Below are 144,179 nucleotides of genomic sequence, written 5' to 3'. Positions count from 1 at the left end.
CGGCGGGTGCCAGATAGTATAAAGGGTGTGCACATTAGTTAGGTGGGTAATAAACTCTACTAATGAACTTCGTAATTAGTGGAGTTTGGTGGTTGTTGTCAATGGTGATTTTGTGGCCCCAGAGAAGGCGATTTCCTATCAGTTTTTAAAACAACGAAAAAGTCGGTGTTTAAAGCCCTGTAGCGTGAGGAAACCTGCCGTTGTTTTCCGCTCAAAAATGAAACTCGGCGCTGAAGGACCGCTAAAAGTCTTGAGCGAACGCAACGTCGGCTGGTGACGTGTTTCAATGAATGTGGCGGCCAATTCGAAATGTAAGTGCAATTTTCCCTACCTAGGAAGCCTCAGCAAGCAGCCACAGCCGCGAAAGCCCTCCTCGCCCAGCAAACAAACCTTTCCTTTGTCTGATGCGCTTTCTAACACGCGGCGATTATAAACGAACAGCAAATAAACCTAACGAAAAAAAAAGGAACGGATGGTGACGTTTCACATCTTGCACGTCTGGTAGCCGCGTCAGATGTGGTTGAGACAATAAAAAAAGAAAAGCAAAACTGTCGCCAACGCCCACTAGGACTCCCGAAACGGGCGACCGTGTTGTGGGCAATGGCTAGCCTCTTTCTTGCGCCTACCAACGAAACAAAAGATACTGCTAGCCGTGGTATAAGGTGAGCGTTGATCATTGAAAAAATACAAGAGGCAATGGAGTTGATATCAGCTGATTCCCTAGCGTGGGGAATCACCAGAGCCTTTTTGAATTGGGCGACACAGTCACTGCAACACGTCATCGGCGGATGTTGCGTTTGCACTAGACTTCTGGCGGACCATGTGCGCTGCGTTTCGGTTTCATGGGGGAACAAAACTTCATTTTTGCGGGCTGCAGGGCTCTACAGAGTGCATTTTTTCTTTGCTTTAAAAACTGGTCCGTTATCGTCGTCTCCGGGGCTACAAACTCGCCACTGGCAATAACCGCCAAACTCCGCTAATTAAAAAGTTCATTACAGAGTTTTAGTTAATTAACTATGTAATTCGAATGTTTCTCATAACTGCTGACGTCCGCCGAACCTGATAGCTTGTTCCTTAAGAGAATTCCTATTTTTCTTGAAAAGCCTACCTTCAGGAATTTTTGAAAGTGTTCACTGAAACACCCTGTATATGTTGCACCGTGTGTCCTTCCGCTTGCACGGTTTGCAATCCTTGCAAAAACAGAAAGCGAAAAAAGAACAATGAAAATGATTTTATCACACGCAACAAAAAATTTCAATGTTACGAAGGGAAACAAAAGAGCGTGGTCCAGCGTACAAAAATTTATTTTTTCGCGCTGCGATGTGCAGCACATGGAGGAAACAGAATATTGCCACGTAGCCAAGAACGACGCAAAGCTTTTCTGAACGCAGCGAACTAGCGATCTCCTGCACTACAAAAGACTAGAATGAAACACAAACGTCGAAGAAGCAGTCCGCAGTGTGACGTGAACAGATGAACGTCGATAAAGTGAGTTGCGCGGCGTTTGCTATGCATGCATTACTCTTGGAACGTTATTAATTTCAGATCCATGGAAATGGGATCGAGTACATTGTCGGAGAAACAAAAAATCAAGATAGCGACAAGGTGGCACCCTTTCCATATCAAACAATATTGCCCGACGGGACGTACGACAAAAAGACCAAACGGGCGCTCTGGTTGAAACTGCAGATAAAAAACCGGAATCGGCCACGCGCGGTTACAAAACAAACAAAACGAACCCTCGGGGATAATTCGCGGAAATATGAAAAGTAAAACCACAAGGACGTCCCAAAGCTTTTTTACACGCGAGCCTGAGCGCAATGTAATACAAGTTTGCAAACAGGCAATGAAGCACCGCTACAACCTGACTGATATGACACAAATCCGGCTTTAACTTAGCCTGGTACAATTCTAGGTCCACGATGCTCTCAAAAGGGTACATTGCTTTTTTCATTCTCACTCACAGTGCATTTCCACACACTGTCGCACACTTATAATCGAAGCTGAAATCTCCGGTTGCTTGCCTTGGAATGGCGCCCCTTCATTTGTCACACAGCTGCCCGTCGCTCGGTCAAAAGAACAAGGAAACATTTTCTGTGGTATCGTTGTACAAGGAACGACACCCCGGGACGCAACTCATGTTCGACATCGTCGTTGCACTACTTAAGTGGCATCACAAGAGCGCGATATGCACGTTACATTTTTTCCCGCACAAAACAAAGACAACTCGTCGCGGCTCCGCCGTTCGAGCCAGCGCAACGCCGCCCGAGGAGTGACCTCAGTGAGAGGGTGGCGCCACCGCGCGGCGGCCAAACGCAGCATATGAAGCTCTCCCATTGAGTTACGGAGCAGTTTCGTGACCAGTAAAGCATTGAAGGACTCTGCTATCGCAGAATGGTTGCTATCCCGTCCACCGCGTATCCCACAACTCCTGCCACTCGTGGACTTGAGCGTTCAAGTGGTGTGAGGTTGTTAAATGCAAGCCCGAGCTTCTCGGCGAGAGTTTTGTTCTCCGGATCATGCGATTCCATGACTAGGGCTGCGGGTGCACAAGGTTTTACTAGTATTTTTAAAATGGCCGCCGTATCGGTTTCGGCACGAGTTTCGGTTCCTGTCTGACTCCCGCGTGTGGGTGCTATATGGAGTAGACATACTAAGTATCTGTTTCATGGACCGGCTCGTATGACGCCATTGTTCACGTCACCAAATGTGCAATTTTAGCGGGAGATTTAAAATTTTTGCTTAAATTGCCTTATGTCTCAATGAATAAAGCATCATTTGCTTCCGGGAAAGCGCTTGGGGTACTATGAAACACCTAATCTTTCGAATAAAACAAACTTTTGTTTTCTCTTCATGGCTCCTTTAATTGCTGTGCCTCTTTTTCTGTCGAATAGAGCAAATATTCATTTCTTAGCAGAGCTGGAATAGATGCATCGTCCAGGTCCTGATATATTCTGTGGATCGGCTTACCTGTAATAAACAAGGAAGGAGGGGGGGGGGCGGAAGACGCATACTTTAGTGGGTTGCATTTCACAAAGATGAAAGTGCCGCTTTAAGGCAATTTTTTTAAGACAATACTTTCATGCTCTGACTACATCAACTATTTTTACAACAGCTGCTTGACCAGTTTCTTTGTGTATAAAACCGGTGCGAATGCCTTTACGAAGCGGTTCGGTACTCCACAAAACACTCAGCAGCATTCAATATAATTTCCTTCACACAAAAAGTACGTCCAGTATTTCCCCATTTTTCTTGCAAAGAAATTTTCTACTCGATCAACTTTTCTGACGATCTTTCACAGGGCTGATCCTAGGAGAGAGCAAAGAAGTACTTTCATTTTCAATATATTTTTTATGTTGTTTTCATGAGTTACGTGCACACCCCTTAATAGTCCAAAATAACTTAATTTTCCTCTAAAGTCGTACTACGTTAACAAAATTCTAAACGTGTTGCGAATGACGCCCTGCTTCAGGTGGCTGCAGTTGTATCCCTCTGTATTCACGCAAGAAAAGGCGTAAGACTAGAGTTTCATATTTAGTTTCAAACAAATACCTTAGCAATGGTAGTATTCACTCAGTAAAATACTGCAACGAATAAATAAATAAATAATTTATTGGTCAAGTTTGAATGCGTGGGGTTCTCAATCCTTCGGAGGCGAGCTTGCGGCTCCGGAAGCTTATTTATGTATTTATTACTAATTTTTATTTATTTATTTATTTATTTATCTATTTATTTATTTATTTGATACCTTCTTGCCTTTGCATACGTTACAGCAGGGAGTGGACATCGCTGCCGGGTCGATGTCTCCAATGGTATCCATTTCTAGGCTGGGCGAATAGCCTCGAGCTGATGCGTCGCCGAAGCTGACGGGCGAGGCGTTGTAGCGGCTATGACTGGCGAGGCTTAGCTCACCCGTCGGCGTGGCACAGTCTTCTTGTGGCAATAAATGGCATTTTGATGACCTAAAACTCCCTGGTAATGTCCAGTGAGTCCTTGCACCTTGCCCGTTCACCTAGAACACTCATTACTGTTTGAAAAACGTAGTTCGTTCATTTAAAACGTAGATACTCCGAGCGGATGAAAAACCTGTCTGCGCCATTGGGATCGCTAACGGCTCTTTCTTCACCCAGGGAAAAACCGGTCCTACATCGGCGGGTCTTCTTCCAAACACGTCTGTGCATGAATTCTCGGCGCCCAGACGCCCGCCGTTGTTCGCATAATGACGTATAACCTGATACCTTACGAAGGCTGGTCTCCTCTTGAACACCAGTTGCCGAAACTTCTGCGGCCGTTCGCTTGCCGTAATTCCGCCGAGGACCGCTAACTGAATGAAAAACGTACATTCTGGGGCCGTAACTAGGCCGGTCTTCATTATAACACCGGCTGCCGGAAGAAAAGGAATATTCTGCCGCCGGACGCGTGGTTCACCGTTGAAAGAGCGAATGCGCGGCAGCCGTGCTCCGGCCGGTCTTTAGTCGAACACCAACTGCCACAAGAATACGGATATTCTGTGGCCGGTCGCTTGCCGTGCTTCGGCTTAACACCGCTTCCCGAAGGAAAAGCGGATGTCTTAAAGCTGTACTTCGGCCGTTTTCTTTCTTAACATGGGCAGCCGAAAGGGAACTGAATATCTGGCAGCCGTGTATGTGCCGTTGTGCGTCTGAACATAGGCGGTCGGAGAAATACCGAACCACCGGTTGCCGAATTTTGGCCGTTCATTGTATGATCAGTGGCTCCCAGAACCTGGATGCTGGCCGGACACGCCAGAAAGCGGCCATAGACGGGCCGGTCTTAGAACACACTTTCTGTGCCGCCTGGGGAAGCTTGTGATTGCTGTTATGTGTAGATGGTTGCTCGATAGAAGAAAGGGCACCATTGAACACCGAAGGGGTTGTTTCAGGGGGAACATAGAACGCCCCAATAAGGAGCTTTTTGGCTTCGAGGAGGCACACATCAAGCCAGACATATACCCCTTGTGTTCCAAGCTCCGGACGTCGAACATATTGCAGCGATCTCTCTACCGCTACAGGAACACCTCCGCCTTTTTTCTTAGAACCTGCCGAATTTCTGTAAGCACGGTAAATTGATAATTAGTAGGAAAATACTGGGCGGAGGAAATGTCGTTTGAAAGCCAAGTTTTTGTGATAACAATGATTGGGTATATAGAGGATAGAACATTCGAGAAAAACTCAGAAGATTTAGTACGAAGCCGGCGGGCATTTTGATACAATATTTCAAAGCTAGCGTTTCTTTTTGTCATCGAGTGGAACGGAGTTGATGTTGGGGGAAAGAATCATCTCCGAATGAAGTCTACCTCGAAAGGGCTTGAACAAACAGTCCGAGGGCCAGGTACAATGGTCAAATAAACGCTGAAAGTACATATCGTCGACACCGACACAGAACGATGCATACGTTTTTTACGTGGCCTTAAAGGGACACTGAAGTGATATGTAAACATTGCGGGATTACTCGCGCAAATTGTAGTCCGGAGTCCCTAGGCCATGTTACGAGAACTCTGGGCGCGTTTACACGATTTTATATAGGAGAAAAATTAATTCAAAAATGCTGTCCTCCTCTCTTTACGCTCGCCCATTTTCTGCGGCGTTTTCGTGTGACGTCGAGAGGAGCCGAGCTCGCAATTGGCTGCACTACTGCACGGATCCCCGGCCTTCAGACAGAGTCAGTCGGCCCAGCGTTTCGTCCGCCGGCCGCCGACGGGTCGTCGCAATTCGTTCGCTCAGTTGAAACAAAGCCAGGACACGTTTGTGAATGGAAGAATGGGCCTTTCTTGACTTGGTTAGTTTGTACACTGTATCTAGCTCCAAGTCAAGGTCGCTTCACACAAGCGCTGCACAAGCGCACATGCGACGCTTCGCTGACTGGTACGCTAGTAGGAAAATATAAGGCCTCTTGAAGGAGGGAGAAGAGTCAGCGAAGTCAATATAGGTACTAAGGAAATAAAATTAACTGATATTTTTACCGTACAGCGTAAAAATAGGGTGCGGGAAACACTTTTTTGCGCTGGGCGAACAAGCACAGCGGTCAGCAGCACGACTACGCATCTGCGAACGCTTTTCCGTCTACGAAATGCAATCGCTTGACGTGAGGTATTGTGCAAACTCGGGGGACGCTTACTGCACGAGCCCAATACAACAAATAGTCACCTAAGCTGCTTGAAATGCCAAAACTAAATAAAAGTGTAAACTTGTTGTACAATATATACCTTATATTACCAAAGTCGGCGGAGCCCGGCCCGTGGCCGCGTGGTCTGGGGCGTTAGGTTTGTTGCCGCAAGTGTTTTCAAAGTCACGAGTTGGAGTCCCCGCGGGTACCTGCTGTTTTTTGTAGTTAACGTTTTTGTTTTTCGTTTTCTGCCGATGTTTTCTACATTGAGCTCACGTTTTTGTGGGCCGCAACGTTCATGGCTCCACGAACTAGTTCACAGAACGCGCGCAGGCTGGCACTGGCGCGCTAGCGAGTTCTCGTTGGCGTGCTGTTGCCATAAGCACCGACTGCTTGCGGGCAGTGGGCACAGGCCAGAATGAACAGACCCTTGGCCTGGTGCGAACACGCTTTCTACGGTACAGGCATGAGTGAGGCAAGCTCCAAATATGGAGGAAAAGCGCATGACATTTGAGCGTCTGCGGGTACGCGGAGGGCGTCCATGCACTGCGTAGGCCTCGGCTAGTGAATGCACGATTCCAAGCCGTCCTGGGACGCTTATCTTTATGCATTTTTACAGCTGACAACATGTCAGAAGCGCGGTACGATGATTACTGAGTTACTGAGAATGCCCATCCAACAACGCCACCGGTTGTGTCTTACAGAACCGAAACCGAAACTTGTTTGGTTGCTCACCTTGGGCATCGTCCAATCATGGTGCCCGCTCCTCCCAACGTCACAGCTTTAGTTGGTGCGGCCGCCGCAAACTTCGCATGGTAATTTTTCTTCTTTCGCGCTTTGTAAAATAATTACCGATTTGTCAACCGGATAAACGATGAAAAGTGTGCTAATTTGAGCCATTCTACGCAGTGCAAGCAAAAACGGGAGCTTGACAAATTCACTTCAGTGTCCCTTTAATTCGGTGGCAGAATAGCGGTTCAACGTTCACTGAAGACAGGTGGGCTTGGAGCTGCCCCGCCATCGTACTTGGACTTAGATTCGACACGAAAACAAGCTTGGGGCGCTTCGGTGGATTTACAACAACCAAGCCAGTCGAGTCGGGTGATCCAAGTAAGGCTGGTTCTTTGCTCTTCGTCGTCCGGAGTCCACCGCTGGGAGATGGTACGTTTAATGAAGCGGTGGGCAGCAAGGCAGACAGTGGAGACGTCGCAGTTGTCATCGCCCCTGGCGCGCTTGGCGGCAGGTGTGTGGGATGTCGGAGAGGTGTCGTTGCAGCGATTGGGAGTGTCGCCTTCGATGCACCGACACACTGAACACAAGCCGCCGCAGTCAAGTTGGGGTTGGGAGGTGTAGTACCAGGACGCCGTATGGATGCGGCGCTCAGCGACAGCTCGTCGCGCAGGCGTCTAACCTCCAATCGGAGAGAGGCGATGGTGTCCGTCTGTTGGGATAGAACGCGTGCGTTCTCCCTGCGGATCCGGTCATTGTACTCCCGAAGCTCGGCGACCTAGTCGGTAAGGAGCGAGATCCCCTGCAATGCGTTCAGTAGGAACTCGCGCCAACCTGTTTCTCCGTCCACAGGAACAACCAGTGGAGAGACGGCGGGAGCGGCGAGGGGCGTGGAGGCAGGAGTGCGGGGGCTGACCATCGAGTCGTCCGGTGCGTCGTTAGGCCTACCTTCGCCATCCACAGTCGCACATCGGTTGCCTAAGAATGGCTGAACACCAGACTGTAGAAGCTGCACTTCTTCGTCCGGCAGCACCACACACTTGTCATGAGCACGTCGTTTGCACGAAACACAGCGTTGATATTTCTGTCTACCATAAAAAACCGCGGAGCATACTACACATGGGTCTGTATTGGGCGCCATTACGCGGCGAACAATAATAATAATCAATCAATCAATCAATGAATAAATCAACCTTTGTTTTCTATGCCCAGGAACAACGCTAGGGTCTTGGTGCTGGGACACCATACAAAACAAAAAAAAACTAAAATTAAGACGAGACAACACACAAAGACAAAATGTATGACAGAAACAATAAAGTAACAAAGATTACAGAAATCTTAGAAAGCAAAAAAAAAGGAACAATAAAGAACAAAAGGGCAAAAAAGAAACGACAGGCCTTGTGTTGCAAGCCATGGCACTCGGCCAGCGGAACGTTCAAGAGACGTGAAAAATAGGAACTATACAAGCAAATATTGAATGAACATGGCATACAGTATACGTATAAAACCAAGGTTTTCTAACAAAATGTTGGGAAGTTCCAAAATAAAAAAAAGAAATAAAGCTTCAGCGTTACCATAACTGACACTAAAACGTACAGATATTCAAGCAACCCAAAACAAGGAAAAGTGAAAAGCAAGCAAGAACACAGTTCGCACATAATAAATAAGGTACATAAATTTGGAATGACATAAAGGACTTAAGCTGCAACAGCTTTCAACTCATTAGACAATAAAGTAAAAGAGCTCTGGAATATAAAATATTAATAATAATTTTATTAGGAATAATAATAAATAGAATAGTGTTATATATATATATATATATATATATATAATATCTGTTATAACAATTATATATAATAATAATAATAATAATAATAATAATGTTTATTTGCGGACAGATTCCCTGGGTGGCAACCTTTCCCCATATCTGCCGCCTTTCAGGCAACTCCTGCTCTAATTTCCGCCTACCCGTCCATCATGCTCATCCTTATCTTTTCCCTTCTATTCACCAGACATTTACATACGTGACGACGAAAAGATTGATGCGACACAAGCGCTGTATCCCATACTCCATTGTATCATCCTTCCTCTTACTCCAGCGCAACAATACACCATTACTAATTATTTTCACACCCATTTCCAGTGAGCCCCAAACCAACTCGTCAGCGTGCCCCCCGGTGACATTTTGTTGCTGAATTGATTGGAAGACAGATACCGAACACTTTTTTTGCGTTCAAGTACCCCAAGGAAGAGATTACTTACTGCAATGTAGTACAGTCCTTCCTGCTTCCTCGCCATAAACACAGGTCACACCTAATGGCCGCTCCGCCACCGCCGCTCTTTCAGAAGCTGCAACGTCAATAACACCTGCTTCTTCAAAAAAAGCGGGTGGTATTCTCGGTGCGAATCCATGTTGCGTGACGATCAGGTTGATGGAGGCGCCCGCAACGGTGAGAACGGAGACAACGGGAGAAAGCGCGCGAATCAGCAAGCAACTATAGGAGCAAGAAAGTTTCCGCCAAATATAGCTGTGCGTTTTGTGTTTGCAAAGTAAGCAGATTACTTCTTAATGCTTTTTTTTCTTGTTCCAAGTACTGTTTTAGTTATTTCTGCAATAAGCAAACGTTATTTCATATAAATTGGCATCATTTGTTTGATTTTATGGAAAATTCAGTTTAACTGGTCGCCACAACGGTGAGTTAGGGGTAGTCTAGCCCCACTGCTCAGTACGCTGGCTTACGCGCGCGTTGAAGCGCCTATGTGGTTATCCATCCTTTCCAGCGTCGTCGGTCGGCGTACAGGCAGCGGCGTACATCTCCGCAGGCGTACGTCGTTGCGCGAGTACGTCGGTTTTACGCCCGCATGTGGTTGAGAATTAAGGCGACCGGTTCAGCTCCTATTCCCTTTGGAAATAACATAGCGCATAATAAGCCCTGTCTCATTACGGAGGGGGAGGGGCGGCAGTATTAGAACCGCGCGCGGACCTTCCTCCAATTGTTAAGGGCGAGAAAACAGAAGCAACAAAATGGCGGAGCACAAAAAAGGGAAAGTAGTTAAGAAGCGCCTCTTGACGTAATGAGACACCACGACTGGAGGGAGGGGTCGCGCAGAGAATTCGGGGAAGTGAAGGAGGGGTCCGCTCTTGGTGACAGCCGCGGCGGGAGAAAGAAACGAGAACGACTCGGAGGCGCCCACGGACGATCGTCGATCCGAGTATTGCTCAAACTCGCTCCAACGAGAACAGAGGATAAACAGTTAAACAAACGAACAAAGTACTTCTTTTGAGTTTCTTCAAAACACCTTCCACGACGAAAGAAGTATTGCTACACCAACAGCATTCGTACCGTAATAAATAATGCTCTGTTGTGTTAGTTCCTAAAGTGGAATAAATATAATGGTGGTGAGCGCGAACACAGGCGGCGCTGCGAAGCGCAACTCGTTGACGTCAGCTTAGGGATTCTCGCATTTGTCGTCTGCTTCACTCAGGATCGCTCTCCCTGCTGTTTCTTTGCGCTCGGTCAACGTCTGATGCTTGTCCGCACCAGAATTGGCGTGTGGGTAACTTTTTATGATAATAATAGGCTTAAAAGCGTATACACTAGCTCATGGTGTCAATTGAAGTATAGTTTTGGATACCTCTACGGGAGAAACATTGCCAGCGCCACCCCAATCCTTGCGAAGCCGGTCCTGTGCGGAGCGCGAAGAGTCGGAGCTAGGCGTCTGCTTCTCATGTAAGCATTCAAACAAAAACAACAGTCAGCTGCTAATAACCGACAACAGCGAAAATGGAAGACCAAAACAAATTCTAGGCCTTCAGGGCTGTCGGCTTTGGCAGAAGGCATCACGATTCCCGGTAATCATATGTAAGGTAAAACAGTTTTTGCAACTTTGCCGTACGCTCGAACGCGTTTTGTCGCACCACTTTACGTTGTAAAGGCATGAAAGTTTGCCGACATGCACTGTAGACTGCAAAAACTGTAGGTTGAGTTTCAAATAACTCAGTGTCTATCTGCGCGTGTTGATTCTATGCCAGGCATCTAACCAGTATGAAGGTTTATTGAGCAAAACGAGTCACGTCTTCGTTAAATTTATGGTAAGACATATATGTTGGTTAAGACCTGGAGGGATATTTCGGAACATTTTGCACAGCCATATCTTCCCGATATTCTGATATGCGTTATAGGAAAACTGCACTCAAGAGGAGGAGATGGAAGAGGAAGGGAAGGAGGGGAAAACTTAGTTTAACAATTAAATCGATCTTATTAGTGGTCAGGGTCGTCAGTCCAGGACAAGAGAGTAAAACTAATTTTCTTCAAATCATAGAACGCCATCCCGAGTAGAATAGGATTTGTTCTACGCGCCTGGAAGGGTTGAAAAGCAATAAAGAGCTACTTGGAATTCTTCTTCGGTTTCGAGTCTTGTAATATATGCAGGTATACAATTTATTACGTTAGTTAGCGAGCATATCATGCCTTCAACACCGTAATCATGTCATCATTGTTCTGGTTGAGAGTCAGTTCGTTATGAGAACGATATAATTACGATAGAAATTCGGAGCACAAAAGCCGCCTTCGAGTACTGTGGACCACGTTGTTTAGGGCGCGATCGCGGTGGCGTAGCACAAACCTTCTCATTGTATTTGCATGTGAATAAACAAAGCACGCTGCGGATATGCACCTTCTTGCACGCAGCCGTAATGAAAGCCAATTTGTGAAGAAGGGAATGTATGCCATACAAAATGAAGGAAATATTCACACGACCTTTGTGAGGCTCCCAAACACCCCGAAACCTCCTAGTAAGAAGTTGGTGATGGCGCAGAAAAATTAATGCGTTGGGCAGAAAAAAAAAGCAAGAAGCATTAATCAGATACAAGACAACAACGAAAGAAACAGAAGAAAGCCGCTTTATTTCCTGCTGTGCGATGAGCGTGTAGAGGCCGCTGCTTGGTACGTAGTATTAGACTGTTGTGTCTTCATAGGAGCATCTCAAAAATACTGCAGGGAAGCGTACGCATTTTGAACACTTATCGAGAAGCTCTGATCGCTGATCCTCGCGAATAAGCAAGAAAGGACGAGTTACACATGATCTTCTGACCGATACTCTGAAGAAAGTTGTTCTCTATCTCTTCGTGTGTTACAAACTTGTGGGGGATAGAGCTTGAAATTATTCAGATGCGTCAGAAGCTGGCAAAATAGCTGAGTCGCTAGAAATACGCTTTTTAACGCACTACAGCAACGAAGCGGGCGATTTCTAGCCCAGGCACTGTTGCCCCTCACAAGCGGAGTGTAGAAGATAACAGCGGTGCGAATCCCTTAGCCGACGTCAGAGCCAGGGGGCGCCACTCAAACATCTCACCGCCAATAGTAAGGTTTACGAAGATACTACAATTCAACCCAAGCGCTAATGCGATCCATATTTTGGCTTGTGACGGTTCTGTCATTCGTATTGGCGAAACAGTTAAGCCTAGATGTAACGAACCTCTATGTAACGAATTTCCCAATTTAACATAGTTTTTTCAGTTTGCCATTTCAACCCCCCTCGAACTCCAAGTGTTTGCGACCTCTATGTAACGAAGGCTTTGCGGTAGTTAACCTTGATGTAAAAAAATCGCCAAGCTGATCAAAAATCGGCAAAAAACACAACTTTTATTTTATTCGAAAGATTTCGTGTTTTATAGGGCCCCCCGCACTCCTTCGGCAGCAAAGATGTCGTAGTCACTGAGAAATTATTCAATTTAAGTTAAACTTTTGATTCTCCCGCCAAACCGTCTGTTTTCCTGACGAGTGGCATGGCGTCACAATGGAGGCTATTCAAACGAACTTCCAGTGCGCCATTAAGCTCGGCAGCCTTGCTTACCGTCAGTCCTTCCAGATGGCGCTACCACACCGAGCCGCGGACCTATGGCCGCTGTTACATTGTTTTTCACCGTATTTGCACCCGGCTTGTTTTTGTTGGGCTAGAAAGTAATCGTTTCGTAAGACATGGGGTATGCCGGACAAGCAGGGTCACGTAAGACAACGTCGCCTACGCCAATCGACCAGTGTCTTGTAAGGCAACTCCAAAGCGGCGCACTGCTGTGCAGCTAAAACAAGCATAATGTGGTCAGTACAAAACAGCACTGCGCATCGGTACTTATATTATTACGTGTATTTTCGTAACTTTCACTGTTTACTCCCTTATTACTCAATATGCATTACATTTAGGTGCGAATAGCTGGTTCGGCAAGCTTATAAGCTCTGCCTGACTTGCGTTTGCTTTTGACGGCTTCAGCCAATCACAAAGCTGTGCTTATGATATCATAGGTTCTGTTGAGGCAAATGAGCTATTGGGGTTCATCGCCATTACAGTTTTTCCTAATTATATAGCTTACTTCAGCGAAGTGTGCGTTAAAAGTGGTGTCAGTATATTCTAACGCGGCAATATTTCGACTGAACCAAACTGGTGTTTTGTCTGCATGGCCACTTTAAGGAGCCAGCCCCTTCCAAAACGTCTATAATAGCTGAAAACAAAATTACTTATGATGATCATGATGAACGGAGCGGCTAGCGCCATCAGATGGCCAACCTACCACCCACTTGATGTTTCGCTTGTATAGCATGACCCCACGTCGCCAGTGTAGCTACGCTACACTTTTGCCGCAGTCAGCGCAAACGACCGTGCGTTGCGTTCCCACGTATAAGTGCGGTGTTGGTTGTACACAGGCTGTGAGGTGCAAATTCTGCTTGTCTGCGTGTAGTTGCGCATCTCCAATGCTGTCTGCTGTACTGGTTCGTCTGTGGAGAGTTCTGCTACCACAAAACGAATTTTTGTCTTTTCAAGGCAAGCAAGTAAATGCCATCGTCGCTCAGTAGATTGGGGAAGTGAACATCAAGCTCACGAAAGGGCGCCCTTTTCAGCACACGTTTGGTCCCTGAAATGGGTTAGGGCACTGAAAAGTGTCAAAAGGCAAAATTGATAATGAAGTTCGGAGCGCCGTGTAAACCACGAAAAAAGCTGCAGGCGCAAACCACGCAGTTTTCTACTGTGAACTAAGCCTTTGAAGGGTCAATTGAGCGTCACTGAAGCCTAGCATTCGGGTTTGGCAGCTGCTTCATTCACACAAGCCTTAACTCGGAACTTGAATATAACGAAAACCTGGATGTAACAAAAACTTGCGAGATTTTATTAACTTAGCTATACTGAGGTTTTACTGTGCTTCGTTTTCCAGAGTTGAAAACTGGATATTCATAGGCGACCAGCAATGCTTAAAAAATATAAGTTCAATTAAGAGCAGAAGAGTAGTCCTCGAACGTTTATTAGATAATAACGAATGAACATCGACCACAGGTTTAAAAAGACACAACTAAATTTGTCAAGCTCCCATTCTTGCTTGCACTGCGTAGACTGGTGGAGATAAGCACAGTTTTGAACGTTTATCAGGGCGGTAAGGCGTTATTTATTTCATGAAGCCTGCAAGATGAAAACCTACCTGGCGCGGTTTGCGGCCGCCGTACAAACTAACAGGAGTCAAGACAGGTAAATTGCTACGTGATTGCACGATGTGCGACATTAGAATTGAAGGAAGTTTTGGATTCGATTCTTTGAAACAACATGCTTCGCATCCGAGCCTATTGTTGGATGGGCATTCTCGATATCTCAGTAACCGGTATATCACGCTTCTGCCATCTCGTCGCCTGTAAAATGTGTCACATAAGCTTACCAGCGCGGCTTCGAATCGTTGCAATCACTAGCCGACGCGTACGCAGTTAATAAACGCCCTCCGCATCACCGCAGACGCTCATTTCCTATGCATTTTCCCCCATCTTTGGAGTTTGCCTGTATAATAAAAATCGGGTTCACACGAGGCGAAGGGTCGGCTCATTTGGGACCGGACCCACTGCGCGCGAGCCGTCGGTGCTTATGGCAACAGCATGCCAACGACAACTGGGTAGCGCGTCAGTGTCAGTCGCCACGCGTTCTGCGAACTCGCTCGTGGAGCAATGAACGTTCCAGCGCAGAAAAGGTGAATTCAGCATAGAAAACACTGGCGAAAAACAAAGGAATCAACTGCTGAAAAAAGACATGCACTCTCGAAATTACAACTTGCGACTTGCAAAAGAAGATACTAGCGCTCAAAACCACTCGGCCATGAGCCAGCGCTGCTGCGGAGGAGGCGGGAAAAATATAAGGTATATAATATATACCCAGTTTACATTTTCATGTTGTTTCAGCATTTAAAGCAGTTTATATGACTATTTCTTGTATACCGCTCGTGCAGTAAGAGTCCCCTCAATTTCCACAATATCTCATGTCTATCGACTGCGTTCTTTAGACAGAAAAGCATTCGCGGATGTGTGGTCGTGTTGCTGAGCACTGTGATATTTCACCCAGCCAAAAAAAGTGTGTACCGAACCCTGTTTTTGCGCTGTACGACAAAAGTTGCACTTGATTTTATTTCCTTGTTACCAGTATTAACTTCGCTGAATCTTCTGACTCTTTTAGTTGGCCTTAGGTTTTGTTACTACGGTACAAGTCAGCAAAGCGTCGCATGGGCGCTTCTCCAGCGCTTGTGTGGAGCGACCTGGACTTAAAGCTTGACACAGTGTACAAAGTAGCAAAATAAAGGCACATTCTTCCATTCACAAATGTGTCCTGGCTTAATTTTAACTGAGTGAATAATTGCGACGACCCGTCGGCGCTCGGCGGGCTAAACGCTGGGCCTACTGACCTTGTCGGAATGTCGGCGAGCCGTGCAGTAGCGCTGTCCAACCAAGCCATTTTTTCTGTCACGTCATACAGGACGCCACCAAAAACGGGTGAGGATGCAGAGAGGAGGACATCATTTTAGAATGGATTTTTCTGCTTAATAAACTCGCCTAAACGCAGCGAGAGTGGTCGAAACATGGCCTACAGACTCCAGACTACACTTTTCAGTCGTAATCCCACAATGTTGCTAAATCACTTCAGTGCCCCTTGAAGCGTAAACCATAAGACAAAAGCACGACGAGCACTATTCCCGCAGGGCGAAATCACAGTAGCAGCCGAAACATTGCTGTTGCTCGAAATTAGCTATGGTAGTGGCTTTATGGAACCTTACTGCGCAACTGGTATTTAAGAAATGTTGGGTAAACCAGCCACGAATCCTTAAAATCAGGAAAAAACTTCGATGTGACACAAAGGGTTAGGTCGCAATGTACCATACATGTTATTTACGTCATAATTCAAGTCATTTTGTAAGGCAGCAGACTCAAGCCTCGCGCCCACCTAATCAAACTGGTGGGTTGACATGCCGCCTGGGTGTTCTTTTTCTTTCTTTTCTGCCGTCTAAGTGGCATGGTATGTGAAGCGTATTCACGAATTCAGAACAAACCTTTTGGTTGAACTGTGAAATTGCCAGGTCAAACGTGAATGCATAGTTAAGGTCATCGGCACGATTTTTATAAACTCGTGACTTGTTTATATAAAAAGGCAATTGCACTTTCAGAGGCGTAAATACTGATGGGTTCATTTTGAAAAATTGGTGTGTATTTTTCTAGAAAAACATAGTTTTCTCCAAACCACTTCAACAAGACACCAGATAGACTTGGAAGGGGAAGGGGAGAAGGAGGCTTGCGTCTGGCAACCAAACCCTCCATATAGCGCAATTAGCAGAACTGAGCACATAGAAAAGTGAACGAACAGCGTTCATATAGAGAAGAGGAGCTCCATGCCATCAGAGAAAAAAGCGAGGGAGGAGGAGCAAAAACGTTTTTATTTGAGCCGACGATAAAAAGACAAAATAAAAAAAAAGGGTGGGTGGCCTCTTTACAGTTCAGAAAGCTGCGAGCGAGGGCGGAATATTTTGTTTTGTGCAATCATAAGATGAGTCGAACAAAGATGCAGGCGCGCACGGCCCCAAGTCTCACACAAGTCTTCCCAGACTGGTAGTTATATTGCTATGGTGTACAGTAAAATCTCGGTGTAACGAACTTAGGGCACCGCGGAAAATTGCTCCGTATTCTGAAAGGTCGTTGTATTGAAAATCGCAAAAGTTAACACAACAAAAAACATTTCAATGCCTAAAGCGACCTACGTGTAGAGCTGTGCATCCTTGAAGTCATTTTCAGAAAAAGTGCACAAGCGATAATGAAACAATGTACGTTTATTTAGAGGAGCCATGAAGAGAACTATAAATTTGTTTAATTTGAAAGAACTACGTTTCAGTATTTCGCTCAGCTCCATTACAGCCACAAAAAGTGTTTTTAAACAAAAAAAGCAAGAAGTATTTAAAAACTTTCAAATTTTGCGCCACAGTGACGTGTTATGAGCAAGAATGACGTCATACGGGTCAACAATAACACCTAATTTTCAGTGCGTTAACTGCACGTTAGCATTCAAGTGATGCGGTGAAATGGCACTAGAGGCCCCATTACAGACGTCCAGTCATGTGTCGTCGCGACAGGTCAGTTAGGCAGCCGCCAATCGCACAAACAAGGTTCTGCGACGTCTTAGAAAAGTTGCAGGAAATTGGCTAGGGAGTCGCGACTGCTTCACACGTTTTCTTTAATATACCGGTTATTTGTCCGAAGATTGCGATGATATTGGCATCATTTTTATTGGGTCTAAGCAGTCTTTCTAATAAACCCAACTTGTATTTTGTCTTCATGGCTCCTTTAAAGTAGTTGGCAATTTTCTTCTGGTGCGTGCAGCACAAGCTTCCTAGCACGAAGGACACCAACTCTTCCATATTCCTCCGGACTGACTTCGTAACCTCGCGGTTTTTCTACGGAAATGTGCGGTTTTCGTACTGTTTCCAGCACATCCGCAGTCGTAACGTGCCGGTCGCACTCTTCGAGTGCTGCCGCTGCACCCCCATATGCATCGTCGTTCATGCCGTCCTCACTGCATTCTCCATCCTGAACGCGCATGCTCACGAGATTGTCCTCTGTAGTCAGCTCCTCTGATGTCCGTGAAGATCTAGCAAGCAACCCGAGCAGCGGCGGAACATAGAAAAACTCGAGGTGGGGCGCGAATAGCGCAGTCGTAGCTTTCTGGACTGAGGAGGCCACCCAGGCTTCATTTTTTTGCCCTTCTCGTCACCTTTTTTTTTTCTCTCTCGCAATGGCTCGCGCATTACGCGGAGCTAGTTGCAAGACATCCTCTTCTGCGCTGCGCTTTGCCGTGTCGTCTGCTAGCATACGGCTCCGGTTGCCGCGATTGTTTAACGGAAATCTAGGAATCTCCGGCCGTGAAAATATGAGTTCGTAATGCTGAGGAGTTGCTATCATGGCACGGAACAAAATAAAACGATCGTTATTTTGAAATTTCGCTATCCTGAAGTACGTAGTAGCAAAATAATTTTACATTAAAACTATGAGCATTCGGCGTGGGATTCCTAAATGCTCGTTAATCTGAAAACTTCTTTTATGTGGTGTTCATAGTACAGAGATTTGACTTTACCTGTCTGGCATCTGACAAACAGAGAGTCGCGTGGACGCTTTCTGGAAAGTAGTGGGGGGAGGGAGAGAAATGAAATGCACGACGCACTCTAAAAAACGTCCGTGTGCCGTACCTTGCCCACTTCGGCAGCTTTCTTGTTACAGTTCAAAATGTTTAGAACCGGTCGGGATATCGCGATGGAATACAACTGAATATGTACGCGCGTGCATGACCTCTCAGCAAAACGACCAAACTCGAAATTGGCGCAAAGGAGCAGCCAATTACACATAATATAAACCACCGTCGGTTAAGAACGCGTGTATGTGCTCACACTAACAAATTTTGAGGCGATTCTTTAGTCGTTGAATCATCATATTTTGGACTACGTTGCCGCAAACGTGCGGTGGTACAGTCGTTCAGTTTTCGCATAATCTTTCGGCCTGGTTTGGAAGCGCAAACGTCCCTCCTGGTTCTATTATTCAGCTTTTCCAGCCTTCAGTGGAGTGCAGGATTCATGAACAAAATGATAAAAAACGGGTCCAAACGGAACGCAGAAAGTCAGATAGCCCCATTCCCGTAATATGGTGCATCGCAGAGTGTCGCTGTAGCAGACTACGCACGCATACGAATGCTGTTGCAGCCATCACCGACACCCTAGGCATCATGGGCAGTCATGCTCGCGCTTTGTGATGAGGAGGATGAGACGAGGGGGAATCGCGGTGCGGACGCAAAGGCGAGGTGTTCAACTGCAATAACTCGACTGATACTCATAGCTTTAACAAAATTCCGGAAGTGGGTGATTGGTCGGACATTGATTTATTTAAAAATGGGAACACTCGTGTATCGGCCAAACATCGTTCAGGGACCCTCTCACCTAAACACTGTTGTTGCTGGAAATGAACTATGGTGGTGGCTTTGTGGTACTTTACTGGGCATCTGTTATTTGAGGAATGTTCATAGAACCAGCCAGGAATTCTTGAAATCAAAGAGAAAACATTGATGTAACACAAAGGGTGGGTCGCAATGTCAAAAATATTATCGAGAAATTTTCACAAGGCCTAAAAGTTAGCCCTTACACAACGGCAAACAACGCATAAGATTTTGGAATCCTATCAGAGTCTGCAACAGAAACTGAAAAGTGATGAATAATAGTGTTGCTGTGAAGGTTTCTAACCAGTAATTGGAAACCGCCGCCTCAGCAATTTTCATGACTAAGTAAACGTTTCACACTACAGAAAGGCAAAAGGAATCAAATGCTCGGTGAACCCTATTCGAGATACCGTAATGCCATCAAATACTAATGTTGCTCATTTTCTCGAAGCGGCGTATTGATATAAAAAAACGAGGGGGCATTTGCAACCCGAAAATTCTTCAGATTGTGAAGCGCCTTCACCATGCAAGTAAAAACCAATGAAGAAATTGTTTCTTAAAGCAAATTTATGAAAGACTGGATTGTGCCATCATGTTATAAAAATCAATAAAACAGGTTACTCGAAGCAGCGGCCATTTTGCTTGCTGGCAGGCGAGGTTTCCACCGCCATTGCCAATAAATGCTTCCAGCCAACCACTTTTTTTGCAATGGCTGCACCAACAATTGTTTATTCTTTCGCGTAAGGTGGTTATTGAGAGAAACTGGACACTTTCCTCCAGAGGCAATCCTCCAGGCCTTGAATTGCTGTTTCTTGGTTGTTTTCACCACTGAGGTCTACGTTTCCCAGCCCGCGAGGCGAACAACTATGTTTGGGACATTTCCATTAGCTGTCGGCGCCCGGTGACAGACTTCAATATCACGGGGTTGATTCTCTCCACGGCTGCGTAGGTTGTTTATAAGTCAATTTCATCGGTGTCTGCGTCACCTCAAACGCCTTTTATTTTAAAATAGCTGGCCAAGAGTACAGCTCCAGCACATTTGTGTGCTGTGGATGCAGGCGGTTTCCTATTTGAGGGCATGGTCATTCATGGTCAGTATTTTTCATTTTCTACGTGTGGTCTTTGTCATCTTTTGTGAGTTACAACCCATCAGCGCGTGACCCACTACCATATTGAATGGTCATTTCAAGACATCCAAACGTATCCAGTTCTTGTCTAAAAGGACACTGGAGTGAATTTTTCAAGCTTTTGTTTTTGCTTATTTGTTTAGATTTGTTCAAATAAACACACTTTTCATTTTTTATGGGGATCATAAAGGAGTGGTTATTTAATGAAGCCCGAAAGAAGACACACTACCATAGGTAGTCTGCGGCGGCTGCACCAAGTAAAGCAGTGACGCCCGTTCGAGGTGCTATTGAGAGGCGCCACTCTTTGTAATTGCTGCGCTTCATGGATCGATGAATTCTTTTTACACGTGGTCCGTTCCCACCAGCGCGCATCTGTGGTTCTTCTAAAGGAACGCGAAAGCCATTTCTGTCAGTGATTGTCGTTACTTCTTTGTGCATGAAGTACACAAGACCACCTCTAGTTATCATCCGCAGACCACCGGGCTCACCGAGCGCTATCACTGCACCCTATTTCACAAGCTATCTACTGTCTTCATTTTAAGGACATCAAGTGCGATACAATAGTGCCTTTCACTAGGCTGGCATATAATAGGGCTATTCAAAGCAGCAATTGTTGATCTTAATTTTCGTTGCTTTCAGGCGCTAAGCATCACTCCTCCTCCATACAGGTTTTCTTCTTTGGCCCCCAACCGCCAACCTTACTTCACTGTCGCTGGCACAACAGTTCGACTCCTGCATTGACCACTGCTGTCGACAAACTCGTTTGCACAACCAAGTCAGCCAACGAGATAGTTGCGATGCTCCCTATCGTGATCGTCTTTTTTCTTCCGGTGGCGAAGTTCTACTCTTGACTACAGTTTGGGTTCCGGGGCTATGCGAAAGAAATTTTCATTGTTTGTGGGCCGATATATACGCTCCTCGACAAATCCTCGCGTGTCAATTATCCCATCGTCGCTAACTACACCTCTACTGAACGGCGTTGCCGCAACACCGAAATCGTGCGCGTTTCTGGCCTGAAACTCTTATAAGTGCGAATGCACTTCTTAAGCGACCCTGAATCACGCGTCCACCGCCGTCCGTCCATCCCCACCACATACCCACTTAGGGCGATTGGCCAAGAAGAGTTCCTAATTTCTTTAGCACATACCCACTTAGGGCGATTGGCCAAGAAGAATTCTTTCGCATCACCCGTGCATTCCCACTTCCCCATCGACGACTGCTGCTTCGCCAGGAGCGGAAGTCGGGGCGAGTACTGCGGCGTCTACCTCGTCGGTCACGTCTACGCGAACCTCGTGTCACACGCCGTGTCCACCTCGCCGGTCAGGGACGAGTCGCCGTACAGTGCCGTCTACACCGACGCGTACTCGGGCGACGGAATCGTGGTCGTCACCCTCTACCTCGCGCCAAACATCTCGCGCGACGACGTCGTCGAATACGTGGACGCGGCGATGGAGAGTGTGGCCAGGCGCGTAAAGCCCTCGGACCCGGTCGTGGTTGTTGGGGACTTTAACGTGGACGTGCGAAAGGGCGGCGAATGGTTGATGGAATACATGCTCGCCAACCACTCCATGACGTGCCTACCGCTAGAGGCTCCCACCACCATCAACGGCAGCTACAACGACCTGGCATTTGCGAGGAACTGTCTGATACGCGCGGTCTTGCAACAACTCTTGACCGTACATTTCAGTGACCACAAGGCGGTCATAATGACCGTCAACGACAACGACAACACCAACAAGTGCTGAATAAAGAATACTGTCGTTTCACTTTACATGCGTGTGTGTGTGATCTCCTCGAACATACACTTTAATTCACCAAGATTTCCAGAGAACGACTAACGGGGTGTTTGAATCCCCACTTGATCACGCGGGGGTGTTAAATGCAACTAACGGGCGAATGCCAACACAGTTCAACATAACTCCCCCTCATAGCATCACCCGTGCATTCGCACTTCCCCATGCTCCCCTTCGGGGAAATGCGGGTGAATTTTTCCGTCGCGTCACTTAGTAGAGCACCGCCGGGCGCCTGCCTTGGCCCAAAGGAGGGAATTTGTGTGAGGACAAATTTGCACTTAACCGAGCCTTTTGATGCATCACCGGTAAATTCCTATCATCATGCAGCGTCCTCAACTTGTTTTCTCAAACACCGTCCTCAACCTCAACCTGTTATCATCGTTATCATCAGCCTACCCCGTAGTATAAAAGGCTGGCCCGAACTGCGCCTTCCAATACCTCAGTAAATAATTAGCTCTGAGCGTCTTTCAATTACTGCAACGAAACTAGTGTAACCAATCATTTGGCAGCCTCGAATCCCTTTCCCGCCGTTTGCAACGGTTCTTTCAGAGACGTTCGTATCAGGAACGCTCGCGGGGAACCAATTTTATTGTCTTTCAGGCAATTACAACATTACTGCGAACGTACTGCTTCCACAGAGATAATTCAGTGTCCAGTTTTGCGCTAGCTTGCACCACATATGGTTTTTATAATGGAAACTAAATCACAATGGCCAAAAATGAGGGACGCTCACGTTAACGCGTAGGACTGGAAGGTAGCAAAGCTGTACGCAACCTTCACAGCCAACACGACGGTTTTCTTCCACGATGGCGGCCTATCTGCTTCTTCGCTGTCGTAAAGACTCTTGCTTCATCATGTTGCTATAAGGGTGACTTTCTTTCATTTTTTTGAAAGATAATCATTGGACGTAGCCTTGGAGTGGCGTACACCATGTCGTGTATTTCTCGTTCCGAGCCAGTGTTGCCATATTAGGGCGAACGCTGGAGTATTTCTTGTTACGAGAAAATGCTGCCACAATTACGGTTAATGCTGCAGTTTCTTTGCCAATCTTGGCCAATCTGCCTAAGTGGATATGCTTGGCTTGACAAAAGTGGGCCGAGGGTGCTGGGCGCTGGTCGCGAGGCACAGAAACATGAGCGCTCAGCGTTTTTTATAACTGCCGGGCGGCCGCGGCGAAGCACGCATTCACGCGCACGCGCTCGGCAATTTCTTAGATTTTTGAAATGCGGACTTTATTAAACGGGCTCATGAATTGAAACCCTACCCGTTCCACCGAGGTATCACGGGTAAATTAAATACATTGAAAATGGATGTATGGATTTAAAATAAAAAAATGTAAAAAGGTATTTAAACAAGATAATTACGCAAAAAATGACTTACTAAAAAACAATGTTAAACACAAAATATCTAAAAGCTATTACCGCGTTATTTGCCGCTGACTTTGTCTCTGCGTGTGAGTGGAATTGTGACAAAATATTTGAGAGGTTAGTATTGTTGAATATTAGCTTAATTAGTAGTGTCATTTCTTCTAAAATTTTTAATGTTTTTGTATGTTTTATTAGCTCCGGTTTCCTTCTTACGAGATAATTTCTATGGATATCAAGAAGTTGTTCTCTCTGTTTGTTTGTTATTGGGAAGTCCTGTATATAGTGGTCAAAACTGTCTGCTGGTAGGTTACATTTACATATGTTATTATTTGTAATGGCGAACCTATGAAAATAAAACGGAAATCTACCGTGTCCAGTGATAAACTGTGACGTGTCATAGTTGGTGGGAAAGTGGTCCGGAATTTTGTGAATATTCTTTATCCATCTGATTGTGTAGCTTTCATCTCCTTCTTGTTGCCACTCAACATTCCAATTTTTTCTTAAGCTAATATTGAGCTGTTTTTTGATAAATTGTAGTGAAATAGGCCAGTCAATTTTTTCGCCATATTTTGCTGCTTTTTTGACAGGAAATATTACGATTTCCGAAACAGCTTTGCTTTGAAACTGGAATGAACCAGAAAAGACTTTATTGACACAAGTACTAAAGTAGGTGGGAGCCGCGTTACAGCTCCGCGTCGACGTGGCCTGGCGTCGCGCGTTTTTTTGCGACCCTACTTGTCACTAGCCCGTTTGACGGAGCCCGTGCCTTTCGAGCGCCGCGCAGACCTACTGGATGGTCCATTACTGGTCTGTCTTGCTTGTAGATTTGATGGCTCCATAGAGTTCCGCCAGATACTCTTCGAAGGTCGCGTCGTCTGGGTCAGCGGCGCAGTCCCACATGATGTGCTACCGGTTGGCGGGTCTGTTCTCACACACTTTGCACTCATCGCTCGGGTACTCGTCCGGGTACATTCGATGTAACGCCACCGGTGACGTTGTCGACGCCGCTTGGAGTCTTCTTAGATGTATCGCCTCCTCGCTGCCCAGCACTATTGGCGGAGGTCGCTACGCTCGTCCAGCGAGTCCTAGGCTCTTCAGTGTTGTGTCGAGCCCCTGGCTCTGCCCTTGGTTTCCGTTCACCACGCCCACTCGGGACCAGTAGCCAGGTTGCGAGCGGCGTGTGTCATAGGGCGCGATTCCCTGTGGGCGGTTTCGTTATGGTCCGGGGCGTACGGCCAACAGTTACCCGCGTGAGCCGCGATCCATCTGACCTCCACTCGCGTTCTGTCTCAAACTCCTGATCTTTGCCGACGGTTGTCCAGAGGGTGAGGTTGTCTGCTTAAATAGTGCATCTCACGTCCTCGACGCTCGACACAGCCTCGACGATCCTTATCATCACGATGTTGAACAGCAGAGATCACCCAGTCTTGAGGCATCCCCATATTGCCAACGCCTCACGCCGGCAATGTGATTTCTCCCACGTGCAACACGATCTTGTGGCCCGATAGAAAGTCTCGGATGTAGTCCTGGCTTCTATTCTCTATGCTGTACCGTGACGTCTGCTCTAGGACTTAGTGCTTCACCCGGTCGAAGACACTCTGCAGGTCTAGCAACGGGATCACCTTGCTGTCCTTCGTTTCGTTCTCAACAATCGTCTTCAGCTGCAAACTCGCGTGGCGAGTGCTCAGGCCCTCAGGTAACCGACCATTGAGCCCGGATAGAGGCACTCGTGTTCAAGGTAGCTGTGCCATCGGTTCGACAGAACCTGCTCGAAGACCTTCCCCGCGCACGACGTCAGCGAAATGGGTGTGAGGTTCTCGAAGTTCGACGACATTTGTGGTTTCGGGATCAGCACCGTCTTCGCACTCTTTCATTTGTTGGGCAGCTTGCCGCATTGCCAACACCGGCTGTAGTACCGCGTCAGCGACCCGATCGATGGGTCGCCCAGGTTCCTCAGCGCTCAATTCTCAATTCTGATAATGGCGGTCGGCTCACCTTGGTCGCCTCGTGGATTCAACCTTTTCTTTTTTTCCTGCCCCCCAATGTGAAGCCACCCCGTCAAACTCTGGAACTCTTCGGGCGTGATTTCTTCGCATTCCATTTGTACGCACATCTGGAAAGTGAACCTGTCCAACGCTGACTTGGCAGTCGACGAGTCTTCGGCGACGTGGCTCGGCGGAGTGCCGGTGGTTCGGTTTAGCAAATGCACAGCGCGTTAGGCGTAACCGCACCACGTTACCGACGAAAGTTAATAGTCCGACTAATTACTGAAAAACACACCTTTTGCCGAAAATCTGGTATCAGTCGATGGCCTGCATCTTTACGCACAGACTGGTAGTAGAATCCTTGTGATTAGAGCCAATTAGTACTGCGTAGTGGGGCATTCATTGCGGGGCCGATGTCAACACGTTCGCCCTCTGTGGCGATCGCAGTGCCTCCACGCTTTGGTTTTAAAAAAGTTTATGCTTTCTAGATGGTACATCGCAGAGTTTTACTAAAGCATAGATTATCGAAAAACAAATACTTACTGTTTATTGGCCTTTACAACGATCACCTGCGATCGCAGGTCTCGCTGCTATTCTGTGCATATTTTACCCGGAGAAAGTAATATTATAGGAATATGATGTTCAATACAGCATTACTATGGCCATGGGAATGGTCACAAAATTACAGTAGTAAACACGGGAAGCAATAGTGTACGATATTCCTAAAAAATATAGCAAGTAGCGCAAAAAAACGGCACCTTGAATACTGCATAACGCCTGAAGGACTCAGAACGCAGTGGCGTAAGCGAACTACTTGTCTATTATGACAAAAAATGCCTCAAAAGGCGGAGCTTGCAATAACTGTTGCAACAAGAATCGGATAAACAGGCATAACACTAAGTACGTGTATGAAGACATCACTTATGCATACACTGCACACGCACCAAAAAAAAGATTATTTGAAATATTCATGTGCTGGGTGCAACTAGGGCCGACTGACGCTACAACTGTTGCATACCACGTATTCGAGACGGGAATTTTCGAGTGATGTACGCGACCCCTACGGTACCCAAGGTATAATTAAAACACATTCAGCAAGAACGCGTGATGACGACTCTTCGTTCACATTGAAATTGAAATGGCGCTACATCGTGTATTATTTTGTTATATCGGGAGACGCCTTGCAAACTAGTTCAGTAATAACGAATTTTTAGAAGTCATCTTTAATGGCGCCTTACGTCTTACTCTCCATACAGGGGAATAGCGATGCGCATCCATTTTTATGCAGAATTAGAAGCTCATGATTCTCGGTTTCTTGGCGCTAGGGCAACCAGGGTAAAGAGAACTGAGACAATTACAGAAATAAAAAGCAGTGCGATATGAAACCAAATTGTGGCAGCTAAAATAGACGACCGACAGTACAAGAAGTAAAAGATGTGTTTTATATGGCGTATCTTATGATTATGCGTGACAATCTCCGACAAATAGTTTAAAAAGCTATTAAAAGGAAGCATGGGTGCACCTGATATAAAGAATGTTGGATGGAATCGAACATGTAGTCTGTAAATTTGTGGAAAGCATTTGTGTCGTGTTGTGTGAGTGCGTTACATTGTATTAGAATGCTGATTACGAATAAGTGTTCTCGACAGTTACTGCACAAGGGTTTTACGGAGACAGTGAGAAGGTACGAGTGTGTCACATGTGTTGGGCTTATTCATAATCAAGTTAGGACGACTTCGATGAGTCCGTTGCGTGAGTGGTGTAGCGTCTTAAGTGTGGTTTTACTACTTGTTGTGTGTTTGTCTGTGTACTTCATTATGTTTGCCATATTTTACGGATGCCAGGCCTGATAAGTGGCTTGAGGTACGTGTAGGGTACTGTTATATACATTGATTTTGTTAGGCCAGCAACAGCGGCCATGTGATCCACGGTCCTCTTTCCGCCGATTTTAGTGTGGCCTGAAACCCAGCAAAAGTCATTTCCAGAGTTAACGCATATGATCACGCAGCTTAATAATAGCGAGTGACGCAAGGTGGTTGGTTTCAGGTGTTTTGCACGACATTCGTTAACTTTATCTGCCCTTGAGATAATCATGGCATTTTACAATGGGGGCACTCACACCCATATCCCAGCATATGTATAAACTGACATTCTCGCAATATGTATTTCGGACACAACATTAAACACTGAATGAAGACCTAACAATGGTGTCGCGAGAACCCGTATTCCATGTCAATGCAAAGTAACTACACACACACGCACAATGTAAGGCCACTTCCCGTATTTATTGTTACTTCAAGATCTCTTGCTGTGTATATCAATAGGCAGAAATGCATAGGTTCGTCCATATAATTCCTTGTTTCCGAGTTCTACATCCTTCATTGCACATACGCCAATTTCTCTGCCGAACTGGTCATTCCGAGCCACACATGTGCATTTGCCGCCTGGAAGGTTTCTGCACGGGGAATCATCGCTTGGGTTGCACTGTAGTAGGAGATGAGTTCAATGAGCATAAAAAAAGCGCCCACACCCGCCGTAAAATTTTCACAGAATTCACAAAATTATCTGCCACGTATGCAACGAAGCCCTTCTATGTTGTTAACACTTCACTTTAGCAGCCGGCAGAGGCAAGGACATTAACGATAGAGTTGTGGGCAAGGCTATTAAAAGTTTTTTGCACCTCAAGGGCAACTATAGCTTGGATCTGGAAATAAAAAGGGGGGTCAAGGTGATCTGCTAATAGGTTGTATTGGTTCTGAGTACACACGCACTTGCGGAAGCGTATTTTTAAAGGGGGAAACAATGCCGCACACTCAAAATAGACCTCATGTCTAATAAGAGTCATCGCTTTAGTGGTGTTTCTGACGCAAGAGGTTAGGGACATTGGGTGGATGATTTCGAGTGCGGGCTTTCTCCTGCCTTTGATGTTACTGTTAGAAGGCACTGTTTCCAGCACGCCGGGAGTGTCCTTTCATCCCTGTGGGAGCTTATAATGCCTAGAAAGTGTTCCTTGCCCCTGTTAAGTGTACCCGTAGTCTGGTCTACTCTAGGCGCCTACTTGCGCTTTAGCTGTTCTAGAGCACAGTCGCGGTCCAGGAAGGTTAGTGGCTAATCCTGTTGTTCATTGGATGCGCTCATGTCGAAAAGATGAAATCAAGTTAGGGGAGAAAAAATATACGCATCGGGGAGCTGGATTGTTAAGTCATCCGTGTCCAGTAGGAAAAGCGCTTCTCTAGAGTGGAAACGGGAGCCGCTTGAGGCCCAAGCAGTTCTCTAAGTATGTGGCAGGTTATTTTCTTCTTCAGCATGCCCTAGACGGCGTTACAGATTTCCAATTCTCAGTGACTGAGCATGTAAGGTTCTTCAGCTTCAGAATGTCAATAAGGCAAGAGACATTTCGCAACCACGTGGACCATAATATTCTGCTCTAGCAGCTATATTAGAGCTATTTCGGGTAGAATAAAGTAATAACTTGACGTAGACTTATATTGCTTTGAACAAAAATGGCGAAATTATATGGTTTTGTAGGTTTTGTAAAAGAAGTCACATTTGCCCAATGACGCTACGGTAGCCGAAAGCAACTGAATCCTGCTGGGCAACTTTAACTGCGCCAAAATATGAACCCGGTAACACTTTGGTTTTTCTCCCCTCTAAGAAACACATTCGCCTCAGGCAGCACAAAATAAAGCCTTCGGGGTAAACAGTAAGTGGCTTTACTAATTCTCTCAGTGGCGCTGTGTCATTACTCAGAAAATTTAGTTTTAAAGATATGTTTTGGTTACTTTACCCCAAACTCCAAAAAAGGCTAAAATCAGGTAAGAACGCCACTGGATAGGTTGGAGTAGTATCGACCTGGAGTTAACTTGCCGGTTACAACATATCGTGTGTTCTGGCGCTTATGTGACTTAGTATAAATTACATTGCGTTTCTCTTTATTTGCTCAAGTTCAACGGTTGCGGCAGAAAATGCGGTCACTCACCAAGTCAAGATAAAAGCAGAGACGTTTCGGTACCCGTACAGGTTCCTTGATCACACTAAGCAAGCAACAGGTGTAAGTTGCTTCTTGTTCTAAAATGTGACGTAATGATAGGGTCTAGCTTGCCCGCAGATTGCCATCGGTCCTGTGAGATAGTGTCATCGGTCGTCTGACTAAACATGCATTCTGAGAGTAGTATCGTGGTTGAAATATTTTTCTCGGATACTGGAGTAAACCTGATTATCGGCGTGCTCTGCCAGGGCGTTCAATGCTTTCTTGTTGCTGCCCACGTCCCTTCGGTGCTCCTTTATTCTCTTAATAAAGTTGCCAGTTTCGCTGATGTAACTGCAGCTACAGTCTGCGCCTGGCATGTGGCAGACAACACCGGGGCATCTCTTGCTGTCCAAACAGCCCATGTTTATAAGCTGCATCCTAAGCTTCGTGGACGGCATGAACACAACGCGAAATTCATACCTTGCAAAGATATGGCTTAGAACTTCGCTGGCCCCAAGAACGTATGGGATGCCGGTACGTCTTCAAAACTCATTGCCATGGGATGGCCTGGGATTGAGGACACGACCTTCAACATACTTGATGAACTTCTCCGGGTACCTGTTCGTCAATATTTCTTGATGGATTGTCTGAAGTTCTTTCTTCATTTCGTCGTCACTTCAGCAAATAAATGTTGCCCGCGTCACAAGAGAAGGAACGACAGATCGGTTGTGACAGTCTGGGTGGCACACATTAAAATTCAGGTAATGTCCGGTATGCATCGCTTTCTTGTGGACACGAAACGAAAGGTTAGTTCCGATACAGTTCACCTGGACATCGAGGAAGGTAAGGCTTCTGTAACAATTATTTTCTGCTGTGAACTGCATGGCGGCTTCTATCGAGTTGAGAAGACGCAGGAGCCGTGGCGTATCATTACTATTAATAATTCTGAAGCAGTCGTCCACGTAACGGACGAATATCCTGAGCTTGGGAGCGACATTCATGAGGGCGTTCTGCTCAATGACCTCCATTACCAACTTCACAGTAGTAACGAATTTGGAAGCTCCCATGGCAGTTCCGTGGATATACTTGTAAAACTGCTCGCGGTTGGTGAAGTACGTGTTGCCTAAGCAAAATTCTAGAAACTCATCGCGTGTTCAACTTCTTAAGGTGAGTGTTCCGGGAGCGTTTCCTCCGCCAGCAGGACCTCCTTGCATGTTGCTGCCACAGCCAGGGCGACAGGAACAGAAGGGAATTGCGACTTCACGTCGAAGGACACCATTAAAGGCGTCTTCATCCAGGGAAATATTGGCCGCGAGGGCCACCACTGGAGAGGCCGGCGCTGCGATCGTTTTGACGTCACTTGTAGGATCCCCGTTCCTACCTTGCTGCGTTGTTGGCTTGCCGCGTGTGACATTTCGTTCAGGACCCGCTTTGTAAGTGCATTTCCGTGCTAATTTTCAGCGTTTGAAGTTCATTATCAGTGCGTGAAGCGTAGTTTGACCTCATGGGGACTTCATAACCGTGGCAGGCTGCCCGCAAACAACTTGAGCGTGATGGTGTATGCGGACGTATGCGACCGAACCCGGTGTAAGCGTAAGCTGCGGCTCGTTTCCCCGATCAACATTTAGCTCGGCTACGACGATCACCCAGCTAAATTTGTAGATTTCGGTTGTCGTTTTCAAGAAATAGGTGAAGGAGGAAATCATGAAGCGTTTACTGCTCAACGCTCCGCACACACGTCCGCCGTGCCTGCAGCCCGCCGGTGGCTCGAAACGACGTAGGTCGCGACAGCAACACCTTGTTGCCGCTTTTTAAAATCACACTGATCGCGGAAAAGGAGGTCCGCATTCGCGAAAGTGGTGTTCGTGTGGTGAAAAGTTGTGCTGCGTAGTGTCATCAGCCGCGATTTTCAAGGCGACGCTCAAATATCTGCCGCGATCTACGGCGACCGGCCGCGGATGTCGGGCCCCGCGCCGCCGGCATGTTCGCGCACGGTGCGACGAGCGGCCGAACGGTGGCTACGGCGACCGGCCGCAGATGTCGGGCCCCACGCCGCCGGCCCGTTCGCACACGGTGCGCCGAGCGGCTGAAGGGTGGCGATACCTGCGCGCAAAAATCGGCCGAGGCCGTGGCAGGTATCTTGGTCATCGAAGGCTTAAATGGCAGTAACCACGGATAGAAACTTGAACATACGAGAAAAGGGGTGACAGTGTGGTGAAAAGTTGTATTAGGGACTGTCATTCGCGACTGTAACGACAGCGGCGATAAAATATCTGCCGCGACGCTAAGCCTAAAGTTCCCAACATCGGACTCCGCGCATCCGAAACCGGCGGTAGCTGTTGGAGAAGACCCTCTTCTAAAACTCGGCGCGCGCGTGTTGCTTTGAGTTCTACGAACTTCTTGGGGGCCTCCAACGCTTGGTTCCCCTATTCTTACACTCCCCATTACCCCACGACGTGTTTCGCCTCGTACGCAACCACGCCTTCTGTGAGCAATCGTGAGTTCTCGTACTTGATGCTAGACTAGAAAAGCGCAGGCTCATTGTAAACAGACAAAATCCCGTGTTGCAGAGGTCTTAATAAACATAGCCAAGTCTAAACTCGCTCGAAGGCGTTAAAAACTCGCGTTAATACCATTCGTACATTGCGGATAAGTTGTCGCGAAAAGTATCAGCAGTACAGAGTACTAGTCATCGTAATGAGATAAGGTCATGAATATAAAAAAAAGCATTGGAGGAGAAATAGGCACTGCTTAAGCCAAAGTGCAGATCGTACCAGCACTTTTAAGCCTGTGCGGTGAAGCAATCCGCTCACCGGTCTCACGTAGTCATTCATTTTTTACCACGCAATGCATGCAGTACGCGTGGTGAGATCGCAACTGAGCGCCATGTTTCAGCCGCTGTTGCAAGATCTATTTTCTTGCACACACACTCTCGTACATGTCACGGCGCAAGTATTTCATAATGAATCAACAGTGTACTTTTCTCGGCTGGCTGCGTACGAGCTGTCGGTGGCGATGGTAGCAACTACCCAGCCACGGCGGTGTCGTCGGGAACAAGCGAGCCGTTGATTGCTTGCCCGGATTATTTGGTCTGTAGACAACTTTCTTCTGTAATTTCCTACAAAACCACGAGGAGGGGGCACACGGCGGCCACAACAAAAACGTGCGGTCGCATAAACACAGAAAATGTGCTCTAGCAGACGACAGGATAACCCGGCGTCCTACAACTGACGTCACTCGTAGGTGGCGCCACGGTATGTTTTCGGGGCCAATAGCGCAGTGTCTGCACGAAAGCTGAGGAATTGGCAATGTGTGTTGCTGTTTTTCCGGCCAGCACATGGCGTAGGTAACCCATCAGTATACACGTGCAGCGGCGACCTTGTCAAGTTGACGGTGGGCCGTAACAGAACGCCTGGCTTATGTGCTTTTGGTGCACCGCTAATTGCAGGAGCAGACCCATTTGTACAGAGGGGGCAATTGTGAAAGTGCTTCTTCTGCGGGGCTACGAACTGGAAAATCTTCGACAGCAGTTTCTGTTGTTTCGCTTCAAGGCTTGTCGTGGCATTTTTCTGCATGGCCACGTAAGTATGCCCGTCCAAGAGCAAATATGTAATCTCCTGATCGTACTCACTTCTATTGAGTATCACAACTCCGCTTTCCTTGGACGCAGAAATTATGGCAATGGAGGTTTTGTGTCGGATGCCTTAGATGGTTTCTCAGACTGTGAGGACCACGCTTGAGGGCGGTGTGTCCGCCACTTGGATTGAACACCGATAGCGCGGGTGCGAGCCTCGTCTCTTAGTTGGCGAGGAAGCTGTGTAATGGCTTGCGACACAGCGCAAACCACCCTCGTAGGGTTCGGTGAGGTGCCTGAGTTAAAAATGTATTCCTTTGCGCAGGACTTCAAGTTCAGATGCAGTAGGTTTGTACGGGGAAAAGTTGAGAACCACGGCTTTAGTGTAGGGTGGGGTCCTGCGGCCCCAGTGTCTGCAGCTTGCTTTCTGCGACTTTCTGTATTAGCGTTCTCTTAGCATCGCCATGTAATTGGCATAAAGGTACATGTCCGGAAAGTCCTCAACAATGATGTATTCCAGCGAACACCTTTTAAAGAACCTTTTCGTTATCAAATTCTTGATTGTCTGTCGGCGTTCTTGGATGCGTGCCGACACTAATTTGTTCCCGGATTGTCGAATTATCTTGCGGCACCACGCTAGCGCTACCGGTGCATTCAAACGTAGAGTTTTTGGCACGAGGCCTTCCACTATATGCACTATGAAGGACTAATGGCACTTCTTTGATTGTTGCGTTTTACGCGCCGACGCAACGCAGGCGATGAGGCGCGCCGAAATAGAGGACTCCGGATTAACTTTGACAACCTGGGGATCTTTATCGTGCGCCGAAAGCTCGTACGCACGGTGTTGTTGCTTTTCGCATCCATCAGAAGAGCGGCCGGTGCGGCCAGAAATCCAACCCGTGACGTTGTGCAAAGGAAAGCGACGCCTTAGCCACTGAGCCACCGCGGTGGGTACAAATTGAACTTCAAGGCAGCCGTTCTTGATGTTCGCGACACGAACTGTCGAATCTTCGTTACGGCATCAGGTCCGTAGTTAGTTCTGTATGAAATCTTGTCAAGAGTGCGACAAAGGGACGCCTGGTCAGGCATTACGATGACGAAGAAGATGCCGGCACCGAAAAATCAAGGTGAAAACAGGGCCGTTAAAACCACCGCAAAAATAAAGAGCAGAAAAAAAGAGGCCCTTTACTATCGCCTTCTGTCTACAAATAGATGTGCACCTTCAATTTACGGTTTACCGAAAGTACATAAGCGAGCTACTCAGCTACGGCCTATCGTAAGCTTCACAAGGTCACCGCTGCACCGATTGTTAGGTTACCAACACCAAGTTTTGGGCGCGCTCGCCGGAAAAACAGCAACACGCGTTGCCAATTCGCCAGTTTTCGTGGGCAAAGTACGCGACATTTCCCTGGATGAAGACGACGTAATGGTATCGTTCGATGTCAAGTCGCTGTTCACTTCTGTTCCTGTCGACGTGGCCGTAGCAACATTTAAGGAGGTCCGGCTGGCCGACGAAACGCTCGCGGAACGCTCACCACTGGAGCTTCAACACGTGTGTGAGTTCCTGGAATTTTGCTTAAGCAACACATTTTTCCCCAACCGCGAGCAGCTTTACAAGCCGATCCACGGAACTGCAATGGGAGCTTGCATAGCCTCGACTACTCTGACTTTGGTCACGTAGGTCATTGAGCAGAACGCCCTCACTGATGTCGCTTCCAAGCCCACAATATTCGTCTGCTACGTGGACGACTGCTTCGGCATTATCAATACGAATGATGCCCCACGGCTCATGCGTCTTCTTAACTAGATAGAAACCGCCATCCAGTTCACAGCAGAATATGAGTGTGACAGCAGCCTTCCTTTCCTCAATGTCCACAGGAACCGTACCAGAACTAGCATTTCGTTTCTTGTGCACACGAAAGCGACGCATGCCGGACATAACTTGAATTCTACTTGAGGCCACCCAGCCAATCACAAGAAATTCGTCATTTCTTCTCTAAAGAAACCTCAAAGGGTCGTGGGCAGCAAGAAAGCGTCGAAAGCCCTGGTCAATCACGCCGATAATCATGGTCACTTTATCGATTGGGATAACGCCGCTATAATTGCCAAGGAAAAGAATTCAACCAGGAGGTTACTCTTGGAATCCCCTTTTATGCAGGAGACCGAGGGCACTATCAACAGGACCGATGGCAATCTGCCGGCAAGCTACACCCGTTTATTACGTCGCATTTGGGAATAAGAAGCTGCTTACAGCTCTTGCCTGCTTAGTGTTATCAAGGAACCACTACGGGTTCCGAAACGTCTTAGTTTTTACCTTGACTGTCAGTGACGGCTTCTTCTTCGTCATCATGATTCCTGAACAGACGAACTTTCGCCGAACTCTTGACTACACGTCTAACGTTTATTTCGCAGAAATAATTGTGGTTTCTAAATTCTGGTAAAATATATCGCAACTATAATATGTGGATGACCGTAAAAATGGAATTACTTTTGAAAATACATACGCCAGTTTCGATATCCTGGTACACTGATATAAATACTAGCCATGTTTTTGTGTGATCCTAAAGACGAAGATAAAGGACGTATACTGCCGCATACACATATTGAGGCCAATCCACAGCCAGTGCTGCTTTGGCAAAGGCGAAATCGGCAGATGGCAGGGCCTAACCAGCTGCAGTCGGAAGAAGGCCGCGAACTTCTTGTCTGGAACAACTTCGGCCAATTTGTTTATTTATTTGTTTACTTACTTTTTGTTAATTTACTGAATTGTTTGAACACGTAATGAAACACCCCTCTTTACCCAAAAAATTGCGCATGCCCTTCTAACTGAAAAAAAAACACGTAGATTTTGTTTTGTATACGTTTATGCTTATGGTTGACTTAGAAAAGTGTTGCCCACTCAATGAGGGTTGTAGACCATCTGCTGTTGCGGGTGTATGAAAATTTTCGTAAAAGGTCTGCCGCAAAATTTAAGAAGCCCGCCTTGGCAAGGATATAAAATGACCGATGACGTTCACTGAACTTCTAAATGTAGCTGTGGCTTTATCACCTCCGATATTTAGAAGAGGTTAGGCAGCTGGTAAAAAGCAGCATAAAACGATAACTGGCGCCATTTCTTTCTGGGCAGTGCAGAATTGAATAATACCAATTTCTCAGCGTGGTGCGCTTTCTCTGCTGATACGTTTTTAACAGCCTCGGCCATCTGGTTATAAAGCTTTTTTTCTATTGCATTAAAATGAAAAATCTGCCGCACTCTTTCTCAACTCAAGACAACCTTTCCAAGCAAGGAGGACCCCGCGCTGACTTATGTCGGCTGCTTGTGGCCAGCCAGTGTTCCCTGCGACAAAAAGAGTTCGGAGTGCAGCTCTGACGCAGTCCTTATTTACAGAAAGGGGGCGCATAAATTCCGTGAGATGATTGGTGACATCGCGCATTACCCGTCACTTAGCAACTGACCGCCTTTTGCTGACACGTACCCACTGCTGTATATTTGGTTTCGGTATCGCGATCACTGCCGCTGGTGGTGCCAGTGTTTTTCAGGTATAAACATGCGCATGTTGGAATAAATACAGTCAAACCTCGATATATCGAACACGGGTATATCGAATTATTGCCTATATCGAACACTTTCTATATCACGCGGAAAATCACATGCATTTTTAATTTTTTATTTCGAACTGGGACGGACATGAAATGGGTATATCGAACTCCGCCACCCCAGACTGCCGAGACCACTCGCGCTCTGTTGACAGGCGGCGAGCTATCCCGCAGTACCCTCGATGATAGCGGTGGCGCGATGGGCGTTCCCGACTGCTGCGCATCGGTTGCGCCGAAGCAGAATTGGGCGGTGCAAAAGAAGAATGCGAGCTTGAAGAAACCTGGGGCTAGCTGGAGCGCTTTTTGGTGCTGAGCCACGAAGCATGTGCATTGATGACTTTGTTGGCTGTGACGACAGCACCGGAACGACGGCGGAGTTGACGGATGTGGAGATGCCAGCGGACGTTACTACTGAGCGCACAAACGAAGACGCTGCCGAAGTTGTACCCGCAAGCGGTGATAGTGCCCCGCTCCCGAGTTCGACCGAGGCTTCAGCGGTTTTGGGCCTACCGCACCGGTACTGCAGCGCTATAGAAGGCACCGGCTTGTCGCTTGTGGAACGTTTGGAATACGTTGAGAAAGTCGTGTATGACACGCCAGGCTACCCTGCTGCAGTACTTTAAGCCAAAATAATAAATACTTTGAAGCACCAAGTGAATGTTTACTGCACAGTCCGCTCATTTGGTGATTTGTGCCAGTTTATGACTCGATTTTTACGTGATTTCATATATCGAATTCTGGTTATATCGAACTATTTCGCGGGCACCGCGCTGTTCGATATATCGAGGTTTCACTGTAGTCTTTCGTTCCGATGTTGTGCAATGACGTTTTCCAATAGTTCATTCACCGGCGGCAAACGCCGTCACTACATTGGCGACGAGGATGCTCGCCAGCTGTTTCCCTCACCATGAGCGTTTCCGGACTGGCAACACCACCCCTGTTGCTGCCTACACCTGGCCGCCCTGCTGTTGCCTGGCTGCAATGAATCCGCATGTTCGAGAATTTTCTGCTCGTATCTGGTGCTTCGGAGTGGGAGCAGTACCGTCACAAGGCTCTCGTACTCCCCATCCTCGGCGTCGAAGGCCAGAGCATATTTCACACTCTACCGCTTCCATCTTCGGCCAAGGCTAAGCCGTATTAAGCCCGCGTGTTTTGGGTTGCCTTCATCACCATGTGCTTTTCAAAGTATGAAGTCGAAAATTCTGCAGGGTTGCAGCGGCGTCCTGGTCTATATGGATGACATCATCGTGTTCGGGAAGGGCCTAGAGGAGCACATGACGAATCTTACGGCCGTGCTGAGCCGTATTAAAGAAACAGGACTCAACCTTAACGCAAAATGTGTCAACGATACTCCAGCGTTTGTGGTTTTGGGCCACAGGATAACTGCAAACAGTATTGTGCCGTTGACGGAAAAGGTTGCTTACATCCGAGACATTCCAGCGCCCAATGACACAGCTAGCCTTCGATAATTTCTGGGATTGGTCGAATATTCTGCTAGGTTTATTCCAAACTTCGCTGACATTGTCGAACCAATGCGTGTTCTGCTAAGAAAGGCGCAGCAGTTCGTTTGGTCTGATGAGATAGACGCTAGTTTCAGATAGGCCAAAGATGTGCTGGCATCTAAAACTATACTGGGAATGTTTGATGCGTCTCTTCTATTTCTATTGCCCGCTGACGCATCAAAGTGCGGGCTTGGAGCTGTCCTACAGCAGGTGGACGGACCCAAACTGCACACTGTTGCTTTCGCGTCTCGAGTCCTTTGGCCCGTTTAGAGGAAATATTCGGTAGGAGAACGCGAAGCGCTTGCCAGTGTTTGGGCGTACGATTGGTGGCATGTGTACCTGTGGGGACGCCTCTTCACGTTGCTCACTGATCACCAAGCCTTGGTGGCATTGCTTTCAACTCAAGGGAGAGGAAGGCCCCCGTGCGGGTAGCACGATGGGCAGAACGCCTGCTACAGTACAACGACGAAGTTAAGTACCGCAAGGAGTCGCGAATTTAAGTGGCGGACGGACTCTCCCGCTTACCCGCGTCGTCCTTCAAAGAAGAAGAAACGCTGTTAGACGAAGTCGTATCCGTTCTCCAAATTCCTTTTTGCATTTCGAGAGAACTGTTTGAGGTGGCCCAGTCGCAAGATCGCCCACCGCAACAAAGCAAAATCTAAGAGCAATCATTGTAACCGGCGCACAAATCCTTATCGGCCGATATTCAGCCGTTCTTCAACGTACGTGGCCAACTTTTTGTATTAGGCAATCTGATTTTGCGTGCCGAACGTCTTGTGGTTCCCACATCACTCACGCAGCAGGTTCACCGCAGCGGGTGAGGCGCATGCAGGAGTGGTTCGAGCCAAAGCGCGGCTGCGAGAAAAATATTGGTGGCCAGTCATGAACCGCCAAGTCGAGCTAGCTACCATAGGTGTAGCATATGCCAGAAAACCGACACGAGGGAGAAGGTGCCAGCTACACCCCTGCATCGGTCCCCTTTCTAGAGCAGCCATGGTGGAAGCTGTGCATGGCATCGTGGGTCCATTCGACAGGGCGCCCTACGATTGCAGGTATGCGGTCACACTTGTCGACCCGAAGTTCACTTCTGCAGTGACACAACAACCAGCACAGCAATACACTTCTTAGTGTTCGTGTTAGCGTGCAAAGGCTACCCGGAAGAGGTTGTTGGTGACAACGGTCCACAGTTTGCATGTCTGGAGTTTGCGGCATTTCTGCGAGATCCTTGCATCCAGGTGAAACATTCGTCAGTGTACTACGCCCAAGTTAAAGGCCAAGTGGAGCGCTAAAACAGTGTAAAAGGTTTTTATTTAAGTGGCGGTTCATGAGCAGCGACCCTTGCGCCAGGAGGTAACAGAATACCTGGGTGTTTACCGATGCACACCGCATGCTACAACGACAAGGGCTGCAGCTCTTCTGCTACATACGCGGTTGCCAAGACCTGGGTCTGATGTCGTCGGGCATCTGTCGGTCACCTACTTTGATTATCCACACTTGGAACTCCGACGTTTACGTGAGCAGGTGAAGCAAAAGCAACAGTACCGGAAACGATACGCGGACACCCGGAGGGCTGCAAGAGAAATCAGGGTTGACGTTGGTGACTCCGTCGGAGTGAAGAAGCCCACAATTAAAATTAAGGACGACCTGAAATTCAGGCGCCCGAGAGAAATGATCAACAGGAAGGGGCCCTTTTCTTTCCGGCTTGATCACGGTAAAATGTGAATAGCACTGAAGTTCTCGAAGGTGCCACGAGCCTCTGCCGCCTTTATGTGAGGGCCCTACCCCAGAGATAACCACGAGGACGTCTTCTGCGCAGGCGCGCAGGTCTCCTGTGGCTGCGCAAGCGCTCAGGTCTCCTTCGGGTGCGCAGACACCCAGGTCTCCTGCGGCTGCGCAGGCGCCCAGGTCTTCTTGGGCTGCTGAGCGCCCAGGTCTCCTTCGGCTACGAAGACGCCCAGGTCGCCTGCTCCTACGTAGCCGTCCAGCTACGTAGACGTAGCCGTAGCCGTCGCCAGTCGATGTGATCTGCCAATAGCACTTCGATATCTAAGGACACAGACTTGAACTGGGGCAAACGACGTCTCCGCCAAAACGAAGTGAAAAAAATCATGGCTCTTTTGTGAAATAGGCATTTAATGCGGAAAGTAGCTTTATTGCATGGATTGTTCTGTGTAACATAATGGCATAGTTCATGCGTTTCTTTCTCTATGTTGGAATGACAGAGGAATCCCGCGTATGGCGAACTCGCAACAAAAAAAATTGTTCGGCTATATGAAACTATTGTATATATCGTACTAATCGCGGTGCATATTACAGTTCGCTATAATCGGCTTTGGCGGTATTAAACACTTGAGAGGGGGGCATAGGCTGTACTCAGTCAGATTGAAATACGCTACCCACCGTACTGCAGAAAAAGGCACCGATTCCGGTGATGACTCAGGGCCCATAGGAAGCTGAAGTGCGGGGCCTCCTTTCTTTTTATCGAACTACGTCCACACCTAAACTCAATGATTCCCACATTCAATCTTGACACACATTGTTGAAAAGACGGCTCGCCAACTCAGACATTGTTTTATACCAAGGGCTGGTTTAACGAGCATACTACTGGAGCCCTCATACATGGAACATTTTTCTCACGTGGCCCCGGCACGTTCTATATGTGGGAAATAGGATGTGGCGACCAGCCGTGCGGGGTTTTTACCGTCACGAATGGTGTTGGCATAGTTACAAACGTAGCGCTAACGCATTTCTGCGCTAAGGGGACGCCTATAGAGACAGCAACATTTACCTCGACTGCAAGAGTAGCCAATATTTGTGCAGGGAGAAGCATGCAACAGCGTGACAGTGTGTGGCTCCCCAGCGTTTACATTACGAACTGAGGGAGCCAAAATAAAAGGAAGCAACGAATTCCTGCACTAAGACGGCTACAAGAGGAGACTGTCAACAACGGGTATAATCCCAAAGCGTAGAGTCATAGAGGAATGAAAGGCAGAGCACTCTCGCATACCGTGGGTCTTCGAGGGGTACTTAGCGCGATGATTGTTCATATACTAGATGATGCGATGCAATAGATAGAAGCAATCAAGGGAAACATAATTTTGCGAACGGTTGTTTGAAGTACAAGAGCATTTTGGCACTTTTTTTAACACACTCAACAAAACAAAACAAAAAACATTCCTTTTAATATTGTGCCACCTGGTTATCTTTTGAACATGAAGCCAGCACCAAAAGTAAATTTAGTGGTTTCCAATCATTGTAGTTTATTGCCAACATTTTCGACATCTATTTCTTCCAGCTTCTATTTCTACAAAATTTATCAAAGCAGATGCTTGAAGTTGTTTCTTTCTGTTTGGTTCTGGATGAGAGGAATCTTACCTTGACCTACTTACAGCCATACTAAGCATTTTAACAATCACTTACCGGCATTAGACATTTGTCGTGACCACTCCAATTTCCCATGAATTGGGACACCCTCTTTTTCTTGCCGTTTCCATAATAAGCGTACGTTACTATTCTTCCATTGCCTATATTTGTAACGTTGAGACCTCCAGGAAGATATGGCTTTCTGTTGGGGTAGTGTTGTCGTAGACTTAGAGAATATGTTTCATTTTTAGCAAAGTAGAGTGTATAATTAAAGTCAAACTATGTGATGAATATTTATTGAATCAGAAAGGACGTCCCGTAGTTTCAAAGGTATTGTTCGTTGGTTATTTATTGTTTTAATGGTATTGTTCATTGGTTATTTATTGTTTAATGCTGGTCGGGATAAGTATTCTGTGTAGCCATTGTTTGGATGTATGGTTTGTTCTTGGTTTTTCTAGTACGCTATGCTTTTATTACAAGGCCAGTATATGAAAAAATCTCAGAGCAATCGTTTCCGTTCGTTTACACAAACGAAAAACATGAAAGCAGACTTAAACGTGACAGTTTTTTCCCGTTTTCCTAGCTAAGGACAGGGTACACCAAAAGTAACGCTTTTGGCGTAGCAAATGGTTAAACCAGGCCCTCGAAAACCTCTTTTTCGCTCGTCTACCATGTTGTGGTTCTGAAATACCACTCTATCAATCCATTACTATCGTTTGCTACCACCAGCAACAGGAACAAGAAACGTAGTACGCGACATACAGGTAATTAGAAGTAAAAACAGGGCGCATAGCAGCGAGTTGCCTCAATTGATGCGAGATCGTACAGACAGGAAGAACGGTACAGGAAGACAGCTTGTAATTGATGATACATAAAACAATCCTCGAAATTTTAATTCTGTTGCCATGTAGTAATTTCCGCGGTATTCAGCGCTACAATAACGCATACAGTTAGGCCTGTACGCCTAATTCTCGACAGATCTGCTCGATTACGCTTTACGAATTTGTATGATGGCAGACCATAGTTAGTCCGAAATACCAACAGTTATTTCTAGTTATAGTAAATAGTGTAGTCCCTCCGCCTGTTTTGCACAGGCAGTTTATCATTGAAATAAAAATATTTTGACCCGATTTCCGGCAAATAATACTATTCCGTGTGCTTAATAATCTCATGCACATGGATGAAAAATATAGATTCGAGGGATACCTTGGAGTCGGAATGCCTTTCGCATTTATTTTTACCTAATATTTAAAAAAGGGAAATGTGAAACTCCGGAAATTTTCTGCAATCCAAATGTCATGCAGACTTTGTCGCGTTGGTTTTTTTTTACAAGAAAAAGCTTTTTGAACGTCCGCATGAGCTAAATGAGGTTCGCATATATTAAAAATGCGAAATATTGTCACGAAGACAAGGACGATGCAGTGGTGTTGAATGAGAAACACGTTTATTGGAGCGAACTTGTGCTCCCCTAACAACTCAAAAGAATACAGAGGCGGCGAAGCAGCGGTCAACAAAGTGACTTGCACAGGTGAGTGTCGTCGAATCGAATGCCCCGGCGTCCGCACTGCAGGCTTTTTATCTTTTGGCGCGCGTGGTTCTCGAAACGTCGATTCGCATCGTGAACATAGTAGATCCAAGAAGATTATTCTGGGCTGTTCACGTTAGATCGGAATGCTCTCCCTATCACAACAGATAACACATGCGGCACAGAAAGAAAGAATGGAACACGCGCTTCCCTTGGCGCAGAGATAACACAGACCGGCGCAGCCGGGCGGTAAAAGCAAAACACAAATAAACAAACCAAATGTATGGTTCGCGGCATTACCCCCCCCTCTAAGAGTGTATCGACCCGATGCTAACATAAGCGACAGTCCGAACAAATTAAAATAAAAGTTCGTCATCGTCCGTAGAAAGGTTTTAAGCGAACCACGTGGACGACTTCAGGCCGCGTGCGTCGTCGTGATGTGCCGGAGTCACCATCGGGGATCACTTCGTAGGTAAGTTGGCCAACACGTCGTAGAATCTGGTAGGGTCCGAAATACCGTCGCAGGAGCTTCTCACTGAGTCCGCGTCGTCGGATGGGAGTCCAAACCCACACACGATCCCCTGGTTGGTACTCGGCGTCTCGGCGTCGGAGGTTGTAGCGGCCCGCATCCACCAGCTGCTGGTCCGTTATACGAACTCGAGCGAGCTGGCGGGCCTCCTCCGCACGTTGAAGATATCCGTGGACGTCGGCGTTGAGGTCGTCGTCTTCTACGTGCGGAAGCATGGCGTCGAGCATAGTTGTCGGCCTTCTACCGTAGACAAGCTCGAACGGCGTCAGCTGTGTCGTCTCCTGGATAGCCGTGTTGTACGCAAACGTGACATACGGGAGCACTTCGTCCCAAGTCTTATGTTCAACGTCAACGTACATTGACAGCATATCTGCGATTGTCTTGTTCAGACGTTCTGTTAGTCCGTTCGTTTGGGGGTGGTACGCCGTCGTTCTTCGGTGATCCGTGTTGCTGTAGCGTAATACTCCTTGCATCAGCTCCGCAGTAAATGCCGTTCCGCGGTCTGTGATTAGGACTTCCGGGGCTCCATGTCGCAGCACAACTTGGCTTATAAAGAACTTCGCCACTTCTTGTGCAGTCCCCCTCGGAAGAGCGGCGGTCTCTGCGTAGCGCGTCATGTAGTCTGTCGCTACGACAATCCACTTGTTCTGTGATCGTGACGTAGGGAACGGACCTAAAAGGTCCATTCCAATCTGTTGAAATGGTCTCGATGGGACGGCGATCGGTTGCAGAAGTCCGGCGGGTCTTGTCGGCGGCGTTTTTCGTCGCTGGCAGTCACGGCAGCTCCGGACGTAGTGGGTGACGTCAGAGGTAAGGCCGGGCCAGTAGTACCTCGCCTTGATTTTTCCAATAGTGCGGGCTGTGCCCAGATGTCCGGAAGACGGGTCGTCGTGGCACGCTTCCAAAATTTCGTCACGAAGGTCCGCGGGGATGACGAAAAGGTAATTCGCTCTTGTTCCGGGGCTGAAATTCTTCTTCACAAGGACGGAGTTTCTCAGGCTGAATGCTGGTAAACTGCGTTTGAAGGTCCTAGGAACGGCAACGTTGCATCCCTCGAGGTACTCGATTATGACGCGTAAGTCGGGGTCGGCACGCTGCTGGGCGGCTAGGTCGCTCTCCGTCACGATCCCGAAGAACGCGCTGTCTTCATCAGAGTCTTGTGGTGGTGGGTCGACGGGGGCGCGGGACAGGCAGTCGGCGTCGGAGTGTTTCCTGCCGGATTTATAAACGACTGTAACGTCGAACTCCTGCAGGCGCAAGCTCCACCGCCCAAGACGGCCAGAGGGGTCCTTCAAATTGGCGAGCCAACACAGCGCATGGTGGTCTGTTACAACCTTGAATGGCCTTCCATACACGTATGGGCGAAATTTTGAAATCGCCCATATAATAGCCAGGCACTCTTTCTCAGAGGCAGAATAGTTTTTCTCCTCCTTCGACAGACCACGGCTAGCATAGGCGATTACCCTTTCGCAGCCGCTTTGCTTTTGGACAAGGACGGCACCCAAGCCTATATCACTGGCGTCCGTATGCATTTCCGTTTCGGCATTTCCGTCGAAATGAGCGAGCACGGGCGGGCTTTGCAGGCGTTTTTGGAGCTCGCCGAATGCTTTTTCTTGGTCGTTTTCCAAGCTGAAAGGGGTGCTATCTTTCGTCAAGCGCGTGAGTGGCTCTGCAATGCGTGCGAAGTTTGCGACGAAGCGCCGGTAGTATGCGCACAGCCCGAGAAATCTCCGCACGCCCTTCTTGTCTTTTGGCCTTGGGAAGTTCGCAATGGCTGAAGTTTTTGCCGGGTCAGGTAGGCCTCCCGCGGCGTTGACGACGTGGCCCAAGAACTTGAGTTCCCCGTATGCGAAACGGCACTTTTCAGGCTTCAGCGTCAACCCCGACGTACGAATGGCCTCGAGTACAGACTCCAACCTTGCAAGGTGTTCGTCGAAAGTCCGGGCGAATACCACTACGTCGTCGAGGTATACGAGGCAGGTGTGCCACTTAAGGCCAGCTAGCACAGTGTCCATGACTCTTTGAAACGTCGCTGGTGCTGTGCACAGCCCAAACGGCATCACCTTGAACTCGTATAGGCCGTCTGGGGTTATAAATGCAGTCTTCTCTCGGTCTCTCTCGTCCACTTCAATTTGCCAGTAGCCGGTCTTCAGGTCCATCGATGAGAAGTACTTCGCGTGGCAGAGGTGGTCGAGGGCGTCGTCGATTCGGGGGAGGGGGTACACGTCCTTTTTCGTGATTTTGTTCAGTCGCCGGTAGTCAACGCAAAACCTTAATGTGCCGTCTTTTTTCTTTACGAGTACGACGGGCGCAGCCCAGGGGCTTTTCGATGGCTGTATAATGTCGTCGCTGAGCATGTCGTCGACTTGAGTCCGGATGGCTTCCCGTTCGTGTGAAGAGACGCGGTACGGTGACTGTCGGGTAGGTCGGGCTCCATCTTCGGTTATTATTCGGTGCTTCGCTAGAGGGGTCTGACGTAGTTTTGCGCTCGACGAAAAACATTCGCTATAGCGACGCAGCAAAGCCAATAATTTTTTCCGTTGTTCTTGCGGTAGCGCCGGATTCACGTCGAATGGCTGCGGGAGCTTGAATGTTTCTACGGGTGTGCGTTCAAAGTCGGCGACTGCGATCACATCACTTGCTTCTTGCGTTTCTTCGAGGAACGCAATTGCAGCTCCCTTGTTTAAATGCTGGTACTCTTCGGTGAAATTAGTGACCAAAACGTGAGATTGGCGTTGCTTAAAGTGCGCAATGCCTCTTGCGACGGAGACACCGCGGTCGAGAAGCAACCTTCGATCACTCTCTACGATAGCGTCGATGTCAGAAGCAGCATCCTCACAGTAGACGGCGATCATCAAGCTTGCGCGGGGTGGCAGGGTGATGTGATCGTCGGCGATCCTGACAGCAGCACGGTGATCGGGGTTCGGCTGCGGCGTCGTGGAGTGATTGGAGGAAAATGTTATCGACTTGGTCTGCAGATCAATTATTGCGCCGTTGTCCGTCAAAAAGTCCATTCCGAGAATCACGTCGCGGGAGCAGTTAGGCAGAACGACGAACGCCGCAGGGTACGTTGTGCCGTCTATGGTGACGCGCGATGTGCACGTTCCACTTGGCGTCACGAGGTGGCCTCCTGCTGTGCGTATGTGCGGACCGTCCCATCTGGTCATAACTTTCTTCAGTTTAGACGCAAATGGTCCGCTCATTACCGAATAGTCAGCTCCCGTGTCTACGAGGGCGACTACGTCAAAGCCGTCGATGGACACCTTGACGTCAGATGCAGTCGTCCTCGAGTTGCGGGTTCGTCGGGGCGTCGTATCTCTGCTTGTACGTGTTGATGGTCGGGCACTGTGCATCGTCGTTGTCGTCGTCTTCTCAACGGACGTCTTGGTCAGGTCGGGTACGCGTCGCGCCGTGTAGCTGTCGTCGTGTTCAGGAGTCTCGTTAGGGCTAGGTCGGGTCGTCGGGATGAGGGCATGTCGTGAATGATGGTCTTCAGCGAGTCGCTGCGTCCTTGGAGGGTTTTCATTTTTCCGCCGTTGTGCAACTTTACCTCCCGAAGTTGCTGCTTTTAGTTTCCCCCGCGTGGGCTGGGGGACCTCCCACGTGAGAAGTCAGCAGTGCTGCGGCGGTTTGGTGACTGAGACGGGTAGGGCGACGGTGAACGGTTGAAGCGGGCTGGTCCTCGGTTGGTGTTGGAGAGGTATTCTTCGATCTCAGCCGGGCGCTGGCCGTATCGGGGGCGTGGGGCGTCGACGGAGAACCCTCGCAAACCGAGCCTCTTGTAGGGACAGCGACGGTAGATGTGGTCGGCCTCTCCGCAGTGGTAGCACAGCGGGCGATTATCGGGCGTTCGCCACACGTCGGTCTTCCTTGGCGTCTGGTATTGGTCTACAGGGCGTCGGGCGGGCGGCGTTGGACGGCGGTATGGCTCAGCCTCTTGACGACGGGTTGGAGCAGGGCGGGGTTGACGAACAGCCGAGGAGTAGGTCATGGCTTGTGGTTCGCGGGGTGCTTCCGACGGCGTAGAAGTTCCCAGTGCGTTTTGGACTTCTTCTCGGATTACGTCGGTCAGGGAAGCCACTTGAGGTTGCGGCGTCGTTGGAAAAAGCTTCCGAAGCTCCTCCCTGACCACTGCTCGGATGGTCTCTCGCAATGTATCGGAGCTTCCATTTGCAGCACCGATGGTCTCCGAGAACAGCGCGTTGACAGGGCGGTCGTACTGCCTGGTTCGAATTTCTAGCGTCTTCTCCATCGCGGCCGCCTCAGACGCGAATTCGGCCACTGTCTTCGGAGGGTTACGGACTAGACAAGCAAAAAGCTCTTGCTTCACTCCTCGCATTAGAAACCTGAGCTTCTTTTCCTCGGTCATTTCAGGGTCCGCACGACGAAAAAGTCGCTTCATCTCCTCAACGAAAATCACGACTCCTTCGTTGGGGTGCTGCGTTCGAGTTTCAAGCAAAAGCGCAGCTCGCTCTTTTCTCACCACGGTAGTGAAGGTCTTAAGGAACTCCTTCTTGAATTGAGTCCAGTCGGTCAAAGAGCTCTCATGGTTCTCGAACCAAGTTCGAGCAGCATCTTCTAAGTAAAAGAAGACATGCCGGAAAGTTTCTTCATCGTCCCACCTGTTGAAGATGCGGACGCGCTCCAACTTCTCCAACCATTCTTCGGGGTCTTCAGCGGGGGCTCCCCGGAACGATGGCGGTTCTCGGGGCTGCTGCAGGATGATTGGCGACGTTGTTTCTTGCACCATGGTGTTGGTTGCAGCGTTCCTTCTCTTGGGCCCTTCTGGCAGAAGACCGAACTCCGGCGGTAAATCTTGCAGGCGGGGGCTGGCTCTTGTTGGACTGGCTTGGCGGCTTTTCGAGGTTGTAGTGGGCATGAAGGGTGCGTACCCAGCACCTCCACCAGATGTCACGAAGACAAGGACGATGCAGTGGTGTTGAATGAGAAACACGTTTATTGGAGCGAACTTGTGCTCCCCTAACAACTCAAAAGAATACAGAGGCGGCGAAGCAGCGGTCAACAAAGTGACTTGCACAGGTGAGTGTCGTCGAATCGAATGCCCCGGCGTCCGCACTGCAGGCTTTTTATCTTTTGGCGCGCGTGGTTCTCGAAACGTCGATTCGCATCGAGAACATAGTAGATCCAAGAAGATTATTCTGGGCTGTTCACGTTAGATCGGAATGCTCTCCCTATCACAACAGATAACACATGCGGCACAGAAAGAAAGAATGGAACACGCGCTTCCCTTGGCGCAGAGATAACACAGACCGGCGCAGCCGGGCGGTAAAAGCAAAACACAAATAAACAAACCAAATGTATGGTTCGCGGCAATATAGAGTCTGGCCCAAGGCAAGTAAAACTAGCTATATCTGCAATAGCTTACAAATATCTTACAATATATAGCTCGCTACTTGTCAGGTAGGAAAGTGTACTCATGTGTAAAAGAGAAGGACGCTTTTCACTTAAGCCTTGCACTACGTCCATGCTAAAGGACGCATTCCGATGCAATCGAAGGTGTAACAAAAAATTGAAAGAGAGAGAGAGAGAATAAACATTTATTGAGCATAAGTGCTTATGGCAGGGCACTCGCCCGGTGGAGGGCATTCTTATTCCGGGATACCCAGGCTGCGACTTGCCGTCCAGGCCCTCTTGACCAGTTCTTGCTGGTGTCCAAGGTCCGGATCGACCAGACGAGCCATCCACTGCTCAAAAGTTGGGTAGGGGATTGGGGGTAGGTTTGGAGTTTTTTGGCACTCCCATACCTGGTGGTACAGGGTGCCCGGCGTTGCACAGAAATTGCAAAGGGAGGGATACTGAGTCGGGTAGATGGAATGGAGGAGGGTGCTGTGGGGATAAGAATTCGTCTGCAATCGCCGAAGAGTGGTGGCTTCTTCTCTGCTTAATTGAGGATGAGGTGGTGGGAATACTCTTCTGCCGAGCCTATAATGTCCCAGGACGTCTGAGTACCGGAGAAGTGGGTCCGTTTTGATGTCAGCGGAGAACATTCCGTCTCGGGTAATGGCCCGGTGTATGTACGCGCGGGCAGCGGTGTGAGCCGCCTCATTACCGTCGATGGATTCATGCCCAGGAACCAAGACGATTTCCATATCAGGTAGTTCTGCAATATTTTTCAGAATGGTCAGTGCTGGTGTAGAGATGCGCCCCCGCTGATAACTTCGACATGCCGCTTGCGAGTCAGTTAGTATTGTTATAAAGTCCTCGCTGGTCGTGGCAGCCAGGGCAATTGCAACTTCCTCTGCAGCTTCTGTTGAGGCTGTACGCACAGTCATAGCCAAAAATTCACAGTCACAGTCAAAAATTGAAAAATTCAAACATTTTAAAAATACAGCATAACCACGATGTTCCCAGGGCATTTGAGCTGCCCATTTTACTCGCAAACCTATCTTTAAAATATAGGGAATTCCTGATGCGTGAAGTTTGCGTTCCACTACAGAACTAGATATAAGGTGTTCCAGCAGAGAATGTTGCCGAACTTCAATGCAGGTAATGCCACACTTCTCTGTTTAGTGATGCTAGAAGCAAATGTACTGCCGTGGCCTCCGCGATTTGCTGCTGGTGGCGCGCCGTTGCTTTGGTCGTCCCATTCGGCGCGGAAGCAAGGGGAGCGGTGTAATTTTGCTAACTCCGACACACGCCGCGAGGCGGCGCCGTTAGCCTAATGTTGAAGCGAGGCTCGTCTGGCCGACGCTGCCCGCGCTATGAGTTGCAAATCAGCCTTCGTTGTCGTGTCTTCGGGATAGAAACTTTGAATATGTGGTCTATGTATTTTGACTCGATCCTACAAGTACAAAGTTGTTTAACGTAGGTTGTTTAACACCCACAATTGCCTTTGCACGCAGCTTTAGTGGTTGTTTGCTTGAAAGGCGAATGCCGACAAGGGTTCTGTCATCTCGGGCAGAGTGAATGCCAGCGTGCTGAATTCTTTTTTCGCTGTTACATCAATTTCGCGCGATATTGTTGCGCGAAAATATGATGCTTTTTTTGCCTTTTAAGTTTTTCCGAACGCTCTGGGTACCCGTTGTGTGTGTGTGTGTGTGTGTGTGTGTGTGTGTGTGTGTGTGTGTGTGTGTGTGTGTGTGTGTGTGTGTGTGTGTGTGTGTGTGTGTGTGCGCATGTGCGTGAGTGCGTGCGTGCGTGCGCGAAAACAGCGTTATACCGATAAGCTCTCGAGTATTGTTTATAGGCAGCCGACTACGATAGTCAAATAATCTGTTAGGCTTCCACGGGTACGAATCAATCATATTTGTGCGTTTTATTTAATATGCTTAGGGTTTTCAAGTACATACTGCAATCACGCTACCAAATTATTTGCCGTGAGTGAAAAAGTCATGATATTCCGCGATGCCTTTCATATCGCTATCGACTCTACATATGTGTTTTTTCGAAAGACTGTTTCTGAATTTCTAGATTTGCTAATTTGTTGTCATGGCATATTAAGGGCATTATTTTTTTCGGTGAGCAGTTCAGCTGATCACTAATATCTGTATGGACAACATCGACTGTAAGTAAGTTGTTCGGGATATTAGTGAATAAACACATTAAGTGGAGAACTCTACCAATCGTAACTCGGGTAAAGATTTTTGTTACATTACTTAGATAACGTCCATTTATGCTAGACTGGAAGTCTCTCTGTACGTTTGTATATGTAAGCATGCATGCCAATAAACGGCACCAGCACGTTTACCCTGCCTATTGCGGAAGAAATACCGATAGCCATTTGGACAGTATACACTTCAGATGCTGAAGTATACGACGTCTCTGTTAAAAGTATCGCGGTAAAAGTTACGCCAAACGTTTCAAGTAGTGTTGCCATGTCATCTACTTTATCTGTCAGAGACCGCACGTTTAAAGGAGAAAAAAGGAAACGACATAGGGGGTATTTTCATGTTCACTAATGGTTGGATTTTTAGAAACAAAACCGGAAAACGTGTTGTGTTTTGGAACCATGCGTGACTACAAAAAAGAATACTGCTCTGCAATGAATTCACATATGCGTCACCCCGGCCATAGTCTACGTCAAAAATTGAGAGCACCAGTAACTACCCTTATTGCACCAGTAACTACTTCTACCTTTCATCTGCATTGGTGGGCGTAACGTTTTTATTAAACGTCACACACAGGCTGCCAAGGCCGAGTTGTCATCCTGTGCACCCGCCCGCGCCAGGGAAAACGACCTTAGGCTACGCGCGCCGTGGTGCGGAGGAAAACGGCGAAACAGCCTCTTCGGAATTACGCTCTCTCCGGGCGATTGGAACGGCCGGAGCAACGGTGCGCCGCCGGTAGCCGATCGCGGAGGCCACGGTACTGCAAACCATGTGATGGCATCTTCCATGTTTGAAGACACAAAGTATCAGTTCCGAGACTTTCTTTCATCGTGTGCCAACTGAGTGTAATTTGAGACGGAATATAAACTGAACTGAAAAAAAAAAACTCCCACCTCCCCTCGCGGGAACCCCTGTGTAGATGCGACGCATAGGGGGTTCACCTCAGCGTTGGACAGCCGAGGAAGGCGCTGGAACGATGGAGCGGAGCGGGTACAGGCACCGCGTTTTATAGCGCGCATAACGGTGAGGGGACGCGCCGGCGCCAGTGCGTCTGCCGCGGCTATGACGCAACACAATCCAACACAATCCACTTTAATTCAATCCAATCCAATCCAAGCCAAGCCAAGCCAAGCCAATCGAATCCAATCCAATGCCCCTCGCGAGAGAGTGTTGACTATCGGAGAGGAGAGGGGGGAGCGCCAGAGAGCGCAGCTGGCGCGGCGAGGAGAATGGGGGAGGGGTGGATGCCGAGAACGCCAACAACGCCGGATGAATGCAGGGACAATGCGAGTGAATGAGATGCGTTGGCATCTAAAACACGTCTGATAGGGCATGCACTAATTCAGTACGACTTTTGTCTTATCCATTTAAAAACATTATCTTGTTAGGGAGGAACTTTTCTATTGTGCACATTGTATTTGCAAACAGTGACTTGAAGGTTACCATATTAAATTCGGAACGAGGCTTGCGTTATAACCACCACGGGTGTAGCTCTCTGCTACGGATTAAGTGTATAGATGCTTCTAAATTTTCGTCATGTTGTTTGAAAAAATATTCTCCAGACAAAGATAAATATAGTCGGCGTGTCGAAAATATTTTTGTCTGGTTCCATTTCAGCACGAGTTCACGTTGTTTGCTTCGGTTCCGGCTTATCATCGGAGCAGAAAACATAATGGTTTAAAACGGCTTAGATTCTTGCGACTAATCTGAACAAAAGCTCAATGGCGGTTATACGTCACCACGGGTATATTTTCTCTATTTGGATAGCGCGAATTATGATTGAAGAGGTCTGCTCAGCGATTGCCCTAAGATGCATCAAGTATCCATTGAAGTCCGTGTCCATTTATTTTCAAAACCAAAGATTACCTGCACAGCCGACGTTATCGCAATGCAAGTATTTTTTCTGGCTCTCAATGCTTTGTCTCAAAATGTTGTCCGTCCCCTCAAACCTGTTGTGTTACGAAATAATCGCGCAGCTAAAGTGGGGTGTTCTCCCATTTTGCTTGTCCTGCTCATAGCAGTTGGTTTAAGTCAAGAATAAACGCGCTATAAATACCCTTCCTGATTTGATGCGAGTTTCGCCGTTGCGGTGGGCATAGCGTGACTATTGAACAGCACAGATTTTTTAAACAAGCCATCTGCCTGCCTGATCATTTACTGTATAATGATTTCAAAAGAGTTCTTCGGCTTTAATATAGTCTTTGGTAATTCCTTCTACCAAAATACATTGTTGCTGCACATTTTACTGGCCATCTGTACACTTAAATTGCATAAATTGTTAAGAAAGTCAGCACAACCTTACAAACGAAGAAGGTGTGTGCGCCATTTTTGTGGTCAAACACTTTAATTATGTAGACATCTATTTTAGGTGCAAACAAACGCGCACATCTAGTGTGCAAAAATGGAGCTTAAAAGGCAGCTATTGACGAAGTTAACCCAAAAATGCTTCACCAAGTAAAAAACAGAAGAAGCACACTACATAACTCATCCTATAAACTTCTACATCGCAGGCAAACTGCCCAGTGCACGGGCCTGCACGAAGTCGAACAAGGGCGCTTGTCGTGAAACAACAATAAGCAAAACAAAAGTTGGTAGTCAATCAGCTGTGGTTATTTTTAAGCGCACAATAGGATCTACGAATAGGTTTTAAACACCAAAGACTGGAGCCGGGAAACCGGTTCTGATGAACTTCACCTGCAAAGAATAATTTCATGGCAAAGCCATGTGGACAGCTTTCCCTTCTTCACCAAACAATGCAAAATATAAAATGAGTATTCTATTTCCCTCGAAAGATATCTTTATGTGCATTTTAGCTTAGCCAATGCAACGTGTGTCTATAAAATAGCGGGGGCTCATTTCGGTGCCCGTAGGATGCGAGTGGCCTGAGCCGAAAAATTATCTTTTCTATTGGGGTTACCCCACGTAATACACATTGTGGGAAAACTCCACGTGGGAAGAAGGTAGCTGGAGTGAGTATTTAGGCGTGTGACGCTATGCCAGCCTATCGGCTGAAAGTTCATGTTGCAGATTTCTATCGCTGCCACATAGCAGGAGAGAAGAAAATTCAAGCATCTTCAGGAAGCCACTCATGATGAGTGGGCGAAGCACTGGGGATCGTTCTTACCGTAAATCACCCGCGGAATTGCCCACTCGCGCATGTAACCTTGAGTACAATTTCAGATTTTTCAAGGGGAGGACATGGCACTTTAGTGCTATGGGTTCAAGATGCTCTGTATTTATCCGATTCACCAGTTTGTCTCTTACTAAACAAAAAACCCTGCCCAGAGAACGCAATAGATACACCGACCAATTACACACTCAAAACTGAAAGCCAAGCACCCCTGGAAAAACAATACCCCATCAAGCCTCATTTTCAAAGTTTCTACGTCTGTTTTGTAATATAATAGGCGTGCTAAATACATTTTTTTCACGACATCTTCTCGAGCTTTAATAGAAAAAATTGCACCACCTACTCCGACTTCTTTATAGAGCGCAAAAGCACCATTAATTCACTACCTCTTCTTGGCGATCTGGTGGCCGATACCAAAACCATTGCAGGCTATGTCGTTATTACGTGTTGTTTTTATTTATGTGTGCACACAGGACACTAGAAATCAATTTTTAACTCGTAACGCTATTTAATTTGGTGAATGGCGTTCGTTTATTTTTAATTTCCTCTTCAACTCAACGTTAATAATTTCGCGGTCCAATTTGCATAACGAATGCCTTCTCGCGGTGCTGTGCGGATACTTTAGCGAAAAAAATTTAAAAAGAGCGCAAAGGACGACGACAGAGAAACACAGTACACTGGATGAGCGATCTGTGTTTCCCTCTCATCGTTCTTTGCACTCTTTTTAATTTTCTTGAAGCCATAAACCAACTCGCCCAACAAAGCATTCTACTTTCGCCAAGTTTGTAATGGTGATCGTTGAATGTGCTGTTGGATTCCCGGCCTAATTAACACATTGCAAGTTAGGTGCTCCTAAAAAGGAGGCCCTGAACTTTAAAGCTATAGACCTACTTCAAAGTGCTCAACCCATAATTGCGACCGGCGTCACTGAATCCCAAACAAACCTCATATATTATCACCTTTAGTTTAACTATTAGTGGAAGGCTTCCCACAGCCACTGAAGCGTTTTTTTTCATGTTTGTCTGTCTGTCCTTGATCAAGCTGGCCAAGTTGTGAGGTCGGCATAACGTTGCCTGCCGAGAGCTCTCCCCACCATTCTTTAACTGCTCACAAGCATGCGAGACATTCTCCGGTGTTTCCCGATTGATGTCGCCAGATGCTTGAGGGCGGGGGGAGTGTGGGAACCACTCGCAAGAGTAGGAAGATAAAGGTTGCCTGAACAGTGTGCTAGCACCTTGGACAAGATGAAGACTGCTTGATTGAGCGCCGTTGTGCTTTAGTGTGCACCCGAATGGCGCACCATATAGCCGGTCGGTTTTACTGTTGGACGAATTCAATGCTGTAAGTGTAGGAGTTATTTACAAAATTGCACTGCGTCTCGGTCCTCGGCTTTCCACGGAGATGAGCTCCACAAGGTCGACGTCATTTTTTAAATTTCAGCATGCCTAGCAATCACGTACCCCATAATAAACTGATTTACAAACAACAATCCACCGGAATTCCAGACAAACACTTCCAGGTGTACGTCCGTACCTCAAGGACCGTAAAGTATATATTATTGTAAATGAGAAAACGTCAAGCCTTCTTACAGCGAATTCTGCTGCCCAGCTGGGCGGAGTACCGACGTTTTTGCTTTCCCTAATTTGTCCTAAGGGTACTACCAACGTCACATTCACGGAATCTAAATACGCTGGTACTCGCATGATACCGTATTTGTTGCCTGTAATCACTCCAATATTAATCCACGTGCTCTAAATGTTGCCCTTATCAATTTTCTGTCCCGGCATATAAAATAGCCTATAAGAAATGATTTAGACCAAACAGTAGCACTCAGAATATTTTACAAGAGCAAGCCTCTTGAGTTTATATGTTCTTTCGAACCAGCATTACAACAGTTTAAGGGCCAAAATAGCGTGGATAACGTTTAACCATCTCGTAGTTGTTTACCCAGCTCGTGGAATGAAATATAACGGTACCATTATCCCGTGATTGGTTTTCCATATGTAGTTATGTAAAATCTGAGCTACGCTACTGTGTATGATGATTGCTGCCCTGCTTCGCTTTTTTTTGCTGCCCTGTTCCCTACCTCCTTATGTGCAATATGTCTGAAATATGCACTGATTAGCCCTCTCTTGTTCTCTTGTGTTTTCTTCTATTGTTCATTGCTTATTTCTTCTTCCTTGCGATTTATATTTCTTTTTTCTTCATCTTTCTTTAGCTTGTTTACAATTGGTTTTCCTCATTGTTGCATAAACAAACCTCTCCTGCTTGGGCCGCCCAAGGCCTGCAGTATTGTATAAATAAATAAATGAATGAAAAAATAAAAAACGTTATCCAATGCCCCAAGATTGAATGCTAGGAAGGATAATCTCACTTCATGTACCTTTAAGAAATGGGGCTTTTCAAGAAATAAACTTACAGAGGTCAGGCAAAACTCTTAGCATACAGTTCACTAATCCGGCACAAAACAATTTTTTTGCGCGTAGCGCGTGATCGACATACTACAAAGACGATTAAATTATTGAGTAGCGCTATTATAACCCCGAAGAACTGAAAAGCAATGGAATTAAAACTTTGCATAAGGATAAAAGTTCTTTGTCCTGAAAGTTATTCTATTCTGTAAAAACCTTGAAACAGCGTTTTTACCACTTTTTTCGAACTCCTACATCAACAAGACGAACTCATTATTGACATATGTTATCTCCCACTGTACTTTGGTTCGGATTTTCTTGTACAAAATTTTCTCTTTTTTTCCTAACCAGCAATGAATGGACAAAATCTCTGCACTGGGCTTGCTGCCAGTGGAGTTCGTTGAATGAAACTTGTGAAATTAATAATTAACTCCTTTCATTTAGAACTTTCGCACTTTTTGTGACGCCAATTCCTGTTTGGTCCTTTGCTGCTTCGTGTAATGTTTCACGTGCTATATTCTTGTTCCCTCAATAATGTCGTTTGTTTATCCAATGTAGCGGCCATTTCGCCTTGTCTGTACAATTTGCGCTATATGAACTGAATCTTCTCACATGTGATGTAATTTACTCTTATTGCTTCGTCCTCTCTCCAGCAGTATTTCTTAAATTAATAAGCAAATAACTCAATTATGTGGAATATAAGCCTTAACGTCAGCCCGAGAAATGAGAGAGGAGTGCAAAAATCATTTGCCAATAACGTAGTTGCTTCCCTGTTCCGAACATGATAGGACGCTCATACAACTCATGTGAGCCGCTGTTGGTCTCAAACGTACGTTTCGAGGTCATAATGCTCTACCAGAGTCTTTTAATGCTGTTTTGATCATAAAAATATGCCGTAACGCTATGCCAGAGGTTGCTATGGGCCTCATCCGCCGTGCGGCGTTGCAAGGAGCACATTTGGGGGCCACACCATTCGTGCGCGCTGCGCCGAGGAAGCTAGGCTTCCAGAAATGCTGCGGCTTCGGCACTTTGTTTTCGTAGTCGAAATTTAATGTGTAGATGCGACCTTTTTAATTATATGCGTGGGACCACTGGCCGAAAATGCGAAAGATATGCTGAGTACAGGGATGTCACTCAGGCTACAGTGGTACCAGCAAAACGTTTTGATCGGTTTGCATTCCGAGTGCGGCCGATCAGCTGGAGACGTGGGAGCGTGGAATGTCGTCACTGTAAGCGCGCGGCTTTTTTTGTCTCTAAACACGTACGCGTGTGTTAAAAGCATTTTAACGTCAGACACGTCATTCTGTATCATACCGTGGCATGCCCGAGTAAACATGTGATGCGCGGTGTGGTGCGAAGAGCGCATCGGATGTACCTATATAGTCGCTCATGACTAAACCACTACTCAGTTGCTCTTCTCGACGCCAGCGTGTCAGAGTGACCTTCTTATCAGCCGAGTTTCGGCTGATACATGGAGGCTGAAGTGGGGTGCGCAGCCACGACGCAGTCATACAACCGGTGAAGCTGCCCAATCACCTACGACTAACCGGTAATGTTCAGACCTCAGCACTATTCAAGCAGGAACTTGAGCTGTACTTGCAAGCTACTGCGGCAGCAAAGCCACTCACTGAAGCTGCGAAAACTGCCACACTCCTGCCCGTCGCCCGATACGACGCTTTAGACATTTTCAACAACTTCACGTTTGCTGAAAGTGAAAACAAGGAGGACTACCAGGCTGTGACAGCGAACTTGGAGGAGTACTTTGCAGGCCAGCAAAACGAAGTGTAGGAAAGATACGTTTTCAGGACAAGGACGCAGGAAGATGATGAGCCGGCGGAACAATTCCTCAAGGACCTACGAAAGCAAGCAAGCATTTGCAACTCAGGCCCACTCTTCGATTCGATTATTCGGGACCAGAAAGCTTTCGGCACGAACAACAGGAAGTTGCGTGAAAGGATGTTGAGTGAGAAAGACCTGACCCTGTAAAAGTGAGAGCATTTGTGTAAGCCCGCCCAGGCAGCAAGCAAATGGAAAGAAGCGTGGACAGAGAGCGAGGAAAAAAAATTGGGCCCATCTCCCCATGAGGGGGGACTCGAGTAAATGCGTCGCGTAGTGGGTGGGTGTATTGCGTTAACGTTAGTTTTTGGGGGGCAGTGGAGGGGTGGTAGTGAATGTGTTAACTATTATTGCTTATTACTATTAATTATAATTATTTATTTCATATATTAATTATTACTTTAGTGATTTTGCGACTCGAGTCCCCCTCGTGGAGACATGGGCCCAATTTTTCTTTTTTTGTGACGCAAGAAGTGAAGGCAAAGAGTAGGTTGTTGTAAGTCGTTATTTATTTATTTGTTGCTGTTGTCGTTGTATTGAACGCTGAGAATGACGGCTTTGTGGTCGCTAAAGTGTACTGTTAAGGGGTCTTTAAGCAGTGGTCGTGCGTTGCAGCAACTGGTGAAGACGAGATCGATGCAACTGCTGCCGTGTATCAGCAGCTTTTTGACGTAGTTTGAATGAGTCAAGGATATAAGGCGCGTTCGTAGCCTTTGATTCTGTGTCGGTTTTGTGGCGCAGTGGAAAGAGCACCATGTACCTCGCGTTCCGCCCACATGGTCGTGGGATCAAAACCAGGTGCCGATAACTATTATTTTTTTTATATAGTGTAGGGGAGGGGTGCGGACGGACAACAACGCTGCACCTGTTGCTGAGAGCGAGGAGGGTATGGGGAGAGACGCGCACCTGCGCCTCGCCGCGACGCGCATGCCAGTGAGCGTGTGGACGCCGCCGCCGACGGTCGAGGGACATCGTGCGACTAAGAAATGCTCCGCGTTTAAAAGTTGCTGCAAATAGAGTGAGGCAGCAACGACAGAGCCAAAGCTTGAAGAACACGTTCCAGTGCCTGAAGTGAAACAGAAGGCACGAGCCTTCAAAAAATTGGCCGCTCTTGTCAAGAAAACAAAAACACTTTGCAATTTGCTGCAAACAACAAGTCGCTGAAGTGCAACGTGACGACGAAGGCTTCAACAACTTGGATGTGAGCGTTTGCAGCATTCAGAAAGCGAGAGACTGGGTCGTAAACGCCTACGGTGCGGAGCAAGAAGTGGCGTTGAAGGTGGACACAGGCTCTCAAGCCAATCTATTGCCTTTATCGGTGTATAAAATGTTCCGCACCAAACCACCCCTCAGGACAAGCTGTTCTGTCCTGCGGCCGTACAGTGGGAACGTGATTAAGCAGTGTGGCGTCACTACACAAGTAGTCAAGCTCGGGAGCCGTCGGTGCTTCGCACACTTCTTCGTAGTGAAGCGAAGCCAGGCTATACTCGGACTGCCGACGGCTGAGTTGCTAGGACTTGTGTTGCGAACTGTTGCCTCCGTGGCGGCAAACGACGCCGATCACGACAATTCCGCTACCCGGTGCAGGAGTTCGCTCATCTTTTTGAGGGCACCGGCTGTGTGCAGTGAGAGTACCGGATGGTTCTTCGCGACGGTTCCGTTCCACTGGTGCAGCTGGCTCGTCGCATGCCTTTGGCACTACAGGAACCACTGTGGAAAGAACTCCAGCCTATGGAAAAGGCAAGCATCATCTGCAAGGTGGATGAGCCCACTGACTGGGTAAGCCCCCCCGTTAACGTCAGGAAAAACGATGGCAGCCTCAGGGTATGCATGCATCCGTGAAATGTAAACGCCTGCTTAAAGCATGAACATTATCAGATACCGCAACGCGAAGATACGAGGCAGAGCTTTCCGGTGCAAAGTTTTTTTAGCTGTCTGGACGCGAATGCAGGGTATTTTGATATACCACTGGACGAGGCAACATCAAAAATATGCACGTTCGCACCCCTTTCGGTCGCTACCGCCTCCTCCGACCTTCATTTTGAATTTCGTCCGCACCGGAAGTATTTAAAAAAACGCTGATGGAGATTTTCTACCTTTTGCCAGGAGTACGGGTCTACATAGACGACATTCTGGTTTGAGGCTTATCTTAGCAAGGGCATGACGAGCGCTTGGAGGTCGCTCTTTGCGGAGCACGACGAGCGGGCTTAACTTTCAACTCGGAAAAATGCACTTTCGGCGTAGGGAAAATTGCTTTCCTGGGAGACTTGATCAGCGAAACTGGAATTCGTCCCAGTCCACAATTGGTAGGGTGTTGCACAAAATTTCGGTGCCGAAGGATAATCTGGCAGACCAGCACATGCTCGGTGTTATCAAATATTTTGTCAAATACCTGCCAACACTGGCTAATGAAACAAAGCTCCTTAACAGACTGATACGGAAGAACGCAGCGTTCGAATGGACAGAAAACCACGATCAAGAATGGGCTATGATCTGTGAAGCACTGCGCACGGCCCCGCTGTTAGCGTTTTTTGACCCTACGAAAGAAACAAAAATAGCGTCAGATGCTTCGAAAGATGGCCTGGGAGCTGCCCTACTTCAGCGTCATGATATTGGCTGGCGTCCAATCGCGTACGCATCCCGAGCAATGACCGAGACCTAAAGGCATTACTCGCAAATCGAAAAAGAAGCCATTGGAATTTTATGTGGCTGTGAAAAGTTTCATCAGTTCGTGTATAGGCGAAAGATTTCCATTGGCACAGATCTTAAGCCAGTGATGGCAATCTCGTCAAAAGACATTGGTTGCATGCCACCAAGGCGGCAACGACTTTTTCTCCGGCTCCTGATTTATGATTAGGTATTGGAGTTTGTTCAAGGCAAAGAATTGGTGCTTGCTGATATGCTATCAAGGGTGGCGCCTGCTGGTTCGGAAGACTCGGCTAGGTACAGTGACGTTCATGATCACGCTGTCGGCGTTCTGACAGCCCTTGTAAGTGACGCCACAAAACAACGTTTTGTAGAATAAACGCATAATGACCTACAACTTCGAGCTGTTTTAAACAGTATATCATCAAACAAAAACGCCGAAGAAGAACTGAAACCTTTCGCTTCCGAAATTTTAGTGGTAGAGGGAATTTTGCTCAAAGGATGCAAGGTGGTCGTTCCAAAGAAGCTACGACCAGAAACACTTCGACGCATTCACGAAGGCCACCTCGGCATTAACAATTTCAAGGCTAGAGCACGGCATTTAGGTTTGTGGCCTGGAATGAACTCTGAGACTGAAGATGTAGTATGAAAGTGCTCCGTTTACGCAACTTATGCATACAAGCAGCCGAGCGAGCATCTCTTACTGCGACCAACCCCTTGTACCCAGTAGGCGTGGATCTGTTTCATTACGCGGGTGGCACGTACCTTGCCGTATTTGAAGCATACTGAAATTTTCCAGAGGCTGAAAAACTTGGACTCACCGGCAGCCACGGTCACCGACAAGCTTGGAGCCATTTTCGCCAGATACGGAATCCCTCTCTGTCACAAACTCGAGCGTACGACGTCTAAAAGTACTTTATAAATTTTTCATTTTTATTGTACAGCGCCTAATTCTTATTGCAGTCGTTCGATTCATTCAGTTCGGTTCTATTCGCCCGAGACAAGGCTGGAAGTTTCTCGAACGAAGAGGCGGTAACACGATGTCACGCCGGCTGGCCGGCCAGAAAACAACAAAAATAAAACCTCCGCCGCTCCGGTTTCGTCGAAGCTTCCGTTATTTTCGAGGAGGTGCCCGTGGCCTTGCCAGTGCTAAAGAGCGTCGATGATTCTAGAAGGGAGAAGAGTGAAGTTATTCGCTGACGGCGGCGGGCGCGTTGTGTATTGTGCTCTCCCTCTCCGCGCCGGCATGGTTATAAAAGGAGGACCCACGCCTAAGCAAGCCAGCTATGTTTGGACGTCGTGATTGACAACTGCACCTGTCAGTTTGTGCATCACACCATCGGCGACCCGCACCCTGGAGCACTCCAACGTACTCCCGGGCCTGGAATCACCGTGCTTGTCTCGGACAGCCTGGCCTACAGGGAAGCCACGCTTCCCAGGTAGCCGAATCGCCTCCGACCGCGGTGCATCGTCCGGACCGGTCGGTGAATATGCTGGGACTCTGTCTCTCATATGCATCGAACTGTTCGTTTCTTTTTAGTTAAATGCTCCGATTCGTAATATTCATTTGTTAACGCGCCTGTTTGTATCATTTTGTCTAATTGGACTGTTTCTTGTATTTGACTTCCATCTAAGTTGTTGTCGATCCGTTACCTCGTGCTTGTGTTTGTAACTTGCCTGTCTAAATATAAGTCTTTCTGTTCTTTTTCGTTCAAGGCTCTTGCTCATTCTTGCCGCTCTGGTCGGCGAAAGCCGCACATCAGACGGCCACCCCCTTTTGTCACCTGTGCCCTGCGGATTCGGTGGGGTTTGTTGGCTCTCTTGAGTCGACTCCCCATATCTTCTGACAGAGCACCCTAATTCAAGGAAACGGGTGACAATTTCTGGCGTCCGCGACAGGACGTCTGATGTGAGCGGTAGGGAGGAGAAAGAGCCTGGAACTTTTTCGGCATAGGTTGCTACTGCCTTTATAAGCGGGTGCTCTTGTTCACTTTCTCTGTGTAGAAATACCTAGTTAGAGGCTAGAGTATTGTGGCTAGATTGCGATACATTTGCAATCATGGATTTAGGAAAAATTGTAGCGTTGGGCTGTCAGCTGGGCCTATCAGGGGCCCAATTACGAAAGTGGGTCGTGCCGCAAGAAAAAGAAGAAAACGAGAAAGTTGAGAGAGCAAGACAGGCAGCACGAGAAGAGGCTGAGAAAGCCAGAAAGGCAGCACGAGAAGAGGCCGAAAGAGCTGAGAGAAAAAGAGACAAAGAATTTCGGAGACAACTTCGGTTGGAGCGAGAGGAGAAAGCAAGCAAACAGGAGCTAACAGGAGCAAATGTTGATGCTCAACGTTTGAAGCTCGACTGCTCATCAGCAGATCGGAGCATGAGAGGAGAGTCTAGGCGCCTGTGTCTCACTACCAACCTTGAAAAGGTTAAGGTAAATTACGGAAACGCGTTAGCGGACCGAAGTAGGACCAGCCAAAAACCCCCGCTGAAATGTTACTCTTGTAACAAGTTTGGGCACATTGCCAAGTACTGCTGGAGCAACTTTAAGAGAAATATTGTTTCCAGGTGTTTTAAGTGCGGGCGGGCTGGACATAAGGCTGCGACATGCAGGAGCAGCAACGATGAAAGGCGCCAGGATTTGCGCAAATGCGCACCTCTGAGGGCACCCAAGCAATACGATGCTACTGATAGCTCTGAGGAGCGAAAAAGGGGCAAGATAATTCAAGTCGTGGGTGCCATTACGGCATTCGGGTCGAAGACAGTGCCGGTGGCTGAGGGAAAATTGTCAGGCAAAACCATTACCGTTGTGCGCTCCACCGGCACCAGCACAGTTATTGTGCGAACGGACTTAGTCCGAGAACAGGAGGTCACTGGGGAAACAAACCCAGTGTACTTTATGGATGGCTCAATGCGAGAGTTGCCGGTAGCTCAGATCGAGGTGGAGACTCCATACTACACGGGAAGCGTAACCGCCCTTTGCATGGAGAGGTCCATGTATGACCTCATCCTCGGCAACATCGACGGAGTCAGGGATCCCGACGACCCGATAACTTTAACTGCCCCAGAAGAACCGCCACCCGTGGAGGTGGAAGAGCCACTTATTGAGGAGCCACACCCCGATGAGTCGGCTGGAGAGGCAGCTGTGGTTGCCGCATCTCAAGACATGAATAGGAGCACAGAGATTGTGCGAAATTAGTTCCATCGGAAAGACGAACTCAATGATGAAAATTCGAGAGAAAAGAACAGCAGCCTAAGCACTAAAACTGAGGCGATAAAGGAATGCCAGGATAGCTCCGGAGGCAAAGAGGTGGAAGGATCCGCAATCAGCAAGGAGGAAACACCTCCAGATATGTGCGAAAGCGCATCACTTCAGACCTGGAAGGACGATGATCCTACAGGTGATGCGGAGCTTGAGGATGGAGATAACATCCCGGTTGTGGATGCCATCACGACGTCGGGGCCGAACCCTCTAGACGAAGGGGTACCCGATATTGCGGGGAGAGTGCCCAAGGAAACCGTTGCCTTTCCGAAAGACACGGATGGAAGCACACGTATTGTGCAGGAAGACCCAGTTCGAGATAACGAACTCGCTGGGCAAACTAGAGCCGTGTGCGTAGGTAACGGCTTGGGCAGCAGCGCGACCGACACTGCGGTCAAGGTCGATGACCCCGTGCGAAGCGGGGCCGCACTCCACATAGGGAACGCGCCGTACATAAGCGTCGGCGACGATCCTGTGACTTCAGCGGTGGGAGAGAAACCACCCGCTGTTTCGAAAGAAGCACCCCGATTCGATGCCTCGGATAGAGGCGAAGCCGTGCCCGTCGCAACTCCAGCACCGGCAAAAGCGAAGCCAGCACGGTTCCGGCTCTCAAACTCTGCGGCCCCTGTGACGGTGCTGCTTAGAAGAGAAAGGAGTAACGAAGGGCCTGTAAAAAGCAAGTCAATGAAAACCGGCCTCCCAAAACTCGGCAAGCAGCTGAGCTGCCGAAACAAAGAGTGCAGGTTTGGGCCCAAGCTTAGGAGCAAACGTGTGCGCCGGCATTTCATACAGCGGACAGGTGTAAAGAAGCACCTGTCAGTTACTACAGGAGGAAAGGCGAGGGAAAACCAAGTCGCTAGACGCTCCGATGTTCGCCAGACGAAGGCCCAAACACGGAAGCATTTTCGCAGGCTCGGTATCAGGGGGGACACGAAAGGGTTTGTCGCGAGTTCGCGCGACATTTGGAAAGGAACTTCTTCGAAAAGAAGAATTCCACAGGCGCAGTTGCGCAAGCGCCCGATAGACACAGGCTAAGCATGAAGAATACAAATTCAGGTATTCACGTGGGATATGAGTGGAATTGTGTAAGACAGAGTTGTATTTTCACGTCGAGTACTGTTAACTTGAACGTTTTATTTATTGTTTCTCTGTCGTACTGTACGCGAAACTTCTACTTATTTTGTCACTCTGGCTGTACAGTGTATATTCACGTAATAGTTGCGTTCTGCGTAAATTTTGCTTGCATTGTTCTACAGTACACATGCCGTGCATTGTTGGCGTTACTAGTGGTGGCATTTGTGAACTTTGCGGTCGCATGTTATTGTTTGTGAACAACATATTAGTTATGCTTCTTATGAGTTCCCTTGTACCAGTGCATTGTATGTATTTCTTTGTACTGACGTATACTCTTGTATTTGAACCTACGAGACCTTCGCACTGGAGCGCACGATATATTTTCATGAATTTCGCACTTGTAATGACTAATGGCCAGACATTTATTATGGGCACTGGCTTAAATCGAATGCTAGAACTTTATTGTTCTTAAACTTATGAGCTGCCCCTAAGATGTGTATTTTTTGCGAAATCTGCGCCAAACCGGTGTTCTGTACGCGAATTCTGTATTTGTCATTATTCTTATGAAGAACATTGGGCTGTACTTGATTTTGTGTTAGTAGGCACAGCCTCTTTTGTTCACTAAGTGTGAACGACGCGAACGCACGACTTTGTGAGTGTTGAGAATATTATTGCATAATATTCTGAAACTGGGGGGCTGTGTCACAAACTCGAGCGTACGACGTCTAAAAGTACTTTATAAATTTTTCATTTTTATTGTACAGCGCCTAATTCTTCTTGTAGTCGTTGGATTCATTCAGTTCGGTTCTATTCGCCCGAGACGAGGCTGGAAGTTTCTCGAACGAAAAGGCGGTAATACGATCTCACGCCGGCTGGCCGGCCAGAAAACAACAAAAATAAAACCTCCGCCGCTCCGGTTTCGTCGAAGCTTCCAGTACTTTCGAGGAGGTGCCCGTGGCCTTGCCAGTGCTAAAGAGCGTCGATGATTCTAGAAGGGAGAAGAGTGAAGTTATTTGCTGACGGCGGCGGGCGCGTTGTGTGTTGTGCTCTCCCTCTCCGCGCCGGCACGGTTATAAAAGGAGGAGCCGCGCCTAAGCAAGCCAGCTACGTTTGGACGTCGTGATTGACAACTGCACCTGTCAGTTTGTGCATCACACCATCGGCGACCCGCGCCCTGGAGGACTCCAACGTACTCCCGGGCCTCGAATCACCGTGCTCATCTCGGACGGCCTGGCCTACAGCGAAGCCACGCTTCCCAGGTAGCCGAATCGCCTCCGACAGCGGTGCATCGTCCGGCCCGTTCGGTGAATATGCTGGGACTCTGTCTCTCATATGCATCGAACTGTTCGTTTCTTTTTAGTTAACTGCTCCGATTCGTAATGTTCATTTGTTAACGCTCCTGTTTGTATCATTTTGTCTAATTTGACTGTTTCTTGTATTTGACTTCCATCTAAGTTGTTGTCGATCCGTTACCTCGTGCTTGTGTTTGTAACTTGCCTGTCTAAATATAAGTCTTTGTGTTGTTTTTCGATCAAGGCTCTTGCTCATTCTTGCCGCTCTGGTCGGCGAAAGCCGCACATCAGACGGCCATCCCCTTTTGTCACCTGTGCCCTGTGGATTCGGTGGGGTTTGTTGGCTCTCTTGAGTCGACTCCCCATATCTTCTGACAGAGCCCCCTAATTCAAGGAAACGGGTGACACTGTCGAAGCATGCACAGATAACGGCCTCCAGTTTTCAAGCCACCACTTCGCCACCTTCGCCAAACGGTACGATTTTAAACATTTAACTTCGAACCCTGAGTTTCCATGGTCCAATGGGCTGGCGGAAAAAGGTGTGCAAGTTACCAAGAGACGTCTAAAAAAGACAAGAAGCGAACGCGAATATTTCTGGCTAGGTTTACTCGCGTATCGCCCTTCCCCCTTACCAGACGGACGTTCGCCAGGGAAACTGCTGCAGGGCCGGTGCCTGCGTGCACGGCTTCCGGACTTCAATCCCCCGCCACCTTCACCGATCAAGAAAGAAGCACCGCCAGCGGACGCCTGGACGTACACTGCACCGGCTTCAACCAGGACACCTGGTTCGCATCCATGGCCAGGTCGGGTCTCAAAGGGGAGAGGTATTGGGTGAAGTTGCGCCTAGGTTGTACCAATGTGCAACAGAGAATGGTACAACACTGATGCGAAACCGCCAAAACCTGCGGCTAACACCTGAATCCTTCTCGCGCAGGAGCTACAGCGATGACAGCGATGTCGAATACGCCCCATCACACCAAGCTGTCCGCGAAACTTCGCCCAAAGCATCGCCAGCCCCAAGAATGTCAGCCCGGGCCACAACTCAACCAAGACGCTTAGCATACGGTGGCAACTTCGAACAAATAGCTTAGCACTAAAAGTGGTCCGGTAGCACCAACTCTTGTCAAATAATTTTGTGAAAATAAAATTCGCGTCAATCCGCCCTGCGAATGTGGTTGGAAAGCAAAGTTGTAAACGGCACCCAGAACGGTTACCCAAGCGACGTCACTTAAGTTCACTCACGTGGCTCTACAAATAGTGAAACCAGAGACAAGTGAGATGCACTTAAAGGGCTACTGATGTGCTTTTAAAACCGCGAAAAACTGTACCTTTTACCATTATTACATTGGTCAGGTTATGCCTCTAAAATTTTTTTCGTCATTTTTTGCTTGGGGACAGCGGTATTCGTCCTCAAAGTTAACCCTGCCGCATCGCCGGAAGAGGGAGAAACTGAGCGGCAGTGACCGGAAGTAGCGTCATATTCGGAAGACGGCCAGCGACGTGCGCCACCGCTTCGCTGTGTCCCAGTTTTCTCGGCGAAGTTCCGATTTAGGCAGGCGTGTAATCTGCACTTTAATATTCATAATTGTCTAGAGTTGCTTCCGCGTCGATTTTTAACCGTAATTCTACTGCGTGATTCCCTAAAGCGACTGCTAGATACCGGAGATTTCCCACGCGAGCGCCGTGGCTACTTCATTGCCTTCACGAGTAGTCCGGGGCAGGCCGTGTCGCCGGGTGCTCTGTGCTTCGTACGCGAAGCGACGGGCTCAAACAAATACGCAGGTACCCCAAGTTCCTGGTCCATTATTATAAGGGAATTAGAAAATTTGTGGGACCACAGCACTCTGGGTTTTTGCTTTCCTGATCAACCTTGTTGGCTGTGAGAACAGCTTAGCTGTATAGCTAGATTTTAAGAAGAAATCAAGCAAGCTGAAACCATGAAGCGTTTCCTGCGCGCGGAAGCGCTCCGCCCGCTCGCCGGTCTTGCATGCCCGTACGGCGCACGAAACGGCTCGCACCACACATGCCGCTCCAGCGACCGCCCTTCGCTGTCGTCCAGAATCAAGGCCGTCGCAAAAAGCAAGGTAAACGTGAAAGAGAGGATGACAGTGTGGTGAAAAATTGTACGAGGGATTGTCATCCAAGGTGATTTCAAAAAAGGTGATCGAATTTGTATCGCGATGCGGAGCGGCGACCGGTCGCGGAGGCTTGTCGACGGCAGCAAATGAACCTTCCCGAGCACGAGATGTGGCGAGAGGCCGATTGATAGCTTTACCTGTGCGCATGAATGAGCACAGCACCGTCTAGAATGACTATCAGCGTAGGAATAAGGTTTCACATGCGAGAAAGGCGATGATATCGTGGTTAAAAACTGTTTTAAGGATAGTCATTCGCAATTGTAGAGATAGCGGCGACCAACTAGCTCCCTTGGTGCTAAGCCTAAAGTGCCCACCATCAGCGGCGATCCGTGCAACCTGACCCGGCTGGATCTGTAGGGGAAGGCGTACTAAAGCTCGTTGGAGACCAGCGTGCTGCTTTTGGGTTCCTCTACCTTTTGGGGGGCGACCAACGTTCGGCTCTCCTATTCTAAAAACATGCGTATGCGCAGCAACATCTCGTTCCGCTGAACGGCCGAGCAGCGACCTGGCACCAACGCCTCTCCGCGACGCGGCGACCGGCGGCGGCCGCGCTGCCTGTGCGCATTGCTGCCGCTGCACAGAGCTTGTTGCCGCCTGTCCAAATGTAAAAAAAAAGTTCCAAAGTCGAGGATGGGGATGATGGTGGATTGAAAAATTGTGCTAGGAATTGTGACTAGCGCTGGTAGTGAAAGCGGCGAACCAATATCTGCGCAACTTCCCTGCACCCGAGAAACAAGTCGGCCTTGATTCCTCGGGGGTGAACCCTTTTATAAAGCTCGCCGCGAGCGAACCTGTTGCGTTTGTACTTCCCTCAGGATCTCCTATTCTAAGGAAAGATTATGTGAGCCCTCCATCCACCAGAGGACCTTGTAGCCCGTATCTGAACGGGAACAGAATGAGATCTTCAGGCCCAGCGGTCCCCGCAGCGCCCGCTCTTCCGAATATGAAGTCATCTGCCGCCAGCCAATCGCGAAATGCAGCCAGGGCTCTCACTGCGCCCGCGGGCAGGGGTCGTTTGTTTTAACAAAAAAGATGGTTTGGGTGTATTTACACATAAGATAAACCTGTTTCTCGATTTCAGCGTCAGGAAAACCATAGTGTAATGCCCCCAACAAAATTTTTTTTGAAAAGCTCTCGCCCAGCCCTTTACCCACACCCTTTATTACTTCAAAGAGATATTCTTTGCTAAGGTTAAACCAATGCATCATGTATGAACGGTGTGCGGTTGAGTTGTACTTGTGGAGCACGTAACTGGAAACTATTTTTTTATAAAATAAAGAAAGCTCAAACCCGCTGTTACACGATGTCACTTCGCCGTAACTGCCGCCGCCGACGGAGGCGATGAAGTCCGCGGCAGAGACAGAGGAGGAGGTGGTGGTGGAAGGGAAATGCTTTTATTCAGATGTCCAAATAGCCCATAGGGCGCCGCAGGGCAGTGGATTTTTGACTGGAGCTCATATGCAGTCCGTGCGGTCTGTGCTCTGTCCACCACCTGAAGCTGGGTAAGCAGAGAGGAACTGAACAACAGGCTCTCCCATTGCTCTGGTTGGGCAGTTGACGGGAAGAGAGGAGGGTGCTCAGGGAGAAAGTCACACGGCAGTATTATGTGGGGGGGTGTTTATAGTTCTGAGGAAAATTTGCATTGAGCGTCGTAGTGATTCGGGTGCATTAATGAAGACGCTTCGGGTGTGGGAAAGAGCCGCATTGCATGAGCCGTAGGGTAGTTTGTTGTGCGCTGGAAAGGTCAGGGTAAGGCAAGGGTAGGCTATGTCTCTAAAGGCGGTAATGCTGGGTTATGTCCCTGAACATGACAAGTGGTTGACCGTCTTCGCGCAGCTCTATAGCCTGGTGGGTAAAAGCGCTGGCTTGTTGGTGGGCGTACTAATTGCCCTCCATGGAAGCGTGAGCGGGTGTCCAGTTGAGCTGAATGAAACCGGTTGGGCAGAGGTTTTTAGCACATGCAGTGCAGCTTAGGACACCCACCCCGACTGGTAATTTCGGTAGGATTGTTGGGAATCAGAGGCTACCTTCCGAACCCCGGGTTGAGTGAGAGCCAAGGTGATGGCTGCCTCTTCTGCTGCCTTCATGTCTAGGGTCTTGTGTGAGGCACACGCAAGAAGGCTGGTTCTGGAGGTAGCCACGATGATAAGGTGTTGCTATCCTCGATGTCGGGAGGCGTCGGTGTAGATAACTGCATGATACCCGCCGAGAGTAGTATTGACCGCTTGAGCCCGTGCTTGTCGGCAAACCTCGTCGTGTGAAGGGTTCATATTTCTAAGCAAACGTAGCCTCTTAGTTCTTGTCGCCTAGAGTCCGAGAGTACATCACGCGGTGTGACATTCTGTGCTACCAAGCCAATTTGGTGAAGGATGCGGCGACCCACTGCAGCTCTGTTCCATCGGAGCTTCTGCTTAGAAATATTGCCCTCTATCAGCTCTTCCGCAGTGTTGTGGAGCTCCATCATAAGCAGCCTCTCCGTGGACGCACTCATGGAAAGACCAATGGCGTGCTCAACCGCCGTTCTAATCATTATATCAAGCATCTTTATGTCCTCCTTGCCGAGAAGAAGACGGGGGGGGGGGTGACGAAGTGATTCTCGAGAGGAAAAAAGCTTCAATTAATCGAAAGGTATCGGCTCCCTTGAGGTGTCGCTTCTTGGTGGCAACTCGCCTTATTATATGTATGATTTGATTGATGCTGTGTTTGAGGTACTGCAAGGATACGTCACTATTGGTGTTGGCCTGGACACGTAGGCCCAGGATCTTGATGCTGGGGTTTGGAAGGAGGGCCTGGCTATCACGGAGTATTTGAAGGTCTTCTTTGATGTGGCGTTTGGCGCGAAGGCGGATGACAAGGATCTCTTATTTTTGTGGTGAACACTGGACGCCACATGCTTTAGCACATTGGCGTACTAGAGCTGAGATGCCATGCGTTGGTGTGAGCTTCTTTTATTTTTGTAACTCATTGCGCATGCGAAAGGCGCGCAGACGGCTGCTACACGTGCCATGGGTGGAGCGCACAGCGGCGCCAGAGGTAGCATGACGCTATTACCTGGCATTAAGCGAGAATGCAGGGGGTAAACGCGCAGATGTCCTTGGTGAGTACACAACCTGTCGTCCCCGTCTTCGCGCGGGCTCGTAGTTCAAAGGTAAAACAACGTGCTCTAGATTTGTTTCTGTATAAGTTCCAGGTTCGATTCCTGGCGGTGCCAGTAAATTCTTTTACTGTTTACGGGAGTTTTATGTTGACAACAACGGTCGTGAAAGGACCCTTGGGGTAGAGGTAAAAGCTTTGCTTTAAAAAAATATGGGAAGATGTATCGTGCTGCGCCATGCCCGAATAAACATGTGATGCGGGGTGGGGTGCGCAGAGCGCGTCGGGTGTACTTATATAAGCGCTCATGCATAAACCACTACTCGGTTGCTGTTCTCGACTCCAGCGTGTCATACTGACCTTCTTATCAGCCAAGTTGCGGCTGATACAGTTCAAAACGACGATGTCTTCGCAAAAAGGGCACGCTGCGTATCTACAACATGATAACGCTTGTCGGCGGCGTAACACCGTTCCTAGGCTGTTGGAATGGTCTCCGAAGGTTGGCACGAGTTGGGGTATTTTGTGGTAGTATACAGCAAACATCGACAGTGCATGAGCAATATGCTCAGCACGTGTACATATGTTTTACCGCAAAGCAGTATGCCTATAACAATCCAAGGAAAATATCGTGTCCGCGCCGGCAGAAACCTCCCAGGCGACTGTTGGCTACGCAAACAAACATCACAGGCTACTACGGAATGCCGGCTACACAAACAAACTGCTGGCACCGCGAGGGATCGAACCTCAGCGAGCATGGAGATGTAAAGCGAGTGCCCGTCGTCTTACCGTCTAGGGTATGCCCACCCGTGGAGACGGGGGAGAGAGAGACCATGGTTTGGATTCAGCGTCTTGGAAAGAGGGCGTGGCGGGGGGGGGGGGGGGCTCTGTCGCCGCGACGCATGAAACACGAGTGAGAGGGAAGCGTTGAGCGAGATGACGCGAAAGACGAACGTGTCGCCCTACTCCACACCCTTCAAAAGACGCTAAAAGTGGCCGCCAGAAACGGCGCTTTCAAAACTGCGCCGTAAAGACCCGGCACATTCTACATGAAAGCAAGCAAGAAAAGAACAGAAGACTCGCTCGCACTGTTCCAGGCAGGGAGCACACAAGCCCTGCAAATGTGGGAAAATAGAATTGCATCGGACAAAGCTCAGTTCAATTCGTCAAGGGTGGAGTGAGATAGGGAGGCGAAGAGCGTGATGGGTGGTAGCAGTGAGCGGATGCCACGTGTGTGAGGCCGAGTGACGCTGCATGTGTAATCGGCATGGGTGCAGTTTACAGCTTCGCCGACCAACCGCCTTCACAGCGTGGTTTGGGGACATTTTTGGCTTAGGAGCAATAAATCACGGCTCCGTTTAGTAGATCAAGTGCACTCACTGCAGCCTTCGTTGCACTACACCTTACAAGAGTGGTCTGTCATAGCAACACTCCTTGTTATTACGAAACATTCAAAATGGACCTTGTGGTATGATTTTTCCCAAAATGTGAGACACTTCTGAGAGTGCAACGCATTCGTTAATGGAAGCTTCGCAGATTCTCTTGAGTGGCTGAAAAAATTACGTGAGACGCACTTTCGCTCGTGCAGTGTCTGCAGAGCGAGTACCGTCTATTTAACATTGCCCTGTTCATATTGTATGCATGGAATTAACAAAAGCTGGCCGAGAAGTCGAAGGTAAACTGAATTAATTCCTACAGATCAGCCTGCGAACTTTCATCGTTCCCGTTTCGTCGTTCCCACAGGCGCAGAACAGAAGTGAACTTGTATAAGCCACAAAAAAGGAGTACTATAGCTCCTATTTTCTCTATTGCAGCCGCGGCAAACTCCGGCGCCGTCGACGGTCGCACGGCATATGACTAGCACTATCGGAAAAGCATCGGATCCCCAGGTGACCGAGCTAATTCGGACACCCCCCCCCCCCTGACCGAGGCCTATGCTGCTCATAGCCAATGTGTTTTGTGGACACCCCCCTTCACCATATTACATGAGGGTATAAGATATACATGGGCTTAGAGACCCGCCCTAGTGAAATGCTCCAGATTACGTTTGATCATCAGTGCCAGTCTGAACGACCAGCTTCATTTGGTAAAAAGGTCCGTGGCAGCAGCCACCACAAATGGGGTCCTAAAATAAGGCCACTACTCCGAAATGTTTTGCTGATAAATAGGTTTATTCTACCTCTCTCTGTTTCTCTCTCTCCAGCATAGTATATGCGTATTTCCGGTGCGTTAAATCCTAAAATCAGTCATTTTCAGCTCACGCATTGTAAATAAACAACTTTTACGTTTCAATGTCTTGATTTTGTGAATTTGCCAAGGGGCGCACGTTGCCCCTCAGATCTCTCGATTCCTGGCCAATCGGCGGAGGATTTATGGGCCACAACAACAAAAAAATACAACGGCTAAATTTTTTTTTCTACGCTAGCAAAGTGCGAAGGCAGTGAAGACACTGGTGGTGGTGGTGGTAAGGGTGGTGTTAGAAACCTTATTTAAACAAAGATGTAGAGAAACATGCGCCGGCTTCGAGCACCGGCACACTGCACTTCCTTAGTCGACCGCCAGGAGTCCGCCAGTTGAAATCCAATCGGATCACACGTCTGTTATTTATTTGCTGTTGCACCGGCACCCAATTCATCACCGAACAACAACGACAACTCATCATCTTTGGCGTTTTTATAGGAAACTTTTTTTATTTCCATTTCATCTTTTTTCGAGAATATACACAAACTAAAACCGGTTAGAACACACATTGTGTTCACCATGAATTACTTGCATTCTGTTTCTCCATAATATAATATTTATTACGATATTCAGATTTGTCCCTCTGATTTCTCTATTAATGCCACATTTTTCGCATATTTGTACGTTGTGTCAACGAACCGGCGTCATTATCCCCACCCTGCACCACATGTTGCTGACAATACAGTGACAAACCAATGAAGACACCTTCTAGTTTTTTCTGATCAAATAAATAAGAATCTTCCAGCCTTCTTACCTAGGCTTCCCCTTCTTTCCTTTTGATTTTCCTTTGGGCGCTGCCGGTGCCGTCGTGAATTTATCCTTTAAAGTACCGCCCGCGTTATGTCTTGTATCTTTAAGTGCTGCTGCGTTCGTAAGACTGTAGCTGAAAAAAAAAATTCAAACGGTTTTGCAGTTGTTTTTGCAGGATGAGAAAACTTTTATTCGTGCGAAATGCCACTAACATCAACTTTAAAATATTGCAATTATAGATACACTGGCATTCAAATCTGGCCTCTAATGGTCAATTCAGTAGTAACGTTGTCGGGTAGTACAGGTTATCGGGTAAGTGCTCCAGAATAAATGTTTACGTCACTGTGAAGGCAACGACAAAAATGAGAAACGGTCGGTGATTGGACCTAACCACCAGACGAGAAAGGTTTTGCTTACAACTACACAAGAGAATTAGTAGAACACTTGATACTTAAAGTTCAGCCGCTGGAACACCTTATTCATAATATAGGTGAATGCCTCAACAGCCGATTATTCACTCTTGATCGGCATTTCCATGCCATAGAAGAAATAAATCGCAAGGCCCATAAAAAGCTCGAAAACTTCATCTTGCGCCACGCCATAGAAGTAGCAAATCGACTGGCTCTTAAAAAGCCAAAACACCTCATATCGCCCGCAAATCAGGCAAGACTTCTGCTACACTTCCGCAATGGCCATGGATAATTCCTCGCCGCCCAGAATATCCTCCACTCCAAAACCCCCGTTGACGAGAATGCAATGAAACTGTCGCTCATTTCGTAAAAAACGACCGTCACTCGCTCCCCTCACCCTCCGACGCTCGCCAGAACTGATATCTCTTTAAAAAAACTCCCACCTCCCCTCGCGTGAACACCTGTGTAGATGCGACGGCTAGGGGGTTCACGTTGCAGCGTTGGACAGCGGAGGAGCGGCACTGGAACGATGGAGCGGAGCGGCGCAGGCACCGCGTTTTATAGCGCGCATAACGGTGAGGGGACGCGCCGACGCCAGTGCGTCTGCCGCGGCTATGACGCAACACAATCCAACACAATCCACTTTAATCCAATCCAAATTCAATCCCATCCAAGCCAAGCCAAGCCAAGCCAATCGAAGCTAATCCAATCGAATCCAATTCAATGCCTCTCGCGAGAGAGTGTTCGCTATCGGAGGGGAGAGGGGGTGAGCGGCGGAGAGCGCAGCTGGCGCGGCGAGGAGGATGGGAGATGGGTGGACGCCGACGACGCCGGATGCAGGGACAAGGCGAGTGATTGAGATGCAGTCGCATCTAAAACCGATACAGACAACATGTCACTACGCGGGTACACGATATATGCCACCGACGCAATATCTAGAACAGCCGTCCTTGTTCAAGTCACCTTAAGAGCTCAAACCCATACTTTACCTACTACGATTGATTACACGTTCGTCGAGCTTCTACCCCACAACAAGTCGCAAGATAGCCACTATGTGCTGGATATCTACAGTCCTCCAGCGAAGCCTCTCTCAGGGATCGACCCCCTGTTACGAACTGTCCGCCAACGTACCAGAGGGCACAAAATAGTGGTCCTCGGCGACTTCAATGCACAGCGTATGGCCTGGGGTTACCGAAGAAACATCAATAAGGGTACAGCCGTACAAAACGATACTCCGCAAAACCAACTACACCTCTGTCTCTCTTTCCACATTCCCACCAGACTTGGACACAGTGTCTCGCTCGCGCGACACTACTCGTGACCTGACGTTTGCGTACGGCATCAAACGGGCTACATCGTCGTGCCTGAACGAAACTCTGGCTTGCGACCACTATATATAGTATAGCTACAAATCTCCCATCCAAAAAAACGAGCAGCCAAAAAATAAGCACAGCACGCATAACAAATCCGAAAAACTTCCGGGAAACCACCCCCGCTGATCCGATCACAAGTCTAGAGGAATGGACTACCGAGCTCATTTGAGAGGTCAGCAAACATACTAAGGAACTTGAGAGGTCAGCAAACATGCTAAGGAACTCTCCGTTACGCAAGACAATTCCGCAATCGATACCGTCTCTTCCACCGTTAAGGCGCCCGAAACGGCTACTCAGGCGGTGGAAAACGAACAAGACGAACCGGAAGCTGCATATCCCGATTGCGAGAATCGCGGCCGAAGCCGTAGCGTACGCTCGTCAACTCACCCAGTAAAACTGGACGCAGTTATGCAATTTAAGTACACGAAACGCTGGGAACGCGCGCCACATGGTACCTTTTGCGTTACATAATGGGGACCGTGCAATCCAAGGCGGTCACAGCGCACCAGCTCCACCTATAAATTTGAAATTACCCGGGCGCGGAAGGCGACTTGTTGGAAGAGCTAAGCAAATCTCGGTGGCCACACTTCACGTGTAAACTATCCAGGTGCCCGACTGCATAGGCGATTGGAACCCCAAACAGGTCGAGGTGTTCTCTTTGCAGAAAAATCGAGGCGGAAGCGTACAATCTCACTCGCAACAGCGACTAAAGTCGAGACATAATACCCAAAAAACTACTGCAAAAACACGGTCATGCTGCCTTGGAAAATGTCCTATACTACATCAATGAGTGCTGGCTGTCGGGTACCTTGCCCTTGGAGTAGAAACATGCAGATATAAATTTGATCCCTAAGCCCGGCAAGCCCTTAACCCCATAGAATCCAAGACCTATTTCTGTCACTTTATTTGTCGGCAAACTGTTTGAGCACATGGTTCACAACCCCAGATATACTACTGCAGCTTATGCAGGAGGTCGCGGACAACCTTAATAACCACAGTAAGAGCCCTCCACTCTACCTCGATCTTGGCCCTCGACATAAGTGTGCATTCGACGACGTTTAGCACCAACCAATTCTTGAAAGCCTCGCATCTACAAACTGTGTCGAGCGCTCACTCCAATACTTCGTATTATTTCTCACAAACGCAGAGCAATCGTGGGAATTGCTCACGTTAGATCAGACACATTTCAAACCACACCAAAGGGCACTCCGCAAGGTTGGTAGTATCTATTTTTTAACGTCACCATAAAACATTACCACCCTACTAAAAGCCATGGTTAACCTACGCCACGCTATATACGCGGACGACCTAAATCTCTGGGTCTCCAATGGATCTCAGGGTGACCACCAAGACGCCCTTCAAGTAGCCATTCAGTTGACCCAACAATACCTGCAAGACGAAGGACTACAGTGTGCCCCGAAAATTCTGCCATTTTAATCCTGTGCAAAAGGACATATAAGAGACGTCCAGATCGCTTACCAGATCTAGAAGGTACCATTACTGACCAACCCGTATCCCAATGACCCAAACCTACACCTCCTAGACCTCACCATATCAAAAGATGCCCCAGGCGCACAGACTTTTCTTTCCTTGCGACGGACTCTCAACCAACCCATTCGCTTCATTCGCAGCGTCCCCCGAGAGTAGCCATCCGACAATACATCAAAATTGCGCCCATTCCTAGAAATGTGCACCACATTTAAAGCAAGGCACGCCGAGAAGCCCGGATACCAGCCCTCAGAAAACAATTCCCCAACTCTCTCCGTACTCGTTACAAGGATACCTCCCAGTACCACCAACAAGCTGCCCATGCCGTGAGCGTCACGGAGACCTACACTGTAGAACTAACGACCGCTACAGTACCCACGAAATCTATTGATGCAGCAGAAGAACTTGTCTTCGCTCTAGTCGCCACCACTGGAAACGGCTACCTCACTATAACGACCGACTCGCAAGCCACCTGCCGCAACTTCCTGCTGAGTAGCATAACACCCGCGCCCTGAAAAATTCTGCAAAGTGTTGGTTAGCTCCAGGAAATGCATATCATGTAGACCCCGGATACGAGTCCTTGGAGTGAAACGAGGGGCACACGTCGCTGCCCACTTCAATACCGACCGGGCCATTTCTCAAGAAGCGAAGTGACGCAGCACCATTTGTTCTCCCAAGCCACCTACTCTTACCTCATACACGGACATCCTCGCCCATTACCGCCACGAACGACGACGCATACCGCATCCCGCCACCACACCCTAATTTATCCAGAGCAGAGGCGACTGCTTTTCAAAGACTTCAAAGAAATTCTTAGCCTCAATCCACTATCCTCCATGCCGTGTCCCCACCCTCTACTGCACTACGTGTAATTTCTGCCCCAACCTAGCACCTTGTATCACATGGTATGCGAGGTTCAGAAAACCCCATCCCTTACCCCAAGTCCTGACCCAACGTACCTGCAGTGGGCGGACCGGCTGGCCAGCTCCGACCTATCAGCCCAGCGTAGACTGGTAGTGAGGGCTAGGGCACCTAGCGCGGACCAGGGCTTCTCGTACTAGTAGAGGCCCCCTTGCGGGTTTGCACCCAGCCATCAGCGTCTGAAGCTCGTTTAAATAAAGTTTATGGTCTCAATTTCTCACTAGAGTTCAGCGGAGGTTCCTTAAAGGAGGCAGCCCGGTGCAACCTAATAAAATATTAGGCAATGACAGAATTCGGTCGCGAAAACATATATTCGATGCGGTGCAGAGAGACGTCGCATTTTGTATACAAGAATGTTTTGGCGAAGATTGTACAATCTACGAAGTAACCGCCGACAGGTTTTAGTGGGACAAACTCCCTCATGAAATCAATAGCGGGGCTCCTGTACACATTCTGAGTCTCCACCAGGATAATTGATAGCAGTGTATTCCTGAACTTGTAACGCAAGGCACTGTTCAATAAAAAGCTAACATAACATTGTAGGTATGAAGCCTAGAAAAGCAGTTTCACACATGGGGATCGCCTGCTCTCTAAATAGAAAGGCAGTAAAAAAGTAGTTTAACCGTACCCCTTGTGTTATATGAACAATAAAAGACATCCAGTTCTACTATCATCGCAAGGTGATCTAGTACAAAATGTGTCATTTAAAGGAGCCATGAAGAGAAAACACAAGTTTATTTCATTTAAAAGATTGCCTCGTTAGAATCATACTGACACCACTTTTAACGTAAACTTCGTTCAAATAAGCTACATAATTGGGAAATAAGGGAATGGCCGTGCCACCCACTAGCTCATTTTCCGCAACAGAACCTATAATGTCACATGTGACAGATCTGGAATTGGCGGAGGGCGGAAAAAGCAAATGCAAATTAGGCAGAGCTGATAAGCTTGCCCAACGAGCTATTTGCGCTTAAATGTAGGGCACATTCTCTTAAAAGCCGTAAGAACGGTGGAACAAACAATGTCAGTTACGAAGGCACATGAAAGCATAGAAGTACCGATGCGTACTGCTGTTGGTACTGCGCGCCCTATGCTTGTTTAGCTGCACAGAACTGCGGGGCTTTGGGGTTGTCACAGACGAAACTGGCCGATTGACTGACGCAACAGTGTTTTACGTAACCATATTTGTCGAGCGAGGACTATGTTTCACGAAACTATATACTCCCAGAACAATAACAAGCCAGATTTTAATACGGTAAAAAAAAAAACAAAGCCAGGAAACGGCTTGCCATGGTATGGTAGCGCCATCTAGGTTCAGTAACGTAAACAAATGCGCGAGTACCTCGATGCCAGGAAACCAGCGCTGCCGTACAGGGTGGAGACACCCTTTGAATGGTCCCGTGCGGCTGCAATTGGGTCAACGTGCTCAACGAGTGGTTCTTTTCGTTTCCCACGAGACCCAGCAACGCAAAACAGATAAGATTTTTCAAACTTCGCCAGTTAACTGCGTTGCCGTGATAATTTTAGCGTGCTTTTGATACAATGACTTCCTTCGGCGGCGAGCGAGCGAACCAAAATGGCGGCGCCAGAATATACGTCTCATGCGTTTCTCCACCCTGTATCAAGGGAATCAAGAGACCCTAGGCTGCAGAGCGGTCGGTTCCTGGGATGTCATTGCAGACCACGAAAACGCACGATTTAGCGGAAAATCAAAATTTTAACTTAAATTGAATAATTTCTCAGTGAATAAAGCATCGGTTGTATTCGGAGAAGCGCTGCAGGCACTATGAAACACAAAATCTCTGGTATAACGCAAACTTCATGGCTCCTTTAAAGGCCAGGGAAAGAACCAAATTTTTAAAACTTTTTTCTGGTTCTTGGAGTGCAGCAGCTAGGACTTAACGCGCAATATACATGAATTTAGGAGGACAAAATAGACGACTTAAAAAGGTGTTTTGGGGAACATAAAAAAACAGAAAGTTAAAATCCTAAATTAAAAGAAAAGTGAAAAGTGAACATAAATGAAAGAAGGAAAACGAAAGTTTTTGTGGTACTACAACAGGCACAACAAAATTACGCAGAACCGCGCGCACGTTTATTTCCCTATGCCTTATGTTCCCGAAATTTATTATATAACCTTTTGCGGCTCTCATAGTGTGAAAAAAAATTTCAGTTCAATTCTACTCGGTTTTCTCTAGAACAAGTCAAGGTCATTTCCTCACTTTATTTTCCATTCCGACATGATAGTTAAAAAAACTGCTTAGACCGATAGCCAAAGGCTAGTATATGGTCCAATGTTGCGATACAAGGCATTGTAACAGGAAACAGAATACAAGATGCTAAAACATTGCGAAAAGAAGATTAGGGCATTGTACAAACATATATATCCACAGACTAAAACTTGAATAGAATAAGAGAAACGTGCAATTTTTATACACAAACAAAAGAAAGGCAATGAATAATAACAACGACACAGTAAACTTTCTCTGGACGTAGTGATATTTATACACAAGAGTTGAACGCTTTTGTTACTATTTCTGGAGCGACTGCTAATCACGCAGACTCATTAAGGGGGGCAAGAAAATGTTTATTTTAAAGGAAAAGTTAGCAGCCAATTTTATATTTAGCCACAAACTTCCAGATTTACGTACCGAAGAACTATTGTTGTTATCCGTATACGTTATTGGTGGGAGGTAGGTTGAAATTACCAGCAAGAGAATTCCTGGTTGTGTGGGATGAGGAGCACAGAATGGACGAATGAACAGGGTGGTTATACGTTATGATATGATTTATTGCAATGGGTGTTTTTTGTTGACGTAAGATGTCCATCGGAAAGATTTGTAGTGTGCTTAAGAGGGGTGCTATGGGATGATCATGGCTTCAGTGCATTATTATTCTTATTGAGCGCTTCTGTAATTTTCCCAAAGGTTCAACGTATGTAGTTTAAGTTAAACCCCATGAATCTATGGCCTAGGATAAATGGCAGTGGATGAGTGAAACGTACAAAACCCGGAAAACCCGTAATCTCACTTGCAACAATGCATGACACCCGGAAGATAACCTTGATTACATTGATTTTATATGGGCGTGCCAGTGGAAATGGTTGTCAATAACTACACCTAGGTATATAAATGAGTTGGTGCTTTCGAGTGCATCATTGCTTATCTTTGTTTGAAAGCTGTCTAGATTTATGGGATTATGTCGTGAATGAATTGTCTTGTACTTTGTTTTTTTTTGCGTTGACTTTGAGTTTGCTTTGAACCAATTTGACAAACTTGAGTAGTTCTCGGTTTTTGTTTCGATTGCTTGCATATTTTCGCCCGTAACGATTAAAGCTGCATCATCCGCATACAGTAGTATCTCTGCAGAATTTATAACCAGTGGTAGGTCATTTACATAAATATAAAGAACAAAGGGTCCAGGACAGATGCCTGCGGGATCTCTGTACGTATCAGTTTTTGCGAAGAAGAGGTGCCGACTGGAGTGACACTTGACCACGATGAGTTAAATAAATGGAGAAAAATTCAAAGCTTTCATTTCCAAAGACTTAGGCTTTTAATTTGTTTTGAAGGCTACTGTGGTCGATAGTGCGTAATGCTTTTTGAAGGTCAAGAAATACAATGGAAACTAGTTTATGGCTATTTAAACAAAGTTGACATTTTGTGTCAATGTTTGAACTGCAGTGGAAGGATATCCTGGGGGAAAACCATGCTGTTACGGACATAGTATTTGATTTTTCCAGACATTTGTTGATACCAGAAGAAGCTTTTCAAGGATGTTGATTCGAGAAGAAGCTTTTCAAAGTTTTCTTCTGAGAACTGATATTGGGCGGTAACACGAATGGTCAGAGCGATCACAATCTCTGAATACGGGTAATACTTTGGCGTTTTTTAGAGCATCAGGGTAGGACGAGGTGGCTAAAGAATGATTGAAAATCAGGCAGAAGATAGGGCCTCATAGGTCTATGGTGTCCTTCATCAGAGGGACGGTAATTCCGTCCAGCCCTGTGGTTTTGTTATTAAACAATTTTGTCCCGGCACATAGCACCTCGCCTAACTCAATTTCATGACTAAAGAAGGTATCGGAAATGGCTCTGGCTAAACACATGTAGTTATAGCTAGGATGAATAGACACCAAGGACGAGCAAGTACTAGTAAAGTATGAATTCGAGCTTTCAGTAATTTGCTCGTCTATTGTTAAAGAGAGAATACGTTGCGCGCGAGAATTTCCTACAACTCCTTGTATAAGTTTCCGTATATTTTTGAATCCCATTTCGCGTGTTGAATCAAACTAAAGTAGTAGTTCATTTTGCGTACGCGGAATATTGCAACAGGTTCATTCCACAACATTTTAAAGTGTCCAAAGAAATAATTATTTTTATTCTGTTTTCATTCATTGCACCAGAGATGTTTTTTCTTCAATATAACAGTAATGTTGTTTGTCATCCAAGGGCAGATTGGAACGTTTCAAGAGCGAGAAGATATGGTATTGCTAGGATTCCGAATCGCAGTCTTTGCAGTTCTTATTAGATTGGCGACCTCAGTATTTAAATCACCATGGTACAGATTGCTTGGTACGATAGATAAATGTTCATTCCTTAATCAGGTATAATCCATTTTTCTAATGGCAGGGTGATTTTTACGTACAGTCTTGGGCAGGTTCATGCTTGAAACAAAAATAGGTGCTTGATCAGAGACCGGTTCGTCATACACACTTGCGTTGATCGGGGTGGATAAGTTTGTCAACACATGGTCTATGATCGTCGCTGAGGTGCTAGTTAAACGTGTGGCCGTAGAAATCAAGCTCCGAAGATTGAAAGAAGCAAGTAAACATTCGTAATCGGAAGACGTTAGACCTTGAGTATTAATATTAAAATCTGCCGTAATTACAATGGGAACATTGTAGTTTGCCGCAAGTGGAAATAACGCCGTTTCAAACATATAAAAAGATTTGGAAGATGAGTTCGGAGGTCGGCAAATAACCCCTAAGATAACGGAACACTCCCACTTGATGAACAGTTATTCGATATAGGCGCAGCTGCATGTGACAGATTCTAGTTTCGAAAACGAGTATCCTGATTTAGCAATAATGACCCCGCCACCGCCACGCGTGCGTAACTCTTCTGCATTACATTTGAATCAGTACCCAACGGTGTTGCAGTTTTCGCCCTTTTTTAGCCATGTTTCTGTCAACGCATTAACATCGATAGGTGGAGCATGCGTAGAAAGGAACGCAAGGAGTAATCTAAAGTCTTTGTTTGAACTACGATGTTCGTGTAGAAAACGGAGACGTTGTTGCTGTTAGGTACGCTATCAGGTTTCATTACCGAGATTGACATGATGTTAGGTATAGGAGTACCAGTAGCTCGAAACAGTAGTATTTATACTATTTTGAACAGGTCGTCCTCGCAGGTCACGTGCACAACTCTCGAGCTCTCAGTCTTCCTCATTAGAATTTCGCTATCAGCGAGCATGCGAATTTCCAGTTCTTTAACCGTTTGCACTCGATAGCCTTTCAGAGCATAATTTTGTTTGCAGGATACAAGTGGTCGTTCCCGTATACCGAGCTATGTACTTCATATCCCAGCAGGGGGGCTTTCAGCCACTTCTTTTTTGTGGCAAACAAGCTTGTCGCGCGTAGCTTGAGACTTGAATTTGACGAATATGTTCGGCAGCGCGCTACATTTGTGGGGACACGATGCACCACATCGACATCATGACCTGGAACCTGAACACTCAGGCAACTGGCCACCTTTTGCAGTGTTTGACAAAGGTCTTTGTTTTCGGTTAATGGTACTCCTTTAAGTTCAAGATTATTCCTCCGGGAGTACTGCTTAAGGTCTACAATTTCTTTCTTTGCGTCTCTGAGTTCCTTGATCAGTTGCTGACGTCCCTTTTCGTCATCTAGACTGCGTCTTTTAACTTCACTAACTCCTGCCGGACAGGCTTTTGCTCAGCTCGGATCTCGTGAACGCCCCGGATACGGAACTTCTTAGACTCCTCGAAACAATTGACGCTAGTTTCAACCTCTGCCATGGCCGCCATGATGATGCTGAACATTTCCTTTTGGACCTTTGGTCTCTACCATTACGGGATTTTTATGACCGGAGCAGGCCCCAGTCTACACTAATCTTGACAGGCCACTCTCTACGCCGAACAGCCCAAGGGCTCTTATAAAATTTGGATCTTCAAATCGAGGATAATCTTCGGAGGCATGAGAAGGCATAGCATTCGTGAGGAAAGGCCAGTACAATGAAAACGCGGAGCAGCACCACATTAGGTGGTGAAGGATGCTGAATACGGTCATCCGGCAGTGGGGACAGTAAGGAGATCGAGAACCCGTTGAGTAAGTCTATTTTCTAGTCATGTGTGGTGTAAGAGCTGGCGGCTGGCCCTAGCTTTGTTTAAGAATAGTTCCGCAGAGCGAGGCAGAGGCTAGCATCCGTAAAAATATCAACCTCGTCTGGGAATTTCGCTGCGAGGACGCGCTGCAGGGTCTTTTCGCGAGCAGTACGACGATCACGCGGAATTTAGGTTCGTTGGTGAGTACTGTAAGAGGCGGAATTAACCAAGGGGGAGGGGGTGGTGAGTCCCACGGAAGTACTGAAGGTGCACGTTCATCCCACGCACAGATTGCAGTCCCCTGTTGTGTTAGTGTCCACTGAAGCTGATGTTGTTGTACGGCTTCCGCAAGGACCTCTTCCATCAAAGCGACCGGGCCAGCCCGTTCAAGAGCGTCAATGCGAGTATAATTCGGAAGTGCAGTGATAGTATGACGCATGGCCTAGTAAAACACCACTAAATGCTTCTTGTGAGCCGAAGAGATGTCATAAGCCGGGGCGCCGTAAGTCAGACGACCCACAGCTAGTGCCCTTGAGAGCGTGAGACATGCCGATCGGTTAGCGCCGCCAAAATTGTTGTTAGGGTGAGAGTAAGGTTCAGCATCGGTTTCCAGTTGGCGGGTGGTTGGTGCTGACCGTGGACAAGGAGAAATTCTGTCTTCTCGGGTGATAGCTCAAGGGCGAGGGCTGGGAGAGTGGTTGAGAGGCTGTTTGCCGCCGCCTGCAATTCTGTAGCCATGTCTTCAGTGCATTTGTAGTTAGCAGCTTCAACCCACACTGTTAGGTCGTCCGCGTAGATATCAAAACGAGCCGCAGTGTCCCTTTCCAGGTTGCGGGCTACGCGTGCCATGGCCAAATAAAAAAAAACGGGTCCAAGGACAGAAACCTAGGGAACACCCCTGTCTAGATAAATGGCTCTTGGGATCCATCCTGGATGCGTGATGTTGAGCCAAATTGGTCGATTTTCAAGAAATTTCCGAATTCAGTTTTGGGCCCTTTGGCTGGGGAAGGCCATAGCGAGCTCTTCGAGGATCGCCGATTGGGTAACGTTGTCGAATGCTTTTCGCACGTCAAAAGTGACGACGTAATCCGGTTAGCCAGCCCGTGATGTGCGATTAAGAACACGTCGGGGCAGCCAGAGGCAGTCCAGTCATGCGTACTTAGGGGAGGACGGAATCCTGTTTGAGACGGGTGAAACCATGGACGCACGTATTCCATATACTACTGAAGGCGGGTATTGATTAGGCGCTCAATAACTTTGTAGAGAGTTGGCGTGAGTGAAATTGGCTGAAGGTTGGCCAGCACAGAGGGTTCTCGTTTGTCCTTAGTATTGGATGAACTAGCTTCAGTTTGAGGTCATTGGGAATGTCGCCCGAGGCCCAGTAAGTATTATTATTCAAGCAGTACTAAGTGTGCCGACTAATCCAAGTTACTCAGGCGCTGCCATGTCACACCATCATGACCAGGAGCAGAATGTGGTTTGCACTGGTGAAGAGAGGCTTTAAACTCACCCATGGTGAATGCAGCGTCGAGATCTCTATCCACGTCTGGAACGATTATGGTCGGCAGCGGAGTGTGGGAACTGAGAGAGGCGTGAGGGAAACATTTCGTAATAAGGCGATGCTCAGCGTCCTCTGGCGTGTCTCAGAGAGTGAGGAAAGCAAACAACGTGGGGTTTTCCTGACAAGCTCCGAAATGTGCTCTAAAGATTGGAAACCACTCGATCTTCAACAAGCTTCCCACAAGGACTATGCCAATGCTCGCTGGAAATCGATCGCTGGTAATCTCGTATGATTTGGTATGGGCGACGAATCGGGATCAGGTCTTGCTGAGGTTGGCCGTTGGTGAGGTAACGAGTGGTGAGAGATTGCACGCGCTTGTATGGGTTAGTGAGATGTGCGTCCAGGGCAGGTGTTGAAGAGACGCATATGATTTTCTCTGTAGCCTGTAGATTCGCACACCGCATAGACGCAGTGAATTACGACAAGGACGCATTTTGAGGGCTATCAACGTGGAATCGAAAAGCTGTCCAGTTGATGTGCGAAAGGCATTGGCGTGCGCGGAAGCACTTTTCTCGAAGAGTAAGGAGGATCGGGTAATGCTCGCTTCCCCAAGTGGTGGTATAGGTGCTCCACGCGCGAATAACCCCAGAAGTAGAAATGGTGAAGTCAAGTGAACTGTTATTTTGCTTGAGATGAAGACCCACCCTTGTGGGTAACGTAAGGTCTTAAAGAAGGGAGAGACCACAGTCGTCAATGTCCGCCTCAAGGCAGGAGCCTCGGCTATCGGTAGTGGCATATACCCATGGGGTATGTTTCGCATTTAAGTCGCCGCCGATGGTAATGGGAGCGCGGGGGTACTGCGAAATGAGGTGGCGTAGCCAATTATAGCTGATGGATTTTTGAGAGCCGGTGACTGGACGGCAGTACACGGATGCTGCAGTTACTGGTTTCCCATCAGGGAGGCCAACGTGTACGATAAGCACAATGTGATCCTTACAGCATTGGCCTGGGACGGACAGCTTGCAGCAAACTAGGTCCGATCGTACGAAAAGAGCGGCTTGTTCGACCACTAGAGGTTTGGCGAGTGCTGTAGTCTTGCCACGGTCGGTGAGGTATAGATGGTTTTGAATCACTTGTATATCCTGTAAGTTTGGGCGTGGATCGGGTTTCTTGAAGGGAAATAAGAACCGGCAGAATTTGTGATACTCGACTGTACAGAATTGAAGCTGATTGATTGAAACAACGCAGTTCCACTGTAACACGCAAAGGGGCCGCTTTTTTGTGCAAGGGTTGCACAGAGGGTTTTCTTTCTTGGCGGGTCTTCGTATTCATTTGGCCGACCCGGCAGGGTTTTTAGGTAATTCTTCGTGGCCGTAGTTTGTTCAGCATATTTTTCTGCGGAGGTGCGAAGCTTGTAAATGTCAGCCAATCGAGCGCACCGATCTTGCTCGATGTAAGCTGAAATTAATTTTAGAATATCTATAATATCGTTCGTGTTGGTCCCTTTTTGCGAGGTGGGGGTACGGTCGACGCCGGTACTGCGGCTTTTTCGTTGCTTGGTCATGTATAGAAGTGGATTACGGGGGGCCGACTTTGCAGGTGCAATAATTGAAGTAGAGGGGGGATCAGCCATTTTTTCGGGAGTGATTGAGGTCGAGGAGGCGGCATGGTTAGGCGTGGTATGAGACCCCAGGTTGGATGCTGCAAGATTAGCCTTAAGCTGCGCGTTCTTCTCACGAAGCTGGTGGAGTTCAGTTCGGAGGCTGGCAAGTTCGGACAAATACTGTCTGCAGAATGGGGTCGCTTGTTTGAGGACGTGGAGGGGCAGGGCAACTGTAGCTGCAGCAGGTGGCGACACCGCGCCGATGGCATTGGTACTTCGGTTGTCATGATTACGAACACGATCAGCCCAGGACACGCCATCTTGCACTTTCGAACTGGTGCGAGGGGAGGAAGCAGTGCGGGCCGGACACGTGGGGTCCACTGCCAGATGCCCATCCTTTTCACATGCCCCACAATAAAGTGTGCGGTCGAATGGTTCAGCTTGGGCATGTCCGCGCGCACATTTACGATACACAGGCTGATACGGGCAGTACTGCACCATGAGCCCGATGTTGTGGAATGCCAATCAAACCAATTGCTTGGGCTCATAAGGAGATAATTTAACTATAGCCATATAGTGTTTGACGACGTGTGGAATCGTTGTAGAGGCGAAGGTTAGAACAGCGCCATTCGTTTTGCCTATGCGTTGAGTCGCCGTGACCTCAGATTGCTCACGGGGAATCTAATTCAAAATTGCTTCACTTGAATCTCCAGGTTCCACTGCGATGACTCCACATGAAGTGTTAGCGCGGTTGGGGGAGTGTGTGACCTTGATAAGAAGAATGACCACACCGTTGTCGCGCTGAAAGCAGAGACTGGTAGTTGCAAGGAGGCGGTTAGCGTGATCCTGGTCGTATGAGGTAACCTGTATGCAGTTTCCCGCGACGTCGTATCGGTGCGTTGGGAGTTCGGCCATTTTAGGAGTAGGTGCAAGAGTGCCTATAAGATGTGCGAGGCCGTTTTTGGGTACAGCGCGGACACTGATTTTTGTGAGTGGTCTCATCAAGAAGAGTGCTCGGGGCCTACGTACTTGATCTAGGCGAGTGATTTAAGTCTTTCTATTGGGCTTGCCTAGTGTCCAGATCTTCCAGGGGCCGCCATTGTCCAGATTGCTGCCGTCTTCATTCATAACTTGACCATCCGGGGCGTTAGAGTGAGTTGCAGGGGTCGAGGCTGTAGCTTGTGAGAACGTCATCGGCGGAGAAGCCAGGGCCAGTTGAGCGGGGCCAGCAGGGAGCCACTGGGAGCATGAAGCGCCGATCTTGGAACTTGTTGGAAATCTGAGGAAGACAGTGTTGCCGGCGACATCGTGTGCGAGCTAGCAGTCAGGAGGAGGGAGCACGAGGTGTCCGAGCACGTGTGAGGGAGCGCCGTTGCAGCCAGCTGCCTGGCTGCCGTGCAAGAGATTTAGCTGGCGGGCACAGTCGCCAGTAATGCGCTACCGCGTGGTCAGATCTGCTGGAGACGAGCACTAACCGGAAGCTTAACATTTTGAGAAGCTGTAGAGGGCACACTCAATGGAATAACTCTAAGACGTCCGGCACTATCAGAGGTCGAAGACGGAGCCTATAGAACACATGCCTACCTCCTTCGAGTGCAGGTGGCGCCCCGTAAACGCAGGAATTAGCACTCGTGCTGGGACGGCTGCCAGTCTGCTCTGAATGCCGACAGTCCGGTTGAAGCCGTATTTATAGACGAAGGGGACGGAACCAGCAGAGTTGCCGAGAAAGCAGACGGCACGTTCGGTCAAGGCGATGAGTACATGGCGGCATCTGTAGGTGGGACGGCCACAGTGCTCCTGCGCGTAGCCGTTTGTAGTGTGTTGCTATCCGGTCGTGATATCAGGCCTGGATGAGGTACCCTGATATCAGTGCCTGCAATGTGTAAACGCAGAAATTGGCAGTCATGCTGGGACGGCTTCCAGTCCGCTCTGAAGTTAATGCTGCCCTAAACAGAGTATTTGAAAAACAGTTCGGTGCACAGCGGCGTACCTCAATTGCCTTTTGTTTATTACGGAGACTGCGAGGAAAGCCCTGGATCAATGACCAAACACCAAGTCGTATATGACGCAGTCACACGTCTAGAAAACAGCAATGGTTCCTACATGAAATCCGTAAATAAGATTTTACGTCAAAATATTGCCTATTGTAAACGATGTGGAACAGCGTAAACCTCGGGTACAGGCTATCGCATTTTATATGAAAACTGATGCTAGTGGTTTACCCCAGCAGACCATGAACAATTTTTTTCTTACAATATAAAACGGACGACCTAGAGAATAGGCCTAGGCGTTGCAATGTTCTTTTCATTGGTTTGACTATAAGGAACCATCTGAAGCATGAAATACAACCGAACGTCTTGTTAAAGACTTTTGCTCGCGCAATTTAGGCGCAACAGTTGATTGAGTTGCCCGAGCTAACCGACTTCGTCGTTTTCAACACGACAAAAAGTTTAGGAGACGCCCACTTTAGGATCCTAAGTTGGAGGGCGCGATAGCGATACTCCGATTCGAACGGAGCGTTTTCGCACGCCGTGACTCATTTCCGACATCCTTCGTGAGCATTAAGGGCCATCGAAAAGAGAAAGACTACCGACCACGGTTTTTAATCGCCCTGGCACAGGAGAGACGAAGGTTTTCTGCGCTTCTGTGGCATAAAATGTTAGCGTGAAAGATTGCAGATGCGAGGTGTTGATAAGTTTCAGCGAGGAGGCATCGGTGTCAGTGTATCAAAATGTGTATTCTGTGATGTCTTTTCCGGCCTTAACTGTTTTGGTTTTCTCAGAGAGAGAGGGAGAGAGAGAGAGAGCGAGAGAGAGGATAGGAAATTTTTGCTTAGAAAGACATAGATGTGGTTTTGGTAAATGGGGTAAAGGGATGGAAGGAAGCTCTAAGGTGGAACCCGATCCACTGATGCACCAGCTCCTTCCTTTGCCCTCCCAATCACTTCGCGTGCATAGTGAGTTAACGAGCTAGTCAAAGCGGCCGCCCATGTCTCAAAGAAGTGGAATATGCTATATTTGATTTTTTCTCCCCCGACCATACCCTTGAACATGGCTAAGTTGCGTGCATGAGGGCGGAGGTTTCCTCGATTTTGACACAGATATAAAGTAATATCTCTTCTCCGATGGTCAGTTAATGTTTGATAGACTTGCAGATCATCATCATCATCATCATCACCAGCCTATCCACGCCCACTGGAGGGCAAAGGCCTCTCCCATTATTCTACAATTACCTCGGTCCTGTGCCAACTGTGACCAATTTACCCCCGCAAACTTCTTGATCTCATCTGCCCATCTAACTTTCTGCCGCCCCCTGCAATGCTTGCCTTCTCTAGAAATCTACTCTGTTACCCTTAATGACCAGCGGTTATCTTGCCTTCGCATTACATGCCCTGCCCACGTCCATTTCTTCTTCTTAATTTCTACCAATATGTCTTTACACCAGTTTTCTCCCTGACCCACTCCGCTCTCTTCCTGTTCCTTAATGTTAGACCTATCATTTTCCGCTCCATTGCCCGCTGAGTCGTTCTCAATTTAAGTTGAACCCTCATAGTGAGCCTCTAGGTTTCTTCTCCGTAGGTGAGTACCGGTAAGATGCAGCTGTCATACACTTTCTTCTTCAGCGACAATGGTAGGGTGCTATTCAATATCTGAGAATGTCTGCAATATGCACCCCACCCCATTCTGTTCCTTCTAATTATCTCTGCCTCATGATTGGGATCTGGTGTCACAACTTGGCCTAAGTAGATATATTCGCTTACCACTTTCACTGACCAGCCACCTATCTCAAACTGCTGTGCTGTCCCGAGGTTATTGATCATTACTTTAGTTTTCTGCATATTAATTTTAAGGCCCACGGTTTTACTCTGTTCGCCCAGTGCGGAAAGCATGCTTTGCAATTCGTCCCCCGAGTTACTTAGCAAGGCAACGTCATCACCAAATCTGAGGTTACTGGGGTATTCTCCATTAACCCTTACTCCCACCTGTTCCCAATCCAACGTTCTGAATACTTCTTGTAAGCATGCTGTGAATAACATTGGAGAGATTGTGTCTCCTTGTCTGACCCCCTTCCTTATAGGTATTTTACTGCTCTCCCTATGGAGCATGATGGTAGCTGTAGACCCATTGTAGATATCCTCTAGTATTCTTACATAATGCTCATCCACCCCCTGCTTCCGTAATGCCTGAATGACTGCTAGGGTTTCGACCGAGTCAAATTCTTTCTCATAATCTATGAGGGCTATATACAGAGGTTCAGTATACTCAGCGCACTTCTCTATCACTTGATTGATCGTGTGAATATGGACCATTGTTAAATAACCTTTACGGAACCCTGCTTGTTCTTTAGGTTGACTGAAATCTAGGGTTGCAGAGATTCGGTTAGCGATTACCTTGGTAAATACCTTGTAGACGACTGACAGTAGCCTGATCGGCCTGTAATTTTTCATGTCCTTCATGTCGCCTTTCTTATGGATTAGGATGATGTTCGCGTTCTTCCAAGATTCCGGTACTATTGCGGTCATTAGGCATTGCGTATGCAGGTTTGTCAGTTTTGCAAGTACAATTTCTCCGCCATCCTTTAAGAGGTCTGCTGTTATCTGATCCTCACCAGGTGCTTTGCCCCCTTTCATTTCTTTCAAAGCTTTCCTTACTTCTTCGGTCGTTGCTGGTGGGATGTGTATCTCCTCTGAACTACTGCCTCGTTCCGCATTATCCTGTATGTCCCGGCTACTGTGCAGATCCCTATAGAACTCCTTGGCCACTGTGACTAGTTTATCCCTATTTGTGATGACATTGCCTTGCTTATCCTTGAGTGCATATATCTGATTTTCCCCCACGCCAAGACGTCTCTTCACTGCTTTCAGGCTACCTCCGTTCTTTACAGCGTATTCGATCCTCTCCATATTATACTTCCGTATGTCACCTGTCTTACGCTTATTGATTAACTTCGAGAGCTCGGCTGGTTCTATTTTGTCAGCAGCGGTAGAGAGTCTCATGGTTTGTCGTTTCCTGATTAGATCTTTCGTCTTCTGTGAAAGTTTACCAGTATCCTGTCTAGCCATAGTGCCCCCGACTTCTACTGCACACTCCGTGATAATGCGTGTAAGGTTGTCGCCGGCTTCCTGTGTCGTAAGCTCGGTTTCCTCGTTAAGGGCGGAATATAGGTTCTGCAGCGCGATCCTGAATTCTTCTACTTTACGTCTTACTGTTAGCTCATTTATCGGCTTCTTTCGTACTAGCTTATTGCGGTCCCTCCTCAAACCTAGCCTAATTCGAGATCTTACCATACGGTGGTCACTACACCTTACCCTTCCGAGCACTTCCACATCCTGCACGACGCCAGGGTTATCTCATAATATGAGGTCTATTTCATTTTTGTGCTCCCCATTCGGGCTCCTCCAGGTCCACTTCCGACTCCCGTTTACAGAAGAAGGTATTCATTATGCGTAGGTTATTCCGTTCTGCAAACTCAACTAGTAGGTCCCCCCTGCTATTTCTACAGCCCAGACCATAGTTCCCAACTGCCTTGTCTCCAGCCTGATTCTTGCCTACTTTAGCATTGAAGTCCCCCCATAACTACGGTATACTGTGTTTTTACTTTCGCCATTGCCGATTCCACATCTCCATAGAAGCGTTCCAGTACTTGGTCGTCGTGGCTGGATGTGGGCGCGTAGCCCTGCACCACCTTGAGCTTGTACCTCTTATTGAGCCTACGTACAAGACCTGCTGCCCTTTCGTTAATGCTATAGTATTCGTCTATGCTGCCAGCTATGCTTTTATTGACTAGAAATCCCACTCCCTGTTCTCTTCTGTCCTATAGACCACGGTGACATAGGACGTGTCCATTTTTCAGCACCGTAAGGGCGTCGCCTGCCCTCCTAACCTCGCTAAGCCCTATAACATCCCATTTAATGCCCTCTAATTCCTAGACTTGCTTCGCTGGATAAGGTTCGCGCGTTAAACGTTGCTAGGTTCAGATTCCATTGGCGGCATGTCCGGATCCAGGGATTCTTAGCACCCTCTGCTGCATCACAGGTCTGACCGCCGCCGTGGTCAGTTGCTTCGCAGCCGCTGGGGACTGAGGGCCGAGGGTTAATTGGCGTATTCATGGGAGGTTGTGGCCGTTACTACACCAGGGTGGCCAATCCTGCTCTGGTGAGGGAGGGCATTACCGGCAATGGTCGCCGGGGTCAGGCCGCACCCCAAGCCCCTTTTACAATTCCATCAATACGCGGTTTTTTTTTAATTCGGCGGGAATTGTCCGGCACCGGGATTCCAACCACGGTCCTTCTGCACGCGAGGCGGGTGTTCTGCCTCTACGCTATCGCTGCATGAGCCGCATTTGCAGATATTTGGGCCTAATTTTCTTCCACAGAGTGTGATTTGTTCGGCATTTAGATCTCGTGTAGCAAGAGGAAAGGTCCTCTTCCCAGGCATTACATGATAATTGGTTTTTTGAACTTTCCAAGGAGGCAAGTGTTTTAGTTGTGGTCACAAGGAGCACGTTATGTGTCTGCTCGTTCGTCTTCGTCAGTGCATCGTTCTCTTCCAGATTAGTGGATCCGGGTGCCCAGTTGACGTTAATTTTTTTATTGTGGATGGGAATATATTAGTGAAACGCTTAGCTAATATGCTTGCAGAAAACCGTATAATGTCCTCTGAGAGTCTCTAATAATGTTACGCTTCTCATGCGCACCCTCGCTTTGCTATCAAACTTTGCCGGTGACATGAACGAAATGCAAGGTGCGGGGATAAAAGGTAATATCTACTTGCTGGCTATGTGATTTCCTCTATCCCTCACAAAAGCGCGCTTTGCTACCAACGCGCGCTATCTGCTGGGCTCAGTAAACTAACAGGGACATTTGTGAAGAAATCGCCAGAATTCTCATGAAGTCTCGCAAGTGCTTTGAAGGGATGGGAAGGGGCAAACAAGAGCGAATAATAAGATGATAGTGGTGACAAGCCCGCGAAAGTGTTTTTAAAACTTCGGTGTGGAATATGTTTTTTTTTGAAAACGCATTTGCGACGAAGTTAGACGCACCTCGTTGAATTTCTGTGAGATGAATAATTTTGGCCTTGGAATTCTTCAAGAATGGGCACTTTTCAATTCTTGTTTTATCAGAGCGCTGGTGTGGTCGTATTCTCAATGTTGGAAAAACTACGGGTTTATTTCGTCCGGACAATTTCCCGAAAACACCTCTTTGAAACGGCTGTTCCACCTGCGCGTACTTGCACCAGATTTTAAGCGTTTTTGTCATCAGGCGAGAACTAGTGGCGCCATTGCAAAGACACGGGCGAGGGGGCCGGCTACCACGCATTCGCAGAGGGGAACAAACGAAAAGCAGTCGTGCAACAAACCATGCACTTGGCTTCAGCGCGTCACGGTAAGAGTAGGGCAGTTTGTCGACGACGCAGAAGAATGGCGTACTGAAATTCGGTTTATTTGGTAAGTTGAGTACAACTTGTACGTGATCCGTTCCTTTTTGGTTTCGATTATGTGCGTAACAGCCATAAAGTGCTTTCGAATTTAATGTAACAGTATAGTTGGGTTTTGTTGGGATAAACGAGTTTATAGTATGTCACCTTGAAGCGACCTCCAGGCAGGACGCGAAAACTATTCTGTGCTTGAAATTATTGCTGCCGAACACAGTCTCATGTCGTGCTGATATTTGGTAGCAATAATATAGTTATTGTGCGCCCGGTGAACATTTTAGCTTTAATGCCGGATTCGAAAAGGCAAAAAAAAAATGTTGGCGAGTAGGTGTCGCTTCACAGCAGAGGTTATCTTGTTTGCTGAAACGTTTGACGTCCTTGTTTTATAGATTAGGGAACTACTGGAGATATCAAGGTATTTGTGGCATGTTTTCGGCTGCTAGCAGTCAGATGCATTTTATGTTTTCCGGACGTGTAACTGTAACGATGCTCAAGATTTGTGCGGCTCTTGTTTAGAAAGAAAGGTTATTCACTCCAGTAGTTTGATGACACTTTGCTGAAAATGGGGTTGGAGCTACGACTTTCAGTTCTTATTTTAACGTACGCGCGGTGTTCCTGAGTACCATTTGAAAACATGGCTGCTAGCGCTTGTGCACAGGTCTTGATTTAGCACAATATTGTAGGTGAACTGTCACCCTTGCTGTGAACTTTACCGATCTGGGCCTTGAGTAGTAAACAGTTTTTAGGTGCCGAATACCTTAGGACCACACAATGTCCGTCCGCGTCCGTGCGCATAGCATTTACAATCACAAAGATCACACAGGCACCGGCACGATTCGAGCCTGTGTCTGCTAGACCAGACAGAGTTAGTGTCAGTCGTTTTGTCCATTGGGGGCTACGACCATGAGATAGTACCCGAGAGCCAAACGGCTAACTGCCTCGCCTGTAATGGTGCGAGTACCTTAGGATGTAACAATATTCGTCCGCGGCCATCCGGGCGCACACCACTATCAAGCGAAAATCAAGCGAAATTCGATTTGAGTCGTGAGTTGCAGTTTCATTTGGGGAATAATCAAGGTGCAACTCATGGCTTAAATTGAATGATGGTCTGAGCGCAAATTGGATGTCACTCCTTGCGCAGCTTGGGTGTTATTTCGAGACCCCGTACTCCGCACATTCACCATCATCTACGGAGTGGAGATGCTGCTATTTTTTAAGAACTTCACAACCAGACCGTGTTCTTCAAACACCCAAAAATTCACTTGGTTCAAATGCGCGCAAACTTGAAGAACGTACGTGAAATTTTAATCATTTACGAATCACCCCATGTGCCAAGGATGTCTCGACACGTACCGGCCGGAGGGAGCACGTAGCCGCGCATCACAGACACGGGGCACCAGAGGACATTTAGGCATCTACATGTTGACGGGCTGAGGGGACGGGACACATACGGAGCATGAGCGCCCGACTCCGGTTTGAGGGAAATCCCGTGTTCGTGAGAACAAGTGGGGCAGTCTTGTATTGGTGGGGAGCGCGACAACGGGGGGTGTTGCGAAGCGCGTGCGCGTGACGTCGGCTTAGGGATTCTGGCCTTTGTTATCTGCTTAACTCGAGCTCGCTCTCTTTGATGTTTATTCACGCTCGGTTGACGTCTGATGGTTGTCCACACGAGATTTTGCGTGTGCCTAACTCTTTATCCCAATAAAAAACTTAAAATCGCTAACAGTGATTTAAAGTACTTTTTATAGCCCTCCGAAAGAAACATTGCCCAAGCAGAAGATGGCGATTGGCGATGATTGGAAATCCCACGCGTTCCCACTCGCATCCAAACTATCGGCAAACCATCTGTAACTCGGCTGATAGAATAACTGATTACAAAGATAACCGCGACCGGAAGGCGTGTCACAGGGAAAGCCCATTGGTGGCCGAGCTTTAGTGAACCGTTAAAACCAGTTCTTCGCCAAGATCCTGCCATATGTGTGGCGTGTGCAAGCATGATAGCAAGGTGGACAGGCCACAACGCAGGAAAAAGTAGTTACGTAAATTGCCAAACACCGGGTCACTACACAACCGCTACTCATACTAGAATGTAGCGTATTCAAAAGAGGGTGCTAGGTAGTGTTACACGTTCTGTAGAGATGGGTCACAATTGTCTGTCTTAATGCACCGGTTTCCGGCGGACTACTTCGGTGGGGGCTGCTTCCGCTCTACCTTTGTGTCTGTGGCTACGGACTGGACGGACGCATTGGTGAGATGGTTTCCCGGGTATGTTGTTCGTTCAAAACGCCGTAGTACTCCTGTACATGTCTCTGAAGTGTGTTTTGGTGTCTGTGGCTGCATATACCGTATATATGCATGGTAGAATAACGCTGTTTGCATACTCCGAGCGGCAGCAGAAAACGTGAGTCACCATTTCATTTTTCAGTGCCCGGTACGCGAGATGTCTCGCTAGTTGCAACCTAAACTATAGCGGTCGTTTATAACGGTTGACGCGCTCGAGTGCTTTTTAGTGTTGTTGGCTATTGCAAGAAATTAAACAGTAATATTTGTGTGTTTTGTTTGTGGAACGCCAGCTCTAGCTATTCTCTTTCCGGCTTTTGTGTTTTCGAACAAGCTGGCGTACTCTCACTGCAGGTTGACGACGTCTGGCATATGCTGAAGCAAGACTAGTGTGCAGTATAGGAGTTGCGGATGTATTAAGCTGGCATTACTAAACGCTTCGCGGTAAATGGAGCTTTCGTTTAAATATTTTCGTGATATTTCCGAGCGGCAAAGTAATTACACTGCCGCCGGGCTTCTCCGGCGGTTCCGTTCGCTTCTGGCGCTTCTGACTAGGCAGAAGTGAACGACGGCAGTATGTGTCATGTTTGACAGCATGTGTTAACAAGGTAAAAGTTGAGGCTGATCATTGTCACTCGTTCTTGCGTCAAGGATGGTGCTAGGTGCTCGGTTTAGTAAGCGACGTGCACCTATGGTCGTAGTGAACAATTTTTTTTCTTATTACAAGCGCAACAACGTAAGGGTATTTCCTGTGGCCAAGTGGTGGATCCAGCTAAGAGAACAAGTCTTCCAAGCGGTACTATTCTGAAATGGTGCTGCTGAATTACATATCGTGATATTAGCAGATCGGCGAATTACGGAAGAAAATGGTGTTGTTTCCATATACCAGAATGCTTCTGTTTTTTAGGCATTTCAAGCAGCTAAACAAATCATAAATTGGTTCGCGCTCCATGAGCGTTTTCATTTTTGTCTAATATTGTGTTCGTGCTTAGCTTTCGTGTTTACTTCTCAACAAACGTATTGCGTATTCTTGCCACTGTTAAGTCAAGTTTCTTGTTGTAAATGTTATGTGCATAACGAAAAAAGTAGCCTATGCAAGGAGGTTAGCTGTGTCACGGTGCTCAATTATTTTTGGAGGTTCGCGTATTTGCGTTCAAAAGTTGATACAGTTACTTAATTCCGCCTTTTGGCTTTATTTCTGTTTTATTCGTGTCATTCTAGACAAAATTATTTAATGCGTGCGCATTAAGTAAGTTCCGATGTGATGGCGTGCATAAAGCAGAAATCAGGCTTCTAGGCTACTCATAGAACAGGCAGCGGCCACGAGGACTGGCCAGAAAGCCACAAATGCGGATGAAGATGGCATGGGGTCCACGCATAGACATTATCATGGTAATATGCTTTCCCAAGCATTGCCCAATATTGGCCTCCCAGAGATTGGCCTATTGCTGGCTTGTCAGCTTTCCCAAGCACCAACCAATAATGGCTGCCGAGGTATTGTCAAGTTCAGTCGCACTGGCTCCTGATAATTTCCCATGCATGGGCTTGGCACTCCTCGCTGCTTGGGTACTGGCGTCTCCCCATTCCTTACGAAGATGGTCCTGTGCGTAGCGCGAAGAGACGTAGCGTGGTGTCAGCTTGTGTAACAGGCGATCTTTCGATGAAGAGAACAGCCAGCTGCTAAAAGCCGACAAAAGCGAAAATGCACGACCAAAACGAATTCCAGACCTGCGGGGTTCTCGGCTTTGGCAGAAGGCATTATGATTCGCGGTACTTGTATTTCAGGTAAAACTGGTTTTCCACCTTGCGGAAAACTTCAAAGTATTGCATTACATCCCTTTACGTTAACAGGGCATAAAAGTATGCCGACATGCACTATGGGGTGCAGAATATGTAGGTTGAGTTCGAACTAACCTACTGTGTCTATAGGCGGGTGTTTCTTTTATAGCGCGCTTCTAACCAGAATGGAGGTTTATTGAGCAAAACGACTCACGTCTATGGTGAAAAGAGTAATTATGCTTCTTATGACCAGAAGGGACACGTAGGTAAATTTTTCGCTGCCATATCTTCGCAATAATGAGATGAGCGTTATAGTAAAACTGCACTGAATTGGAGAAAGATAACGCTTTATTTTGCAGTAAAATCAAGCTGGTTAGTCGACGCACTTCTGATCCAGGACAGGAGAGTAAGAATAATTTTCTTCAATTTATCGAATCTCATCACGAGTAGGCCAGGCTTTGTGAAGGGGTTGTAAACAATAAGGAGCTGCTTGGACATATTCATCGGTTTCGATTCTTGTTATACTGAAAACAGGCATGTGTACGATCTATTGCGTTCGTTTGCGAGTATATGAAGCCTTCAACACCGTACCTTTGTTATAGCTGTTCGGGTGAGATTCAGTTCGTTACGATAACGATGGTTAAGATAGAAATTTGGATCGCATGAGCAGCGTTCGAGTACTTAACAACGTTGTCTCCGCTGTTTCGCGGTGGCGTAGCACATAAACCTTCTCATTGCATTTGCATGTGAATAAACAACGCCCGCTGCGGATATGGACCTGTTTGCACGCGGCCACAGCAAAATCCGATTTCTGAAGAAGGTAGGGTATTCCATACAGCCCAAACAAAATATCCGTACTAACTTTCTGAGCCTCCGAAACATCCCAAAACCTCGCAATAAGACAGTTGTGATGGCGGGGAAAAATTAATGCGTTGGTCAAAGACAAAAACATTGATCTTATACGAGTCAATGACGACGACAGAAAAAGAAGACAGCTGTTTTATTTGGTGCAGTGCAATGTGCGTTGGTGACCCGATGTTTGGTGCGTATCATGAAACTGTTCAGTCTTCATAAGAGATTCTCAAAAATACTTTAGGGAAGCCTACGAATATTGAATACTTATCGAGAAGCTCTTAGCACTGAACCTTGCTAATATGCTGGACAGGACGATTTATATGTGAGCTTCTGAGCGATGCTCTAGGAACGCTGGTCTCTCGCTCCAAGTGTGTTGAAATTTTGTACGGGACACATCCTGAAATTATTCAGGGTGTTAGAAGCAGGCAAACTACCTTAGTTACTGGAAATGAGCATTTTAACGCACCAAAGCATCAAAGCTGGCGATTTCTACCACAGGCACTGCAGCTCCCCGCAAACAGAAGGCAGGGGCGGGAGTGTAGCCGCGGCGCGAGTGTAGCAGACCACAGCGGCGCGAATCAATAAGTCGGCGTCAGAGCCAAAGGACGTCACTCAAACATGCCACCGCCATACTTGACTCCGGTTTGAAACCTTCCGTCTTGTTGGCTACGTTTGACAGCAGTTTTGGGAAGTGTCATTGCACTATTTTGGGCAAGCCGTTCTAGTAAGTTGTGGAACCATCTCGGAAGGGGTACTTTGCAGGTTTGAGTTGTCTTCTTGTCTCACCCCAGTGCACTGAATCTCTTTTTTACGTTTCTCTGTTCCAAAGAGATGCCCCAACGAAATGGGCGTCGTCGCTGCTGCCAAGAAAAAGAGACAAAATGTAAGCAGCAGATGCTAGTATACACCGGGGAAGTTGTGCCGGAATGTATAATTACTTAACGCAAATAATGCTAATAATGATGCACGCGTGGTGCTGTCATCGAGGCAGCCTATCTTTTACCGATGACCAGCGCCGCGGGCGACGCTCTGGCGGAAAAAGAAGCTAATGCCGACGCCGCGGAGAAGAGTATGCGCTGGGCTGTACTTTATTGCCATCAAACGGCGTTTGTTTACGCATGCACGACTGGGGTGAAGGGAGAGCGGCGAGAGCGTGCAGGTGCAACTAGGCTCCATGCTGTCGACGATTACATGCCCTTTGTGCTGGATTAAGCTTGAGATGTGAACATCCACGTCACAGCAGGAGAAAAGAGCCCGGTATCGGGCCGCAAGGTACACAAGCCCCCGGCATCGGCTCATAGTTTCGTCCCGCCTCACGCTGCGTAATGGCTACCCAAGCCATCGAGAGTGGTACTGCAGTGGCTAGAATAGGAAAGTGTGATTAGCGGCATGCAGCGCCTGCTAGGAGCTTTGAAGCCGTCGATAAAGATCCGCGAGGGGGGACGCGAGATTGTTTAGACGTCGCCTGCTGAGGCGCGCGCGGATCGTCTGCAATATGATTGCCGCTTTGGCCAGAGAGAACTGCCGCTTGTTCCCTGCGATGTAGCATGTTTAAAGGTGCATTAGTGCCGCAAAAGCAGAGCCACAGTTTTGTGACTGGTCGCTGTGCGGTGAATAAGTGCTGCAAAAAGAAACTGTCGTTGTTTGGCGTTCCCAAGTATACGCGTCTGAATTGGTGCAGTGGCCACGAGCAACACCACGTAATGAGAAGCAGCTCAAGGAAAACACCGCAGTGTGCGAGCTACGCTTCGGCGAAAGGTACATCTCCCGGCACATTGAACATACCGTGAACGGAGAAGTTGTGTCAATCTACAGGAGCAGGTCTCGGCTGCTCCCAGAAAACCAGAAAACGGTGGTACACGACTTGAAATTAAACGATCAGCAAATGGCTAATATTGCCAAAAGCCTAGAGGCGAAAATCAAGAGAACCTACGAAAGACTGGGAATACAGCACACTGATTGGTTTCATTCAAGGAAAGATAAGGAACGCGAAAGAACGCAAGTACTGGAAAATAAAAATAAAACCTAGAAGCAGTTGGAACAAGGAAATCAAGGAAGCTATAACACAAAGGCAGCAAGCTTAGAGAGAGCGCAGTGAGGCCAAGCGAGCGGGAATGCAAACGGTGGCAATAACTTTGAAGTGGAATTGGTACCGCCTTAAGAAGCTGGAAGTACAAAAACTTGTACAGAAAGAACACAAACTAGAAAGTGAGCGATGGGTGTAGAATATACGGGCAAAGCGTAAAGGCGCGCGGAGAAAGTTTTGGAATTATGTAAAGGAACTAAGGAAAAAGACCGAAGAAGTACAACGTCATGTCATAAACGGCGAAGGCCAGGTTCTAAAAGGGGAAGAAGCGGTATTTCACATACACTCAATGATACAAGAGAAGTTCAGAAGAACGGAGAGAGGGCTACAGCATTCAGGGAGTGCGGCAAGCGAAGTGCGTACATGTAGAGAGCTAAAGTTGGAGAATCTAAACTGGAAAAAAGCCGAAGAAAATGTTCCAGCTAATACGCCAACAGGGACGGATGAAATTCCTATACGGCTGATCAACCTACTGGGTCCAAAAAGCAAGGCACAACTGATTCGAGCAATCGAAAAAGTGATAAAAACTAAGGAAGTACCGGACAACTGGCGTAAGAGCAGGATGAAGATGATATATAAAGGTAAAAAAGACAGGGCTGATGCCAATTCGTACAGGCCTATTACAGTTACCTCAGTAACATACGTGCTGAAAATGAAAGCCATAAAAGCGGACCTACAAGCGTGGATAGAGGGGAACAGCATACTGGGAGAACTACAAAATGGTTTCAGACCGGACAGACGCTTAGAGGACAATTTATTTGTCCGTACCCAATGCATAGAGGTATCAATGGCTCAGGAGAGACCACTATGGATTGCATTTCTCCATTTAAAGGGAGCCTACGACAATGTAGATAGAGAACTTCTATGGAGCGTACTTGAGCGGGAGGGATTAGGTCAGGACTTTATACAGCTGTTGCAGGGAATTTACAATGAGAGTGCACGGAACCGGTAGTCACAAATAGAGGTATAAAGCAGGGGTGTCCTCTATCGCCATTGCTGTTCATGCTGTGCATGGCTAGACTAGAAAGATAGCTTGAAGGTAGTAAAATAGATTTCAATCTGTGTTATAGCCGCAAAGGACAGGAAGTGGAACAACATATCCCAGTACTGATATATGCAGATGACATAGTACTACTAACAGATAGCAAACACTGTCTGCAACAGCTCACAGATATCTGCGGGGAAGAAGCCACTCAACTGGGGTTAGAGTTTAGCACCGCAAAGTCGGGAGTTCTAGTTTTTAATTACAACGCCCGTAACGAGTCGGTATTCGTTCAAAAAGCAGAAATACCGTGGGTAACGGAATACAAATATCTGGGCATATGGTTAAACGAAGGTCAGGCGTATCTAAAAACTTATGAGTAGCATTTAAGAATGAAAGGCAGAAGACACGCCTCTAGCATGAAACACAGAGCACTGTGGGGATATAAGAGATAAGAAGTAGTAAGAGGAATGTGAAAGGGAGTAATGGTACCAGCACTCACCTTTTCAAACGCAGTAGTGTGTGTCAAATCAGAGATTCAATCAGGGCTAGAAGTAAATCAGAGGGCCGTAGGTCGATTGGTATTAGGAGCACACAGTAAAACAACAAATGAGGCAGTGGCGGCAGACATGGGATGGGCATCCTTCGAAGTGAGAGAAGCCCAGAGCAAAATATGTTTTGAATCACGACTAAAAAATATGGATGATCAGAGATGGGCGGCCAATGTGTGACTGTATCTTTACATGAAAAGCGTGGACACACAATGGAGGAAAAGAACCAGAAGGCCCAGGACAAAGTATATGAAACCTGGAAGTGCAGGGGAAACGAACACGGCAATAAAAAATGAAGTGAAAGAAACAGAGACAACGACCTGGAAAAAGAGGATGGATGCGAAGAAGTCCTCAGATATCTACAGGATCGGGAAGCAGGAGATCACAAGGGAAATATTATTCGATAATAATACCAAAGGGAGTGCATTGCTTTTTGAAGCTCGGGGGGGGGGGTTGCGTGCGGATAAAAACGCTTATCCCCGTGAGCCGGTACAGGAAGAACTATGCGCAGGCTGCGGAAATGAGCCAGAAACAATGCGACATATTGTAACGGAGTGCAAAAGTATCCGTGCAGTCCTCAGTGATGGAGCCATCCAGCTTCCGGAAGCCCTTGGCTTTAAGGTTAGCGGAAAAGTGAATTGGACAGCAGTAGAGGCTAGTAACAGAAGGTTAGAATGTTGGTGGCAAAAGAGCAGAGAATAATCTTGGAAGACATGCGAACAAAAAAGTCAGTCTAGAACAAAAATTTTGTAAAAGTATCTTTTTTTCATTCCGACATAATTTTTCTTATTTATTTTGTTTGTATTTTTTTGGCGAGATGATTGTACACTGGCGTTGTGTCTAAGGCCGCTGTGCAACTCCACCCAGTTACAAAGGGGAAGCCACTAAGCATCATCATCACCCTTTCATGAAGAATGCTCGACCCGGCTGGGAAACCATCAGACACCGGCCGTAAGTCCTGCCTTTGTGCAGCTTCTCAGGCAACGGCGCAGAAAGTACGTCCGGTCGAAGCATACTCCAGAAAGTCTGCTCGCCGCAAGTAACCGACTCAGTGGCCGCCGCGTGCGAAGCTGCTTGCGGTGTACTGTGTCTTGCTTGTAAAAACATCTCAGAAACTGAAGACGTGATATGTTTTGAAATATTACCAAGTTCCCACTTGACTTCGGATAACTTTAATGAACGGCCAATCCGGGCGTGCAGGTCTCCAATTAACGACCTGAACAGTGTGTGGTTCACTTAAAGACTGTTTTATTGTACACATAGGTATAGGCTAGGCCAACTGGGGAGGACACAAAGGGAAGAATCTCAGTGTCACAAACGGCGATATCTTGTGGCGGTTTGACTACTGATGCACGCACGCACGCACGCACACACACGCGCACACACACACATACACGCACAAACACACACACGCACGCACGCGCGGACACACACACACACAATAAAACACGCACGCACACAGACGCAAGCACACACAGGCACACGCACTCACGCAGACACACAACCACTAACAGACGCACACACACCCCCCACACACACGCACACACACGCTCATGCACGAACGCACGCACGCACAGACACACACGCACAGGTCGCGCGCGGACGCCTGTCCGTCTGTGGCACTGAAGGGGCCGGATGCTCTGGCACTCGATCTCTAATCTGTGAACAACTGATTTCGCCGAAGATGAAAGGGTTTACTTTCCGATCCTCGTCTTCTATTCCTTGATTGAATGTCTCTAAAGCCATTCATGTCCGCTTCCTCCTCAGCAGGCTTAAGCTTGGGAGACGCAGTCAGAGAACAAAGAAATTCTGAAAAATCGGAAACTAATATCAAAATTCTCCTACCTCCTCAAGGTGCCCTGGCCGTGGCATGACTATCCCAGGCAACCCTCACCGACGCAATAAAGGTGGAAGCTCATTTGTGGCGAACCAAGAAGACTACGTCTGAGTGCAGCATACCGCTAACATTATCACCCCATTATCGACATTATCACCCCATCCCAGGACGTACCCGGAAGTACGCAAGTATGATCTTCCAAGTGGCAGCGACCGATTGTTAATGTTTTAAAAGCCCATGGGACCCCATTAACTTTCGGGCTATCGGCCACCCATCGGTCCATCAGCTAATAGATTGATTGGGCATCGAATACACTTTGACGAGGCGTAGGGTCACAGAAATCACATAGGAGGCCAAGCTTTACACAAGTGATAAAAGCCGACACGGCCAAGTGTACGCCGTGCGCCTGGCGTGTATAAACACGCCCGTTGGCGGGGTGAACAATCAACAACGCAGCAAAAAGTAGTTGCCGAAAGGGCCACAGTACCGTGCCAAAAAACAAGGCAAGTTTAAACTAAAGATCAGCGTGTTTGATATAACGAACGACACTGTATTACACGTTGTGTAGGCGTTTGTCATTCGTGCCTCCGCTCTGCGTCAAAGCAATTCAGTCCCCACACATTCCACACGCTCTCCTTTCAACATGGCGGACTTGGCTAGCTTTGGACCAGTTTACGAATGAGTTGGCGTTAGTGAACCTGGCCAGGGTCGTTCTCGACACTTGATGTTGCGTTTGAATACAGTTTTTTCCTTCTCCGTCGTCTCCTTCTAAAGAAATGGCGTCATCTGGGCTGCTTGCTTTAACCCGCTGGGCCAACACTACTCCCCCACCTAGAAACCAGTTTCAAATAAAAGGGGTTTCTCCCTCCCTCCACTCTCTCTCTCTCTCCGCGCTTTCTTTGTTCCCGTGGCTTCGGAGATAGACTGATCGCTGTGACGGGCCATTATGTCTCGTTGATGGAAATTCAACCTGTGTAGTGCTCCTGTCGGTGTCTGTGACGTGTATTTTAGAGTCGGTTACGGTATTTTAAGTATATGGGGTTGGTGGAATACCGACGTTTCCTTATTGAGGTGGTTTGACATGACTCACCAACTTATTGAGTCACAAATATGTGAGTCACTAACTCCTTTCATTTATACTTGAGCTGTCACTTATGACGCTTAGTGCGCTCGAGTGCTGCGTAGCGTTGTTGATTCTTTCAAGGAATTAAGCCTTCACATACTGTGCTTCTATTTGAGTGACGGCGATTCTAGTAACCTTCTTTTCCGCTTTGTTTTTCTTGGGATGCTGCGGTGCTCCCACTGCAAGCTCACTTGACGGAATCTTGCCCGTTACCTAGCTTTGAAGCGAGACGTGTGCAGTCTGACAGTTTCGGGTCCATTAAGCTTGCGCCATGAGGCGGTGATTGTTAATGAGGCTTTCCTTGCGTTCTTTTCGGGAGATGCGAAAAGATGTTACCGAGCAACAAAGTAGTGCACTGCCTGGGTTCCCCTTCGTCGGTTTAGTTCGCATTTGGCGTTTTTGCCAGAGAGAAGTGAGAGACGGCGACAGCATAAGCGTACCTTGTCGCACACACTACCGTCTTAGTACCACGTAAGTTACGTTATTAGTGTAGCTGGGCATCGGAGCTGTATGTTTTTACCTCTTAATAACATAATGCATACATATCGCAGGGCTCCTAATTTAGCGCAGGGCTGGCAAAGGTGGGCGAAAAAACATTAAAGTTTGGGAGCTCCAGACCAAAGTGTATACAATGCGCCCGATTGTTCATGAACCCGCGTTGTTATAAAATAAAATCTGTGATCATGAAAAGTGGAAGGCTCGAAACTTCTGTCCGTTGCGATGAAGTTTTTGGGTGACTACAACCGTCACAAAAAAAATTACGCTGAACCGCACTCCTGTTGATTTCTCTATATTCCTGACATTTATTATATCACCTTTTGTGACCCTCATAGTGCCAAGAACAATTTCAGTGAAATTCTACTCTGTTTTCTCTTGAACGAGACAAGTTAATGCTGCCCTAAACAGAGTATTTGACAAGAAGTTGTTCGGAGCACAGCGTCATACCTCAGTGCCCTTTTGTTAGTTGACGGTGACGTCGAGGAAAGGCCTGGACAAATGACCAAACACCAAGAAAAAATTCAAACTTCGTAATTGACGCAGTCAAACAATGTCTAGAAAATTGCAATGCTTCACTCCTCGAATCCGTAAATAAGATTTTACTCCAACACATTGTCATTCAAAACAATGTGGAACAGCTTAAAACTCGGGTACAGGCTATGCATTTATGATGCAAACTGATGCTAGTGGCTAACCCAAACAGACCATGAAGAAACTTTTTTTGCCTTACAAGTTAATATCGACGACCTACAAAATCGGTCTGGGAGTTCCAGTGTTGTTTTCTTTGGGTTTGACGGTAAGCAACCATCTGAACCATGGGATATAACCGAAGGTTTTGTTGAAGACTTTTGCTCGTTAAAGCTAGGCATGATAGTTGAATCAGTTGCTGGAGCTGACATAGTTGGTCTATTTCTACAAGACAAAAAGTTAAAGAGACAACCACGTTTGGATACTAAGATATCCTGCCCTATAGCAATACTCCGAAATGCTTCGAACGCAGCATTTTCGTAAGCCATGACTTCATTTCCGACATATGCTTCACGAGAACCCAGGGTCATCCAAAAGAAAGACTAGAAACGGGGGTTTTTATTCGCCCTTTTTAATCGGTTTTTAATCGGCGCACGTTATGGATACTGAAGTGGTTTAATTTATTCTGGACACTTCCAGTACGGCATGATTTGTAGCCCGCGTGTAGCGTCGGCGTATGAATTACCCGAAAATATATTTTTTGATCTTCTGGTGGAAACACGCTTTGGTGTGATGGCGTAAGTTGCGGGCACCGCTGGAGACCGTGTCTGCCGACCATTTTAACACCGACTGGGCGTAGAAGAAACTTCACCAGGCAGGCGTGACATCTGCTAATAACGAGTATCTTTTCTTTCGTTTCCGACGTTGTATTATTGCCCTTCTTTTGGAACTGAAGTTGTCGTTGCGCCACATTACAGTTTCAGCGGAGTCCTGGAATCTTGCTGCCTGAGCGTAGCTTCCGGATGGCAACAGATGCGTATTTCCGTGGACGCCTGATGAGCACGGGTGATAGTGGACGGATATGAGCCACGGGGAAATCGAACAATGAGCCGAATAACGCTATTGTGTTCAAAAGAGACTTATCATAGTCAAATTATTTAGTGATAGAAAAGTTGAAACGCTTCTCAACAAAGGACCCAAAATAATAAAAGAAACACGCAGTTCAGCATTTCACGCGATTACTCCTTCTCCGTTCGCGATAAACAATGCAAGCTGGCCCAATTCAAGAAATCTGCAGCCTAAGAAGGAGACCGCTGCCGTCTGGTTTTTACTAATGGCGTATTCGGAGCAGCGCGCCTGTAGCGCCGCCGTGGAGCCAGCGCGGGAAGCCGCCGTGTAAGCAGCCGCGTTTTTGTCACGTGAGCCGTCCTCCCGGCCAGATCGCGCCACGTGTCACTTGAAGTCAGAGTGGTCGGGAGCGCTCCGAGTCCGAGGCTGACGCTCCGAAAGAACCTACCGAGGGTAGTTCGGGCACTGGAATTCTATCAACCAAATTCGCGGCCGCTTTTCAGAGCCCTCCAGAGTGCTCGTAAACGCCCAACCGAATACGCCATAAGCTGGTTATAAAAAATTTGTGCTTATCCACCCTGTGAAAGTATTTGGAAAGCAAAGCTGTATACGGTACCCACAACGATTACCCCTGTGACGTCACTTAAATTAACACACGGCGCTCTAGAAACAGCAAAACCAGAGAGAAGTGAAATGCACTTAACCTCATCCTTTTTTACTTCAAATAGATATTCTTGGGAAGGTTAAATCAATGCATGATGCATGAACGGTGGTAGCTTAATTTGTATTGGTGCAGCACATGAGTGGAATCTCTTTTTTTATAAATTGAAATGAAGGTCAAACCCGTTGTTTGAATATATTACTCCTCCGTCTTTTCCGCTGCGGACGGAGGTGACGAGATCAACCGTAGAGATGGCGGAGGGGTAGCAGAAGGAGGATGCAGAGGAGGAAATACCTGTGTTCAGATTTCTGAATGGCCCTTAGTGCGGCCCAGGGGAGTGGCTCCTTCTTCAAAGGAGCCCATTCGCAGTCCGCGCAGCCTGTGCCTTGTCCACCAGCTGAAGCTGTTCAGGCTTAGAGGGGCCGGACATCAGCATCTACCATTGCTGTTGTTGGGTAGTTGACGGAAAGAGAGGAGGGTGCTCATTGGAACGTCGCATACCCTTATTAGGTGGCGGAGTGTTCGTACCTCTGAGCAAAATTTACATTTAGCATCGCAGCGATTCGAGTTCATTAAGTGAAGACGCTTCGGGTGTGGGAAGGAGCTGGGTTGTATGAGACGTAGGGTAGTTTGTTGTTCTCTGGAATGGTCAGGGTAAGGCGAAGGTAGGCTCGGTATCTGAAGCCGATAATGCCGGGTAATGTCCCTGAACAAAACAAGCGGGCGACTGTCCTCGTGCAGCTCCATAGAACGGGGGGTAAAAGCGCATGCTTGTTAGTGGGCGTATTCGTTTCCCTCCATGAAAACGTGAGCGGTTGTCCAGATGAGCAGAATAGAACCGTTTGGGGAGTGGTTTTTTAGCACACGCAGTGCAGGTCATGACGCCAAACCGGCTTGTAATTCCAGTAGTCTGGTTGGGAATCAGTGACTACCTTCTGAAATCCTGGTTGTATGAGAGGCAAGGCGTTGGCTGCCTCTTTTTCTGCCGTCATGCCTTGGGCTTGAGTGAGACACACGCAAGGAGGTTGGTGGTTGAGGTAGCCAAGATGATGGCGTACTGCTTCGATCGATGTTGGGAGGCTTCTGTGTAGATAACTGCGTGATCCCCAGCGAAGGTGGTGTTGAGCGCTTGAACCCGTGCTTGTCGGCGCCCTCGTCATGTGAGGCATTCATATGTCTAAGCAAAAGGAGCATCTTTAGTTCTTGTCGCCAAGATTCCGGGAGTACATCAAGCGTGGAGTGACATTCTGGGCTGCCCAGCCAATCTGTGGAAATATGCGGCGACCAGCCGCAATTATGCTCATTTGGACCCGTGGTTAGAAAGATGGCCCTGTCTAAGTTCTTCCACCATATTTTTAAGCCCCGTGCTAAGCAGCCTCTCTATGAACCCACTCATAGGAAGACCAATGGCCTGCTCAACCACCTTTATAGTCATTTTATAAAGTATCTTTACGTGCTCTTTCCCAACAAGAAGACTGGGGGTTGACGTAAGTGATTCCCAAGAGCACAAAACTTGAAATAATCGAAAGGGATTGGATTCCTTAAGACCTCGCTTCTTGGTGGCAACTCGCCTTATCATGTGTATGATTTGGTTGATGGTGTGTTTGAGGCGCTTTAAAGATACGTCACTGTTGGTGTTGGCCTGGAGATATAGGCCCAGGTTCTTGATACTGGGGCTTGGAGTGGTTGCCTGGCCTTCAAGGAATATTTGAGTGTGTTCCTTGATGTGTCGTTTGGCGTGAGGGCGGACGACAAGGAGCTGTGATTTTTTACGTGAACACTGGAGGCCACAGGCTTTAATACATTGGCGTGCTAGAATGGAGATGCCATGCGTTGGTGTGAGCTTCTTTTAATTTGTGTAACTCCTAGCACACACGCAAGGCGCGCACAGGCCCGCTAGACGTGCCGTCGGCGGAGCGCACAGCGGCGCGAGAGGCCGAGCGACGCTATCACGTGGCATTCAGCGACAATGCAGGGGGTAAACCCGTAGATGTGCTTCGTGAGTGCACCACCTGTCTTCCCCGGCTCCGCTAGGGCTCGTGGCTAAATCGGTAAGACAACGGGCTCTGGCTTTGTTACTCTATCAGTTCCAGGTTTCATTCCCGGCGGTGCCAGTAACTTATTGTATTTGTTCGCGGGAGTTTTCTGTTGACACCAACGGTCGCGAAAGAACCCTGGGGGGTAGAGGTAAAAAGCTTTGCTTTAATAAAGATCTTTACGTGTGGGACACTGTTAATGATTGTGCTGCCAGAATAAATGCTATTGAAATACACCCGTGATGGTTTCACCCATAAGAAAAACCAGTTAATGACGTCGTTTCCTCCCAGCGGTTACAATGTTTCCTTCACATATTTTCACGAAGCCAAGGACGACGCAGTTGTCTTGAAGGAGAAACAATTTTATTTGAGTGAACTTGTACTCCCCTAACAACTCAAAAGAATACAGAGGCGGCGAAGCAGCGGTCAACAAAGTGGCTTGCGTTGGCGAGCGTCGCAGAATCGAATGCCGAGGCGTCTGCTCTGCACACTTTTAAATGCGAATGCATTTCTTAGTCGGGGGTTGTCGTGCTCCGTCGGCGTGCGCCCGCAGGTGTTATCTCTCTGCGCTCCTCCTCGCCCCTAGCAACAGCTGTGGTGCGCCTAGCAACCGGAGCAGGTGGTAGCTCGGGCGGGAGTAGCGGAGGGCAAGGGGAAAGGATGAGCGCGCGCGGGCGTGTGAGGGCGCTCGCATCGCGGAGCTCGGGCGGAGTAGCGGAGAGTGAGTGGAGAGGAGGAGCGCGCTCGGGCGTGTGGGGTCGCTCGCATCGCGGAGCTCGGCGGGAGAGAGAGCTCGCGCGCGGGGCGGGCGTGTTGCGTGGGTCTCTCTCTCCTCTCCGCGTACCCTCTCTCCGCTCGCTGCGCTCGTGAAATGTATATAAATGCAGTGGAGCGCACGCCTCTCTCCGTTACTGCTTGCCGCAGCGCACTCATCGGTGCACCCAATGCATTCGCCTTTCCGCACAATTCCCTTCGGGGAGGTGGGGGGAGTTTTTTTATCTTTCGGCGCGAGTGTTTCTGGAACCGTCGATTCACATCCAGGACATTGTAGATCACAGACGATTATTCTAGGCTATCGACGTTAGGGCGAAACAGTTTGCTTATCTGAATGTGATAGCCCGTGCGGCATAAAAATAAAGAATGGAAGACGCGCTTTGTTTGGAACGCAGATAACACAGCCGGGCGTGGCCCGGCAGTAAAAACAATCAATAGGCAAGCCCATACATGGTTCGCGGCAATATTTCATTCTTTAAAAAACCATCCCTCTTTCTTCACTTATTGATTCTTCATCAGTAATATCTGTAATATTAACTAAAATTTGGCTCGATGACACTGTCAGTGATAAAAATATTTTTTTTGCGCATCACAATTTAACTTCTCTCGCTGTGATCGGTGCCACCTAGAGTTCCTGTATATAGCTCCCCTAGGGGAGCAGAGTTGCGCGTCCATTCGCCATCTTGAGTTCCAGGTCGTGCGGGAAAGCCACCCTTCTAGCATGAAGAAGCTGCCATCGGGCCAGTGGCAGCGGCGAGGAGGAGTAGCGAGGAGCGGCCGGGCAAAAACTGGCGCATGATATTGGACCGCTTATCAGATCAGCGGCCGCCGCGGCCGCCGCTTAAAAAAACCGCCGATGCCGAGTTGAGTAGAACTGACGGTGCCCAGCACTGAAAGCGGGCTTTCTGTCGAACTGGAACCCGCGGCATGTGGCAATCAGACGCGCAACTCTTGCGATAAGCGATATACACGAAATCTAGTGCCACCGAAGGGGCGCTGGCATCCTTATTGCCGGCAAAAGCAATCTTCCTGTTATACCTATTGCAATATGCACTTTTCTTGAATGCGTGTTTTTTTCCCTCAAGTCTCCTGGTAATCATGTTATTATTGCCGTCTTTTACTGCCCTCTTGATATGGGCTCCTTGTTACGAACGAATTTTCCCGTGTTATAAGCGATATTTATACCCTGTTTGCTAATGTCACCCTTATCATTTTTGGGGATTTCAATTTTCCTGCTATAAACTGCAATGATCAGACCGTTTCACACAATGATACTCAGGCGCACACATTTTTGCAGACTTGTCTATACGTTTCACTAACGCAATTCATCACCTTCCCTAAACGCTGCTGGATAACATCTTGTACTCTTCCTGATTTATTTTAACGAACGCGCACGATGCTTGCTCAAAAATAAAATATTCTTGATGATATTTTTGACCGTAGTATTATTACTGGAAACTTGATGCGCCCAGTGTAGAAAGAATGCCGACTAACAAAATTATCACGTGGGATAACCACCCAGGCACCTTTGATGGTATGAGCTTAACATTATCTTCTTTCAACGACCAATTTATAGATGGGCATCTCCACCGCACGACTGAAGAAAACCGGCTGCTGTTAAAAAGTAAACTTATTGGTTCAATTGATAAATATACTCCGTACTAGCAACAAAAAAAGCGTTTGAGCAATTAAAACAGCGTTTTTGAAAGCCGGCATTTGAAAATGTTAATGTACATTCTTGGGATAAATAAAACATATGCGAGGGAGGACATCAATCCCTACTGAAATCTACACGCCTTCATTTTTAGCCATGATTTCCCATCGATCTTTGCGAATAAACTACAGGTTCTGGCGCGTTGTACACCCTAAAAGTAATCCATATACATTATCTTAAACGATAACAACCGCGTTTGAGTCTTTGAATATGAAAGCGCGTAGTTGCTAAATCAAGCTTTTTTTGTGTTTTTACAAGATAAAATGTTCCATCCGCTCCAATTTTAAATAGTTCATATGTTACAACAATGCCGGCAATTACTATAAGTGAAGCGGATATTTTGTGCCATTTGCAGAAAATTAAAATTTCTACGACATCCGGCAATATTTCCTTGAATAATGAAATCCTTTAATTCATATCATTGAGCATCAGTCCCTTCTCAAGTGCTCTGTTTTCACAATCGCTGTCTACCGGAACTGTACCTGAAAAACGGCTAACAGCTAAGGTTGTTCGTTTCTTCAAATCCGGCGACCGCTCTTCCCAGGCCTAATTAGAGGCCCATTTCCGTAACCATATGTAAACCATAGTACCCTATGTAGACTCTTGGAGAATGTCTTACACAGTCAAATCATAAACTTTTTGGAAAAACATAGCATCATTTCTAATTGACAGCAGTGTTTTCGTAAGGGTAACTCCTGTGGCACACAACTTGCCGGTTTGCTGAGGATCTTTACAAATCCATGGATGCCGGTTACCATGTCGATCCTATTTTTTTCATCGTTAGAGCTTTCGACCCCGTTCTTCACCCCAGCACAAGGTAACCTTCAAGGTAACAAGGTAACAAGGTAAAACAAGCACAAGGTAACCTTCATTCGGATGTTCTTAGATGGATTAACGCTTTCATATCCTCCAGGTTGCAATTCACCTTCGCTATGAATGTAAATTCTTCCTCTGTTCCGATGACCTCTGGAGTCCCCCAGGGAAGAGTCCTTTGTCCTCTGCTTTTCTTTGTTAATGTGAACGATATTCTAAACTCTGCGCCTTATCAAGTTAGACTGTTTGCAGATGACTGGGTAATATATCGTACCATTTCCTGTGATTTCGACCGTTAAACCTTGCAATCTGATCTGGACAAAATAACCTCTGGTTTTCATCTTGGCTTATGTAGCTTAACGTTACTAAAACTAAGTTGATGTTCTTTACTAACGCTACTAACCGTATTCCCATTTTTTACTCCTTGAATAATGAGCGGCTTCTGTTCACATCTTCCTACAGGTACCTTGGCCTTCACATTCAGAAGGATCTACCATGGTAGCATTACGTCGAACTTGCTCCTGCAAGCACTAACCGTTCGCATGGGTTGCTAAAACGCAATTTAAAACAGGCTCCAACACAGTTAAAAACTGATTTCATCACTGCAATTCGCTTTAAATTAGAGTATGCTAGCGCCATTTGGGACCCACATCGAGCCTACATCCTAAGAAATATTAATTTCCTGAAAAACCATGCTGCTTGGTTCATTTACTCTGATTATTCTTCGTTTTCCAGCGTCAGTAACTTAAAAAACCGTGCTGAATTTCGCTGCAAACGCGCAAACGCGCGTTTATCGCTTTTTCTCAAGCTTATATAACCACCCATCACTGCATGAAAGTTTTTAAGAAAGCCACTCTGCTCTCTTTCCTCTTTCCTAGGCAAAGTTAAACACCCACAGTGTGATTCACTTAGTTCCGGACAATCATTCATACCGCGCGCCATTGTTGGACTTGCCATCATATGTCGCCACCGAAAAAGATCCGAATAAATTCTTTCAGAACTTCACACCACGGCCATTAACAATTTTTTTTGTAGATTTTAGCTATATCATAAAGTGTAGTAGCAGCTTGCATTCGTTGTTCTTGCCATTGCTGCAGGCTATTTCTGAATACGCTGCCACTTGTTATGTTTTGTTTTCTTTGTTTTTACGTAAAATTGTTTTCATTTTCAGCCAAACATATGGTCGAAAACGTGTCAAGCAAATTATGCAGCTCTTGGGCGCTATGTTCCCAATTTATCTGATTGTTTAACGATTCTACAGCGCGGTATGGCTGTAGGTTGTATTTATGGTTTCTTCCCTTCGTTACAGCTAATTACTGGTTATAATGCGGCTTCTATTTTTGTACGTTGACGTCTTGCCGCCCCATGTAATACCCTCGTCTAGAGGGCCTTTAAGGGTACTCTGAATAAATATTTAAATAGGTGCAGTACGTTTTATGCTTGAGAGCGAGTGTTAACAAGCTGCAAAGTTACGATCAATACTTCCAGACGTGCATGCGTAAGGAGGGTGCTAGGTTGCATATTTAGTAATCAGCGTGCATTTCACATATACATGAAAGCTTTTGTTAAGTAGTACAGGGGATACAACGTAAAGGTATTTCACGTGCCCCAGTGGAAGATGCAGCAATTGGAATATCTCTCCCTAATCTGAAATTCCCTACAACAGTTCTGTTGAAATACACATTATTATGATGCAAGAATGATCCATTATAATAGAACAAGATCTCTTTTTCTGAATGCTTCTGTTTTGTAAGCATCTCAAGCAGCTATGGAAAGCTTGGTTTCATTCGCGCTTTATAAGCCTTTTCATTTTTGTCTATTTCATTTATGTTCTCCTTTCGTGATTAACTTTTTACTGAACAGCCTGATTTCCTGTTCTTGCCCTCTCAGTCATGTTTCTTGTAGCTAATAGATGTGACTTGTATAATGAAAAAGTAGTCAAGGAGTGCCGGTGTGCTATTGTGCATCTTGCTGAGAAGTTACGTGATTGCTTCCCAATGTTGATGCAATTTGTTTCTTGTGCTCAGTGCCGTTATGCAACTGCTGAGAATACGTCGACACCCGAAACAATTGTGGTAGAAACACATCTTAGCAACCAAGTGTGGTCCTTTTAAATTCATTTTCATTTTTGCGTGCGTAGGCTCGTTGAAATCGGATTTGGTGCTTCTAAAATGAGTTATGTCATATCCGAGTTTATCTGAAATATCTGCTGATTGACCTAAGACAAAAATTTTTTCAAGTTACTATGCGCAGACATGTGCTAACATGCGTAAGCTCGAAAAAGGCCGTAACCCCAAATTATTAAAACTTTATTCAAGAAACGTCCGTCATTTCATGCTTGCAGTATAATGCGAGTGCCTCTTTTACGAGTAGCGTGGCGGATTGATTTGTGTTTTATACATGCGATCCTACACAAACCATGTAACGCACGTTTTATTCATTACATATTTTTGAGTAATGGCTTGCATGAAGCAGAAATCAAACCCGAAGACAAATAGTAAAGTGTGCGTCGGCCTTAATGATAAGCCGGAAAGCATAGAACTGCATAGAAACACCATGGCGTCCTGGCATAGCCATCATCAATGCAATATGCTTTGCAAGCCATTTTTCAATATTGGCCTTCCAGAGCTTGGCCATTTGTAGCGTTGTCACCTCTCTCATATACCAGCCAATATTGGCGGTGGAGATTTTGCCCATGTAGGACAAACCTTGGCCACTCGTGATTTGCATTGCTTGGGCTTGGCACTTCGTTGTGCTTGGCCAGCTCCGGCCAAAGTCATTGTCAGGGCTATAAATTTATATTTCCGAACATGACACGGCCGACGAAGTGTTCGACAGCCGATGTAGCTACGATCCGGACCTCCCCATTATGGGGGCTAGACGGCTGAACTCGCCAAACATGGCCCAAATATTGTTTGATGGTCCGAAAGGCACCTATTGGATTCAATATTGGTCTTTGCTCTACCGATGCAACCGTTTTGCCACAAGATAGGAGCGTGCTATGCCTGCCTTTCCCCTGGAAACCGACCACATGTGTGCTCTAATCCTCAGGACACCCCACGCCACCCCCGTTACGGCGCTGGAAACCCCCCTCCCCCCGATTCACACGAATGCTCCCCACTATCTACTCTTTATGAAGGCCCCCACATCACCGGATGGGCTCACTGCCCACGTAGATGTAAACCCCCACGGCGGGCACCTACATACGCCGAAATCTTCCTAACAGATGTTCCCGCCTTGACCTCAAGGACAAAGTGGTAGACAACAATACCTACCGCTACTGGAAACCAGACGCCCTGACCGCCACGGACACCTCAAGGGATTTGCCATCAAGCCAACAGCCGACCAACCACAAAGACTTCACGCCAAACATAGGACGCCCCGCCAGCTGGACAACAGGCTACCCCGGACCATTGGGTCAGCTGCCTGGAAGCCCCTGCCCGCTGCTAGTCAATCTCTCCTTCCCTCCACTTGGTTCGTCACTGAATATCCTTCGGGAACTCAATGCTATCCAGGCAGAAACATCCCTCCTCCACCGAGATAAGGCGGCTGTAGGACAGGGAAACCAAGCACGCAAGGCGGTAAAACGCTCCAAGCAGGAGGACTTGGCTTCTCCCACGCCTACCCCAGTAAGTACAAGGTGGTTTCAGACGACACACCCTCCTCTGTATCTGCCCTAACACGAGACGAGCAAGTCCAAAACCAAATGACTGAAGTTGAGGTCTCCGGAAACAGGTGCTGACGCAGAAAAAAACAGAATGAGCGAGTATTCAACAAGCCCTGCAAGCCGGCATATCCAATGTCAACGAACTTTAGAGGCCCTACGCCTCTAATTGCGCAACTGCGGCTAAGAGCTCGTCTACCGAACTAATACCCTCTCCAATCCTATTCCGGCCCTCGTATTTATAATTATTACCTCGCCGGTGAATCACATCGACCCGTGACCTATTCGGGTATGGCAGTGGAAGTGCACAGGGTATTGCTAAAAATGACAAGCCCAGCAATTTCTAACTCAGACAACGGAACCCCGCCGCACTAAGGTAATCACGTCACAAGAAGTGAGTCCGCTAGTAAAGCTCCCTGGCTATAAGGCCGTTCAGCGTAACGGCAACCTCACAGGAGTCAAACTACTCCATCGTAACATTGTGGTAAGGTGAACGGAAAGCGTGTGTGGCCAACCCCTAGGACGTTCAGATGGCTGGATCAGGCTGTGGGAAGAGGAAGAAAACGAGGCTGCTCGATCAGTGGTTCGGGCCTGCGTCTTGGACCTCCAGGCCGGCGAGAAGACACGGCGTACCTCTCGTCCTTGTTCCGGAGGTGCGCTCAAACAGTCCTGGTGCCCGCTTGCCTCGCGGCGTAGGCCCGAGGAACTCCGCCCCCTCAGCAGTCTCGGCCGGTCACCGACGCTGACATCCGAGCCGGGACTGGGGTTTGGTGAGACGCCGCGAGGACAATCTCCAGAGACTTGTGTTGTGCCGAACTGCCCGGGTGGGTGTGCTAAGTCCTGAGAACGATTCGCTAGTCTCGTATGTGGTCTTGTTTACGTGCCGGAAATACAAGTGCTGACAACGTGCAACGGAGCGAGTCGTACGTCTGGCGCGAGATTCTAGTTGGACCTCTGATCATTACAAACATCGTTGCGGAACGCACACAGGACGATAACATCGCTGTTTTCCACGGTCTGGTGACTCTCTTCAAGAGAACAAGAAACGCTGATAACCTCTACACCCTCAACTTGTGCAGCATTTAAAGGTAATAAGGCATAGATTTAATCTCCTCTTCTAAATTCTTAAACAGATGTTAGTACCCCATGCGCTTATCATACTAGGCGATTGTAACGGACCACATACACCCTGGAGATACCCCCTTGTAGTCAAAAGTTCAGGATTCTCTGGTAACAGATTCAGGCGCATCGCCGTACTATAGAGTCTGACCCCTCGATTCCAACCCAAAAAGGCAATAGTGTGTACCGTGTCTTATAACCCGATGTAAAGCTTACTTATCACGAAAAACACGCTTGTTGGACCTCCACAACCGACTCATAAGGAGGGGGTCCTTTATGTATAATTTCAAGCGGACGTGACAGTAGGCAGCGTCGTTCGGCGGCGCCAACGGCAAACCTATTTGCCAAATTCCGCAAACTTCAGGCGAGTACGCCAAACTATCAGTATCTCTTATGTTAGTTCCTCAGGATTGAACACTTCACTTCAAAAATTTTTAATGATGCTGGCCACCCAAGTAGTGCGCTTGATCCGGAAATTTCTTCGTATATGGTTGATTCTCATCTACAGCATTTGTGGGCTGCCTACCTCCGTATACAACCCAGATGGTGCAAGCAAAAGCACAGCAGGAAAACTTCGCTCCCTACTTTCCCGCCTAAACGCGGCAATTGGCGGTACGCTGCCCAACTAACCTAAGGTCACCGGTATAACACGTAATCAAATTAAGCGTAATACTCGGAATAAAGCGCATTTGGTAACCCCCGAGGCATTCCTTTGACCCTACTCGTGGTATGATTGAGCAGACTCATCGGCTTACAAGGGGCAAACAAAATATCACGCGTGCAATTGAAGAGCTACTAGACAAAGCTTGCTCTCTCTTTTTCCCCACTGGTGCACCCAACAGCTCCCATTGTATAGAGGGACAGCAAATACTGATCTTGACGCTGATATTTTTCCTTCAAGAGGTATTTTCTTCAAGAGGCCCGGCCGCACTCCGTCCACTGTCTCCCGGCCGACCCACGCCGAGGAACACTGACGTATAGCGAACCATCGATAATCGCCCCCTGTGTTACCACTGGAAAGAGGCCCACCACATCTTTGGTCGCTGGGATTGCGAGGGTCTGTCGACGCACCACGACCCTATCTGGCCGCCGCCCTACTGAGATCCAGGAATACCAGACCACCACCAACAGAGACGCAGCACGCTTCAGCCGTTCGCCGTCGCCCTACCCATACCGATCGCCAAGCGGTCGAAGCAATGCGAGCTTCACGTGTGGTAGGTCGCCAAGCCCACGTAGGGGAAACTAAAAGCAGTCACTTCCGCAGATAAATTTGCAGGATGGTTGGAAAATGAAAATTATCCAACGAGGCAACGATTGGGTGAAGGCCGCGATCTACGACATGCCCTCAGCCCGAGGACCCCATCTAACCCTTACCTGACTCGCGAGAACTACTCGCAAATACTAAGACAGCAACACGGCGCGACGCGCGCCCGACATAACCGAGCCTGCGGCTTAGAAGAGGACAACGACGACGCATAGTTCCCAACTATTAGCACGCACAAGCCGAGATATCACACATCGACACACCCTGAACTCGAGAAAGGTGGCGTTAGATGTTCCGTTGTCCATCGACGGCTTTAATGTAGTCGCCCTCACAGACACAGGAGCCGACTGCTCAGTAATGAGCGGATCATTCGCGTCTAAGGTGAGGAAAGTTCAGACCAGATGGAACGGTCCCCACATACGCACAGCAGGACGGCATCACGTAACATCACGCGAAACGTGCGCATCACGCGTAGGTAGACAGCACCACGTACCATGCCGCATCCGTCCTTTTGCCTAACTGCTCCCGTGACGTTATTCTTGGAATGGATTTTGTTTTCTCAAAATGCTGCAGTATTTGATCTACACACCAAACCGATACCTTTTTCACCCGATCGCTCCAGGACGCTCGAATCGAACCCTGAAGACCGTGCTGCTGTAAGGAGTGCAGATGATCATGCCACCCTGACACCTCACGCACATTTGATGATAATCGTCTGCTGTGAAGATGCTCATCGTAAGTTCGACACTGTCGTAGAGTGACCAAGTGTTGATATTCTACCGTGGTGTCTCTATCGGAAGAGGAATTGCGCGCTTTGAGCAACGCCAATCCCACGTTTAGGTCACTAATTTCACCAAAGAGTACCAGCATTTAAACAAGGGTGCTGCAATTGCGCTCCTCGAAGACACGCAAGATGCAAGTGACGTTATCGCGGTCGCCGACTTCGAACGCGCACGCAAAGATACCTTCATGCTTCCACATCCCTTTGACGTTAATAAGGCGCTACTGCTAGAAGAACGGAACAAATTATTAGCTTTAGTGCGGCGCGACTGCGAGTGTTTTTCTACGAACTCAAAATTACGTCAGACACATCTAGCGAAGCACCGTACAGAAACCTCAGATGGAGCCCTACCCACTTGCCAGTCACCGTCCCGATTGTATTCCACGAGCGGGAAGCTATCTGGACACAAGTCGAAGACATGCTGCGTGACGAGATTATACAGCCTTCGAAAAGCCCGTGGTCTGCGCCGGTCGTACTCGGCGAGCGAAAAAGACGGCACATTGAGGTTTTACGTTGGCTACCGCTGGCTGAACAAAATCGCAAAAAGGACGTGAAACCCCTGCTACAAATCGACGACGCCCGCGGCCACCTCTGCTACGCGACATACTTCTAATCGATGGATATAAATATAGGCTATTGGTAACTAGAAGACGATGAGAAAGTCGGAGAGAAGACTGCATTCATAACACTCCATGGCGTTTACGAGTTCAAGGTGATCCCGTTCGGGCTGTGCACTGCACCAGAAATGTTTCAAAGAGTCATGGACACCGTGCTGGCTGACCTTAAGTGCACGCCTTTTTTGGATACCTCGAAAACATTGCGCTATTCGCCCGAACGTTCGATGAACACCTTGCAACACCTTGTTTGATGAACACCTCGATGAGCACCCTGTACTCGAGGCTATTCAGTCGTCGGGGTTAACGGTGAAGCCTGAAAAGGTCCGCTTAGCGTAGGAGGAACTCAAGTTTTTGGGCCATGCAGTCAACGACTCTAGAGTCCTGCCTGACTCGGCGAAATCTTCAGCCATAGCAAACTTCTCAAGACCGAAAGACAAGAAGGGCGTGCGAGGATTTATTGGTTTGTGCGCATACTACCGGTGCTTCGTCGCTAACTTCACAGGGATTGCAGAGCCACTCACACGGCTGACGAAATATAGCACCCCTTCAACCAAAGAAAATGCCCAAAGAGCATTCTACGAGTTCCAACGACTCCTGCAAGACCCGCCCGTGCTCACTCATTCGGACGAAAATGCCTAAACCGAAATGCACATGGACGCAAGTGATATAGGCGTTGGTGCCACCCTCATCCAAAATCCAAGCGGTTGCGAAAAAGTATTCCTCTTTGCCCGCCGCAGTTTGTCACAAAAGGAGAAAAACTACCCAGCGTCTGAGAAACCGCCTCCCTATTATATGGATCATTTCAGAATTTCCTTCATACGTGTATAGTAGACCACTCAAGGTGTTGACAGGCCACCATGCATGCTGTTGGCTCGCCAATTTGAAGTGCCCCTGTGGCCATCCAGGGCGGTGAAGCTTACACCTGCAAGAGTTCGATGTTGCGATCCTCCTTAAATCCGACAGGAAACACTAAGATTCCGGCTGCCTGTACCGCTGCCCCATCGACCCACCACAACAAGAATCCGATGATTCTGAGTTGTGGCGAAGAGCGACATAGCCTCCCAGAAGTTCCGACCCCGACTAGCGCGTCATTATTAACGACCTCGAAGGACGCAACGTAGCCGTGCCTAGGGCCTTCCAACGCAACTTACCAACATTCAGACTGAAAAACACCGTCCTCTTGAGGAAGATTTTCGGCACACTAACGAGAACGAATTATCTACATGTCAACCCCGCAGACCTTAGTGACGAAATTTTTGAAGCTTTCCACAATGACCCCTGTTTCGAACATCTCGGCACAGTTCGCACTACTCGAAAAATCGATGCGAACTACTACAGGCCCCGCCTTACATCCGACGTCGCACACTACGTCCAGAGCGGAAATGCTCCGACGAAATCCGCCGGACGCCTGCAGCTGATCGCCGTCCCATCGAGGCCCTTCCAACAAATTGGAATGGACCTTCTGGGCCTGTTCCCTACGTCACGATCCGGCAATAAGTGGATTGTCGTAGCGACCGACTACATGATGCGCTACGCAGAGACCCCCACTCTTGCGAGGGGGGCTGCAGATGAATTCGCGATGTTCTTCATAAACCAAGTTTTGCTGCAACATGGCGCCCCTGAAGTTCTAATGCCGCACCGCGGAGCGCCCTTTATTGCAGAACTTTTTCAAGGAATCGTACGCTACTTGCAACGCAGATCACCGAAGAACGATGATGTACCAACCGCAAACGTGCGGACTAATGGAACGTCTGAACAAGACGATCGCGGATATGCTGTCTATATATGTTGACTTTGAAGATAAGACTTCGGATGAAGTCCTACCGTATGTAACGTTTGCCTACAACACGTCTGTCTAGGAAACTACGCAGATGATACCGTTCGGGCTTGTCGACGGAAGACAGCCGACTACGATGCTTGTCGCCATGCTTCCGCACGCAGAACACGACTACCTCAACACGAGCATCCAAATATATCTTCAGCGTGCGGAGTTGGCCAAACCGCTCGCTCGAGTTGGCACATCGAAACAGAAGCTGGTGGATGCCGAACGCTAAAACCTTCGACGATGAGACGCCGAGCACCACCCAAGTAATTGTGTGTAGGTTTGGATTTTAGCCTGATGACGCGGACTTAGTGAGAAGCTTCTACGATATTATTTCAGACCACACCAGATTCTGGGACGCATTGAAGAATTTGCCTACGAGGTGATCCCCGATGGGATTCCGGAACATTATGGCGACTCACGCGGCCAGAAGTCGTCCACGTGGTTCGCCCAAAACCTTACTACGCAAGATGACAGACTATTTTTTGTTTGGGCTGTCGTTTTATTTGAGCAGCGGCTCGAGGCACTCTTAGAGGGGGGGGGGCTGCCGCGAGCCATTTATTAGATTAGTTTTTTACGTTTTTGCTATTACGCCCGGCTGCAACAGGATGCGTTATTTCTCCCGCGAGTGAAATCTTATGTCCTGCGGATTATCTTATTTGATAGAGAGAATGTTTCGCCTTAACGAGACTAGCCTAGAATAGCCTTTTATCTACTGTGTTCTCGACGTAATTCGACGGTTAGAGAAACACTCACGCCGAAAGATAGATGCCCGCAGAGCAGACGCCACGGCCTTCGATTCGCCGACACTCGCCTACGAATGCCACGTTGTTGACTGCTCCTTCCCCGCCTGTTTATTTTTTGAGTCGTTGGGGGGCACAAGTGCGCTCCAATAAACTTCTTTTTCCTTCAAGGCAACTGCGTCATCTTTGTCTTCGTGACAATATTACACAAAAGGCACGCAGTGCCATCCTGGCTCTGCGCCCCGGATCAGCGCCGGCGCAGGATTAAGTAACCACCCAAATGCTGCGTAACCTGGACGGCGCCTGCATATTGGTTCTTACCGACTATTTTAACCACATCTGGTTGCTTGGATTTCTCACCCAGACCTGGACGCACGCCCACGTCACCCTCATTCCGAAGCCTGGGAAGCCTCTTACCATTGATCACCTTACACCCATCTAACTCACCTCATGCATAGGTACATCAATAGATCCCATCATCCTCTCTCGCCTCACACTCCACCTGATGTCTACGGATACTCTACACATGCCACGATTATTTTCAGGCCCTGGTTACCCACCCGAAACATCCTGCCGCAATTATTTGGAGACATATTAACACCTTCACCAATCACGATAGAGCCGCAATATTGGCTCTGGACCTCAGAAAATAAGCACTTGATCACCACTCGCACGTCGCCATCATTGGCGGCCTAGAATCGATGGCCCCAGGGGAACGTACCTGCAAGTGCCCGCGGGTGTTCCTCGCGGCACGCACGGTGTTTGTTCAAGTAGGAGATTTTAAATCAAACATTATATGCCCTGCTTTCATGCCACCCTATCTACGGCCTCCTTTCAGTATACGCCCTCTATCAGGGCGGAGGGGCAGTACAGTAACCCCTCCGCTTCAATTTGGCCAATCTCCTAATATTCCAGAACGGCTTGAACAAACATTTAACGCAGGCACAAACATTTCACGCAGCTTGCCTACAGGGCCAAATGGATGCTGAAGAAGCTCTTCTGGTTGGCCGGGCATGCTGACACGCCGAATGTGGATTGCTCCTTCTATCATCTTAATTTGAATCGCGAAGCCCCCAAAATAATGCAGATTTCACAGATCGTCGCCTGATCGGCGAGGTGCCTGCCCTACGGCTAGGCACCTCCCACTAGGTGATTGCGAGAGCTAAGTGCTACCAGCGCTGAACGCTAGGGCTCGTAATACAACACAACCAAGGCAAGAAGAAATGCCTCTGAAAATTGCGTTCCCATTTAAATAAAACTGTTGGACTACTTAAACGAATTTCCGGTTATAATTATGGACTCAACAAATAGTAGAGGCTACGACTCGTAAAGATAGTGGTCATCAGCGGATTACATAATCCCTACTCTACCTCCGCGTCACCCATGCGAACGTGGACAAACTTAACAACCCCCAGTGAACGAATACACAGTAGCATTGCAAATTCCCCCGAAACTCCCCAGCCTGAAGGTCCACATCTCAAGGGCCATTTGCGGTTGTCAACGTATTCGTCCCCTTCCAAAGAAAATGAACCGCGACTACCACAGAGGTCTCAGTGAGGAGCGACCACGAGCACTGGCGAAGAAACTGCCTATCTCCCAACCCATTATGTACGGTGACACGGCAGAATACCGCCACTACGATGACTACGCTCGAGCGGCCATCCTCAGTCGGGGTAACCCCTCGCATTGCCTATCTGCCTGTGCGCATATCCCCAGCGACGATGGAGGAGCCGAAATGCACTTGCGTTAGCAACCTGGCCTACTGCAACAATTGTATTCAAAGATTAAAAGCTGTCATTCAAAATTTCGCCAGTGGGTCTATTTCTACCGTGGCATCCAAAATTCTCCTCGAAAATCCCCCGTCCTCTCCGGTCAAGCTCACTCAAACACCGGCGGAGACTGTCTGCGAGGGAACGAGGCAGCACATGATGTGGCACGACGACTCACTATCCGTGACGGGGCTAGCTTCACCCCCTACCACAGTACCCGATCCCCTAGAGACCCACTCATCACCTTTCACGAAATTGTGGTGCATTATTGCTTCGCCCGCCGTCATGAGCTCCCCGCCTATTCAGGGCTCACAAACTATTAGGAAAGCTTTTGGCGTCTCCTGTAAACCAATACCTTCTTTTGCCGGGTAGTACTACACAGCATCTACAGCGCTCAGTATCCCTCACTTAATTGCCGCCTTTCTAGCGCCCCGGCCACACTTTCCCTCTTTATGTGAGCATTCCATCACTGTTCCCCGCATGTAAGCAGTGGTGAGCAGTTGGAGGCAGCGCTGGGCAGTTCGGACATCAAAGGCCATACCCTCATAATTACTAGGACTGCCACCCTCGCCGCCAACGTAATCCGTCGGCCACCACGCACCAGTAAACCACAGGACTCAATAAATGTGTTAACTCTCTTACACAGGGCAAAGCGAGCTGTTCTCAGTCTTCCATAGTCGAGCTGTCTGGTTTGGCATGTTATGCAGACAGATACCTACTTTGCCGGAAGGAAACGGACCGCCGGAAGTTTGTCAACTAGAATAAAGCTACACTCCTTCCACATTTCTTTTAACTGATTGGGAAGAAAGTGTGCTCAACCGCAAATCACTTACAAGAGTGTTTTTTTTTGTGACTTCCTAAGACTCCGCCAAGCTAAGGTCACTGAATTTTTTAAGCAACCACTTGCAGAAAACACGGAATATTGTAACATGGCGGGAGGAGAGATATGAGACGAACCATGGTAGGTGAGAAAAGCGAAAAATTTATTTACATTATTTACAAGCGGCGAAGACACAGCCCGCGTAGTCTGTCAACAAGAAACTCCTTGTCCTCGTCGTCCTCCGTTGTTGTGGATGGTGGGCTATGACCGCATTGGGTCCGCTATTTCCCGTGACATAACCCTCCCGGTCGAGCACCACCGTCCTGGTCGAGGCCGTGGTATGTAGAAGATGGTGACGAGAATGAAATACGAGATGAGAATACACGTTGAAGTCCCTGCCCACAGGGATGATCATGGTTGTCGTGGTGAGCACCGGCCCGGAACAGCAGTTCCCGCCGACGACAAGCAGTTTCCGAAGCCCCCGGAGACTTACTGGAGCTCTGGGCGGGGAAACGTCGTCGGATTCTCGTCAGATCACGATTGGACAGGCTCTCTGCTCTCGCGGGTCACGGGCAGGGGACACTGGGCTGGTGAATGGGCACGTCCATTGCTCGCCTGGGCTGGGGCGGGGCGACGCGACTAAAGGGCCAGGATGAGACTGCTTTCTGAGCCGAGACGGGGTGAAACTCGCACCGAGACAGGGATGTAACCAGCACCCTTACCAAAATGTTACGTTGCGCTAGGACAGAGATGAGACGAACCATGGTAGATGAAAAATGCGAACAATCTATTTACATTATTTAGAAGCGACGAAGACAAAGCCTGCGTAGGCCACCCACCATTCCCTCCTTCGTCCTCGTCGTCGCCCCCGTTGTTGTGTATGGTTGGCTGTGACCAACATGGGGCATTGTCCGCTGTTTCCCATGGAAATGGAAAGCGCATAATGCTCAAGAAATTGCAATTTTGTTCTATTACCGAGGTTCCAAGATTAGCAAAAGCCTTGGTAGTCATCGCGTTTCTTTTTAATGCATTAATGCATTCTTATGGGTTTTTTCAACCCTAATAAAATATGCAACAAATGGAATCTTCTAGTGTCTATGATACGTGTCCGCCAAATATATATATTACATAAAACCTTCCTCAAAATAAGATCACATAACGCTTTTGACATGTGATATCGAAATCGACTGATCCAGTCGTAACCTTTCATCATTAAAGTGAAAATAGACGTAACAAGGTGTACATCGTTAAAAACGCTTTTATTTTGAAAGTGGAGAGTAATTAAGAAAAACTCGGCCTTAAATAGCAATTTTTGTGCCACTGAGAACAATGACGATGGTGCAACGTTTAGGAAATCTATGTACTTACGTGTAGTGAATTTCTGCCATAAAGTAAGCGCCTATGAGCAGGATTGAAAACCGCATTGCTGTTTTTTGTAGAGCTAAAGTCTTTCTGGCCTTTCATGCCGCTATAAATACGTATTTTCAGACAATATCCGCATAAGCAATATGTTTACCGTGTTGTCTCTTCATGTCACAAAAATGCCCACATCTACGCGTATGTGCAATAAAAATAACTCCTGTTTCAGCCAATGCTATTTAACGAAGTCACTAAAGGCTTTGATTTGCGAAGGTTGTACTTAGACTTGGGTGACAAGCACATGTTTTGCTTTATACAAAAACTCTTCACCATTTTCTGGGTACCTATTTTGATGCCTGTAGTGACCTCAACTAAAACCTTTATTTAAGAATTATTCTTTCTTGAAATAAGAAGCTACTTTCCTTTTGTGCTAATGCTAAAGTTTCATGCGCGATGTTTTTCTTGGTGTCAAAAAATCAGCAATCTCAAAATATATTTCTGCACTAAACAGTAAACATATTGAATTACATTATATATTTTAAGCGTAGGCGGGAATATATCTTTAAAGCATGCCAGTCACTTAGCATAAACTTTGGCAACTTTTTATTGCCCTTTCAGGAGGTTATAAATTCTTTTAGTGAAGGTCATATGTAATGCTCGTTTCTTTTAATGTCGACTTTGGCTGGACTACCAAATTCCACAGAATCCACAGGTTGGCATTTTCTCATTTGTTTCCTAGCGTTCTTCACTGCCTTTGCTGCCAAAGTGTTGTGAAATTGCTGTCTAAATTGCTGCGTTTTGTGTTGGCCTTGACTATGGCCAGTGAAATCGATAACCTTAATCGAGAATTGCGAAAGGAGATAAGGGAACTGAAAAACAACGTTGAATTTTTAAGTAAGGAGTACGATAAGCTCAAGAAGAAATGTCGATGTAAAAACAGAAAACGTGCACTGAAAGGCTCCCAAGAAAAAATGGCACAAGAACTCGGATGCATGAGACGCACTGTACGCGAAGGCAACATAAGTCTTACCGCTCAAGAAAAATACTGTAGGGAGAAAAATGGGAAAATCAAGGGAATTCCACAAGAGACACACGAAAACCTTGTGGACGTGCTTGCAAAAGTCGGGGCTGCTCTTGAGGTACCCATCAAGGCTGACAATATAGAGGTTTCTTACCAAGTTCCTACACGGCAAAATTCTAACGCAAACAAAGGTGATGGTTCGGAACAGAATATTGTAATAGTCTTCAAACCCCAGACCAAACGGGATGCAGTCATGTTGAAAGTACGGAAAATTAGGATCGCAACTGATGAACTGGGGTACGCCTTAAAATGGCCTGTGTATGTCAACGAACATCTTTTCCCACAACTGAAGAAACTGCTCGGCATGACTATTGCAAGGAAGCGGGAACTGAACTGGCGCTACGCATGGGCAATTGGTGGAAAAGTATATGCCCGGCAGGCGGAAAAGTCACCCGCCATCCAGATGACTTGCGAAGCTGACCTGGCAAAGATGCGCAGTGCCGTTCCCGCCACTTAGCGCGTATGTAGTCAACAGTACAGCCACAGCCATTGTTTCCTACGATGGCAGTCCCTAACGATATTACGCAACCTCTCGATGGTAGCTATTTAGCGTTTCTACACTGCAGAGCGCAGTCCGCTCGAAATAAACGTGACACGTTAACAACGCTCTTCAGTGAAATATGCTGCCCATTTCAAGTGATAATGATAACAGAGACGTGTTACACGTGTGAAGAAGAAGTGCTAAGACTTCCAGGCTACCGAACATATTTCTTAAACAGATTAAATCGGCGTAGTGGTGGTGTGCTTCAGTTGGTGTCTGACAAAATTGCTTGTAGCATTGTCACAGACTTTTCAGTTGTAACACCAGACGTCGAAGTTCTAACACTAGCATACAAAAATTATCTGTTTGGTAACATTTACCGTCCACCGGACGGAAAAATTGATAAGTTCATTGACTTTTTGGAACAGATACTAAGCCACGTAAGCTCTTAAAACCTCCATGTTATTATAGGGGGAGACTTCAATATCAACTTACTCAACAACACTGCCACAACCCGGGAATTTCAGCTTTGCCTGAAATCGTTTTTTTTGCTAAAATTTAATAAAAGAATCTACGCGCATAACCGGCGACTCTGAAAGCCTTCTGGATTTATTTGTTACAAACAACCCGACTAAATGCGAAAAATCTGGCACAATTATTACTCACCTAAGTATTCACCTTCAGATTTATATTGCCGCGAACCATGCATTGGGTTTGTTTATTTGTGTTTTGCTTTTACCGCCCGGCTGCGCCGGTCTGTGTTATCTCCGTGCCAAGGGAAGCTCGTGTTCCATTCTTTCTTTCTGTGCCACATGTGTTATCTGTTCTGATAGGGAGAGCATTCCGATCTAACCTGAACATCCCGGAATAATCTTCTTGCATCTACAATGTTCTTGATGCGAATCGACGTTTCGAGAACCACGCGCGCCGAAAGATAAAAAGCCTGCAGTGCGGACGCCGGAGCATTCGATTCGACGACACTCGCCTGTGCAAGTCACTTTGTTGACCGCTGCTTCGCCGCCTCTGTATTCTTTTGAGTTGTTAGGGGAGCACAAGTTCGCTCCAATAAACGTGTTTCTCATTCAAGACAACTGCATCGTCCTTGTCTTCGCGACATCTGGTGGAGGTGCTGGGTAACTAAGCATTTATGCTTTCTACGACATCTCGAAGCCGCCAAGCCAGTCTAACCAGAGACAGCCCCCGACTGCAAGGATTGCTACCCAAGTTCGGTCTTCTGCCAGAAGGGCCCAAGAGAAGGAACGCTGCAACCAACACCATGGTGCAAGAAACAACGTCGCCAATCATCCTTCAGCAGCCCCGAGAGCCGCCATCGTTCCGGGGAGCCCCCGCTGAAGACCCCAAAGAATGGTGGGAGAAGCTGGAGGGCGTCCGCATCTTCAACAGGTGGGACGACGAGGAAACTTTCCGGCATGTCTTGTTTTACTTAAAAGATGCTGCTCGAACTTGGTTCGAGAACCATGAGAGCTCTTTGACCGACTGGACTCAATTCAAGAGGGAGTTCCTTAAGACCTTCACTACCGTGGTGAGAAAAGAGCGAGCTGCGCTTTCGCTTGAAACTCGAACGCAGCACCCCAACGAAGGAGTCGTGATTTTCGTTGAGGAGATGAAGCGGCTTTTTCGTCGTGTGGACCATGAAATGACCGAGGAAAAGAAGGTCCGGTTTCTAATGCGAGGAGTGAAGCAAGAACTTTTTGCTTGTCTAGTCCTTAACCCTCCGAAGACAGCGACGGAATTTGCGTCTGAGGCGGCCGCGATGGAGAAGACGCTAGAAATTCGAACGAGGCAGTACGACCGCCCTGTCAACGCGCTGTTCTCGGAGACCATCGGTGCCGCAAATGGAAGCTCCGATACATTGCGAGAGACCACCCGAGCAGTGGTCAGGGAGGAGCTTCGGAAGCTTTTTCCAACGACGCCGCAACCTCAAGTGGCTTCACTGACCGACGTAATCTGAGAAGAAGTCCAAAACGCACTGGGAACTTCTACGCAGTCGGAAGCACCCCGCGAACCACAAGCCATGACCTACTCCTCGGCTGTTCGTCAACCCCGCCCTGCTCCAACCCGTCGTCAAGAGGCCGAGCCATACCGCCGTCCAATGCCGCCCGCCCGACGCCCTGTAGACCAATACCAGACGCCAAGGAAGACCGACGTGTGGCGAACGCCCGATAATCGCCCGCTGTGCTACCACTGCGGAGAGGCCGACCACATCTACCGTCGCGGTCCCTACAAGAGGCTCGGTTTGCGAGGGTTCTCCGTCGACGCTCCACGCCCCCGATACGGGCAGCGCCCTGCTGAGATCGAAGAATTCCTCTCCAACACCAACCGAGGACCAGCCGGCTTCAACCGTTCACCGTCGCCCTACCCGTCTCAGTCACCGAACCGCCGCAGCACTGCTGACTTCTCACGTGGAAGGTCCCCCAGCCCACGCGGGGTAAACTAAAAGCAGCAACTTCGGGAGGTAAAGTTGCACAACGGCGGAAAAATGAAAACCCTCCAACGACGCAGCGACCCGCTGAAGACCATCATTCACGACATGCCCTCAACCCGACGACCCTACCTAGCCCTAACGAGTCTCCTGAACACGACGACAGCTACACGGCGCGACGCGTACCCGACCTGACCGAGACATCCGTTGAGAAGACGACGACGACGACGATGCACACTGCCCGACCGAGATACGACGCCCCGACGAACCCGAAACTCGAGGAAGACTGCATCTGACGTCAAGGTGTCCATCGACGGCTTTGACGTAGTCGGCCTCGTAGACACGGGAGCTGACTATTCGGTAATGAGCGGACAATTTGCGTCTAAACTGAAGAAAGTTATGACCAGATGGGACGGTCCGCACATACGCACAGCAGGAGGCCCCCTCGTGACGCCAAGTGGGACGTGCATATCGCGCGTCACCATAGACAGCACAACGTACCCTGCGGCGTTCGTCATTCTGCCTAACTGCTCCCGCGACGTAATTCTTGGAATGGACTTTTTGATGGAAAACGGTGCAATAATCGATCTGCAGACCAAGTCAATAACTTCTTCCCCCAATCACTCCATGACGCCGGAACCGAACCCCGAACGGCGTGCTGCTGTAAGGATTGCCGATGATCATGTCACCCTGCCACACCGCGCAAGCTTGACGGTCGCAGTCTACTGTGAAGATACTGCTCCTGACGTCGACGCTATCGTAGACACTGATCAAAGGGTGCTTCTCGACCGTGGTGTGTCGGTCGCAAGATGCATTGCGCGCTTCAAGGAACACCAATCACACATTTTGGTTACTAATTTCACCGAGGAGTACCAGCATTTAAACAAGAGCGCAGCCATTGCACTCCTCGAAGAAGCACAAGAAGCAAGTGACGTGATCGCGGTCGCCGACTTTGAACGCACACCCGTTCCCCACATTGAACGCACACCTGCTCCCGCAGCCCTTCGAAATAAATCCGGCGCTACCGCAAGAACCACGGAACAAATTATTGGCTTTGCTGCGTCGCTATAGCGAATGTTTTTCGTCGAGCGCAAAACTATGTCAGACCCCTCTAGCGAACCACCGAATAATAACCGAAGATGGAGCCCGACCCACCGACAGTCACCCTACCGCGTCTCTTTACACGAACGGGAAGCCATCCGGACTCAAGTCGACGACATGATCAGCGACGACATTATACAGCCATCGAAAAGCCCCTGGGCTGCGCCCGTCGTACTCGTAAAGAAAAAAGATGGCACATTAAGGTTTTGCGTTGACTACCGGCGACTGAACAAAATCACGAAAAAGGACATGTACCCCCTCCCCCGAATTGACGACGCCCTCGACCACCTCTGCCACGCGAAGTACTTCTCATCGATGGACCTGAAGACCGGCTACTGGAAAATTGAAGTGGACGAGAGAGACCGAGAAAAGACTGCATTTATAACCCCAGACGGCCTATACGAGTTCAAGGTGATGTCGTTTGGGCTGTGCACAGCACCAGCGACGTTTCAAAGAGTCATGGACACTGTGCTAGCTGGCCTTAAGTGGCACACCTGCCTCGTATACCTCGACTACGTAGTGGTATTCGCCCGAACTTTCGACGAACACCTTGCAAGGTTGGAGTCGGTACTCGAGGCCATTCGTACGTCGGGGTTGACGCTGAAGCCTGAAAAGTGCCGTTTCGCATACGGGGAACTCAAGTTCTTGGGCCACGTCGTCAACGCCGCGGGAGTCCTACCTGACCCGGCAAAAACTTCAGCCATTGCGAACTTCCCAAGGCCGAAAGACAAGAAGGGCGTGTGAAGATTTCTTGGGCTGTGCACATACTACCGGGGATTCGTCGCAAACTTCGCGCGCATTGCAGAGCCACTCACGCGCTTGACGAAAGATAGCACCCCTTTCAGCTGGGAAAACGACCAAGAAAAAGCATTCTGCGAGCTGCAAAAACGCCTGCAAAGCCCGCCCGTGCTCGCTCATTTCGACGAAAATGCCGAAACGGAAATGCACACGGACGCCAGTGATATAGGCTTGGGTGCCGTCCTTGTCCAAAAGCAAATCGGCTGCGAAAGGGTAATCGCCTATGCCAGCCGTGGTCTGTCGAAGGAGGAGAAAAACTATTCTGCCTCTGAGAAAGAGTGCCTGGCTATTATATGGGCGATTTCAAAATTTCGCCCATACGTGTATGGAAGGCCATTCAAGGTTGTAACAGACCACCATGCGCTGTGTTGGCTCGCCAATTTGAAAGACCCCTCTGGCCGTCTTGGGCGGTGGAGCTTGCGCCTGCAGGAGTTCGACGTTACAGTCGTTTTTAAATCCGGCAGGAAACACTCCGACGCCGACTGCCTGTCCCGCGCCCCCGTCGACCCACCACAACAAGACGCTGATGAAGACAGCGCGTTCTTCGGGATCGTGACGGAGAGCAACCTAGCCGCCCAGCAGCGTGCCGACCCCGACTTACGCGTCATAATCGAGTACCTCGAGGGATGCAACGTTGCCGTTCCTAGGACCTTCAAACGCAGCTTACCAGCATTCAGCCTCAGAAACTCCGTCCTCGTGAAGAAGAATTTCACCCCCGAACAAGAGCGAACTACCTTCTCGTCATCTCCGTGGACCTTCGTGACGAAATTTTGGAAGCGTGCCACGACGACCCGTCTTCCGGACATCTCGGCATAGCCCGCACTATTGGAAAAATCAAGGCGAGGTACTACTGGCCCGGCCTTACCTCTGACTTCACCCGCTACGTCCGGAGCTGCCGTGACTGCCAGCGACGAAAAACGCCGCCGACAAGACCCGCCGGACTTCTGCAACCGATCGCCGTCCCTTCGAGACCATTTCAACAGATTGAAATGGACTTTTTAGGCCCGTTCCCTACGTCACGATCACAGAACAAGTGGATTGTCGTAGCGACAGACTACATGACGCGCTACGCAGAGACCGCCGCTCTTCCGAGAGGGACTGCACAAGAAGTGGCAAAGTTCTTTATAAGCCAAGTTGTGCTACGACATGGAGCCCCGGAAGTCCTAATCACCGACCTCGGAACGGCATTTACTGCGGAGCTGATGCGAGGAGTATTACGCTACAGCAACACGGATCACCGAAGAACGACGGCGTACCACGCCCAAACGAACGGACTAACAGAACGTCTGAACAAGGCAATCGCAGATATGCTGTCAATGTACGTTGACGTTGAACATAAGACTTGGGACGAAGTGCTCCCGTATGTCACGTTTGCGTACAACACGGCTATCCAGGAGACGACGCAGCTGACGCCTTTGAGCTTGTCTACGGTAGAAGGCCGACTACGATGCTCGACGCCATGCTTCCGCATGTAGAAGACGACGACCTCAACGCCGACGTCCACGGATATCTTCAACGTGCGGAGGAGGCCAGCCAGCTCGCTCGAGTTCGTATAATGGACCAGCAGCTGGTGGATGCGGGCCGCTACAACCTCCGACGCCGAGACGCCCAGTACCAACCAGGGGATCGTGTGTGGGTTTGGACTCCCATCCGACGACGCGGACTGAGCGAGAAACTTCTGCGACGGTATTTCGGACCCTACCAGATTCTGCGACGTGTTGGCCAACTTACCTATGAAGTGATCCCCGATGGTGACTCCGGCACATCACGACGACGTACGCGGCCCGAAGTCGTCCACGTGGTTCGCTTAAAACCTTTCTACTACCGATGACGAACTTTTATTTTAATTTTCGGACTGTCGCTTATGTTAGCATCGGGTCGATGCACTATTAGAGGGGGGGGTAATGCCGCGAACCATGCATTGGGTTTGTTTATTTGTGTTTTGCTTTTACCGCCCGGCTGCGCCGGTCTGTGTTATCTCCGTGCCAAGGGAAGCGCGTGTTCCATTCTTTCTTTCTGTGCCGCCTGTGTTATCTGTTCTGATAGGGAGAGCAATCCGATCTAACGTGAACATCCCGGAAAAAAATTCCCCCGCATTTCCCCGAGGGGGAGAATGTGAAAGTGCGAATGCACGGTTGTCGGCCCGCTTGCGGCGCTTGCGCTCGGCCCCCGCAGCCCACCGCCTCACCGCCTTCTCTTCCATCTCTTCCATCGGGTTTGTAGTATCACGTGTACACCATGCAGTTATCAAGCCGCTATAACGCCGCTGAGTCGCCAACGCACGCCGCTGACGACGTAGTTTGAATGCGTTAAAGATATAAGGCGCGTCACTAACATTGATATCAGCGTCGCGTCCGTGGCTTGGTCGGTAGAGCGTCGTGCTGCGGCCGCAAAGTCCTCGGATCGAAACCTGGCGCCAGATGCTGTTTCTTTTTTAAATAAAGAGGAGCACTGCGGACGCCGACGCCACCGCCGCCGCCGGCGGTGGATGGTTTGGGGTCGCTTATAAAGTGCATGCGCACTTAATAATCTTCTTGCATCTACAATGTTCTCGATGCGAATCGACGTTTCGAGAACCACGTGCGCCGAAAGATAAAAAGCCTGCAGAGCGGACGCCGGAGCATTTGATTCGACGACACTCGCCTGTGCAAGTCACTTTGTTGACCACTGCTTCGCCGCCTCTGTATTCTTTTGAGTTGTTAGGGGAGCACAAGTTCGCTCCAATAAACGTGTTTCTCATTCAAGACAACTGCATCGTCCTTGTCTTCGCTACAATATGTTCTACCAGCATTCTGTAAAGTATGTAAGTTATACAGGTCCGCCTCAGTCGCACAGTGTACAAGATATTACTTCAAAAACTCTAGCTGCCTTTCGAAATCACATTGAATTTACTGACTAGCGCCCTCTATTCCAATGCACTAGCTCGGACACTTCGTATGACATGTTCATAGATATAATGAAAAAAACTTACCATAATTGCTTTAAGTGTAAAACTAATAAAATGTCGCAAAAGATACGGAAACGATGGCTTACCAATGACTGCCTTAAAATGATACAAAAAAGGGACTCTTTATATTGTAGGTTCTTAAAAACTGAGACCCCCAGTGATCTTACAGCATTTAAAAAGTATAGGAACTATGTTACAAAACATCTGCGTATTGCGAAGAATGCCTATTTTGAGGGCCTGTTCAGTGGCTCTAAATTTCGAAGTGACATAGTGTGGCGTGATATCAATAAGCTCCTAAACAATGGTACCTCTCAACACGAGGATATCCAAATAACGCTTGAAAATAAAACAATTTCTGTAAAGGAGTGTGGGAACGGCGCGCAGACGAGGAGAAAGACGCTGTTCGGGGCACGCGCAGCGTGTGCGCGCTGGAGCGTGACGAGGGACTGAGGCAGTGCGTGCCTGGGCTTGGAGAAGATCAGACGTCTCGGGACGGGTTCGGGTCAGAGCTGACTAAAGGTGTGTTTTCTGGGGACTCGGTGTCTTTCTTGGGAGCCGCGGCCGGGCGCTAAGACCCCGGTACCACATTTGGCGCCCTGAACGTGGGGCCGGCCGTTGGTTCTCGGGAAAGACATTGTGGTCTTCTTCCTCTTTGTTCTAGAGCGTTCGCTGTTCGCGTCGCCGGTGTCTGGGGTATTCCCCGGTAATTCTCTGGAGATTTTTGTGTCGCTTTTCTGGCAAACAGTGGCATTTCCCTTGTGATAGCGCGGCGGCGGTAATCGCTGTGTGCCTTTTTTTTCGTTTCGTGGTGCACCGGATTCCATCATGGAGCGTAGGCCTCGCCGGGGTGCAGCCACGCCTTCTGCTCGACGGAGCCTCTCGGCCGACCCTCACGGTGCTGGCTTTGGATCGGATACCTCGGAGGTCGTCGCTACCCTGGGCCCGATCGCACGCCTCTGCGAGAATCTTGTTAATCGCTTGGAGAATTTGCAGGTGGGGCCTGCTGGTTCCGGGCATGCGCCCCCCACGAGCCTCGAGGCGCCGCAGCGCGTGCCGGCATTCTACCCGAGCCTCGCAGTGCCACGGTTCACGGGCTATGACGACTTCAAATCCGTGGCGGACTTCCTGAGCGATCTCAATGTTTACAAGACGGCGTCGGGTGCTTCGGACGAGTTCGTGTTGACCCGTGTCCTGCAGATTGCCCTGGAGGCATCGGCTGGTCGTTGGTGGCGCCTCCAGACCCCGTTCGCGTCCTGGGCCGACTTCGAGGCACGCTTCCGCGAGGAGTTCTTGCCTCCCAACTACGACTACCGCATCCGCCGTGAGCTGGAGGCACGTACGCAGCACCCGCGAGAAGGCTTGCTCGAATACATTCGAGCTATCCAGGAGCTCTTCAAGCGAGCTATCCCGGGTGCGTCTGACGCGGAAATGGTAAAGCACGTCGTGCGGCGTTGCCATCCGCACTTCCGACCTTTCCTGCACGGTCGTGATTACTCCAGTTTGGAGGAGATGGCGCGATCAGCTCGAGCAATCGAGGACGCTCTGATATCAGAGCTGAGTTATATACCCCCTCCGCCAGTAGGGGAGGCACTTGAGCCAGCTTGCGCATGGAGAGACACCTATGAGACTTCGCCACAGCGAAGTCCACAGCCGCGTACGGCAGCGGCGGGCTTGAATTCCCCCCGCGCACGAGGTCCTTCTGCCCTTGGCGACAGGCAGTTGGAGCGCGGAAGACCACTAGATGGTGCAGCCCACGGCGGGAACTCCCCGCAGCGGTTAGAGCCAGGGTTGCTGCGTTGGGAAAACAGGCCCTCTTTACTGGCAGGCTCACCGCTCCCCGACCCGAGTCTCTCCCTTGGGGGTCGGCAACGAAATCCTCTGAACTCCAGAGGTCCTTCTCGTCCGGTTGTCGAGACGGGAGGGTCGCGGGGCTACGTGCCCAATGGAAATCAAGCTGGCGGCTGTTACCGATGTGGACAGCCTGGACACTTCCGTCGGGAGTGTCCTGAGGTGATGGCTCGTCGCCAAAATATCAACAGCCATCAGGGAAACGAGTACGGCCCGCGATGCTAATGGCCACCAAAGCATCGCTATGGGCTCCGGATATGACGAACGGCGAAAACTTGTGTTTTTTACCCTCTGCTTGTCGTGTTGAAGCGCCGGCACAGCCCATAGCACCGCATGTTTCTGTTTACGTAGTTGGAGCGGACATTGACGCCTTGATTGACACTGGCGGCAGTTTGTCGCTAATTGGCGATACCGTGTTTGAACTTTGCCGTGCACGTGGTGTCAAGTTGCGCAAATGCAGCACCCGTTTGCAAGTGGCCAATGGTGCTGTTGTTCAAGCACGTGGTGCTGTGCGCTTGCGCATTTCTTACGCAAGCAGAAGGTGTCGGCAGCGCTTTACGTACTGCCCGGGTTTGGCGGTGCCCATGATTTTGGGCAGGGATTTCATTATTCGCGAGGGCCTCCTGCTTGACTTGGCGGGTGGGGGCTACAGATTGGGCAATGACGCAGAACTGATACCTTTTGTGGCGTCAACGCATATCTGTACCGTGCCAAGGTCAGCCGCAGTCGCAACGAAATCGGTGTTGCCTGAGCGAATCAGGCAGTTGATTGAGGAGTGTCCTTGCAGTGACTATGAGAGGGAGCAGCTCGCCTATGTGCTGGAGCCGTTTGCCGAAATGTTCACGGAGGCCCCTGGGCGGACAACCGTCCTTCAACATCGCATTGACACGGCAGACGCCCCTCCTTGGAGCTGCAATCCACGGCCGCTCAGCATCCAGAAGAAGGCGAAACTGGATGTCGCCCTTGACGAGATGCTGAACACGGGGGTTGTGCGGCCGTCGCAGAGCGCCCATGCATCTCCAGTCGTGTTGGCGCCAAAAAAAGACGGCAGTGTGCGTCTCTGCGTGGACTACCGTCGTCTCAACGACGTAACCGTAAGAGACGCATATCCTTTTTCCTGCCGTAGAATCTATCATTTCCTCGCTTGGTGGTGCACGCGTGTTTACCACTCTAGATTGCTCACGCGGCTTTTTGCAAATTGAAATGCACCCTGATGATATTCCTAAAACCGCCTTCACATGCTACAGGGGTCTTTTCGAGTTTGTGCGCATGCCGTTTGGGCTGAAAAACTCCCCGAGCTCGTTTCAAAGATTAATGGACATCGTCCTTGACGATGTACGTTATAAGTACGCGATGGCCTATATGGATGACGTCGTCGTCTTTTCGCGCACCTTTGAGGAGCATCTCGTGCATCTCAGAGATGTGCTTGGACGCATGAAACATGCCGGCCTCACCATCAATCCTAAAAAGGTCCAACTCGCGACAAGCAAAGTTGAATTGCTCGGCTTTGTCGTGGACACGGGAGAGCTTCGTCCTAACGATGCCAAACTGAAAGCAATTACAGAGTATCCGTGCCCGCGTGACGTTAAGAGCTTGCAGCGCTTCTTGGGCATGATAGCCTTTTACCGCAACTTCATTCCTCATTGGGCGGAGCTATCACGTCCGCTGAACCAGCTACTACGGAAAGGCGTGAAATGGCAATGGGCAGAGGCTGAACAGCAAGCTTTTGAAGCACTGTCTCGCGCAATCGCGACAACAGCGGCGTTAAGGATACCGGACCTTAACAAACACTTTGTGTTGCAGACCGATGCCAGCGACTATGGACTGGGCGCAGTGCTGATGCAAGAGTTTGAGGGCGTTCTCCGTCCGGTCGCATTTGCTAGCCATACGCTCACTCCGGCTGAGCGCAATTACACGGTCACAGAACGTGAGTGTCTGGCAATTGTGTTTGCACTAAAGAAATTTTACATGTATCTTGACGGTGCCTCTTTCACCATTCAGACAGACCACATGGCATTAACGTGGCTGCAGCGTTTGCAGAACCCTGCTGGTCGTCTTGCGCGCTGGGTGCTTGCGCTTCAGCGCTACGATTTTACTATCCAGCACAGGAAGGGTTCGCAGAACCAAGTCGCTGACGCGCTATCGCGCGCACCCCTGCCGCCATCCTCGGACGCGGCAGCGCCGGCGCTGGTGGCTGCAGTGGATGCTGACGCACGCTGGGGTACGCTGGTGAGCAGGGCAGATCTTCTCGCGGCGCAACGTGCCGACGGAATCTGCCGTAAGATCATTGAGCACGTCGGGGCACAGGGCGCAGCTCCCACAAGCAACAGCGGTGAGTTTGATACATATGTGTTGGCGGAAGACGGTCTCCTGCTACGGTATATCCCGCAGGATGATGACGAAGCTAATTCCCCATTCCGCGCTGTTGTAGCGCGTAAGCTTCGGAGGGCTTTCATCCGCTACTTTCATGATTCAGCTCTGGCTGGACACAGCTCTGTCAGCAAAACTTATGAGAAGTTATGTCGGACTGTCACGTGGCCGGGAATGAGGCAGGATGTGCTGCGGTACTCCAGGAGCTGTCACGTGTGTCAGACAGCGAAACCCCGAGTCGGTTGCCCGCCCGGATTGATGCAGTCTGTTGAGAGTAAGAGCCCCTGGCAAATCGTTGCTTGCGATATCATGGGCCCTTACCCCCGCAGCCCGCGTGGGAATTGTTATTTGTTTGTGGTGACGGACCATTTCACGAAGTGGGTAGAGCTGTTCCCGCTACGTACCGTCAATACACCGAATGTATGGAGGTGCCTAATGGAAGTGTTTTCGCGCTTTGGGTTCCCCGCACAGCTCATAACGGATAATGCTACGTATTTTACGAGCAAATTGTTTGAGGACAACTGCCGAGCTGTAGGCGTGAAACACAAACGTACGACCACCTATCACCCTCAGACAAACATAACGGAGCGTGTGAATCGCAACCTCAAGGCGATGCTAATTGCTCATACGGAGCAACGCAAGGATTGGGATGCTAAGCTGCCTGAGATTGCATTTGCCACTCGCACCACGGTGAATCGTTCAACCGGGTTTACGCCGGCTTATCTGAATTACGGTCGGGAGATGCCATTTCCTCTCGACAGGACACTTCCAGAAACGGACACGGGTTCTGGTCTGTCGCCTCATGCTGTGGCCGTCCGCCAGCGCCTGCGTGACGCGATACAGGCTGCCCGGGAGCAGCTTGATGTTGCTCGTCTCCAGCAGGCGGAGCAGTACAACCGGGGTCGTCGAGATGTTCAGCTTGCGGTTGGCGACATGGTTCTCCGGCGCACTCATCCACTGAGCGACGCTTCACGCAAGTTCTCCGCGTCGCTAGCTCCTAAATGGGAGGGCCCTTTTACCGTAAGCGAGAAGCTGTCTTCCATTACGTATATTTTACGCAACAACAGGACCGGTGAACATGCAGGCCCGGTTAATATAGCCGACCTTAAACGGTACCACGCGGACTGATCATGTTTTTCTTTTCAGAGGACGCCTTCGCCTAGCGTTGCGTATGGGCGCTAGCGAAATAACAGAATTAGTTTTTTTTTTCTTTTACTATCCACATTTTCTTTTTTCTCCTCTGTTTATTCTTGACCTGTCTTTTCTGTAAAGCCTTGATCAGTCCTTTATGGTTATTGTGGGGTTCACTTGTTCCGTAGTACCAGCTTGGCTTCCTTTTTTTTGTCCCCTTTCAATATTTTCTGCTTGTATGTTGTTCTGCACGCTCTCGTAGATGCCCCCGCCACCACGCAATCTTCCTGGGCCCTCTCGGGGATGGGGTCATTCTGCGTACGCACAGGCCCGTTTCCATCCCTGGCTTCCCCGGGCGCCACGTCACCGCCCTCCAACACTTCGCACCGTCGCCACCTGGACGGTCGTGGAGGCAGATCGCTCGGTTGGCTGGGTGTCCCGCCTCCCCTGGGAACTCCAGCCCCGTCCTGAACGTGGCGATCCCGCGGCCGATATCCCAGAGCCTTTCCGGGGCCGTTTACTCTCGGATCGACATCCCCAGGA

At 48.2% G+C, this 144,179-nt stretch overlaps 1 protein-coding gene and 1 long non-coding RNA gene across 2 annotated transcripts; one reads left to right on the top strand and one right to left on the bottom strand.

Annotated features, from left to right (window-relative positions):
• Positions 1–27,666: 27,666 nt before the first annotated feature.
• On the bottom strand, positions 27,667–129,588 carry LOC144165126 (uncharacterized). Its single transcript, XR_013321378.1, has 4 exons — positions 129,446–129,588; positions 74,888–75,016; positions 41,455–41,599; positions 27,667–27,875 (listed from the first exon to the last, which is right to left on the bottom strand). It is a non-coding gene; the product is annotated as an uncharacterized LOC144165126 (long non-coding RNA).
• A 9,524-nt stretch (positions 129,589–139,112) lies between these two features.
• On the top strand, positions 139,113–141,028 carry LOC144164933 (uncharacterized). Its single transcript, XM_077695159.1, has one exon. It carries the CDS (start codon positions 139,113–139,115, stop codon positions 140,358–140,360), a length of 1,248 nt encoding a protein of 415 aa, XP_077551285.1. The 3' UTR covers positions 140,361–141,028.
• Positions 141,029–144,179: the final 3,151 nt, after the last annotated feature.

Source organism: Haemaphysalis longicornis, unplaced genomic scaffold (genome assembly GCF_048455015.1).
Source record: "Haemaphysalis longicornis isolate Haplotype H1 unplaced genomic scaffold, Haemaphysalis longicornis Haplotype H1 scaffold_14, whole genome shotgun sequence".
Classification (NCBI taxonomy): Eukaryota; Metazoa; Arthropoda; class Arachnida; order Ixodida; family Ixodidae; genus Haemaphysalis; species Haemaphysalis longicornis.
This window is presented reverse-complemented; position numbering and strand designations above follow the sequence as displayed.

What these genes read in the sequence shown, in the direction of transcription:
- LOC144164933 (XM_077695159.1), top strand. Translation starts at nt 139,113, where the DNA reads ATGGAGCGTAGGCCTCGCCGGGGTGCAGCCACGCCTTCTGCTCGACGG.